Here is a 144,179-nt window from a genome sequence, read left to right as displayed (position 1 = left end):
CCCGCCGGTTCCCCTCTCTCCACTGGGATTCTCTGCCTCTAACCCTATTACAGGGGCTGAGTCACTGGCTTACTGGTGCTCTTCCATGCTGTCCCTAGGAGGGGTGCGTCACTTGAGTGGGTTGAGTCACTGATGTGGTCTTCCTGTCTTCGTTGGCGCCCCCCCTTGGTTTGTGCCGTAGCGGAGATCTTTGTGGGCTATACTCGGCCTTGTCTCAGGATGGTAAGTTGGTGGTTGAAGATATCCCTCTAATGGTGTGGGGGCTGTGCTTTGGCAAAGTGGGTGGGGTTATATCCTTCCTGTTTGGCCCTGTCCGGGGGTATCATCGGATGGGGCCACAGTGTCTCCTAACCACTCCTGTCTCAGCCTCCAGTATTTATGCTGCAGTAGTTTATGTGTCAGGGGGCTAAGGTCAGTCTGTTATATCTGGAGTATTTCTCCTGTCTTATCCGTGTCCTGTGTGAATTTAAGTATGCTCTCTCAAATTCTCTCTTTCTCTCTTTCTTTCTTTCTCTCTCTCAGAGGACCTGAGCCCTAGGACCATGCCTCAGGACTACCTGGCATGAGGACTCCTTGCTGTCCCCAGTCCACCTGGCCGTGCTTCTGCTCCAGTTTCAACTGTTCTGCCTGCGTCTATGGAACCCTGACCTGTTCACCGGACGTGCTACCTGTCCCAGACATGCTGTTTTCAACTCTCTAGAGACAGCAGGAGTGGTAGAGATACCTTCAATGATCGGCTATGAAATTTACTCCTGAGGTGCTGACCTGTTGCACACTCGACAACTACTGTGATTATTATTATTTGACCATGCTGGTCATTTATGAACATTTGAACAGATTGGCCATGTTCAGTTATAATCTTCACAAAGCACAACCAGAAGAGGACTGGCCACCCCTCATAGCCTGATTCCTCTCTAGGTTTCATCCTAGGTTTTGGCCTTTCTAGGGAGTTTTTCCTAGCCACTGTGCTTCTACACCTGCATTGCTTGCAGTTTGGGGTTTTAGGCTGGGTTTCTGTACAGCACTATGTGGCATCATGCGATGTAAGAAGGGCTATATAAATACATTTGATTTGATTTGATTTGACATGTGGAGGACCGGGGCTGACTGATTGATGGTGGACTGACTGATTGACGGAGGGAGTAGGGCTAATAAATGGTTGTCCTGGGGCCAGAGGTGTTGGACTGCAAGCTGGGCACCTTCTCCTCCTTTCCTGTCCTGTTCTCACCTCCTCTCTACCTTACACCCCTCTCGTCCTCCTCTCACCTCTTCCTTGTCTCCGCCAAGTCTTCTCTGCCTTTTCTTCTCTTCTCTCCCTCTCATTCTTTCCTCTCCTCCTCTCTTCTTATCTACCCTCTCTTCTCTCCTGATGGTTCATGGATGATATTGTTTTTGAAACAGCACAGTCATGGTTAGGTGAGAAGAGGTTATGCTCACAGAGTGTCTGGTGTTGGGCGGACGCTGACTGGGGGATGTAACTCTGTAGCAACAAGGGTGTTGAGACAAGGAGTGGGCCTCTCCTGTCCTTATCTGGTCTCGTGGCCTGAGACGGTGAGATAACACTCTGACTCTGGCCCAGTCCGTTTAGCCTACCTGGTGAGTGCTGGGAACGGACTCCATTCTCCTCTCACTACAGCCACTGTCCACTACAGCCACTGGCTGACCTGGTTTAATGTGAAGTATCAACATGACAAGCTGTGTGAAACAAACATCATGGTGATATGTGGACATGATAATGATCCAATAGATGGGGATTATGATGGTGGTTATGATGCATGATGATGATGATTATCTCCAGTCAGTGCATTATAACCAAACTTTTCAAATAAATTGAGCTCATATGCAATTTCACATACTATCGTCAACATCAAAGGGCAACACAGCAGGGACAAACAAATCACTCAGCTTAGTCAGATGTACTATACAGCCCAACTTGTTCCTCTGATGTGCATTAAGAAATACTATTTTTAGGAATTTCTCCCCCCTCTGCTCTTTTTGTTGCAGGCAATTTTATTCTTCCATAATTGTATCATTTCCTGAACCGTTTGCCTGGAACTTTCCTCTCTGAAAATCATAAAATCAGCTTTAATATGAACCTTATTTTAGACGACTTTGCAGAAAGGCCTCCATTGTTAGATAAAGGAGCAGCATAACATATCTGTCACACCCTGACCATAGTTTATTTTGTATGTTTCTATGTTTTGGTTGGTCAGGGTGTGATCTGAGTGGGCATTCTATGTTGGATGTCTTGTTTGTCTATTTCTATGTCTGGCCTGATATGGTTCTCAATCAGTGGCAGGTGTTAGTCATTGTCTCTGATTGGGAACCATATTTAGGTAGCCTGGGTTTCACTGTGTGTTAGTGGGTGATTGTTCCTGTCTCTGTGTTTTGTACTAGATAGGGCTGTTTTCGTACGTTTGGTATTTTGTTAGTTTAATCGTGTATAGTTTCCTTAATAAATCAAATGAATCACAACTACGCTGCATTTTGGTCCGCTCCTCCTTCCCACAACGAAAGCCGTGACAATATCACATTTCTTCACCATACATCTTGTTAAATGATACTTTAAGAAATATATGCCACACTGTACACTTTCAACAGGCTATAAAAAACAATATGGATTTTTATCCGTGTAAAATTGGTAAATTGTTTGCTGAAAAATGAGCAGCATCAATAGACCATTTGAGACATGAGATAACAACTTCTACATGTTTTCAATTATTTGGTAATTGGAGGCATATTTATAGCTTTCTTATCCTGGTGGTCATCCCCACAGTAGATGGCGCCAATAGCTGTTTGCTCAAAAGTCAAAACTTTGATAGAGCCGCAAGTTACTGTCAATATTCATACCAGACTCTTGACTCCTCATGTATCAACTGCTGCTCTTCCATTGCTTGTAGGACGTTTTGGGTTACTAGATAAAAGATGAAAGGTTGAATTTTGACTCATGGTCAAAATTGGTAAATGTGGAAAAGTTCTATTGCACTGACGCTGTATGCTGTTTTAGATCATGTTGAATGTTGTGCTGTGATCCTGTGAATTTGCAAAAGCATAACACGGAAATGGACATTAGTTGGTTGCAGCGCACCCCCCCCCCCCCTCATCCCTGAAATATGATTGGCCACCCTTAGTACCCCCCTGTTCTCATTGGGCCAGAGCGCTATAAATCTGGCTCAGAACGAAGAAAAAAAATGTGTGTTTGTTCAGTATAGCAGTATTAATGTCTGGCTTTAGAACCATGTGGATGGCTCAGAGCCAGTCGGAAGGCTGTTTGATTGGCTGGCTTAAGGACTTTGGAGAGTGCAGCTGCAGTGATCGAACAGTGTGACTTCCGTCTCAGTTGACAAAATCCGTGTGGAAGTGGAAGATGGCTAGGTAACTACTCTTTGACTTGACAGGAAACTAAACTAGTTGGTATCTCGTTGCTGAGATATCTAATTGCTAATTGCTGTAGGCTATGACATATGTTTATTCTAAAAAGTTACATATGGGCTCTACTGTACTGAACTCTAGAGTACAGTACTGTACTCTACTTTTCTTTACTGTACTGTTATTTACGGTGTTCTAGGGTACTGAACTGTATTGGACTGTGATGTCCAAACCTGTGAAACATGAACACCTATGATGGGTTCAGATTTGGTCCGACCAGGGTGAACTGACCAAATGGATGTCCGGTGTCAGTCGCTGCTCAGTGGGTGAGGATACTTGCTACAGCAAATGGAAAGAGGATTGGTGGTAGGTGTTATGGTAGATGTCAGTAAGAGCCAAGAGAGGTGACATTAACTGAAGGGAGGGAGGATGGATGGAGGGAGGGAGAGAGAGAGGGAGAAAGAGAGAGGTTGTTCAGACTGTTTTCACAGTCTTTCTTTGACTACCAAATGTCAGAAAGATTTTAAAAAACTGTTAGAATTTAGACATGACAGTATGCCAGTGGACAGGAGGACAGTAGCAGGTGACCCGACTGTGGTTGGTGACTACTATGATTTCCCATTGTAGTCAATTCAACTGCAGTAATTTATAGATGTGGTATGGGAATTACAAGTTTTAACTACTTAATAATTAATAAATATACTTGATATCAGTATAAACACTTTAACTAGTAACTTTAACTGGTAGGTCAACCTTGTTACTTCTGTGAACTCTCATTATCGTCCCTCCTCATGAGGAAGAGAAATTAGAAAATATCTTAAAGATATGTGGGCTTTTGGTAACAAAATTTAAAGACACAAGGCAATGTTTCTTATCCTTATGGAAGGCAGAAAAATGTCTCCAAATCTAAATACAAGTGTTGATATTCGTTGGCAGGGGTCTTTACTTCCTCATTATTGGGTTTAGATGTATTTCTATTAAATTATCATGCTTTTTCTGGTATAATTACATTGTCTTAGACCCCTGTTTGACCAGAAATCAAAGCCTTTGCTTATTTCTAATTTTAAATTCTTAGCTTTCATTTGACACAGAATTTGAAATGCTCTTATGAACTTCACATGTTGGTGCTCATGGATCCTTTTAGTGCCCATATGTCCCTTATTGACCGTGGTGAATGAAGCTATAGCAGCTATGGTGATAATGGCTGAAGTCATTTTTGCTTGGTTTTGCTGTTCTCAAAATAGCATATTAGAAATGCAGTAAATCGTCTGCAACTTAAATATGGATCACTGTGGGTCACTATAGATCAATATGGATCAATATGGATCACTATGGATCAGTTGTTCAATACAATGAATCGTAGCTAATTTTCAACGCTATTTGTCATACAATTTTATGATTTCACATGGCCACCCATGACTGGTTCTTGATCCCCCATTGGCCACCCCATCAAAGAAATCCTAGAATTGCCCCTGGTTGGTTGGCCAACAGCACATGGATGATTGATGTACTTGGCCCATGCAGCCTTACAGCTCATCACTTTGCATGGATTTAATACTTTATTCCACAGAGAGTGGTCTTTGATGCTCCTCACTGAGTCTGTCAATGTAGCAGAAGATGTGAACTTCTCCACATGCCCTCCAGGTGTGTGTGTGTGTGTGTGTGTGTGTGTGTGTGTGTGTGTGTGTGTGTGTGTGTGTGTGTGTGTGTGTGTGTGTGTGTGTGTGTGTGTGTGTGTGTGTGTGTGCGCATGTGTGCATGTGTGTGTGTGTGTGTGTGTGTGTGCGTGTGTGTGTGTGTGTGTGTGTGAGCGCATGTGTGTGTGTGTGTGCGTGAGTGTGTGTGTGTGTGCGTGTATGTGTGTGCGTGTGTGTGTGTGTGTGTGTGTGTGCGTGAGTGTGCGTGTGTGTGTGTGTGAGAGCGCATGTGTGCGTGAGTGTGCGTGTGTGTGCGTGTATGTGTGCATGTGTGTGTGTGTGTGTGTGTGTGTGTGTGCGTGAGTGTGTGAGCGCATGTGTGCATGTGCGTGTGTGTGTACACGTTTTACTATACTTATGAGTACCAGAAGTCCTCACAAGAATAGTAAACCAACTCAAAGGACATTTTCCAGTCTTCACTTGTAAAAAGGCTATTTTAGGCTTAGAGTTTAGGTTAGTGGTTAGGTTTAGAAGTTAGGGTTAGGGCTTAAGGTTACAGTAAGGGTTAGGGAAAATGTAATTGTGTGTGCCGTGAGAGAGAGAGAGAGAGAGAGAGAGAGAGAGAGAGAGAGAGAGTGTGTGTGTGTTACTGAGTCTGCCCAGTCTGCCTGTGCATATCTCCACCTCCAATGCGTGATTAAACCAGACAAAATTAGTTTCCTACCAGCTGGTATCTCCCCAGGCCGAGGCAATTATGAATTATAAACAAGCAATGCTGAATCTTATCCACACTCTGAGAAGTGAAAACACACGCACACATACACACACACAGAGTTCAGCGCCAAATGATGTTTGTGTTGTTGTATGTAGTGATGGGAAGTTCCAGATGTTAGAAATGAACCACATTGAGTTTAATGATTTCCTTTTCCCTGACTGGGTTCCACATGCTTCACGGTTCTCCACTCTGTCTGATGCCTGAGGACACTGAGGACACTGAAGACACTGACACGGGAACGGTGAGTCACTGACTTTCCATAATGTCTGTGTCCTACTGACTTTAAATGAACTGCAGAAAGTGTAAGGGCAATGTCAAAAGGGCAAGGTTGTTATTTATACTAAGTTATGTCAATGTTATAACTATGTTATGACCCTTTTATAATCAATATGTATGCCATGGTCATCTTGGTCTCTGATGACAAGAAAAGAAGAGTGTGTACACACACACACACACACACACACACACACACACACACACACACACACACACACACACACACACACACACTCCCAGGTATGTTTAGTTTGAATGACAGGTTTGTGCCTCTGGCCTCTCTCTATCTGTCACTCAACATTGCTGCTTTTCACGGTGGTTAAACCCTGGGTCATGAAAGGAAATGTTAAGATCACACAGAACACATTTCTCTCTCATAGTTGTTACTATAGCCAGCCCCCACCCCTCCCCCTCTGTTTCTACACGTGCACATCGCAGGATAGCAGGTCTACTGAGATCTACTGAGGCCAGCATGCCACTAGCCTGCATCCCAAATGGCACCCTACATCCTATTGACCTGGACAAAAGTAGTGCACTCTATAGAGGATTTGGGATGTATCCCTACTTTCCCATGTAGTAGGTGAGTAGCAGGGTGAGTAGCAGGGGTCACATCTGTCAGTAGAACAGTGGAATTCAGTATGTTGTTCTGTGATGTATATCATTTAATGGGGCGACACACAGACAGGATGCTGTTTTAAGAGAGGCTGTGGCGTCCATTACACTGTAGGTAGGGGTAGATGATTTTCTGGGCCAATGAAAACAGCTTGGACCGTGTTCCTGTGCTTCCCTCACTGTGTGTGTGTGTGTGTTACCATAAGGAAAGTTTGTGAGAGGAGGATCGGCTCACACACTCTCTCAGCAACCACCCCTGTCTGCTACTGACACATTCAATAAGACCAGATTTACTAGACAGGTGGTTGTGTGACTGATCGTGATGTATATCACATTGACCTATTTCAAGTACAATAACACCACCTGTATATGTGGACATCTTTACTGCTTCCTGTCAGGTTTACATACTGTAGTATAGGACATTTCACTGTAGGTTACCAGTTTACAGGAGGAAAGTTACCAGCGAGGGAAGAGAGGGGGAGAGGGGAGATGAAGAAAGGGATGAAGTCACAGACAGACAGACAGACAGACAGACAGACAGACAGACAGAGTAACGGTCTTCTTCCTCCTCTGACGAGGAGTAGTAGGAAGGATCGGAGGACCAATGCACAGCGTGGTAAGTGTTCATGATACTTTTAATAGAACACAGAAAAATACAAAATAACAACGTGAAATAACAAAGACCGAAACAGTTCCGTGTGGAACACACAGACACAGAAAATAACTCAACTCAAGGGTGAAAACAATCTACCTAAGTATGGTTCTCAATCAGGGACAACAATTGACAGCTGCCTCTGATTGAGAACCATACCAGGCCATACACAGAAATCCCAAATCATAGAAAAAAGAACATAGACTGCCCACCCCAACTCACGCCCTGACCATACTAAAACAAAGCCAAAACAAAGGAACTAAGGTCAGAACGTGACAGTACCCCCCCTCCACCAAAGGTGCAGACTCCGGCCGCAAAACCTGAACCTATAGGGGAGGGTCTGGGTGGGCGTCTGTCCGCGGTGGCGGCTCTGGAGCGGGACGTGGACCCCACTCCACCATAGTCTTTGTCTGCCTCTTAACCCGCCTCCGTGGCCTCTTTAGAGTGGCGACCCTCGCCGCCGACCTCAGACTGGGGACCCTAGCCAGGGGTCCCTAATGGACGGGAGATTCCGGCAGCACTGGACAGGCGGGAGACTACGGTAGCTCCGGAGTGATGGGCGATTCCGGCAGCTCCGGAGTGAAGGGCGATTCCGGCAGCTCCTGACAGACAGGCGGCTCTGGCAGCTCCTGACTGACCGGCGGCTCTGGCAGCTCAGGACAGACGGGCGACTCTGGCAGCTCAGGACAGACGGGCGACTCTGGCAGCTCAGGACAGACGGGCGACTCTGGCAGCTCAGGACAGACGGGCGACTCTGGCAGCTCAGGACAGACGGGCGACTCTGGCAGGTGTGGTGTGGGGGGCTGCCACCGGAGGCCTAGTGTATGGGGGAGGCACCGGATAGACCGAGCCTGCACAACCCTACCTGGCGAGGTGGAATAGACCGCACTCGGCTGTGCTGGAAAACCGGGGACACCATGCATGAGACTGGTGCCATGTACCCCGGCCCGACGAGACGCACTGGAGACCAGATGCGCTGAGCCGGGTTCATGGCACCTGGCTCGATGCCCACTCTAGCCCGGCCGATACGAGGCGCTGCTATGTAACGCACCGGGCTATTCCTGCGCACCGGGGACACCGTGCGCCTCACGGGGCTGCCTCTCGTCCCAGCCACGCTGCCATGCTGCCTCCTCATAATGACGCCTCTCGGCTTTCACTGCCTCCAGCTCTGCCTTGGGGGTGGTGATATTCTCCCGGCTGTACCCAGGGTCCCTTGCCATCCAAGATCTCCTCCCAAGTCCAGGAGTCTTGAACCCGCTGCTCCTGGGTACCACGCTGCTTGGTCCGGTTTTGGTGGGTGATTCTGTAACGGTCTTCTTCCTCCTCTGACGAGGAGTAGTAGGAAGGATCGGAGGACCAATGTTCATGATACTTTTAATAGAACACAGAAAAATACAAAATAACAACGTGAAATAACAACCATACCAGGCCAAAACAAAGGAACTAAGGTCAGAACGTGACAGACAGAGAGGACGTATATCTTCTAAAGGCTATTCTCTCTCTCGCTCTCTCTCTCTCTCTCTCTCTCTCACAGTGTCCAGTGAATCTCCCATCCCTCCTATATACACTGGCTCCATTCACTCTCCCAAGTGGAGGTGTGATCTTTTTCCACAGACAGAAAATAAACATTAGCCTTGCTAGGCATTGATGGACAGACAGCATGTCTGGCAAATTGAAATGTAATAATAATAAATGGCTTGTTTTTATTACACCTTCTCTTTGCTTGGGGGGTGACAGAGAGAGGAGGGAGAGGAGAGAAAATAGAGGAGAGAGGAGAGAGAGGAGAGAGAGAGGAGAGAGAGGAGAGAGAGGAGAGAGAGGAGAGAGAGGAGGGAGAGGAGGGAGAGGAGGGAGAGGAGATATAATAGAGGAGAGAGGAGAGAGAGGAGAGAGAGAGGAGAGAGAGGAGGGAGAGGAAGAGGAGGGAGAGGAGCGAGAGGAGAGAAAATAGAGGAGAGAGAGGAGAGAGAGGAGAGAAAATAGAGGAGAGAGGAGAGAGAGATGAGAGAGAGGAGAGAGGAGAGAGAGGAGAGAGAGGTGGGAGAGGAGAGGAAATAGAGGAGAGAGGAGAGAGAGGAGAGAGGGGAGAGAGGAGAGAGGGGAGAGAGGGGAGAGAGGGGGGGGAAGAGGGAGAGGAGAGAGGAGAGAGAGAGGGGGGAGAGGAGGGAGAGGAGAGAGGAGAGAGAAGAGAGAGGAGAGAGAGAGAGGAGATAAAATAGAGGAGAGACGAGAGATAGGAGAGAGAGGAGGGAGAGGAGGGAGAGGAGAGAAAATAGAGGAGAGAGGAGAGAGAGAGGAGAGAGATGAGAGAGAGAAGAGAGAGAGATGAGAGAGATGAGAGAGAGGAGATAAAATAGAGGAGAGAGAGGAGAGAAACTAGAGGAGAGAGAGGAGATAAAATAGAGGAGAGACGAGAGATAGGAGAGAGAGGAGGGAGAGGAGGGAGAGGAGAGAAAATAGAGGAGAGAGGAGAGAGAGAGGAGAGAGATGAGAGAGAGAGGAGAGAGAAGAGAGAGAAGAGAGAGAAGAGAGAGAGATGAGAGAGATGAGATAAAATAGAGGAGAGAGAGGAGAGAAACTAGAGGAGAGAGAGGAGAGAAAATAGAGGAGAGAGAGGAGAGAGGAGAGATCACATGTATGAGAGAGGAGGGAGAGGAGAGAAAATAGAGGAGAGAGAGGAGAGAGAAGAGAGGAGAGAGGAGAGAAAATAGAGGAGAGAGAGGAGAGAGAGGAGAGAGGAGAGATCACATGTATGAGAGAGGAGGGAGAGGAGAGAAAATAGAGGAGAGAGAGGAGAGAGAAGAGAGGAGAGAGAGTAGAGAAAAGAGAGAAAAGAGAGAAAAGAGAGGAGAGAGAGGAGAGATACATAGACAGAGAGAGGGGGAATCACATGACAATGTCCCCAACCCAACACTCTTGCACCATGCCAACATGGATGCGGGTAATACGATGGGGTCCTGACCCAACAGCCTGCTCAATAAAGTGTAACGACAACCATAGAGGCTCTCAATTCAGTCTTTGAACATCATGGAGCATGGTGTAGTCTAGCTGGTAAACTGTATCATTAGTAATGAGTTCCAGGGGTTTTCTGTTAATTGCAGATGGAGTTAATGTGATGTTGGTAGTCGTCTCGGAACCCATACTAAGACATGAAACATGCACCCCCATTCACTCCATGTTTGTGCAGCATAGTGGGATGTAAAATGTGCATGTTTGTTGCTCAGGGTTTGTTTGCTTTTCCTCAGTGCCTCCTCCTCACTTCCATCCATCTGCTCTCCCCTAGTTTGTTGATTTTCCCCCTGCACTTCTGGCTACTACTAGCAAGGTGCTTCTAACTGCTGCAAGTGTATTTATGATTATTTATGTTGTTACTGCAGCGATGGTGTTGTGTGTATGTGTGTGTGTGTGGGTGAGCTGTCCATCAACACAGGAGACAGTGAAGAGTAATGGGGAATGAGGTTAACCCCCTAGAGTTGATGTCTGCGCCCCCGTGGAAATCTAATTAGCATGATATAAAAATACCCATCAAAATCCATCGGTTTAATTTTTGCATGGGCTGCGTCTCAATCCACCGCATCTACCAATGTGCTGCGTCTCAATCCACCGCATCTACCAATGGGCTGCGTCTCAATCCACCGCATCTACCAATGGGCTGCGTCTCAATCCACCGCATCTACCAATGGGCTGCGTCTCAATCCACCACATCTACCAATGGGCTGCGTCTCAATCCACCGCATCTACCAATGGGCTGCGTCTCAATCCACCGCATCTACCAATGGCGACCTTCCGCGTCACAGGTTTCATCTGAAGTCGCTACCGCTGATCTGCTAACATTGTCTGTAGCGTCCGAACGGTTTGGCCTACAAAGACACATGTCAGGTGTTTGGCTCTGGAACGCCCACAAGTCTCACAAGACTAGTGTGAAGGTAGTCAGGTACCGGTAAAACAAACTAACGGAAGTATATATGGAAGTAGTTTAGAGCAATAAAACAAACTAACGGAAGTATATATGGAAGTAGTTTAGAGCAATAAAACAAACTAACGGAAGTATATATGGAAGTAGTTTAGAGCAATAAAACAAACTAACGGAAGTATATATGGAAGTAGTTTAGAGCAATAAAACAAACTAACGGAAGTATATATGGAAGTAGTTTAGAGCAATAAAACAAACTAACAGAAGTATATATGGAAGTAGTTTAGAGCAATAAAACAAACTAACAGAAGTATATATGGAAGTAGTTTAGAGCAATAAAACAAACTAACGGAAGTATATATGGAAGTAGTTTAGAGCAATAAAACAAACTAACGGAAGTATATATGGAAGTAGTTTAGAGCAATAAAACAAAGTAACGGAAGTATATATGGAAGTAGTTTAGAGCAATAAAACAAACTAACGGAAGTATATATGGAAGTAGTTTAGAGCAATAAAACAAACTAACGGAAGTATATATGGAAGTAGTTTAGAGCAATAAAACAAACTAACGAAAGTATATATGGAAGTAGTTTAGAGCAATAAAACAAACTAACGGAAGTATATATGGAAGTAGTTTAGAGCAATAAAACAAACTAACGGAAGTATATATGGAAGTAGTTTAGAGCAATAAAACAAAGTAACGGAAGTATATATGGAAGTAGTTTAGAGCAATAAAACAAACTAACGGAAGTATATATGGAAGTAGTTTAGAGCAATAAAACAAACTAACGGAAGTATATATGGAAGTAGTTTAGAGCAATAAAACAAACTAACGAAAGTATATATGGAAGTAGTTTAGAGCAATAAAACAAACTAACGGAAGTATATATGGAAGTAGTTTAGAGCAATAAAACAAACTAACGGAAGTATATATGGAAGTAGTTTAGAGCAATAAAACAAACTAACAGAAGTATATATGGAAGTAGTTTAGAGCAATAAAACAAACTAACAGAAGTATATATGGAAGTAGTTTAGAGCAATAAAACAAACTAACGGAAGTATATATGGAAGTAGTTTAGAGCAATAAAACAAACTAACGGAAGTATATATGGAAGTAGTTTAGAGCAATAAAACAAAGTAACGGAAGTATATATGGAAGTAGTTTAGAGCAATAAAACAAACTAACGGAAGTATATATGGAAGTAGTTTAGAGCAATAAAACAAACTAACGGAAGTATATATGGAAGTAGTTTAGAGCAATAAAACAAACTAACAGAAGTATATATGGAAGTAGTTTAGAGCAATAAAACAAACTAACAGAAGTATATATGGAAGTAGTTTAGAGCAATAAAACAAACTAACGGAAGTATATATGGAAGTAGTTTAGAGCAATAAAACAAACTAACGGAAGTATATATGGAAGTAGTTTAGAGCAATAAAACAAAGTAACGGAAGTATATATGGAAGTAGTTTAGAGCAATAAAACAAACTAACGGAAGTATATATGGAAGTAGTTTAGAGCAATAAAACAAACTAACGGAAGTATATATGGAAGTAGTTTAGAGCAATAAAAAAAGAGGTTAAATATGGGTCGTTTTGTTTTTGTTACAAAAATCCTCATATTTCTTCTGTCTCTCCAATAGAGGACAGACACTTTAAAACAATCTTTCTTTTAAAACATGTTTTGACTATCTGTTTTCCATGTATGAATCTGTTATTCAAGTGTTTATATGGGCTAATAGCAGTAAGGCCAAATTCAGTGTTTCATCGAAAGGGGTCCTAAAATTCAAAATCAAAGAGCTAAATGACCATCTTAAAACAATTCCATATGTTAGTTTAGTAGAACTCCAACGCTGCTGGGTTTTTCACGATCAACAGTTCTCCGTGTGTATCAAGAATGGTCCACCAGCCAAAGGACATCCAGCCAACTTGACACAATTGTGGAAAGCATTGGAGTCAACATGGGCCAGCAGCCCTTTGGAATGCTTTCAACACCTTGTAGAGTGCATGCCCCGACGAATTGAGGCTTTTCTGAAGACAAAAGGGGGTGCAACGCAATTTTAGGAAGGTGTTGCTAATGTTTTGTACACTCAGAGTACAATCTACGCAGGAGCTTCTAATCAGCAGGTTTGCATGGGAAAGAGTTTTGGCTTTCCATAGTGACATCACCATGCTGTAAATTGGTTAATAGACCAATAAGAAAGAGAGTTCCAAACCCCTCTGTCAATAGCAGTTCGTTTTTAGTTTCCCCATCCCCCCTCATAACACTCCCAGACAATCCTAGCAAAATAGTTTTTTTGCTAAAAAGCTTTTTCTGCACATTTGAATGGAAATATGTTACTGGTAAGGCACTTAATAGTACTATTATTGGTATTTACTGAAAAGTTACCCATGAAACTGTGAATAGTATGTGTACATATAGCTAAGGTATGCCAACCATGTTTCACCAAGAAAATAACAGAACAAAAATGAAGGCGCAAAGTGGCTCTGATATCTGGCTTATTTGAAGTGTTGATAGGCGAACAGACACAAAAAGCCAAGTTAATAAGCAATTTAAAGCTTTAAACCCGGGCCATGATGAAAGTTTAATGATATCAGCACACATTTCCGTCACATAATCTCCCCATTTAATAAATCTCCACTGTCAGCAGAACGTTGAGGAAAAACAAGCCTAATCCCTCTGATTGACATCTCCAAACTAAATTGGCTGGGAAAAGACTTCAAAATATTTCAGGCAATTAATAAGTGCATTCTTCTCTTTCTTTTGAAAGCCAGTCTGGAATGTTCTTTGGTGGTGTAGTTATAGAGGTGAGAGATTGACTGACTGAGGCATTGTTAGTGTATTAGTGAGGTCGCAGAATGGTCACCTGTGATCTGTACTCACAGCTTACCTCTGTAGGCTATAGCTTAACTACAGTATACACACTGTACGTATCAGTTCTGGATCATTATGATACTTCTGATACAGTACTGTATATAGAGCACTACAGGGATCACTTTCTGCCTCAGCATGTAGCAGGGAAACATAGGACACTGCACACACACACAGATTCATTATGCTAGCTTGCTCATGAGACAGGACTTGAACCAGGCTCCTGTTGTCAGGGGTCATCAGTGTTTTAATTGAACTTTAGTCCCCTCTTACGTTTCACACACACACACACACGCACACTCACACGTGCGCACACTCACATACACACACACATCCAACCTCACATACCTGAGCAGAGTGTAATGCTGTCAGTCCATCATCACAGCTGGTTCTTTAAATGGGAAAGGGCTTAGTTATCAGCTGACCCCTAAAGACGCATCCATCTACACCCTAATGTAAAGGTCACAGTAACAGGGGCAGGTGTGTGTGGGAAATAGGAGAGGACTCAAATAAAGCACTCCAAACATCGTTTATATGATGATGAGAACAACTTCTGGAGTGTTCAGCTGGCAGCTCAGTAAATAGAACAGTATGTTGTTGGGTTTTGTTTATGAAGTTTTGGATGAGTTGCTGCAGGTGTTTTGGAGCGTTTGGGGCAGACAGCAGACGCAGGTCAGAGACAAACAGAGGGTTGGCATCAGAGCCTGCAGGCTGCAGCACACTAAGAGTGTAGTAGGGCTTCCAGAGTTTGACTGCTCTCTGTTCATCTTCTCTTCTCTTCTCTCCTCCCCTATCTTACTTTTCAGCTCTACCCCACATAGCACACAAACCTCTGCCAAACATAGGCACGATGGATCCCGGGAAGATGCAGTTTAGACATTGTTTTCTAATTGGCTAGAAGTCTTGCAGATGTGTTTAGAACGTCACCAGCGCTACATCATTTATACTGTACGTTGGCTTTTGGCACAGACCAAACTAACCAGAAGCATCGAATGAGAGTATAGAATGGATATGTAGAACCAACAAAGAGAGGATAGACAGAGTGGAGACAATGTAAACAAAGACAGAGATTCTGTGAACACTCGCCTGAATCCAGTGGAGGCTCCTCAGAGGAGGAAGGGGAGGACCATCCTCCTCAGTGAATTTCATAAAAATAAAACTAGTAAAACATTAAAATCATTTTTAGATTAAACTATACTAAATATATTCACGTCACCAAATAATTGATTAAAACACACTGTTTCGCTATGAAGGTCTACAGTAGCCTCAGCAGCACTCTGTAGTGCACCATGTATAGCCGGAGGACAGCTAGCTTCCGTCCTCCTCTGGGTACATTGACTTCAATACAAGCTCTAGGAGGCTCATGGTTTTCACTCCCTTCCATAGACTTAAACAGTAATTGTGACAACTTTTGGAGGACGTCTTCCAACCTATCAGAGCTCTTGTTGCATGTACTGACATGTTGTCCACCCAATCAAAGGATCAGACAATTAATCTAATACTGAAAGCATAGGCTACAGCTGTAACAATACAGAGGCGGATGCAAGATGCAAGCAACGATGGTTTAATGAATGTAGTTCACAGCAGCAACATGACAGACAGACTGTACTCAGACGGAATCCGACCCAGGGACTCGGGCGCATCTTCCGATGATAACGTGCTGAGAAAACCAGGGGAGTGTGTCCGGATGAGTAGGAAGGAGCACAGCAGATAATCCACACAAGAGAAGAGCAAGGACACACGACACAACCTCAGGGAAGAAACAACGATCTGACAACAAGAAACACTGGTAACAGAACATATAAAGGGAAGATAAGTGGTTCCAGCTGGCGCAGACAATCAGGCCGAGATTGGGAACCACGCCCACACAAACACTGGAGAGAGAGAGAGAGAGAGAGAGAAAGAGAGAGGGAGGCAGTGGATTCATGAACCGTGACAACAGCTAGCACTGCAGTGCATACTATTTGGTGAGTAGATAAATAGATAGAAAGATAGATAGAAAGACAATAGTTGAACAGTTATGATCAAATTAATTTCTTCCAAAATTAAGGGGAAGCCAGAGCGAGGGAGAGAGAGAGCCAGCTATATTTCCTAGTTTATGTTTATTTTTTTAAACTTTCACTTTCACTTACTCAGCTAATGAATGAAGCTAGCTAGTTTAGCCAGCTCAAACACCCAGCTCAAGCAATTAGCTGGCTATGGCTATCCCAAAAATGAACTCTTCCAAGTCAAGGGTAAGCTTTTGGTTTTATTAATTTATTGCCATCTGGGCCCACCGGTGAAACTTCTAAACTGCTAGTACAGTGTACAGCATGATTGTAGTGTGTTTACAAACGCGTTAGTTCTAGTAACTATGATGATTATGAGGTTAATGTGGTGAAAACAATGTAGGCTGTGTGTAGTGGTTAGCTGTTATGATATGAAGGTTTGGCTTGGAAAGGTTTATTCACCTGGCCAGAGGCAGCTGTTGTATTGCACTCTGAAGTCCACAAGCGAAGGGAAAAGGTGAGAGGAGCAGAGAGCGAAAATGCAAAAAATAATTACATATCGGAAAAGATGAGAGAAGGAGAGAGCGTAGATGCGGAAAGGAACTAAATATACAACGAGCAAATTGATCATGATATTTATATGTGGCTGCTAGTTCTGTGTTTGCGTGTGATCAGGGGTGTATTCATTCCACCAATTCTGTAGAAAAACGTTTCTTAAACAGAAGCAAATGGTAAGAAACGTGGATAAATATACCTGTCCAATCAAAACTGTCAACTGTCAGGCTAATGATTACAACCTAGATCAACTAGTAGTCAAATAAACGTGCATTTGCCTCCCTGTAGTGGTAGGCTGCATCATTACATCTATTTATATCACTTCACTGCAAAGTTACCTCAAAAGGGCGGTCCTTAGAAAAACATTTCTCCAGCTCAACTGCTTCACGGCACCGACATGACAAAGCAATCGCTAAATTTGGATCTAAATCCTCGCAGGAGGATCTAAATACATAACTTCCATAGATCTACGATAAAGAATGATTTTTTTTACGTCGGAGGCAGACACATTGCATATTCTCAGAATGACAAAATCCATCCCTTTACATCGCCCTTGTCCCCTGTCGATAGGTGGGACGTACGCTGTTTAAATGGCCCACATGTTGATTTAGACGTTCACAAATGTAACAGATGTTGACTGTCACTAATGTCATGATATGTAATAAAGTAATAAAGAAGGTGAAATATTTTGTATTGATGTTCCTAAAACAGATTATAACTACAGTTGAAGTTGGAAGTTTACGTATACCTTAGCCAAATACATTTAAACACAGTTTTTCACAATTCCTGACATCCTAGTAAATCCTAGTAATCCTAGAAAAAATCCCTGTTGTAGGTCAGTTAGGATCACCACTTTTTTTTAGAATGTGAAATGTCAGAATAATAGTAGAGAGAATTTCAGCTTTTATTTATTTCATCACATTCCCAGTGGGTCAGAAGTTTACATACACTCAATTAGTATTTAGTAGCATTGCCTTTAAATTGTTTAACTTGGGTCAATTGTTTCAGGTAGCCTTCCAAAAGCTTCTCACAATAAGTTGGGTGAATTTTGTCCCATTCCTCCTGACAGAGCTGGTGTACCTGAGTCAGGTTTGTAGGCCAGCTTACTCACACATGCTTTTTCAGTTCTGCCCACATATTTACTATAGGATTGAGGTCAGGGCTTTGTGATGGCCACTCCAATACCTTGACTCTGTTGTCCTTAAGCCATTTTGCCACAACTTTGGAAGTATGGTTGCGGTCATTGTCCATTTGGAAGACCCATTTGCTACCAAGCCTTAACTTCCTGAATGATGTCTTGAGATGTTGCTTCAATATATCCACATAATTTTCTATCCTCATGATGCCATCTATTTTGTGAAATTCACCAGTCCCTCCTGCAGCAAAGCACCCCCACAACATGATGCTGCCACCCCGTGCTTCACGGTTGGGATGGTTTTCTTTGGCTTGCAGGCCTCCCCTCCCCCCTCAAACATTATGGCCAAACAGTTATATTTTTGTTTCATCAGACCAGAGTACTTTTGTACCTGTTTCCTCCAGCATCTTCACAAGCTCCTTTGCTGTTGTTCTGGAATTGATTTGGACTTTTCACACCAAGGTACGTTCATCTCGAGGAGACAGAAAGCGTCTCCTTCCTGAGCAGTATGACGGCTCCGTGGTCCCATGGTGTTTATATTTGTGTACTATTGTTTGTACAGATGAACGTGGTACCTGCAGGTGTTTGGAAATTGCTCCCAAGGATGAACCAGACTGGCAGGTGTCTTCCCTGACATTTTCAACATGTCCCTGATTGAGTCTGTAATACCAACATGTTTCAAGCAGACCACCATAGTCCCTGTGCCTAAGAACACAAAGGCAACCTGCCTAAATGACTACAGACCCGTAGCACTCACGTCTGTAGCCATGAAGTGCTTTGAAAGGTTAGTAATGGCTCACATCAACACCATTATCCCAGGAACCCTAGACCCACTCCAATTTGCATACCGCCCAAACAGATCCACAGATCATGCAATCTCTATTGCACTCCACACTGCCCTTTCCTACATGAACAAAAGGAACACTTATGTGTGAATGCTATTCATGGACAACAGCTCAGCGTTCAACACCAAAGGACCCTCAAAGCTCATCACTAAGCTAAGGATCCTGGGACTAAACATCTCCATCTGCAACTGGATCCTGGACTTCCTGACGGGCCGCCCCCCATGTGGTGAGGGTAGGTAGCAACACATCTGCCACGCTGATCCTCAACCCTGGAGCTCCCCAGGGGTGCGTGCTCAGTCCCCTCCTGTACTCCCTGTTCACCCACGACTGAATGGCCAGGCACGACTCCAACACCATCATTGAATTTGCAGACGACACAATAGTGGTAGGCCTGATCATAGACAACGACGAGACAGCCTATAGGGTGGTGCCAGAATAACAACCTATCCCTCAACGTAACCAAGACTAAGGAGATGATTGTGGACTACAGGAAAAGGAGGCCCGATCACGCCCCCATTCTCATCGACGGGGCTGTAGTGGAGCAGGTTGAGAGCTTCAAGTTCCTCGGTGTCCACATCAACAACAAACTAGAATGGTCCAAACACACCAAGACAGTTGTGAAGAGGGCACGACAAAGCGTTTTCCCCCTCAGGAAACTAAAAATATTTAACATAGGCCCTGAGATCCTCAAAAGGTTCTACAGCTGCAACATCGAGAGCATCCTGACCGGTTGCATCACTGCCTGGTACAGCAATTGCTCGGCCTCTGACCGCAAGGCACTACAGAGGGTAGTACGTATGGCCCAGTACATCACTGGGGCTAAGCTGCCTGCCATCCAGGACCTCTACCCAGGCAGTGTCAGAGGAAGGCCCTAACAATGGTCAAAGACCCCAGCCTCCCCAGTCATAGACTGTTCTCTCTACTACCGCATGGCAAGCGGTACCAGAGTGCCAAGTCTAGGACAAAAAGGCTTCTCAACAGTTTTTTCCCCCAAGCCATAAGACTCCTGATCAGGTAATCAAATGCCTACCCGGACTATTTGCATTGTGTCCCTATTTGCATTGTGTTCATGTACTGTACATACAGTACTACCTCAATTGGGCCGACCAACCAGTGCTCCCGCACATTGGCTAACCGGGCTATCTGCATTGTGTCCCGCCACCCACCACCTGCCAACCCCTCTTTTACGCTATTCCTACTCTCTGTTCATCATATATGCATAGTCACTTTAAGCATATCTACATGTACATACTACCTCAATCAGCCTGACTAACCGGTGTCTGTATGTAGCCTCGCTACTTTTATAGCCTCGCTACTTTTATAGCCTCACTACTGTATATAGCCTGTCTTTTTACTGTTGTTTTATTTCTTTACTTACCTATTGTTCACCTAACACCTTTTTTGCACTATTGGTTAGAGCCTGTAAGTAAGTATTTCACTGTAAGGTCTACAGCTGTTGTATTCGGCGCACATGACAAATATACTTTGATTTGACTTGTGGAGGTCCAAAATTTTCTTCTGATTACTTCAGATTTTCCCATGATGTCAAGCAAAGAGGCACTGAGTTTGAAGGTAGGCCTTCAAATACATCCACAGGTACACCTCCAATTGACTCAAATGATGTCAATTAGCCTATCAGAAGCTTCTAAAGCCATGACATCATTTTCTGGAATTTTCCAAGCAGTTTAAAGGCACAGTCAATTTAGTGTATGTAAACTTCTGACCCACTGGAATTGTGATACAGTGAATTATAAGTGAAATAATCTGTCTGTAAACAATTGTTGGAAAAAGTCCTTGAGTCAAGCACAAAGCAGATGTCCTAACCAACATGCCAAAACTATAGTTTGTTAACAAGAATTTTGTGGAGTTCTTGAAAAATGAGTTTTAATGACTCCAACCTAAGTGTATGTAAACTTCCGACTTCAACTGTATATATGTACATATTATAAAGTATGACAAGGCTTATTCAGGCACATTACATTTATCATATCATACTTACATATGTTTTATTATATTGTTATTGTGTACTAGATCAATGGGTTGAAAATAGTTTTTTTCTCAGACATAAATAAACAATTCCAGGTGGAAGCTTGGTTTTTAAACGCCACATACCTCCACTGCCTGAATCACACTACTGTGTACTCATAACCTTCTCTGACAGTCTAATGTTAATCTCATTTGTGGTAATTGCTCCAGTCATATCTCTTTATCTTCCTTCAGCAGTAGATAACAAAACAATGGCTTTAGGCTTAGTATATCATTTAGTGCGGAATATTAAAGACTGGCACCCTATTCTCTATCACCATAGAGCCCACATGGGGCTCTGGCCAAAATTAGTGCACTATAGGGTGCCAGTATATCTTGAACTTACGTGACTAGCGTGTAGAGGAAGTTTTCTCCATCTGTTGCTATGGGTACCCGTGGAGAATGATGATCCACTGTGTTGTATGGATGTGACTGGGTTACTTTCATTTATCCAGCACCGCCATCTAGTGGACTAACTTGAGCATGGCATACAATCGCTTTACCAACCATTGGACACTTTTGAATCCTAACCTCTTTGTGTATGGAAACACAGTAAAGAAATGACCCTAACAGAGGTTGATTTTGGAAAGACCCCTAGGCATGGTATACCAGGGTTGAGATGAATTCCAGTCAATTCACAAAGTGTAACTGACATACCAATTCTAATTCTAATTCTCTTCTATGTTTTTCAATGAGGAACATCTGGAATTAGAATTGGAATTTGGCTTACTTTCTGAATTGACTGGAATGAAAATGGAATTAAACCTAACCCTGCTGTATACTGTATGTCTTAATAGGTCATAGAAACAATGCTCTTTATCTCAGTGAGTCCTGTGTGTAAGCTATACCTGAACCTCATAGGGGCCTTTGTGTGTTATTAATGTGTTATACTCTGCTCCTGGGGGGATTTGTTTATTCATTAACTGCCTTTGCTGGAAGGATGTTTGTCTGATCTGAACACTTCTTGCTTTGTGTCTTTGTAAACCCCTCAGGCACAGGCTGAGTCTAGTAGAATGGGGGAGGGGTAACTGAAGCCCTGAAACAGATCTCCCCGGCCCTCACCCCAATCCTGCTCCTCACTGTATTACAATTCTAGTTGTTTCAGCTAATTATTATTAAGTAACTTGTTCCACAGCCTTTTTTAGTTTACTCAACTTTTTGGTTCAAGTTGGCCCAAACTTCTGTCAACATAAAATGATGTATTTGCTCAACTTGTTTCATATGTTCATTCAACTATTATTTGGGCATCTTAACTAAAAATGGCTGTGCAACTGGTTACATCCACACTGCTTTTAACACACAAAGTTTTCAACCTGGATTTTTTTTACACAGGCTGACATTCATGATTACATTGTGCATGTTCATTTATACAGTAATTGGTATTCAACATGTCCTCACCTGAGAATTGAACTCATAACCTCTTGGTTCATGGCATTGCGATCTTCTTGCTTCACCACCATTACTGTGTCAATTATCAGTTAATCTGACTCTTCTCTCATCATTGGTTTGATGTACTTAGTTGTTTTGTCATTTTAGGGTTTTCTGTGTAGTTGTCTGATGTTGGAGAGGAATATTAATCTGTTTTAATGTAACTCCTTAATCACCATGATAAATATGATATATTTACTTGAGTGTACTTTCAACAGAGCTGGTATTTACTTTGAAGTGCAAAGTGTAGCAATATACTGTAGGTGAAACCAATCATTACATTTTAGTGGGCACTCTTATCTAGAGCGATTGACAGTAGTGAGTACATACCTTTCTGTACTGGTCCCCTGTGGGAATCAAACCCATAACCCTGGCATTGCATGTGTCATGCTCTACCAACCTTACAGGGCTCAGTTGACACAGACATGGGGGCATAGCAGGAAAATCAGTATGCTGTGAACCAAGAGATTGTGAGTTTAAAACCCAGGTGAGGTTAGTTCAAATCTCAGGTGAGGAAATGTTCAATAATAATGACTTTATAAATGAACATACATGTGTAATCAAGTATGTCAAAATGTGTCAAAAATAGTTGTTGAAAACATTGTATGTTAAAAGCAGGTTAACTAGTATGTAACTAGTTCCACAACAGTTTATTTATGTGAAGATGCCCAAATAATAATATTTACTTGAATGAATATGAGACAAGTTGATCAAACATATAATTTAAAGTTGACTGAATTTTTGCCGAAGTTTTCTCAAGTTTGGGCCAACTAAATATGTTAAGTTTAGGTAACACTGATCGAAAATTTCAGTAAACTAAAAAAAAGGCTGTGGAACCACTTACAATTATTAGTTGAAACAACTGAATTTTGTTACAGTGCTTCTGTGTCTCCAGGTAGGATCACCTCAGAGATTCTGGACCTCCAACCTCTACACACTGTTTGATCTGACTGTTAGATACACACACACACACACACACACACACACACACATATGCATCCATGCACACACACTCACACAGACACACACACGCACACACTGATGGTGATCGTGGCTGACAGTTCAGCTGAAAATGTACAATATATTCCTGCTCCCTTTGTAAACATGAAGACTCAATATAAACAAGGTGATGATAAGCTATTTATTACCTGTTTTCATTGTTTTGCACACACATTCAGCTTATGATCTGTTTTACATACATGTTTTGAAGAAGTGAACTTTTTCCTTTCCCTAGATTCATCCCCCATCTCTTCCTACCACCTCCCCAATGTCCCCCTCCTCCCCCACCTCTTCTGCCATATTCTCCTTTTTAAATGTGTACACATTGGCCTCTGGCTGTGCAGGAGGGACAGATTGGGGTGACAACATCAGAAAAACCTTTCCCCACATCCTTAAGAGTACCAGACACTTCTTCCTCAGTACTAAAGGGACAACAATATAATATCCTCTACTTTGACCTCTATCAAATCAATACTGTTTCCTCTGTCTGGTTAGATATGATTTTACTCTGTGTGCTGGGTTGTTGCAGATGCCCCATGCAGTGGCAACCCGTCATTCAGGGCTTTTGGGGGGGGCTTGCCGGTTTTGCATGTTATTTTGGCATTAATACGTGTCACATATCAGTTGGCAAACAATGTAAAAATAATTTATATCATTGAGTTAATAAAGCCACATACAAACATTCTCTTTTTTTGTTTTCTTGAGTAAGGCAGCTCCAAAATGCAGGTGTTTCAGCCTTGTTCAGTGCTTTCTGTGGTGGAGGGGCAAGCCAGCAAAAAATACAGAGCGTTGCGCCGTGATTGGCTCAGTGTTCTGTCACTCATGGGGACACTACGTCACCGCAAAGTCTAAGAGGAGTCCTCGGAAATTCAAGCCTTTTGGGTGCTGCCATAGAGTTACATTAGAAGTGGCCATCCAAGAAGGCTCAAGGTCATTGGTCACAGATAAAATGACGTCAAATAACATTATATGTACAGAAGCTTTGATTGGACTGATCATGTCAATATCATACTTTCAAAATCTTAGTTATTAGTCATCATCACGAATCAAGTCAACAATCTACTGGCAAATCCTTTTTAATCCTTGTCATATGAAGAGAAATGATGAAGAGAAATTACAGATAAAACGTATCGGTGCTCATCTGCCATTGGATATAAACATTACACAAAAAGTTGGAAATCGGTTGGTTTGGAAGGAATCAGTGACCGTGTCTGTGTGGTCTCAAATCTGGGATTAAGGGTCTCTTTTCAAGTTTAAAATTATAAACATTCAACATTGGCCATGCTGTCAATGAAGCCCAATTTTTCAGTTTTTGATTTGTTAAAAAAGTTTGAAATATCCAATAAATGTCGTTCCACTTCATGATTGTGTCCCACTTGTTGTTGATTCTTCACAAAAAAATACAGTTTTACATCTTTATGTTTGAAGCCTGAAATGTGGCAAAAGGTCGCAAAGTTCAAGGGGGCCGAATACTTTCGCAAGGCACTGTATATGGTTCTGATGTGTCTCTGAATAGATCTATATGGTTCTTATGTGTCTCAGAATAGATCTATAGGGTTCTGACGTGTCTCTGAATAGATCTATAGGGTTCTGATGTGTCTCAGAATAGATCTATAGGGTTCTGATGTGTCTCAGAATAGATATATAGGGTTCTGATGTGTCTCAGAATAGATCTATAGGGTTCTGATGTGTCTCAGAATAGATCTATAGGGTTCTGATGTGTCTCAGAATAGATCTATAGGGTTCTGATGTGTCTCAGAATAGATCTATAGGGTTCTGATGTGTCTCAGAATAGATCTATAGGGTTCTGATGTGTCTCAGAATAGATCTATAGGGTTCTGATGTGTCGCTGAATAGATTTTTATGGTTCTGATGTGTCTCAGAATAGATCTATAGGGTTCTGATGTGTCTCTGAATAGATCTATAGGGTTCTGATGTGTCTCAGAATAGATCTATAGGGTTCTGATGTGTCTCAGAATAGATCTATAGGGTTCTGATGTGTCTCAGAATAGATCTATAGGGTTCTGATGTGTCTCAGAATAGATCTATAGGGTTCTGATGTGTCTCAGAATAGATCTATAGGGTTCTGATGTGTCTCAGAATAGATCTATAGGGTTCTGATGTGTCTCAGAATAGATCTATAGGGTTCTGATGTGTCTCAGAATAGATCTATAGGGTTCTGATGTGTCTCAGAATAGATCTATAGGGTTCTGATGTGTCGCTGAATAGATTTTTATGGTTCTGATGTGTCTCAGAATAGATCTATAGGGTTCTGATGTGTCTCAGAATAGATCTATAGGGTTCTGATGTGTCTCTGAATAGATCTATAGGGTTCTGACGTGTCTCAGAATAGATCTATGGGGTTCTGATGTGTCTCAGAATAGATCTATAGGGTTCTGATGTGTCTCTGAATAGATCTATAGGGTTCTGATGTGTCTCAGAATAGATCTATAGGGTTCTGATGTGTCTCAGAATAGATCTATAGGGTTCTGATGTGTCTCTAAACGGATCTATGGTGTAGGCTGTCATTGTAAATAGGAATTTGTTCTTAACTGACTTGCTTATCTAAATAAAGGTTAAATAAAAAATATATAGTTCTGATCAAACTTCTGTATATGGTACTGTATGTCTATTTATTTTCATTTTTATTTCACCTTTATTTAACCAGGTAGGCTAGTTGAGAACAAGTTCTCATTTGCAACTGTGACCTGGCCAAGATAAAGCATAGCAATTCGACACATACAACAACACAGTTACACATGGAATAAACAAAACATAGGCAATAATAAGTAGTTGGTAAACCAGGCTAGGCAATCATTTGAGAAACCAAGGCTGTCGAGTCTGCCAATAAGAATGCGGTGATTGTCAGAGTTGAAAGCCTTTGCCAGGTCGATGAATACGGCTGCGCAGTAATGTCTCTTATCGATGGCGATTATGATGTCGTTTAGGACCTTGAGCGTGGCTGAGGTGCACCCATGACCAGCTCTGAAACCAGATTGCATAGCAGAGAAGGTATGGTGGGATTTGAAATGGTCGGTAATCTGTTTGTTAACTTGGATTTTGAAGACCTTGGAAAGGCAGGGTAGGATAGATATAGGTCTGTAGCAGTTTGGGTCTAGAGTGTCACCCCCTTTGAAGAGTGGGATGACCGCGGCAGCTTTCCAATCTTTGGAAATCTCAGAAGATACGAAAGAGAGGTTGAACAGGCTAGTAATAGGGGTTGCAACAATTTCGGCAGATAATTTGAGAAAGAGAGGGTCCAGATTGTCTAACCCGGCTGATTTGTAGGGGTCCAGATTTTGCAGCTCTTTCAGAACTTCAGCTATCTGGATTTGGGTAAAGGAGAAATGGTGGGGGCTTTGGCGGGTTGCTGTGGAGGGTGCTGGGCAGTTGACCGGGGTAGGGGTAGCCAGGTGGAAAGCATGGCCAGCCGTAGAGAAATGCTTGTTGAAATTCTCAATTATAGTGGATTTATCGGTGGGGACAGTGTTTCCTAGCCACAGAGCATTGGGCAGCTGGGAGGAGGTGCTCTTATTCTCCATGGACTTTACAGTGTTCCATAACTTTTTTAAGTTAGTACTACAGGATGCAAATTTCTGTTTGAAAAAGCTAGCCTTAGCTTTCCTAACTGCCTGTGTATATTTGTTCCTAACTTCCCTGAAAAGTTGCATATCACGGGGCTATTCGATGCTAATGCAGAACGCCACAGGATGTTTTTGTGCTGGACACAGGGCAGACAGGTCTGGAATGAACCAAGGACTATATCTATTCCTAGTACTACATTTCTGGAATGGGGCATGCTTATTTAAGATGGAGAGGAAGGCACTTCTAAAAAATAGCCAGGCATCATCTACTGACGGATGAGGTCAATATGGGTTCTGATGTGTCTCAGAACGGATCTTTAGGGTTCTGATGTGTCTCAGAATGAATCTGTCGGGTTATTTTGTGTCTCAGAATGGATCTGTATGCTCTGATATATGTCTCAGGATGGTTCTATATGGCTCTGATGTATGTCTCAGAATGGATCTATATGGCTCTGATGTATGTCTCAGAATGGACCTATATGGCTCTGATGTATGTCTCAGAATGGACCTATATGGCTCTGATGTATGTCTCAGAATGGATCTATATGGCTCTGATGTATGTTTCAGAATGGATCTGTATGGCTGTGACGTATGTCTCAGAATGGTTCTATATGGCTCTGATGTATGTTTCAGAATGGTTCTATATGGCTCTGATGTATGTCTCAGAATGGATCTATATGGCTCTGATGTATGTCTCAGAATGGACCTATATGGCTCTGATGTATGTCTCAGAATGGACCTATATGGCTCTGATGTATGTCTCAGAATGGATCTATATGGCTCTGATGTATGTTTCAGAATGGATCTATATGGCTCTGATGTATGTCTCAGAATGGATCTATATGGCTCTGATGTATGTCTCAGAATGGATCTATATGGCTCTGATGTATGTTTCAGAATGGATCTGTATGGCTCTGATGTATGTCTCAGAATGGATCTATATGCTCTGATGTATGTCTCAAAATGGTTCTATATGGCTCTGATGTATGTCTCAGAATGGTTCTATATGGCTCCGATGTATGTCTCAGAATGGTTCTATATGGCTCTACATGAGTACACACTATATTTATAAAGTAACAATATTTAAAGTGATTCTGATTTGGATCTCACCATTCAAAACTCAGTAAGAGTTGTTGACTTAGCTACTTTGAGATTCTGAATATCAATGAGCTGATTGTCTGGGTAACTGAGCTCTGAGTGACCTCCCTCCCTCTCTCTCTGATCACGACATCACATTGAACATAATGACAGAGGGTTGCTGTGGAAATCCTGCAGCATGACCATCAATTGATTAGCAGGTAAACAGGGCTATTCTGGGAGGGGAAGAGGAGGGATAAGAATGAGCATTTCCATTAGCTAGCCAACTGCTCATATCTCATATCTGAAACAGCTGCATATAGCGTAGTACAGTAAATTTGCCATTACAAAAATACAGTAGTATACTGTACCTGTTCTCTTCTCTGAATGTCCTTACTGTGGTGGACACATAAAATCAGCTCAAATTGGGTTGCACTCGAAGTCCTGCTTCCCTCATTGTCAGTCCATGGGCAAGAATATGGTCTATAACTGTTGCTCGAATTTCATCAGATATTTCCACTCTTTGTCTTCCTCTTCGTCCTCCTCTTCCTCTTTCTTGCCCTCCTCCTCCTCTTCCTCCTCGTCGCCCACCTCGCATACGCACTCGTCCTCGTCCTCGTCCTCTCACATTGTTTCTTCTATCCATTCTCAGACTTTCTCCTTCCCACCTTCAACAACCTGTTTGCTCTCTGTACTGGCTTATATTGGTTGTGTCGCATCATTTGAAACAGGTTAAATCAATTTTGAGTGGTTGTGTTCAATCAATGACATGTGTTCTCTATTTGTATTTGATTGTTGCCACTTGTGTTTACCAGTATGGATGACGTGCATTAGAGTGCAGAATGTGTTTTGAGAATGTGTTTAGAGTTTTGCTGAAAAGTCTAAGTGAGATCTGCAAATTGTGTTTTACCATGTGAAATGGTTTAAGGTATTGACAACAGACTGCATAATTAGCTAAATGAGTCCAGGCAACTGAGAATGTTGTTCAGCCAATGGTTTTAGTGTTTTAGCAATTGAGAAAAACTGTAACATTGCCAAAGCAAGTGAAGTAGATAATATGCAAAAGTGAAATAAACAATAAAGATGAACAGTAAACATCACACTCACAGAAGCTCCAAAAGAATAAAGACATTACAAATGTCATATTATGTATATATACAGTGTTGTAATGATGTACAAATGGTTAAAGTACATGAGGGAAAATAAATGAGCATAAATATGGGTTGTATTTACAATGCTGTTTGTTCTTCACTGGTCTCTCTCTCTCTCTGTCTCTCTCTCTCTCTCTCTCTATCTCTCTATCTCTCTATCTCTCTGTCTCTCTCTCTCTCTCTCTCTATCTCTCTATCTCTCTGTCTCTCTCTCTCTCTCTCTCTCTCTCTCTGTCTCTCTCTCTCTCTCTCCCTCTCTCTCTCTCTCTCTCTCTCTCTCTCTCTCTGTCTGTCTCTCTGTCTCTCTCTCTAAGGCAGGCAGAATATTCTCCTGTGAAGACGTTTGATTGCTGAATGATGGAATGCAACTGCTGCAATTCAAGGTATTTCCTCCACAACAGCTAAGAGGAATGCGCCTTCAGCTCGGAGAGAGGGAGAAGGGAGACTTTTTCAAATTTATTTTTGCAAATTTATGAAAAAAAAGCTGAAATATTACATTTACAGAAGTATTCAGATCCTTTACTCAGGACTTTGTTGAAGCACCTTTGGCAGCGATTACAGCACCAAATCTTCTTGGGAATGACACTACAAGCTTGGCACACCTGTATTTGGGGAGTTTCTCCCAATCTTCTCCACAGATTCACTCAAGCTCTGTCAGGTTGGATGGAGAGCATCGCTGCACAGCTATTTTCAAGTCTCTCCAGAGATGTTAGATCGGGTTCAAGTCCGTACTCTGGCTGGGCCACTCATGGACATTCAGAGACTTGTCCCGAAGCCACTTGGCTGTGTGCTTAGGCTCATTGTCCCATTGGAAGGTGAACTTTCACCCAGGTCTGAGTTCCTGAGCGCTCTGGAGCAGGTTTTCATCAAGGATCTCTCTGTACTTTGCTTTGTTCATCTGTCCCTCGATCCTGACTAGTCTCCCTGTCCCTGCTGCTGAAAAACATCCCCACAGCATGATGCTGCCAATACCATGCTTCATTGTAGGGATGGTGCCAGGCTTCCTCCAGATGTGACGCTTGGCATTCAGGCCAAAGAGTTCAAACTTGGTTTTATTAGACCAGAGAATCTTGCTTCTCATGTTCTCAGAGTCCTTTAGGTGCCTTTTGACAAACTCCAAGCAGGCTGTCATGTGCCTTTTACTGAGCATTGGCTTCCGTCTGGCCACTCTACCATAAAGGCCCGATTTTTGGAGTGCTGCAGAGATGGTTGTCCTTCTGGAAAGTTCTCCGATCTACACAGAGGAACTCTGGTGCTCAGTCAGAGTGACCATCGGGTACTTGGTCACCTCCCTGACCAAGGCCTTTCTCCCCCGATTGCCCAATTTGGCTGGGCGGCCAGCTCTAGGAAGAGTCTTGATGGTTTCAAACTTCTTCCATTTAAGACTGATGGAGGCCACTGTGTTCTTGGGGACCTTCAATGCTGCAGATAGTTTGTAGTACTTTTCCTCAAATCTGTACCTCGACACAATCCTGTCTCGGAGCTCTATGGACAATTCTCTCGACCTAATGGCTTTGTTTTTCTCTGACATGCACTGTCAACTGTGGGACCTTATATAGACATGTGTGTGCCTTTACAAATCATGTCCAATCAATTGAGTTTACCACAGGTGGACTCCATCAAGTTGTAGAAAAATCTCATGGAAAATCTCAGGATGCACCTGAGCTTAATTTGGAGTCTCATAGCAAAGGGTCTGAATACTTATGTAAATAAAGTATTTGTTTCTTTAATGTATTTACAAAAATGTCTAAAAACCTGTTTTCACTTTGTCATTATGGGGTATTGTGTAGATTAATGAAGAATTTGTATTTATTTCATCAATTTTATAATAAGACTGTAACATAACAAAATGTGTAAAAAGTCAAGGGGTCTGAATACTTTTCAAATGCACTGTATGTGTCTAGCCGTACATGTAGTCAGCCGGCTCAACCAAGGCATACAGCCACTGTAGCCTACATGTACAATACCCTTACTAGCTCCAACTATGCTTATAGCTACTTTGAGGAAAAATGTTCTTGCTATGACTGTAAGTCGCTCTTGATAAGAGTTTCTGCTAAATAACTCAAATGTAAATGTCTTATTACCATCATACATCGGTGTTGTTGGTCGCCATAATGGCATCAGACTGGGGATCAGGGTTAAGCAGGCTTCCAACCCAACCAGGCCCAGAGTCAGAGGCCAGCAAGCCAGCAGGCCAGCGGGTCATACAGCACAGCTGAGTTAAGCAGAGGGAGAAAATGTGGTTGAAGACTAACCACACTGTAATGTACTTCAATGCACAAACTCAAACATGCTTGCACACACAAACAAAAAGGCCCACATGCATGCATTCAAGCACACGCACAAACGAAAGCACACTAACTGTTACGATGATCGAAGGGGGGGACACAAGAGCGGACTCAGAAGAGGAAGCAGGGATAATGCACAAAAAGGTTTATTGATCACAGAGAAATGGGGAGTGCAGAGCCAGGGTAGCTCAGATGAGTTGCAAAAACCAGGAGTGTAGAGTGAGGTTGGAGTTGGCGGAGTAGAACAGGGGAACAGGTCCTGGGGGGAATCCAAGGTAATGGTGGTGAGTGATATCCAGAGCAAGGTGGTTGGTGGTGAGATGTGGAACAGGAGACAGGAGACAGGAGACAGGAGACAGAGGCAGAGCGGTAACTGCAAGGAGAGGACAAAAATGGTGTAAGGCAGGAAAACGAGCGCAGCACAGCAGAGCAACAGGATCTTGAGAATAGACAAAAGGCTAGAATGATAATTGACTGAGCAAAGATTACAATCTGGCAGAGTGGAGGTGGCAGGAATGAGTATATGTAGAGGTCTTGATTTATGGGATGATTTGCAGCTGGTAGGGATCTGCTCTGACTCCAGGACACCTGTCTCCAACCACACAATCACACCAAGAGAGAGCGAGAGAGAGAGAGAGAGAGAGAGAGAGAGAGAGAGAGAGAGAGAGAGAGAGAGAGAGAGACTATACAGGGGGAGAACAGCAGGTTAGGACGACACCGGATGAACACTAGAGGGCGTAGTGGGCGCAGATGTGACACTCACAAACACATACATGCTCCGTCTGTGATGTCTTAATCCCCAGCCATCGATGTCTCAAGATGTCGGAAGATTATGTGGAAACTGGCCACTAGAGGCAACAGTGAGGGATGTTACCTTCAAGTAGATTTGGTTTTGACAGGGGTGGTCAATGGGCGTAAGAAAGCCATAGAAAGTTGTTTTTGAGATTTGTTTTAAGCCTATCCTAAACTTTAACCCTTACCTTAACCCTTCGATGTTAAAAAATGTAAATTAAGATTTCGGAGTAAATGGCTGAACTTAATCTTAAACACTTTGAAATTTTACATTTGCAACAACTTCGAAATTTGACGTTTGAGAAACATGGATGAATGTCTAATTCTGGCTGTGAGAGTTTCAGCATCCATGGCATGTTCCATAAGTATAAGCTCTCCATTCAAATGTGATTGATTGAATGATGAACCCAAGAGTATGTTCAATACTCTGTCTCTAGCATAAGATCATGTAGTCCAATTTCAAACAATTTGAGAAAGAAAGGTAAGGTACATTGTTTCTATGTCGAGAATGTCACAAATAATGTCTCATAATATTTATTTTATCAAGTCAAAAGGTAATTTCATAGTTTTGATGTCTTCACTATTATTTTACAATGTATAAAATAGTCAAAATAAAAGAAAAACCCTTGACTGGTACTGTACATGGGCCAAAACAATTATTTACGTTTTAGTAGACGCTCTTATCCAGCAAATAGGGTTAAGCACATCGACAAATTTTTCACATAGTCGGCTTGGGGATTCGAACCAGCAAAATATATCAGTGCGCTCTCTCTCTCTCTCTCTGTCAGTATACCCTCCATATTACCAGCAATAGCAGCATTCCGATAGCAATACAGTCAGTGATACATTTGAATAAAGCAGAGACAATTAGCATATTGCACCATTCTCTATGCATGTAGACACTGGGATTTTAGTTTTCAAAATATGTGCATGCAATAATGTTGATTATGTGTAATGTTTTGTTTTAAATTTGCTGTGAGTGTACTTCATTGAATAGACCCAAATATGAATCAACAAGAAATATGTGACATCATCTTCGTCATTGTGACATCATCAACAAATTGAAACAATGTATAATGTTTTACATGTTCCAGACAATGATATGCAAAATGTGGTGTAATAGGTTATTTTGATCCTGGATTAACCCTTTGTAGTTTAAATGAGAGTAATGTCTTAACTGGGTTACATCTGACCTACTATTCTAGGTGAGTATGGCTGTAGGCTTATGCAATAAATGTCACCAAAAATTATTTAACGTCCTGCATGTGAATGGATTCTTGAAACTCTATTTTATCATTTTATTCCTAGAGGCTATGGTTTATTATGCTATGTAAGAGGGACATGAACCATAACTGAGTTTGCAGGTTTGCCTCGATGTATTTGTCGCTCGTTTCCAGCAACAAATGCATATCATTTAACAGATACTGAAAGTGGCCTCAGTCCTTTCCCACCGTCCTTGATCCTATTGCCCAGACTTGCCACTACTGAGTGAGGCTTGCTCTTGTTATTGATGTCACTTGGCTTGTGCACTGCTGGTGCTGACGTAACCTGACGCACAAAGACAGAGGATCCGCCTCCAAACTCGACTCACTCAGCAACCAAGTCAGTGCTCAGTGCTGTGCGCACGGAGCCCCGTCCCCGCTATTGTCGTTTCTGCTCTGCTGTTTCTGTCATCCCCTTCCCTCTATCACTTCCTCCTACATTATAATAGTTTCACTGTGACTGCCTGTGGTCGGCTAACAAGGAAGCGTGGGGAGCATGGCTCTTCACTTTCGTAGAGAAGGCGTATGGCGGACAGTCAATATTCAGATATCAACAGCCAAAGCATATTAATCCAAAACAAAAAAAACGGGACGAGGAAAGATTTGAACTGCAAAATGGCAACAACTACTTATTCTGGATTATGGTCGTGACATGTTATGAACTGTTCGCAAAGTTTTAATGTCATGCGTATTTACTTTGTTTTTAGAGCATCATAAGGACAGCTTTCCAAGCCGCTGTTTTGAAACGCTGTCAGTTACTTTTATTTATTGAAATTGTAATCACTGTCCTGGACTGGGTGGTCGTGTACGTGTCGCTTTGCGTCTTAAATGTGGTACACTCACTGACCGCCGCCGTGCTGCACGAGCCCTTTAATAATTCCGGGTAAATCTGTGGACGTGTGTTGGCACTAGCGACCGACATGGGGGCTAAGCAGAGCAGCCCAGCCGCTAACGGACGGACCAGGGCTTACTCGGGCTCGGATCTACCTTCTAGCACCTCTACTACCAGCAATGGGAACGGTAGGACTGCAGCCATGGCAATGAGCTATCACTCGTACGGCCAGTCGGCTCACGGGGCCTCGGGAACCACAGCGACCTCCAGTCAACACATTGGCCCCAGGACGAGGTCCGTGGGAGGCAGTTCTGGAGGGCCAGGGCCAAGACCCCAGTCAGGCATCAACATCCCCAACAGCAGTGGAGCCTACAGCTCACAAGAGTCTGGCAGCAGCACCCCGGAGGAGGCAGAGAGGGACAGGCCCAGCTGGGGGCAAGGGGGTCCCCGGTTGTTGATTGGATCATTACCAGCACACCTTTCGCCTCACCTTTTTGGAGGTAAGATACTGGCTGACAATAAGGTAGCATCATGCAGCTAGCAACTTGTGCAACTTGTTGATTCTCAGTTTTATTCATGGAAATGTCACCTTCTCTGTCAATGTGTTTTACACCTGTTACTCACCAGTGTGGACCAAATGTGCCCTAACCTCAGTTTTACAGCTACTTGCAACTTGACGACATGTTTGTAGTAATAACTGTGTAATAATAGTGTTGTAACATTTTAGATGATCATAGTTTACAGTCATAATGCATAGGCTATGATTCAATAACCCCCGCCTCATCCTCTTCCTCCTCCTTATCTTCCCCATCTTCATCCTCCTCCTCCTCATCACCATCATTTACTTTTACAGTGCACACCATAGTAAGGAGTGTTCATTATCAGCAGTGAATGTGATACCAAACAGCATTTTCTGGAGCGATGGAGAGCATTCATCTGATCTCTGCAACCACAACCCGCATCATGTCTACTTCAGTATGAAACATCCCTGTCAATGATCATCCCACATGACATATAGTTGTCGGGGAGACAGACTAGACTAACTCTCACTAGCAGTTTCAGCAGACCCTGATGTAGCTAACAGAGTGACATTGATATCTGCTTGAAGAAGCAAAGGTATAATAGTTGGTTAAAAGTCGGTTACAGCCGACTACTGTAGTTGTTGAGCAAGCTAGTCAGTGATATGAGAATCCCGCCTCCCAAATGAGGCTACTGTCTGTGTCCAGTCTAAGGTGAGACCGCCTTGTCCAGATCAGACTGTCAACTCAGTTTCCGCAGGGCTTGTTTGCCTTTCTCTTCCCGACATGCTGTTTGAGGATTAGCTCGGTCTAGGAATTTTACAGATTAGTTCCAGAAAACCACACAAAAGATTGTGGTTACTTTGCAGTGAGCTGCTAAATATGCAGACATGCTGGATAGAGAGAGAAAGAGAGATTACTTTAGAGAAAGTCATTTCACTCTGCTTTCTCCATATCTATGAGGGGAATTATCATAAAACAGAGAGAAAGAGAGGGAGAAATTACATGGATTATCTGGGTCTGGGGAATATTTGCTCAGCAATTCTCATGGCTCTGAATGTTCACTTGCCACTGACACTAAATCCATTAGCTGGATTCTCCTTTAACTTTCAGAAAGGGAAGCTTCGACATGCCTCGTCTAACATGCCTCAAGTAATTAATCAAGCTCAACACGGGATGTATCTCGATAGCCACCCTATTCCCTATATAGTGCACTACTTTTGACAATAGGAATCGGTTGCCAGTTGGGACGTACCATGATGTTTGTAAGGTTACATGGCCGTCTTTGGAACGTGTGATTGACCAGTGATGGACCATACAGGTCAAAGAGGCATGTATTCTCCCATTAGAATGTCGACCTAAACAATCGAGCACCAACTGATTGAGCCATTCAATCATCAACTCAACCCATTGAATTTCTCTCCACATTCTGCAGCCCTGCTCATTCAGACGCTGCTTCTCTCTCCCTTGTGCCTTCTTTGATGCACTCATCCTGATCTCAAGCTGCAATTAAATTTAAACTAATTGGATTTGTCTTCCACTCACCTCAGCTGCACTGTTCACTCTCACATAATATACACAGCCTGCAGAATCCCTGCTATCGTTTCATAGGAAACAACCAGGTTCAGACTTCACAGATGTATTCAACTCAGCTGCACTGTTCACTCTCACAATAGAATAGACTCACCAGCCTCCAGAGTCCCTGATGTCACTTAATAGTCTTAATGCACCACAGGCCAGCTATTCACTCTCACACAATATAGGCTACAGACAGTATATACCTTTGGTATTATGGTCTGGTGTAAGTTAATAGCTGGAGCACCTGTGGTGAAAATAGAGCAGCCATGTCGTTGAGTGGTTGAGTCGTTGTTTGCGCAGATGGAATTTCCCCGGCAGCTCTTGGGTTCTGTGTTGAGAGGCCAGCCTGTTCTCTGCTCTCGACCGTCTTCCTGCACCCGGGTCGTGGCGTGTTCTGTCAGGGTGAGACTCAACCACATCAGATCCACTCAGATGTAAACACAGTTAGAATTTAGACTCCTGTGTGTCTGAGAGCAGAGGGGGAATATTGTTTTACACACAGACACATACACACATACACATGCACACACACAAACATACATACACACACACATACACATTATTTTGACTGGCTGGGATCTACTTCTGCTCTTTGAGATACAACAACAGTGCATTGTCTTTGTTCGTGTCAATGTGTATTTCATGTTTTATGAGTTGAAGACACAGTTTTGTAAACCATGTTTATTTCAGGCATCGTTCCATGAATGCTATGAGTGTTTATATCTGGCTCTATTGCCCTTTTGACTGGTGGTAGTGAGTGAGAGAATGTCGTTGTCCTTGGAAGGGATAAATAGGCACAGTGTACCAAGCTTTCTGTCTACTGTGCTGGACTCTTTCTCCATGGCTGTTTGAGCACGTCTCTCTCTCTCACTCACTCGCTCTCGCTCATTCTCTTGCTTTCTCTCTCACCCCCCCCCCCCCTCTCTCTCCCGTCATCTCGCTCTCTCTAATGATTATGAAATAATAGTTTAGTGGCTGAGTCAGGGTCATGTTAATACAGTATTAACATGAAAGAATAACTTGACCCTGTTCATTCCCCGCATCTTGCAGCCAGGTGAGGTGTGTCTTGGGTACAGGTGTTCTGTAACTTCTTTTGTTATTTATACAGTTAGTAGGCGGTTTTCCCACTGAAAGCTGCTTGGCGACTCTTCTGTTTAACCTTACCACACATTTTAACTTACCCAGGGGAGCAGTGCTGCTGGTCGTTTCTTTGAATGGGCTCTTCCACACCACAGATACACCTACTTTACCTATGACATGGCTGCCTAGAGCAATAATAGATGTGTTTATTTGATTTCTGAAAAGAGGTGGAAGCACAACTTACCTTGTGAGACTATGCTTGGGGGCAGTTTTGACTACTGAGTAAGAGGGAAGCTTAAAAAAGGCACATTAGGCGGAAATAAGACCAAGTACACAACTGTCTGTACAACACTCTCCCTTTCAGTCACCTGCTTGTGTCTGAAACTATCACTCAGTTACTGTACATGTGTTTGTCTGAAAGCAGGAGGGTCCTAATTCTGGAACAGAGAAAGAACAGGAAATATACCATTTTGTCTTTTTTGTGAATTAAAAAAAAAATACTAGCTAGTTGTAGTATTGTGTTTATGTTGTCAGGGACAACCTGTAGTACAAAGTGTGTCAGGTGGTGTCATGTATCACATCATTTTATCAGTCACACCTTTCCTGCCCCCACTAAGACGTTGAGGGGCCTGGAGCAGATGAACAGGTCCACACACCTGCTGTAATAAAGGGGTCAACCGTCCGACCTGATCCAACGTCTAGCCCCAGACACCCAGAAAGAAAATGTCTGCTTTGAAATATCTCCTTCCCATTTCATCAGATTGAATTCCCATTGTATATATTTGTTCTCTACCCCTTAAAACACAGTGATGTCTGAGTAAATAACATGAATGGTGGGAGGGAACACAAGCTTCAGAAGACACAGTAGGCTGTAATTTTAGTGTCCTGCCAATGAAACTCGACTCAGGGGAATCCTCATGGCGCTACCTACAGTCTTCCTTTGTGTGGTGAATGACTGACTGCTGGGAGACAGACAGTGGTTATAGACAGCTAATAGTAAATAACTTGAAATAGATGTTTCATGGGGTAGCAGTTTCATGGAGAAGTTTTGTTTGAGAGCTGGAGCCGAGCTGGCTTGATTTACAGGCTGAAACGAAGGAAGAATGTCTCCCTGTGAGTATTCATTAAGATTGCACTACTGAAGGTATAGTGCTATACCACCGTCCTGCAGCGCTATTGGCTGGCTGCTGCCAATGGCCCCCAGCTATAAGCCCAGTCAGATGGAAGGACAGGAGAGCATTAGAGAGAGTTGTCTCCTGGGTGAAATATTCAACTGTAGGTTCCTGTTCCTTCCTCAGTGATGGAAGATCCCCAAGGCAAGACAAAAGTGTCAGGGAATCCATATTTTCTTGGTGATAGAAGTAGAAAGAATTATAAAATATTTTCCATCTACAATAAGATTTATTTGTCTTAGTCCAAAATGGCACACTTTTCGCTATGTAGTGCACTCAAGAGCCTTATGGGGCGGGCAGGGTAGCCGAGTGCTTAGAGTGTTGGACTAGCAACTGAAAGGTTGAGAGTTCAAATCCCCAAGCTGACAAGGTACAAATCTGTCATTCTGCCCCTGAACAGGCAGTTAACCCACTGTTCCTAGGCCATCATTGAAAATAAGAATTTGTTCTTAACTGACTTAACTGACTTGCCTAGTTAAATAAAGGTAAGATATAACAATAAATGGTAACAGGGAGCCATTTGGGATGATGATTTGTCATTTGGTCTCATAACTGCTTTCTGATGCACTGTCTAGGTTGGTTGTGTTATGTAAATCCCTGAACTGCCTTGAACGCTGGGGGCATAATGAACCAGAGGAGGGGTGGTCAGCAAGGGTTTAGGGCTGTCTTGGTCTAAAGTGCTAGTAGCTTTGTGGTCTGTATTGAGCATGTGCTTTTGGGTCTGTGATTTAGACTGTGCTTTGGTCAGTAGTGGTGGTCCAGAAAGCTTGTTTTGACAGCTTCTCATTTTGAAGTTTAGCTCATTTGACGGAGCACACAACTACAACCTGTAGAAGTTAGCCTATATTAGAAGATAGGCTACATATTTGTTGACTCAGTGAGCTGGAGCGTCTCAATCCATGATCCCTCTCCTCTCAGTTTGGAGCTCCTGGTAATGATCTACTAAAGCTCAGCCACATTTTATTATGTTGCAGCCTTGTTCTAAATTTGATTTAAAAAGTAATTCCCTCATCAATCTACACACAATACCCCATAATGACAAAGCATGAACAGGTTTTTAGAAATATGACATTTACATATGTATTATGACATTTACTCAGTGCTTTGTTGAAGCACATTTGGCAGCGAGAACAGCCTCGAGTCTTCTTGGGTATGACACTACAAACTTGGCACACCTGTATTTGGGGAGTTTCTCCCATTCTTCTCTGCAGATCCTCTCAAGCTCTGTCTGGATGGATGTGAAGCGTCGCTGCACAGCTATTTTCAGGTCTCTTTAGAGATGTTCGATCGGTTCAAACCAGGGCTCTGGCTGGGCCACTCAAGGACATTCAGAGACTTGTCCTGAAGCCACTCCAGCATTGTCTTGGCTGTGTGCTTAGTGTCGTTGTCCTGTTGGAAGGTGAACCTTCGCGCTAGTCTGAGGTTCTGAGCGCTTTGGAGCAGGTTTTCATCAAGGATCTCTCTGTACTTTGCTCCGTTCATCTTTCCCTCGATCCTGACTAGTGTCCTAGTCCCTGCCGCTGAAAAACATCCCCACAGCATGATGCTGCCACCACCATGCTTCACCGTAGGGATGGTGCCAGGTTTCCTCAAGATGTGACACTTGGCATTCAGACTAAAGACTTCAATCTTGGTTTTATCAGACCAGAGAATCTTGTTTCTCTTTGTCTGAGAGTCTTTAGGTGCCTTTTGGAAAACTCCAAGCGGGATGTCATGTGCCTTTTACTGAGCAGTGGCTTCCGTCTGGCCACTCTACCATAAAGGCCCGATTCGTGGAGTGTTGCAGAGATGGTTGTCCTTCTGGAAGGTTCTCCGATCTCCACAGAGGAACTCTGGTGCTCAGTCAGCGTGACCATCAGGTTCTTGGTCACCTCCCTGACCAAGGCCCTTCTCCCCCGATTGCTCAGTTTGGCCGGGCGGCCAGCTCTAAGAAGAGTCTTGGTGGTTCTATTTAAGACTGATGGAGGCCACTGTGTTCTTGGGGACCTTCAATGCTGCAGTAATTTGTTGGTACCCTTCCCCAGATCTGTGCCTCGACACAATCATGTGTTGGAGCTTTACAAGCAATTCCTTCGACCTCTTGGCTTGGTGTTTGCTCTGACATGCACAGTCAACTGTGGGACCTTATATAGACGGATGGTTGTCTTTCCAAATCATGTCAAATCAATTGAATTTACCACAGGTGGACTCCAATCAAGTTGTAGAAACATCTCAAGGATGATCAATGGAAACAGGATGCACCTGAGCTCAATTTCTCATATCAAAAGGTCTGAATACATATGTAAAGTATTTCTGTTTATTATTCATTCATTCTGACTGGAAAATTCTAGCAGTGCAATTAATACAGTTCATATATGCTATCGAAAAAATAATAATTTAGTTGTGTTTATGAAGGTCTTGGGTAACTTTAGAATACAATTTTTTATTTGATTTCAAATAACACAATAGCATGTTCATTAGTTTATGTTACTACAGGCTACATAAAAAAAAAAACATTCAATCAATTTTTATAGTGGATTGAGATTGTTACAACTATGAAACAGAATGCATCTTTGTTGGATCACGGCAACAGTTTATTTTCATTACCACAAAATAAATACCAATACCCCAAACACCAAGACGTGCGGTCAAATGATGAAAACATCAGTAGCCTAAATAGTGAAACGCAGCACAGACGCAATAATGCCATTATAATGAATAGTGTCGGTATGACAGCAGTCAAACATAGTCAGCTAGGGCTTATGTGCGTCTTCACGCGATGGCATCAGTTGGATTTCATTTAGCAGTTATCCACTTGTCCTAACATGTGACTCAGTATTCATACCTTTCATTTGCTTGACACACTTTGACATGCTTTGTTTGGTTGTAGTGCGTAATAGTCTCCGGTTTCCTACTGTCAGGAGGCAGTGTGTTATATAGGCCTATTTAGGAAATGTTAAGGACGGAGGGGAGCAGGCCCTACTGTCAGGAGGCAGTGTGTTATATAGGCCTATTTAGGAAATGTTAAGGACGGAGGGGAGCAGGCCCTACTGTCAGGAGGCAGTGTGTTATATAGGCCTATTTAGGAAATGTTAAGGACGGAGGGGGGCAGGCCCTACTGTCAGGAGGCAGTGTGTTATATAGGCCTATTTAGGAAATGTTAAGGACGGAGGGGAGCAGGCCCTACTGTCAGGAGGCAGTGTGTTATATAGGCCTATTTAGGAAATGTTAAGGACGGAGGGGGGCATGACTTAAAAAAACGACAGAGTAAAAAATGAATAAATTCCATGAGCGGTCAAAATGAGAAGAATAAGGGTGATCAAAGGTGAAAGAAAGAAGTGTGTATGTGTGTGAGTGAGAGCGAGCGAGAAAGAGAGAGAGAGGAGGAGAGGAGTACATCTGACGATATGGCATCAGTGCAGAGCTAACGGTAAACAGCTTGAAAAATCAATTGCGGTTGAGCTGCCGATGGGAGTGAACATATTAATTATGGACTGAATATATGAGCATTTGTGTCCTATAACCGGCATGTTTGGATTACAGAGGAAGGCTTGGTCAAGAGAGAGTGTGTGCGCTTATGTTTGTGTGTATGTGTGTGTGTGAAACTACAGTGGTATAATAAGGGCTTTTATGTCAAATCAGCAGTGAAAATACTGCTTCCCAGATTGACTCAAGCAGACCCTGAACAACAAATCTCTTCTTCTAGAATTATTTTTGTCATGTAATCTCTCATGTGACAGGGATCAAAGTACAGCAGCATGGGTAATGCCTTTCTCACCACTCACTTACTGCAGTCATGTGACACGCACACACACACACACACACACACACACACACACACACACACACACACACACACACACACACACACACACACACACACACACACACACACACACACACACACACACACACACACACACTCTCTGACACTCCATTATGCCATATCGCTGGTTAGTGTGTCCCAACAACAGATTGTTAGTGTGCGGATGTGACTATGCACAAGCCTCTGCCTAATTATTAACCTGCCTCTTTAAGTTTCGTCTCTGTGATGAACACAGGCTGTTGTTCTGTTTAGACACTGGTTGTTTGTGTCTGCCTGCATTTGTCTTGTCTGTCTGCCTATCCATCCATCTGTCTGTCTGTCTGTTTGTCTGTTAGCCAACAGCTGGTCTCCCTTCTCCGCTCCAGGCCTGACAGGCATCTGAGCCGTGTCGTCTATTGATAGGGCTGTGTGTTAATGTGGCAACATGTCTCATTTGTCCTGTCATTAACTCACATGGTCCTGGCTGCACCTGTAAAACTGTCATTCCACCTTTAAAGATCTGTCATTCCACCTTTAAAGATCTGTCATTCCACCTTTTAAGATCTGTCATTCCACCTTTTAAGATCTGGCATTCCACCTTTAAAGATCTGGCATTCCACCTTTAAAGATCTGTCATTCCACCTTTTAAGATCTGTCATTCCACCTTTAAAGATGCCGTTTTGTCTTTACAAGTGACACACTTAATGACAGGAGTGTCTGGTGGTCTCTGGGGAACTAGATGTGGAGGCTCATCTTGCTCCGATGGCATGGGACTAGAGGAGGAGGGCTGGATGTAGAGTCAGTCACACATAGAGTCAGTTAACTGTCAACGTCAGCACCTGCTGCTCACTCAACTGTCTGTGAGTCAACACACATGGAAATGCACTCACACACTCACACATGCCCAGACACACACAAACACACACACTTGTGAACAGAGGGAGCAGGACAAGAGTGTCAGGCAGGAGGAAGTGTGTGTGTGTTGTCTCCAGTTTGCTGTCAGCAGGTATTGTGCTGGTGCACCAACCAGAACACTCCCGCCCTCCTCCGGGTGAATGATCGTGTGTACACTCACCACTAGACATACAGTATTAGGGTAGTCCACCAGCTAGTGGGTTTGCTTTGCAGGAGGAGCAGTCTGGAGTGGGAGGGACGGGAGGAGACAAATGGTACTGTGGTGTGTTTGAAGAAAGGAGAGGAGGAAAGGGAGGAGAAAGGGTGGGGAGAGAGAGGTACTGTGGTGTGTTTGAAGAAAGGAAAGGAGGAAAGGGAGGAGAAAGGGTGGGGAGAAGGAGGTACTGTGGTGTGTTTGAAGAAAGGAGAGGAGGAAAGGGAGGAGAAAGGGTGGGGAGAGGGAAGTACTGTGGTGTGTTTGAAGAAAGGAGAGGAGGAAAGGGAGGAGAAAGGGTGGGGAGAGGGAGGTACTGTGGTGTGTGAAGAAAGGAGGGGAGGAAAAAGGGTGGGGAGAGGGAAGTACTGTGGTGTGTTTGAAGAAAGGAGAGGAGGAAAGGGAGGAGAAAGGGTGGGGAGAGGGAGGTACTGTGGTGTGTTTGAAGAAAGGAGAGGAGGAGAAAGGGTGGGGAGAGGGAGGTACTGTGGTGTGTTTGAAGAAAGGAGGAGAGGAGGAAAGGGAGGAGAAAGGGTGGGGAGAGGGAGGTACTGTGGTGTGTGAAGAAAGGAGAGGAGGAAAGGGAGGAGAAAGGGTGGGGAGAGGGAAGTACTGTGGTGTGTTTGAAGAAAGGAGAGGAGGAAAGGGAGGAGAAAGGGTGGGGAGGGGGAGGGACTGTGGTGTGTTTGAAGAAAGGAGAGGAGGAAAGGGAGGAGAAAGGGTGGGGAGAGGGAGGTACTGTGGTGTGTTTGAAGAAAGGAGAGGAGGAAAGGGAGGAGAAAGGGTGGGGAGAGGGAAGTACTGTGGTGTGTTTGAAGAAAGGAGAGGAGGAAAGGGAGGAGAAAGGGTGGGGAGGGGGAGGGACTGTGGTGTGTTTGAAGAAAGGAGAGGAGGAAAGGGAGGAGAAAGGGTGGGGAGAGGGAGGTACTGTGGTGTGTTTGAAGAAAGGAGAGGAGGAAAGGGAGGAGAAAGGGTGGGGAGAGGGAGGTACTGTGGTGTGTTTGAAGAAAGGAGAGGAGGAAAGGGAGGAGAAAGGGTGGGGAGAGGGAGGTACTGTGGTGTGTTTGAAGAAAGGAGAGGAGGAAAGGGAGGAGAAAGGGTGGGGAGAGGGAGGTACTGTGGTGTGTTTGAAGAAAGGAGAGGAGGAAAGGGAGGAGAAAGGGTGGGGAGAGGGAGGTACTGTGGTGTGTTTGAAGAAAGGAGAGGAGGAGAAAGGGTGGGGAGAGGGAGGTACTGTGGTGTGTTTGAAGAAAGGAGAGGAGGAAAGGGAGGAGAAAGGGTGGGGAGAGGGAGGTACTGTGGTGTGTGAAGAAAGGAGAGGAGGAAAGGGAGGAGAAAGGGTGGGGAGAGGGAAGTACTGTGGTGTGTTTGAAGAAAGGAGAGGAGGAAAGGGAGGAGAAAGGGTGGGGAGAGGGAGGTACTGTGGTGTGTTTGAAGAAAGGAAAGGAGGAAAGGGAGGAGAAAGGGTGGGGAGAGGGAGGTACTGTGGTGTGTTTGAAGAAAGGAGAGGAGGAAAGGGAGGAGAAAGGGTGGGGAGAGGGAGGTACTGTGGTGTGTTTGAAGAAAGGAGAGGAGGAAAGGGAGGAGAAAGGGTGGGGAGAGGGAGGTACTGTGGTGTGTTTGAAGAAAGGAGAGGAGGAAAGGGAGGAGAAAGGGTGGGGAGAGGGAGGTACTGTGGTGTGTTTGAAGAAAGGAGAGGAGGAAAGGGAGGAGAAAGGGTGGGGAGAGGGAGGTACTGTGGTGTGTTTGAAGAAAGGAGAGGAGGAAAGGGTGGGGAGAGGGAGGTACTGTGGTGTGTTTGGAGAAAGGAGAGGAGGAAAGGGAGGAGAAAGGGTGGGGAGTGGGAAGTACTGTGGTGTTTGTGGTTTGTATGCTGGTGCTAAATCTGACTTCTGTGAAGCATGGTGTTGGGAGCATCATTATTTGCATATAGGCCTACTGTAGCTCTGATTGGCTATGGTGCATCTTATTAGGTTTTATTTACTCCATGTCTATTAATTGTCCCACTCTATATTGCTATAGAATGTTCACAAATGCCTTACTATACGTAATTCCCAAACATTCTATGAAAGTATGAAAATGTGAAAAGTACTTGCTGGGAGTGTATATGAACAGATTTGAATAAGATTTCATGTTGTAAAACGCTTTCAGTTCCACTTTAAGGGGTTAGGTGGCCAGGGGGCCAGGTGGCCAGGGGGTCAGGTGGCCAGGGGGCCAGGGGGTCAGGTGGCCAGGGGGTTAGGTGGCCAGGGAGCCAGGGGGTCAGGTGGTCAGGGGGCCAGGGGGTCAGAGGGCCAGGGTAGAGGATAGAGGACAGTGAGGCCAGAGCAAGGGATCAGGGAGCAGAGATTAGGGCAGGAGGGATGGAAGGTGCCACTGTCAAGCTCAGGTTATGAGGCAGGCAGGGAACACATGAGAACAGATTAGGATGGGGGCAGGGACGGGTTAGTGGCTTGGATGGATGGCTGTTTGGCAGTCTGGCTGTAAGGCTTATGTCTGAAGCAGTTACACATTCGTAACGTATCATGCAAATTGCAAACAAAAATGTACGTCCCGTTTTGCAGGATGTTACATATCATACAAAATGGATGACGTTATACACAATTGTGCTTAATTTTCAGGGACCCGTTTTGGCTTGTGAGCTCTACTTTCAAAACTAATCACTGAAATTATTTGTAAAAAATGATAACGCATCTTTAATGGACAGAGACTCTCCACTACACTGTTATACAGCATAGTCAGAGCTGACCAGCTTCCATTGCTTCTGCTCCGATACTTTCATGCATGTGTACATAGTCTACATACACACACATAGAATCGCAGACACCAATTGCAAACATGGACAGAATCAAACGACAGTGGATGAGACAAGACGTAAAATGGTCTGATGGTACTCTCTGATAGTGAGGAAATGTTTGTGTGTGTGTTTGTGTGTGTGTGTGTAGACGAGTGAATGTGTGTCACCACGTGTTCACTGCTCTCGCTGCATTTAGTTATCACCTTCTCAACTTCCTGCTCCTTTCCAGTAATCGGCAGCAGTAAAAAAGGATTTGACCTGAAGATGATTAAGACAAACCATGCTGAAATATCTTATACCCATCTTAGCTACATTCCAGCAGAGAAAGCCACACGCTCTCTCGGTTAGATATCTATTGTTGGAGTATTATTCTCATACTAAGCAGTTCCGCTTCTTATATCGACTGCTGAGCAGTTTCCTCCCATTCTTAAGCCGCACAAACTGTTGCTGGCAGTCTTAATTTTGTCAAAAATTAGCATCAAGGATTAAATCTAAGTGCTTTCGACAAGTCACCGTGGCGAAACGCCCACAACTTGCAGCAACGGGAACCATATTCTAATGGTTCCACACATTTGCATTCAAATGGCCTGTCTGTGCTCTACTCGGTTAGTGAATATTTACTGAGTGACTATCTAATAGCTCAAATTCCCTGATATATAAGACCCAGCATTTAGCTGATGATCAGTTTTGGATCTCAATCTGGTTCTCCAGTTCTTGACCTGATTATTACTAGACTGCCCTGCACTCTCCTGAGGGTACTGGTGTTAAAGGCCTACTGCCTACAGTATGCTGTTCAGATCCATCTGTTTCCTGACTTTTGTCTGTCATGGGGTAGACTGGGTTTGTTTGTAACATTTAGGATATGATCTGTCCTCCTGCCCAATAACAGACACAGTTACACTGAAGAGGAAGTGGGACCTTTGACATTTATGTTGGGAAATAGTGGTGGTTGACCAAAAAGCAGAAAACATAGTTCTCGTCTGCTCCGCTGTTACAGGAGAATTACATATGTATTTTCCCTGTTGTTTCTCTTCTATCTTGTACTTCTTCCCCTGTGAGAGTAAGACAGTTCCTCCTCCTCTTCCCCTGTGAGAGTAAGACAGTTCCTCCTCCTCTTCCCCTGTGAGAGTAAGACAGTTCCTCCTCTTCTTCCCCCGTGAGAGTAAGACAGTTCCTCCTCTTCTTCCCCTGTGAGAGTAAGACAGTTCCTCCTCCTCTTCCCCTGTGAGAGTAAGACAGTTCCTCCTCTTCTTCCCCCGTGAGAGTAAGACAGTTCCTCCTCTTCTTCCCCTGTGAGAGTAAGACAGTTCCTCCTCCTCTTCCCCTGTGAGAGTAAGACAGTTCCTCCTCTTCTTCCCCTGTGAGAGTAAGACAGTTCCTCCTCCTCTTCCCCTGTGAGAGTAAGACAGTTCCTCCTTCTCTTCCCCTGTGGGAGTAAGACAGTTCCTCCTCCTCTTCCCCTGTGGGAGTAAGACAGTTCCTCTTCCCCTGTGGGAGTAAGACAGTTCCTCCTTCTCTTCCCCTGTGAGAGTAAGACAGTTCCTCCTCTTCTTCCCCTCTGGGAGTAAGACAGTTCCTCCTCCTCTTCCCCCGTGAGAGTAAGACAGTTCCTCCTCCTCTTCCCCTGTGAGAGTAAGACAGTTCCTCCTTCTCTTCCCCTGTGAGAGTAAGACAGTTCCTCCTCTTCTTCCCCCGTGAGAGTAAGACAGTTCCCCCTCTTCTTCCCCCGTGAGAGTAAGACAGTTCCTCCTCCTCTTCCCCTGTGGGAGTAAGACAGTTCCTCCTCCTCTTCCCACGTGAGAGTAAGACAGTTCCTCCTCTTCTTCCCCCGTGAGAGTAAGACAGTTCCTCCTCCTCTTCCCCTGTGAGAGTAAGACAGTTCCTCCTCCTCTTCCCCTGTGGGAGTAAGACAGTTCCTCCTCCTCTTCCCCCGTGAGAGTAAGACAGTTCCTCCTCCCCTTCCCCTGTGGGAGTAAGACAGTTCCTCCTCCTCTTCCCCTGTGAGAGTAAGACAGTTCCTCCTCCTCTTCCCCTGTGAGAGTAAGACAGTTCCTCCTCCTCTTCCCCTGTGAGAGTAAGACAGTTCCTCCTTCTCTTCCCCTGTGAGAGTAAGACAGTTCCTCCTCCTCTTCCCCTGTGAGAGTAAGACAGTTCCTCCTCCTCTTCCCCTGTGGGAGTAAGACAGTTCCTCCTCTTCTTCCCCTGTTGGAGTAAGACAGTTCCTCCTCTTCTTCCCCTGTGGGAGTAAGACAGTTCCTCCTCCTCTTCCCCTGTGAGAGTAAGACAGTTCCTCCTCCTCTTCCCCTGTGAGAGTAAGACAGTTCCACCTCTTCTTCCCCTGTGGGAGTAAGACAGTTCCTCCTCCTCTTCCCCTGTGAGAGTAAGACAGTTCCTCCTCCTCTTCCCCTGTGAGAGTAAGACAGTTCCTCCTCCTCTTCCCCTGTGAGAGTAAGACAGTTCCTCCTCCTCTTCCCCTGTGGGAGTAAGACAGTTCCTCCTCTTCTTCCCCTGTGGGAGTAAGACAGTTCCTCCTCCTCTTCCCCAGTGAGAGTAAGACAGTTCCTCCTTCTCTTCCCCTGTGAGAGTAAGACAGTTCCTCCTCCTCTTCCCCTGTGGGAGTAAGACAGTTCCTCCTCTTCTTCCCCTGTGGGAGTAAGACAGTTCCTCCTCCTCTTCCCCTGTGAGAGTAAGACAGTTCCTCTTCCCCTGTGGGAGTAAGACAGTTCCTCTTCCCCTGTGGGAGTAAGACAGTTCCTCCTTCTCTTCCCCTGTGAGAGTAAGACAGTTCCTCCTCCTCTTCCCCTGTGAGAGTAAGACAATTCATCTCATCAAAGTCTTTTGTCATGTGCGCTGAATACAACAGGTAAAAATGACAGTGAAATGCTTACTTACAGGCCCTAACCAACAGTGCACTTTTTAAGTAAACATTTGTTATTAGGTGAACAATAGATAAGTAAAGAAATAAAACAACAGTAAAAAGACAGTGAAAAGCACCCAGGCTGTGTCGCAACCGGCCGCGACCGGGAGGTCCGTGGGGCGACACACAATTGGCCGAGCGTCGTCCTGGTTAGGGAGGGTTTGGCCAGTAGGGATATCCTTGTCTCATCGCGCACCAGCGACTCCTGTGGCGGGCCGGGCGCAGTACACCCCAACCAAGGTTGCCAGGTGCACGGTGTTTCCTCCGACACATTGGTGCGTCTGGCTTCCGGGTTGGATGCGCGCTGTGTTAAGAAGCAGTGCGGCTTGGTTGGATTGTGTACCGGAGGACGCATGACTTTCAACCTTCGTCTCTCCCGAGCCCGTACGGGAGTTGTAGCGTTGAGACAAGATAGTAGCTACTAAACAATTGGATACCACGAAATTGGGGAGAAAAAGGGGTAAAAATTCAAAAATAAATAAAGACAGTGAAAAATAACAGCTGCGAGGCTATATATAGTAGCAAGTAGAGGTCGACCGATTATGATTTTTCAATGCCGATACCGATTATTGGAGAACAAAAAAAAAAAACAGATACAGATTAATCTGCCAATTTTTATGTATATATTTGTAATCATGACAATTACAACAATACTGAATGAACAATGAACACTTATATGTACATATAGGTATGGTTAAAGTGACTATGCATATATGATAAACAGAGAGTAGCAGTAGCGTGAAAGAGGGGTTGGCGGGTGGTGGGTGGCGGAACACAATGCAGATAGTTTGGGTAGACAATGTGTGGGGGCACCGGTTAGTCGGGCTAATTGAGGTAGTATGTGCATGGATGTATAGTTAAAGTGACTATGCATATATGATAAACAGAGAGTAGTCGCAGCATAAAATAGTGTTTGGGGGGCGCAAGACAATGCAAATAGTCCAGGTAGCCATTTGATTATATGTTCAGGAGTCTTATGGCTTGGGGGCAAAAGCTGTTGAGGAGCCTTTTGGTCCTAGACTTGGCGCTCCGGTATCGCTTGCCATGCGGTAGTAGAGGGAACAGTCTATGACTGGGGTGACTGGGGTCTAGGACAATTTTTAGGGCCTTCGTCTGACACCGCCTGGTGTAGAGGTCCTGGATGGCAGGCAGCTTTGCCCCAGTGATGTATTGGGCCGTACGCACTACCCTCTGTAGTGCGTTGCGGTCGGAGGCCGAGCAGTTTCCGTACCAGGCAGTGATGCAACCAGTCAGGATGCTCTCTGTTGCAGCTGTAGAACCTTTTGAAGATCTGAGGACCCATGCCAAATATTTTTGGAGAATAGGCTTTGCCGTGCCCTCTTCACGACTGTCTTGGTGTGTTTGGACCATTCTAGTTTGTTGGTGATGTGGACACCAAGGAACTTGAAGCTCTCAACCTGCTCCAATACAGCCCCGTCAATGACAATGGGGGCGGGTTGGGTCCTCCTTTTCCTGTAGTCCACAATCATCTCCTTTGTCTTTATTATGTTGAGGGATAGGTTGTTATTCTGGCACCACCCGGCCAGGTCTCCGACCTCCCTATAGGCTGTCTCATCGTTGTCAGTGATCAGACCACTGTTGTGTCGTCTGCAAACTTAATTATGGTGTTGGAGTTGTGCCTGGCCATGCAGTCGTGGGTGAACAGGGAGTACAGGAGGGGACTGAGCACGCACCCCTGAGGGGCTCCAGTGTTTAGGATCAGCGTGGTGAATGTGTTGCTACCTACCCTTACCACCTGGGGGAGGCCCGTCAGGAAGTCCAGGATCCAGTTGCAGAGGGAGGTGTTTAGTCCCAGGATCCTTAGCTTAGTGATGAGGTTTGAGGGTACTATGGTGTTGAACGCTGAGCTGTAGTCAATGAATAGCATTCTCACGTAGGTGTTCCTTTTGTCCAGGTGGGAAAGGGCAGTGTGTTCTGGTGTTTGTGTGTAGTGTGTTCTGGTGTTTGTGTGTAGTGTGCTATATTCAGGGCTGGATACTTGTCTTGTGTAATGATGATGTGTCTCTGTTTGTTGGGGTCTGTGTTGTTCCACTCTGGAAAAGTACAGGGACTAGGGCTGTTTAGATGGCTGCTGTGTTGTTGATAAATCTGGCCATTTATCACCATGTTGTAACACTGAGCCATTGGAGCGACCATTTCAACTTGCCCAGATGAAGGCCTATAATATGTCCATGCAGTCGTTTAGTATGTCCCTCTCACGTTCTGGCACTGTCTGTGTGCCTGCTGCTGTATGAAGTCCACGTAGACACACCAGACCATCCATCCAGGAATCAATAGTCAATCTTTCTCCTCATCGTGTGATGAACTACACCACCACCTCGTCGGCTTGACGCACACACACAAACACACACACACACATAGACAGGCATGTCTGGACATGCAGGCAGGTAAGGTAGGCTGTGATACTGATCCCAGTCAGAGCACGACAGAGTGTAAGGTATTTATGATTCCACAACAAATGGAGTTAGTTATTAAGCTGAAGTCACATGATAGGGAAGATCCTCCAGTCTAGCACCATAGGATGGCTGATGTCATTCACGTCTCTGAGACACTGCATAGCATGTTTATGCATGTTGCCTTCACAAACGCCAACTCGAAGTAGTCTAGTAGTAGTAGACTGGCGGGAATACAGCCAACTCCGGACGACATATTCCCCATGAGAGAGACTGGGGTCTACTCAATGTACACTCAAAACTCATATTAGAGAAAGGCACAATGTGTGTTTGTATGCTTCTGAGGAAGTCACTTATGTGGCTCTATGTAGTAATAACATTCTGCAGCATGTTGAAAGTAACTTTACTGTCTTGCTGGGCCTAAAGCCCAGACACTGTTCCCACACCAGCGAGCGCAGACGAAGCCCAGTGAGGGAAATGGGATTTGCAGTCGTGACAGAGCAGAGCTTTGTCCATCCTGCTGCCGTAAATAGGCTAAGTGGCAGGAAGTGTCATTTTGTGTAATCCTCTCTCTCTCTCTCCTACAGGGGACAACTGTAGAGATATACTGCTGCTGACTGTCTGCTGAAACTATACCAGTTCTCTTCCTGTTTATGGTTAGAGACCGTACTCAATCTGGGCTCGTACAAGTCCCCAAACACCAGATACTGTCAAATGCAGTCACTATAAGGTGGTCCTTAATAAGCCACATTTTCATACATACAGTTAGTATGAGAAGTGAGAGGGAGAGAGAGAGAGAGAGAGAGAGAGAGAGAGAGAGAGAATTACACAAAATAACACTTCTTGCCTCTTGGCCTAATTACGGCAGCAGGATGGACACAGCTCTGCTCTGCCACGACTGTAAATCCCATTTCCCTCACTGGTCTTCGTCAGCGCTCGCTGGTGTTAATTGGTCTTTACTTTTGTTAAAAGTAGTGAACTACAGTATATAGGGAACAGAGTGCCATTTGGGGTGAAGAGTTAGGGAAGAAATGGTGATCATGAGCAAACCACCCTGACATAGCACCACAACATCCCACTTCCAGTGCATCAACATGCTCCGCTCCACTAACTCTGCTTCTCTAACCGTACGGCCAACATGCTGCACGGGTATTGAAACAATATCAAAATATTGTGTGTGGCAGGGGAAATCATTTACCCAGACAGAAGTGCTAGACCTTGGCCCTTGTCTCTCATTCTCTCTCTCTCTGTCCCTCCCTGTTTCTCTTTCATTCTCTTTCTGTCCCTCCGTTTCTCTGTCTCCCTATCATTCTCTCTCTGTCCCTCCCTGTTTCTCTTTCATTCTCTTTCTGTCCCTCCGTTTCTCTGTCTCCCTATCATTCTCTCTCTGTCCCTCCCTGTTTCTGTCTCTCTCTCTCTGCCCCCCTACTATATTGGCATGACGTAACAATGTACACATTGCCATAGCATACTTTCTCTCTCCTTCTTATTCTCCCTCTCCCCTTACCCCCTCTTTCTCACTCACCCCAATCTTTTTTTTTGAGTGTATGATTATTTATTTTGTGTTGAGGTAGATTAATCAAAGAATTTCCACTCAATCAGTCAGCTATGTAGTGTGCTGCCTCTTTACCTCGCTCCTCCCTCCTTCTTCCCTCCATCCCTCCTGGAAAAAGTATTCCCCCCGGGGTCAGGGGTTTGAGAAGCCCATCTCCAGCACAAGACGCAGGGCTGGAAATCTCTACATTTCTCCACGACATGTACAGTTTTGCTGTTTTTGTCATTCACAACATGTGTTGCTTGTACAATACTAACACCGTAGCTGTTCTCAGTTCAGTTGTTTTGCCTCTTGTGACTGTTCTGTTTTCATATCTCCTGTAGGGCTGCATGTTAACCAAGGACACTGAATTTGACTAGAAATGACTGTTCTGCCATATTACCATTGTGTAATGCTGTACTGCTGCCTAACACCTAAGCTACTCTAGGCCTTAACAGAAAATACTACAAGTGTGCTGGGTTTTCTTTTGTTCCTTACTCATGCACTGCACTGTTTGAGTTGACTGGATCTGAGTTAGATGATACATCCAGTAAGTTTTCCCATCTGGGTCAAAGAAACAGTTGCTGACTGACACACATGATGCTACAATATGGTTTGGTTTACATGTATTCCAGCTGTTCCCTTTGTCCTGGTAATGCTAAGATGCCTTGGCCTGGTTTAGGCTACATGTGTTCCTTACTGTATGCTGAGTACGTTATGTCCTAGTAGTTAAAACACACCTGCTTTACATGTGCTACTCTACACTGGGGACGCTGTCATATATCACCTTATGATCATGATCCTGGAGCGTTTAGTAGCCTGATCCAAGCAAACCTCGGCTGAAATGAATCCTGGACCTGTGTGAATATCGGTACCAGGTATTGTGACACGGCAACAGGAGTTGCATGGAACTTTTTGGCCCATTGTAAGCTCACTAACGGCATGTAAAATGTGTCTGCTAATCCTACCATGAAACGGTTATTTTCAGGTCTTGTGAAATTCTCACAAACGCTCCAGGAAACCGAACTTCATGTAAAAACATGCTTTGCCCTTGTACTGAAGGTGACTGGCGGTCTGCAGTATAGTACCACTGGAATGCCTGGGAAAACTGTGGTAATTTTTTACAAGCCATTGTAGCAGAACATGTCCTTAACTGCTGCCTGGGCTGGCAATTTATGATCCTATTAAAAAGTTACAAAGACATGATTATCTGTTATGTTAGGAATGAGGCTCTTATTACACTGGGTTATTACACTAGGTGTGGTTCAACAGTTTTCTCCTTTTGTTTATAAGCCTGAGTCTAGATTCCCTGTTTGAAGCTATCGATCCATATATTGTCTCACTCCCAGGGTAATCAGGTCTTGTGTTTTCAGGGATTCTCTCTCTTTTGCTCTTGCTCGCTCTCTCTATATACTGAATTAAGTATACAAAATCATTGGCTGCCAATTAGTCTATATCTCTTTTAATCAGACACGATTCATTCTCTGTGTCATTATGTTTAACAGAATTTCGACGTAAATCTTTTATGAATCTGTCAAGAGGTACGTGGTGTAGACCAAGAGTTTTCAAACCTTTCCTCAGGGACTCCCAGCCGTTCCATGTATTTGAACTATTCCTGAGCTAGGGAATATTTTACAATATACTGGAGTTGATGCATGGACCGGTTTTGGTTTTTACTTGACGTTCTATAACGGTATTTGAATGTTTGGTTTGAAAATGTGATACGCTGTGTGTAACGTCCATTTTTTATAGTTTACTCCGCTACTTGAGTCATCTGTCTCTCTCCATGCCGTTTACCACACAGACCCATCCGCGCCCCCTGTCACCCAAGGAGCGCATTTGTTCTTCCTCGACTACGAGACACTAGCGTTCAGTCTGCATGGTCAATGCAGCATAAGCAACAATGCTGATGACATTGACAACGATGCTGTTTTCACTTTGCTTCTTAATTTAAATCCACCAGCGTTCTATAATTTCACAATTTGTTTGTGTTTCTTACATCTGCAAACAGCTAGTTTGTATTTTCTTAGCAAATTGTGCCTAAATCGTATTAGCCGGAAATGCTAATCACTAGTTAGCTGGCTAGCTAGCTAATACATGTACTGAGTCAGAGCAAACATAATTAGTTATACAGCCTGATAATACCAGTGATGGTGTAGACCTACATCAGCATGTTGTTTGTGCAACAGTATCTTATAAATCAAAGAGGAATACTAGAACCATGAATATGTTGAACCTTCAATTTAGCCAAAGTTTATAGAGTCCCCTAGGAAACACTTAGCAACACTCTGGTTCCTACCCTGTCACAATTACTCCTCCCTGGCATTTTCATTCATTGTCATGTCAGACACTGCATTCAAAGTGCCCCCTATTATATTCAAACTATATAATTAGAATAATCAATATATTTCCATGACTCCAACAGCTCTAAATCGCAATTGCAACATTTGGTTAAAAATAAGGCCTGGCTTGTATGCCCATATCTTGCGGCCCCACATAGCAGTGTAAAAATGATCTCAAATGAGTGCAGGAAATGTAGAAATTGATGAAAATGCTGAATTTGTTGGGGGATTGAAGATGAATTGAACAGTATTAAACAATCCGAATGGAGAAAGACCCATTGAAATCACTTAGAATGTACTGTACGTGTTGCCACTCGAGGGTCACACACTACTCATAAAGCAAATGTAGAACTATTATTATAAAAAAAAACATTAAATACAGCCAAATACTGTCAAATTCTTTTTTTAATACTGTGATGGGATTGGTCAGCCCTATCCTAAACTAGCGAGCGGCACGCCTGATTCAGTTTGTCAACTAATCATCAAGCCCTTGATTTGTGAATCGGGTTAGCTAGTTCAGGTGTGTAGGCTATAGCCCTGAACTGTGTCTAGCAATTTGACCAAGGCCATAGACCAGCATCAACCTAACGTAATAGGTTTGGATCTGTCGAACCAGCCTGTTTAAAATACTCTCAGATGCTTTGAGTAATAATATCATAATAATAAGTAATCTGAAATAATGTCTACATACTTGTTCCTATAGTTACTTAGGAACTACTTATAAAACAGTAATTTGATCGCTTAAATGAGTTGTCTTTGACTTCCTGTGTGTGATGGCAGTGAAAGATAGTTGAGGCAGAGACAGGCCAGACAGACTTTATGTCCAGCCCTGCATGATGCTGATGACTGTTTGTCTCTACGTTTACAGAAGACATGTCAGGGCACACACAGATCACACTGTTTCAGCTCCCTTCATTTGCTTTCTTGCATGCTGGAACGCACAAAACACACACACACACACTCCCTCTTTCTCTCTCTCTCACACACACCGCCACGTCTCACACTTTATTAAATGTGCTGGATACTTTTAATTACTTCACTGATCAGAATCGATCACATGCTAATGATAGTACAGAGGAGATAAAATATTTAAAAAGCAGACTGAACATTATTAAGAGCATTGGGCCAGTAACCGAAAGGTTGCCTGTTCGAATCCCCGAGCCGGCAAGGTGGCAAAATCTGCCGTTCTTCCCTTGAGCAAGGTAGTTAACCCCCAAACAACAACTGCTCCCCAGGCACTGATGACATGGATTAGGACAGCCCTCCGCACCTCTCTGATTCAGAGGGGTTGGGTTAAATGCGGAAGACACATTTCAGTTGAAGGCATTCAGTTGTGCAGCTGACTAGGTATCCCCCTTTCCCCTTAAGAAGATTCCTTATCAGTGAAGACTTAAGCCAAAGCTTCTCTTTAGGTACTGTAGTCAGGTCGTACCAATGTCATTATTACCATTCCATGTCACAGATGGCCATTTGAATCTCTTCCCTCATGGCTCTAGGGGTCAATTGATACTGATTCATGAACTCCAGTTGTACCATGAGCTCTTTAGTCTTTGTCTGCGTCCAAATGCCACCCTTTATAGTGCACTCCTTTTGACCAGGGTACATATGGCTCTGGTCAGAAGTGGAGCCGTGTAGGCTTACACTGGAATCTCACACTCTCATATGCAGATTTATTCTGTCCATTACTGTAATGATATTGCTGTGTCACTCCCATACAATGAGCTCAGTCCTCGCTCTCATGTAGGATATCCTCACATGTGATAGTGTCTGAAATCCCAACTTTCAGAGTTAACACTCCATTGAGTTTCACACAATGGCTTTCTTGTCTCGTTCTGACCTTTATTTCCTTTGTTTTGTCTTTATTTAGTATGGTCAGGGCGTGAGTTGGGGTGGGCAGTCTATGTGTGTTTTTCTATGTTGGGGTTTTGAGTTCAGCCTAGTATGGTTCTCAATCAGAGGCAGGTGTCGTTAGTTGTCTCTGATTAAGAATCATACTTAGGTAGCCTGGGTTTCACTTTTGAGTTGTGGGTGTTTTGTTTCCATGTGAGTGTTTGTTGCCACACGGTACTGGTTCGGTTTTGTTCGTTTCACGTTTACTGTTTTGTAGTGTTCAGTTTGTCTTAAAATAAACGTTATGGACACTTACCACGCTGTGCATTTGTCCTCCGATCCTTCTCGATACTCCTACTCAGAAGAGGAGGAAGAATGTCGTTACATTTCTGGGTAATTAAATTGGACTTTGACGAGACTGTGCTGCAGAAAAATCTAGGTTTTTAATCAGCCTCACTGTTCACAGAACAGGTCTGATGGTATCAACTCAAACTCAAACCAAGCTGCAGCTTTAAATGGTGTGAAATGGCTGTTCAACATCACTTTTAGCTGGAAGATTAAAATGTCTGTGCATGCTCTCCTGTGTTACATTCCTTACTGCTGCTTTGTACATGGTTGTTAGTTACCACTAACCCTTTGTGCTGGTGGAGGGCCCTGTAGGGTGACCATGGTAATATGCAAGTGATTATGTGTGTGTTCCCAGTTACCATCACACAGCATTCAACAGACGTCATACACACACCGTGCATAGCACACTCACACAATACACGGAGAGGGCAGTATGACTTAAACATCCTGTCCTGTGATAAGGAGATGTGAATGAGACAGATATTTTACCAGGGAAGTCAGTGAAGAACAGAACCTTATTTACAATGACGGCCTACCAGGGAACAGTGGGTTAACTGCCTTGTTCAGGGGCAGAACGACAGATTTTTACCTTGTCAGCTCAGGGATTTCGATCCAGTAACCCTTCGGTTACTGGCCCAGCGCCCTAACCACTAGGCTACTTGCCGCCCCTGATAAACTAGCATTCAACGGACACACGTCATGCACACACTGATTGCATAACGTTGCTATGACGTTGAGAGAGATGGAGGTAAAGACAGACCTTGCATTGTATTACAGGATCCTAGCAGCATTTAACTGTTTAAGTAGTAGCAGTGACACTGTGAGTCATTGTACTAAAAAAATCAGAAACATAGACTGTTTGCGGTGGTTGTGGATTACAGTACCGGGTCAAATACAAGTCATAAATTCTTTCAATTATTTACCTCAGATTTTGCAAAAGTGTTTGAGGTGTTTGACCCAAGTCTGTTTGGACTTCATCCCGGTTAACCTAGAACCAAAATCTTGCGTAGAGAGATTAGTTTGGCCAATAGAATAAAAACGTGAGTTGACTCCGGCCAGGTTGGTAAAAATGTTGTGTAGTTTTACTGCTGCTGCTGTGTCCTCTGTATTAAGGCTTGGTGGGATTCCAAATACCCTATTCTCTTCATAGTGCACTACTTTTGATTAGAGCCCTATGGGCCCTGGTCAATAGTATGCACTATAAAGAGAAAAGTTTGCCATATGAGACGGAGCCTTGGTGTTGTCGTAGAGGGGGGTTGCTGTGGGTTTGTCTAACTGGGCTGTGGCTGTAGATATGGGGAGCTAGTCTAACTGGGCTGTGGCTGTAGATATGGGGAGCTAGGCTAACTGGGCTGTGGCTATAGATATGGGGAGCTAGTCTAACTGGGCTGTGGCTGTAGATATGGGGAGCTAGGCTAACTGGGCTGTGGCTATAGATATGGGGAGCTAGTCTAACTGGGCTGTGGCTGTAGATATGGGGAGCTAGGCTAACTGGGCTGTGGCTGTAGATATGGGGAGCTAGGCTAACTGGGCTGTGGCTGTAAATATGGGGATCTAGGCTAACTGGGCTGTGGCTGTAGATATGGGGAGCTAGTCTAACTGGGCTGTGGCTGTAGATATGGGGAGCTAGGCTAACTGGGCTGTGGCTGTAGATATGGGGAGCTAGTCTAACTGGGCTGTGGCTGTAGATATGGGGAGCTAGGCTAACTGGGCTGTGGCTGTAGATATGGGGAGCTAGTCTAACTGGGCTGTGGCTGTAGATATGGGGAGCTAGGCTAACTGGGCTGTGGCTGTAGATATGGGGAGCTAGGCTAACTGGGCTGTGGCTGTAGATATGGGGAGCTAGTCTAACTGGGCTGTGGCTGTAGATATGGGGAGCTAGGCTAACTGGGCTGTGGCTGTAGATATGGGGAGCTAGGCTAACTGGGCTGTGGCTGTAGATATGGGGAGCTAGGCTAACTGGGCTGTGGCTGTAGATATGGGGAGCTAGGCTAACTGGGCTGTGGCTGTAGATATGGGGAGCTAGGCTAACTGGGCTGTGGCTGTAGATATGGGGAACTAGGCTAACTGGGCTGTGGCTGTAGATATGGGGAGCTAGGCTAACTGGGCTGTGGCTGTAGATATGGGGAGCTAGGCTAACTGGGCTGTGGCTGTAGAACTGTGGCTGTTGCTATGTCTCAGTCCCTTCCCTCCAGTTTAGTAGAAAGCCACGTTGACAAATTAATCCTGTGTGGAGGGATCCTGTGTGGATGGAGGGATGGGTTAGGGAGGGAGTGAGGGATGGATGGATAGATACGTGCGTCTTGGTTCTCCTGTGTGCTCCTGCCGGCTGACCTGCTTTCCTGCCTGCCTAATCTCTCTCTCTCTGCTCCCTGCTCAGTGCTCCCATCTGGATGGAGCAGGTGTGGTGTGTGTTTGTGTGGCACAAGTGTCTCTCCTCTCTCTCTACTCTTCTCTCTCTGTATCTCTCTCCACTGACCCCTCCAAACAGAGCAAGGGTCATAGAGGCCAGAGGCTTTATTGGTTCAGTGACACACAAATCCTCAGCATATCTTCAAGTTTTTTGGCTTGAGATGGAGAGGGAGCGCGAGAGGGGGAGAGAAAGGGGGGGAGAGACAGACTGAGGGAGAGAGAGGATGTGTGTCGTCTGTTTCACTAAACAGTTCATATTAATAGTTGTAAAGTTGTCAACTTGGCCTCATGCAGACCCCTGAATCTAATGTAATGAAATCCAGAGATTCAGAGAAATCCACTGTCACCTTGCCTTTTTGAGTTAACAGGGTGTGTATACTACTAGCAGTGTCTCTGTGAGCCCAGTGCAGTACAGTGCAGTATAGCCTAGCAGTGTCTCTGTGTAGTACAGTGCAGTATAACCTAGCAGTGTCTCTGTGAGCCCTGTGCAGTACAGTGCAGTATAGCCTAGCAGTGTCTCTGTGAGCCCTGTGTAGTACAGTGCAGTATAACATAGCAGTGTCTCTGTGAGCCCTGTGCAGTACAGTGCAGTATAGCCTAGCAGTGTCTCTGATCCCTGTGCAGTACAGTGCAGTATAGCCTAGCAGTGTCTCTGTGAGCCCTGTACAGTACAGTGCAGTATAGCCTAGCAGTGTCTCTGTGAGCCCTGTACAGTACAGTGCAGTATAGCCTAGCAGTGTCTCTGTGAGCCCTGTGCAGTACAGTGCAGTATAGCCTAGCAGTGTCTCTGTGAGCCCTGTACAGTACAGTGCAGTATAGCCTAGCAGTGTCTCTGTGAGCCCTGTGCAGTACAGTGCAGTATAGCCTAGCAGTGTCTCTGTGAGCCCTGTACAGTACAGTGCAGTATAGCCTAGCAGTGTCTCTGTGAGCCCTGTGCAGTACAGTGCAGTATAGCCTAGCAGTGTCTCTGTGAGCGCTGTGTTACTTAGTGTTACTGATAAGCTCAGGCTTGCAGGACTAATGAGCAGCGGTATGGATACGGTTGCCGTGCAAGGTGGAACTCACCGGGGCGGTTTATTGTGAATGTGGGTCATTAGCAGCCGGGAGCAGAGCGCTAAAAACACACTTCGTATTGTGACAACACACAGAGACAGCACAGTTTGCCCACGTGCCACTCACCACGCAGCCCTCTGCTTGTCGGAGTGGGCACTCCAAACACAGTTTTTTAGTTGCAGTGCCGGCCTGTCAGGGTCTGTGGCTTTGTTTTCTGCCTTCGCTTTTTTTCGTTGCTTCGACTATTTTTCCATCTCCTTTGTTTTTTTCTGTGTGTTGAGGTGGGATGGCAGACAGACAGATGATGGTTAACAGAGAGAAGAAAGCCTGCTGATGATAGATAGGCTAGCTGCCTATACAAACACTCCAGGGCCTAGGGCTGAGCCTGCCTGTCCTGAACACAACATTCCTCTTCATAGCGCTCTGCTATCTGCTCCGTGGGGCTTGTCTGTCTGTCTGTCTGTCTGTGAGGTATTGAGATGTGAGCAGACAGAGAAGGACTCCCCATCTCCTCAACCTTCCAGTATCATCATCACCTTCACGTGTCAACTCGTCAGGAAGTAGCCTACTTCTACTTCCCTCCAGTGACTGAAAGCCGGTTTATTTATACTCAACTCTTCCCCACTCTCCCCTCCCTTTCCCTTCTTCTTTCTCCTTCTCTTTTTTGACCCTCAAGTTCGCCTTGTGTGATGGTGCCAGGACCCCTCTTTCTCCCTCTACCTCTCTATCTGTCTCTCTTTCTCTCTGGCTCAGGGTTTCACTCAATAGGATGACCCCTAATCGTCCCATTGATCTAGGTCTCCCTCTCCGTCTCCCCCTCCTCTCCCTGCGTGGGTCTGTGTGTGGCAGCCACAGTGGAGACCCAGACATAAGCTTAGGCCGATCCAACCAGGTCAGGTCATAGAAACTTTATCCTAAGTGCTGTACAAATTGAGAATGTTTGAGGCTGTGTTTTCAGGCCCTTAACCCCACCCCCCATGTATTAATATGCGTAATAGGGATAATATGGTCATGTTAGTATCCTCCCAGTCCCTCACTCCCACATGCAGGCCCTCTGTGGCCTACACTGCTCTACTGTCAATGAAAGTCAACAGGGCATGTGAGCTGATGAGAGTGAACAGGCCATGGTTCAGTGGCTGCAGTGGGCAGTTTAGCTTCTTTCATCTCTCTTTCTATTTTCTCTTCTTGTCATGATACTCTGTCTGTTCAGTCTGTCTGCTCCCTAGAGCTGATTGTTTCTGTCTTTCCAGATCCAAACCCAGCCAGGCCCGCCGACACAATCAATTTCCTCTCTCCTTTTAGCAAAAACAGAGGAAATTACAGGCTTTCTTTTTCTCCTCCCTCCCTCCCTCCCATACTATATTTCTGTAAATAGAGCCTGTCTGATGTGCCGTCAGTGTTGTCCTGGTTCTCTGATTTTAATTATAGTCCCTGACACGTCAGACTGTGACACATGGGGAGAGTGAGGCTGTCTGGCAGGTGGGTGGCTGGTGATAGTGTCTCTCTAATATTACCCTCCCCTCTTTCCTCATCTCTCTGCTCTCCCCTCCTCTCTCCTCGTCTCCTCACCCCTCCTCTCAGAGAGTTCGCCCAAAGAGTCTCATCACTTCACCTCTCTAATAAAAATGCCCTTAAATAGGGTTGTGCCACTTTCACGGTCGTTGTAGTGAGGCGACCAAATGTGAATACATCTTTTTAATGAAAGACGAAAAAACACGAAGTACACTAAACAAACAAACAAAATATCAAAACGAACGTGACCGCTATAAATACTGAGTGAAAACATGCAACATCACATAGACAATAACCCACAAAATACCCAAAGAAGATGGCTGCCTAAATATGGTTCCCAAACAACAATAAACAGCTGCCTCTAATTGAGAACCAATCTAGGCAACCATAAACATACATAAACACCTAGATGGTAACAAACCCCATAAAACCCCTAGACAGTACAAAAACACATACATCACCCATGTCACACCCTGACCTAACCAAAATATATAAAGAAAACAAAGAATACACAGGTCAGGGCGTGACAGCTACAAACAGATTATAGATTATAAACTGGGTGGTTCGAGCCCTGAATGCTGATTGGCTGACAGCCGTGGTATATCAGACCGTATACCATAGGTATGACAAAACATTTCTTTTTACTGCTCTAATTACGTTGGTAACCAGTTTATAACAGCAGTAAGGCACCTCTGGGGTTTGTGGCATATGGCCAATATACCCCGGCTAAGGGCTGTATCCAGGCACTCTGCATTGTGTAGTGCATAAGAACAGCCCTTAGCTGTGGTATATTGGCCATATACCACACCCCCTCGGGCCTTATTGCTTAATTAGACAATGGTTCACTGGACTCTTTATGGATATCACGTCTTTCTCGGTAACTAGAGTAGCTAAAACTTTGTGTGTGGTGACAGCCCAGTGCCTTACTTCCTGACTGTGATGTAGCAGTCAGGCCTGCTGGCAGGGTTAACCTGGCCCCTAAATTTACACTCTACACTGACTATACAAAACATTAACAACACCTGCTCTTTCCGTGTCATAGACTGACCAGGTGAATCCAGGTGAAAGCTATGATCCCTTATTGATGTCACTTATATCCACTTTAATCAGTGTAGATGAAGGGGAGGAGACAGGCTAAGAAGGATTTTAAATGAGACAATTGTGACATGGATTATGTATGTGTGCCATTCAGAGGGTGAAAGGGGAGGACAAAAGATTGAAGTGCCTTTGAAAGGGATATGATAGTAGGTGCCAGATGCACCGGTTTGTGTCAAGAACTGCAACGCTGCTGGGTTTTTCACACTCAACAGTTTCCCGTGTGTATCGAGATTGATCCACCATGCAAAGGACATCCAACCAACTTGAAACAACTGTGGGAAGCAATGGAGTCAACAAACGCTGGACGATATGGCCAAAATATCAAATCACAGTATGAAAAAAAGGACGATATTTGATGGTATTGGATGTTTTTGAATAATAAAATCTCTAAACTTGCTGTATGAGTAGTGTGACGCTAGAGTAGCAACATATACATTCTACGTGATTTTAATGAGTCCTTTTCCATACTGATTGTTTAACACTGTTCAATTTAACTTCAACTGATAATCATTTCAGCATTTTCATCAGCTCAACATTAGAAAGGTGTTCTTAATGTTTAGTATACTCAGTGTATAATCTCTTTCTATCTATTTCTCTCTCTACTCATTCTATTTCTCTCTATTTTGCTTTCTGTTTCACTCTCTCTATCTCAGTCTATACTCATACCTTTAGCAGTAATCATACAACATTCATGTCTGTCTGTGTAATAATGTCCCAAACAGTCAGCCGGTCTACCCACCCACAGGAACTTTATGTACCACAGAGCTTATCATGCTTATCATGCTAAAGCTACAGTGACATTATCATCACCAGCAGCACCATGGAGGTCCCAGGGACCAGGGACGCTAGCTCTGCTCAGCCCAGACCCCCTAATAGCCAGGCAGAGATGCTTTGGCCCTCTGCTCTCTCCTGGGGCTCCAGCCCTCAGAATCAATCATTGATGTGGCAGAGAGAGTGCAGGACAGGGGACTGGGGAGTGTAGAACAGCTCCTTGAAGGAAGACTCCAGGCTGCATGGCAGCACTGGCTTTTAGAAGGCTTTTTAGGCTGCTGATGATAAATATGGAAAAGTCCACGTTTTAGGCTGCTGTCACTATGTATTTGCTGAGGTTTGAAAATAATCCACAGCGTATTGTACGATTAGGACGACATTGTCACTGTTCAGTATCATCATTAAATCCTGTCCTTTGAAGGTTTTGTTGAAAAAAAATAACATAACCCAGTCTCATCATGCAATAAACCAATAAACTGATGGTTAAATGGCTGACTGTGTGTTGTGTCAACTTTGTTGTCATAGTCAGGTTGGTTGTCTCTGCTTGGCTGTCCTGTCCAGCGTGTTAGTCTGGTGAGTGATTATGGGTACTACCTACATCACAAGGATGGAGTCATTTTGACAGGATTGTTTTGGTGCTCATGACGAGCTGTTGTTTACCATAGACAATTCTATTTCTGCATTTTATTTTAAGACTGTAACAGCCCATGAGAAAGGGGGTTCTCCTTTGCCTGAGATGTGTGTTACAACAAATGTCATACCATTTAGGAGCTAGATGTAGTGATTGTCCCTTCACACCATAATCAACAGACAAGGATGGAAAAGCCGGACTGGGGCCCTGGAGGACTGGAGCTCTTCTCCACTCCTGTGTGTGTGTGTGTGTGTGTGTGTGTGTGTGTGTGTGTGTGTGTGTGTGTGTGTGTGTGTGTGTGTGTGTGTGTGTGTGTGTGTGTGTGTGTGTGTGTGTGTGTGTGTGTGTGTGTGTGTGTGTGTGTGTGTGTGTGTGTGTGTGTGTGTGTGTGTGTGGCCCTGCTGACATACATGTCAAATCGAATCAAATGTTATTTGTCACACTTCGTAAACAACAGGTGTAGACTAACAATAAAATGCTTACTTATGGTTCCTTTTCCAACAATGCAGAGTTAAAGAGAAAAAAATATCAAATAAATAAGTAATTGAAATAGTGACAATAGCGCTGTACGGCTGTGAGAGAGGAAGGAAGTTCTCAGGCAAGGCCCCACGCACCATCCCATTTAGAGCTAGCCTGCCGATCCATAAAATGATAATGTAATACATACATGGGATTTAATAAGATCGAGGCTGGGGGCTAGATGGGATAGATGCTGACACAGGCCTTTGGTTTGGCTTATAGGAGATCCTGAGTTAAGGAAGGTGTTCCTAATTTGAACAGAACATGATGTACCTAATGCTATTAGTTGCTGCAGTACCAAATATTAGAATATCTGAATGGACATTAGTATTTGTTTACTTGGGAAAGTATTCATTTAAAAATTAAATACAATGATCTATGTGACGTTGCTACATAGCCTACAAGCATAGATCTCCTCTACTCCTCTCATCTCCTCCTCTACTCCCCATCTCCCCATCTCCTCCTATACTCCCCATCTCCTCCTCTCATCTTCTCCTCTCATCTCCTCCTCTACTTCCCATCTCCTCCTCTACTCTCCATCTCCTCTACTCCTCTCCTCCTCTCATCTCCTACTATACTCCTCTCCTCCTCTACTCCCCATCTCCTCCTCTACTCCCCATCTTCTCCTCTCCTCCTCTCCTCCCCATCTCCTCTACTCTCCTCCTCTACTCTCCATCTTCTCTCATCTCCTCCTCTATCCCCCATCTCCTCCTCTCCTCACCAACTCCTTCTCTCCTTATCTGATTGTTGCTAATGGTGCTGGCCTCTCTCCTCTTCCCGTGGGACTGACTGACTGGGAGAACATTGGCTTGAGGATATTTTTTACTTTCCACTCTTTGTTTTCTGTTCTGTTCCTTTACTTGTATTTTCCCAAATATGATATTGAGATCAATGTTTTAGTAACCTCGACTAAGCATGTGTGTAAAAGAGGGGACAGGGGGGGTCTTCCTCATTACCGTTCTGTATGGGCTCTATCAGACTGACATGTGAATGTCATCACCGTTAAGGCCATGCATACCAACTCTGTCTGTTATAGCCTGCCATGATTTCATTACTTTATTATCATGTTGATTATCTTGACTATGTAACGTGACTTTGGGTGTCTTGAAAACCCACCGACTGTCAAACTGTCACCTCATGTTATTGCTCTGATGATGTCACTAACTCTAGTCTGTTTATCAAGATGAAGGTTCCACTTCAGCTCTCCTCCATGCCTCCATAGTCATTCCTTCAATTAAATGTCCCTCTCTCTCAACATTCACGTATAATTCAATTTAATTCCAGACAATTAAACAACACCGTGATCAGACAATGTATGTTTTCTATATGCAGCATGATGCAAGATCAGAGCCCTGAAATGGAATAACCCAGAGAAGAGATGTAGACTAGCTGCCAAGGCTATGTTATGTTGTGCAACCTTTCTCTGCAGGAGAGGAGAGAATTCTACCAACAGTCTGCTCTCTCACTCACTCACTCACTCACTCACTCACTCACTCACTCACTCACTCACTCTCTCACTCTCACACACACACATAGAAACAGATGTTGAAACAAGATGAACATGATTACCAGTACAATTGAGCGCATTATTCCCTTCCCAGACAGCAGGCTTTCTGACAGTTACTGTCTACTGAGTGGTAGCTGGCTTGTAGGCCTATACAGTTCATGCCAGTGGATTATCTTCAGATCTGTACATTTAGCTGTACCCCCTGCAGAGTTGAGTTAGGCTTGATGTAGGTTGTTGCCTGTAGGAGTACTGGGCTCTGTGTGTGTTGGTGTAAGATGTTTGAGTTGCTGTTCTCTGGCAGTTGGTCCTGGATCTAGCCCTGGCCTGCTCTGTGTTGATGTGGTCATTGGTTAATATGCAGCTGCTCCCCTCCTGTGGCCATGGTTTACAGTAAATAACCCAGAGACACAGAGAGGACACATACACACACACACTTACACAGTGACACACGCGCACACACACACACACACACACACACACACACACACACACACACACACACACACACTTACACAAAGGACAGTCATTAGATAGGAGTGTTACCTGTAACACCAAGCAAGCAGCCGTGTTGGGTTTGTATTACACTGCATGTGGTCAGACAGATAGATAGCTTCTCTTGTGAAGGCTGGAGATGTCAGGTGAACAGTCATACAGACAAACTAAACACGTAGTATGTGACGTTCTGCATCACCTTTAGATGATCTGTATTGACTCAGTACATCCAGAGTCCAGACTGGCTGGACCTACAGCTGGCCAGACAGGCCATACTGTGCCACTGTGCTCCATTCTGTCCTATAGGCCTAGTTGGCAAATCAAATCAAATCAAATGTTATTTGTCACATACACATGGTTAGCAGATGTTAATGCGAGTGTAGCGAAATGCTTGTGCTTCCAGTTCCGACAATGCAGTAATAACCAACAAGTAATCTAACTAACAATTCCAAAACTAATATCTTATACACAGTGTAAAGGGATAAAGAATATGTACATAAAGATATGAATGAGTGATGGTACAGAGCAGCATAGGCAAGATACAGTAGATGGCATCGAGTACAGTATATACATATGAGATGAGTATGTAAACAAAGTGGCATAGTTAAAGTGGCTAGTGATACATGTATTGCATAAGGATGCAGTAGATGATAGAGTACAGTATATACGTATACATATGAGATGAATAATGTAGGGTATGTAAACATTATATTAGGTAGCATTGTTTAAAGTGGCTAGTGATATATTTAACATCCTTTCCTATCAATTCCCATTATTGAAGTGGCTGGAGTTGAGTCAGTGTGTTGGCAGCAGCCACTCAATGTTAGTGGTTGCTGTTTAACAGTCTGATGGCCTTGAGATAGAAGCTGTTTTTCAGTCTCTCGGTCCCAGCTTTGATGTACCTGTACTGACCTCGCCTTCTGGATGATAGCGGGGTGAACAGGCAGTGGCTCGGGTGGGTGTTGTCCTTAATGATCTTTATGGCCTTCCTGTAACATCGGGTGGTGTAGGTGTCCTGGAGGGCAGGTAGTTTGCCCCCGGTGATACGTTGTGCAGACCTCACTACCCTCTGGAGAGCCTTACGGTTGTGGGCGGAGCAGTTGCCGTACCAGGCGGCGATACAGCCCGCCAGGATGCTCTCGATTGTGCATCTGTAGAAGTTTGTGAGTGTTTTTGGTGACAAGCCGAATTTCTTCAGCCTCCTGAGGTTGAAGAGGCGCTGCTGCGCCTTCTTCACGATGCTGTCTGTGTGAGTGGACCAATTTAGTTTGTCTGTGATGTGTATGCCGAGGAACTTAAAACTTACTACCCTCTCCACTACTGTTCCATCGATGTGGATAGGGGGGTGTTCCCTCTGCTGTTTCCTGTAGTCCACAATCATCTCCTTAGTTTTGTTGACGTTGAGTGTGAGGTTATTGTCCTGACACCACACTCCGAGGGCCCTCACCTCCTCCCTGTAGGCCGTCTCGTCGTTGTTGGTAATCAAGCCTACCACTGTTGTGTCGTCCGCAAACTTGATGATTGAGTTGGAGGCGTGCGTTGCGTGGCAGACATACCATGCTAGTACACCTCCGTACTCTGCGTGCCCTATAGTGAGCACTGGGCAGACAGAGACGGTCACAGCTGCCCTTCTCCCCATCATAGTCTGCCCCGTCTGCTAGTCTGCTGTGCCAGAGCCAGAGCAGAGGGTGTCAGCTGGGTGTCTAAATGGAGGGAGGGAAGAGGAGGTGAGTGAAGGAGAGATGGTTAACCCCCTCAGTTTGTCAGCTTATGCTGAGGGAGTTGTGTAGTAGTTCAGCTTTGAATTTCCCACCTTATCTCCTCTTATCTCTTCTAGTCCCTGCTGGAAGTGGGACACTCCTCTCCTCCTCTCCAATATCCTCCCCACAGAAAGGGATTAGAACTTAGTACAGCCAATATCTACACACACACACACACACACACGTGTCTGTTTGTATGCACGCACACCAGGATGAGGCATATATTCTGTGGAGGCATTTTCCAGGAAATGATTCTGAAAATATCCGGACGCACACACAAACACACATTGGTGTCTGAAGTGGGATGGCGCCCGTGAAGCCATTGAAGAGGAGTGTGGAGACACGCTCTCCCGAAGGAAAGGGGGTAATGGAGCAAGCTCAACCCAACACCTAGCAACCTTGTCAAGAGGTTCGGACCAAGTCCCAGATGGGGCTACCCCCTGAATGTTCTACAGTATTGTCTTCAGATCTGTAGACGTAACTGTACCCCCTGCAGAGTTGAGTTGGGCTCGAGATTGATTGTTGCCTGTAGGAGTGCAGGACCTACAGGGGGGTGTGTTGTGACTGAATATTTCCAGATTCACTTCCTGGAAAGTGCATCCTGATAATACATCAGTCATCCTGGTGTGTGTCCATAGCTGGGGTTCCATCCAATTGGAGACAGGTTTTCATGTGAATATTCTAAAATCTGCATTAAAAACAATATGTGCATGTTCCCACCACTTTTTGTGGACAAAAGGCTGCGTGATGACGAAGTTCCCATGTACCAATTAAAAGACATACGTTACGTGGGTTTCAATCACAATTTCAACTACAGATGGTTTTGTCACACAAACATGCACAATCTAGTTTTTTCTAGTTTTTTTCTAGGCTCTCTGTCTAGACAAGACTTGGCTGATAAAGTGGACGGGGGGGTTATATGATTAGATATGGATAAGAGCGAGATCATTTTATGAAATAATTGGCAGCCAAGCACTGATCATTATGTCAACAGCATTCAAATAATAGCCTACTCTCCATATTTAGCCTATTGGAAATGTGTATGATCACCATGCACTTAACCACCATGTGAAGTTCATCATAACTTATTTCATCTGTTTATGAACTTGAAATGCTTTTTCACGTTGTGATGGGGGGGGGGTGGATATCAGGCCACGATTCCGAGTTTATTTCTATGTGATGATTAATATATCAATGTTTGCACATAAAGGCCTCTCCAATGCCGTTTCTCGCATAATTCATTTTACCTACACAAGATCCCACCTTGTGGAACAAACAAATGGTCTGTCCGACTGTATCAAATTGTACCGGCATGACTGTCGTTTTTATGTGTCAGGTAATTCTTCTGCATGCGATGGTAAGATGGAACCCTGGTTAATGTGCCTGTGGGTCTGTTTGCATGCACACATCAGGATGACTCATATTATATGGATGTACTTTACAGGAAATAATCTGTAAATACACATACATACACACATACACACATACACACACACACACACACACACACACACACACACACACACTGTGTACACTATAGTGAGCTGCAGGACATAATGGGTGTGATAAGCAGAGGGGAACGGGCCTTGAGGTGAGAACCTGTTGGCCACTGGCTGAATTATCTCTTAATTCCAGGAGCCTTGTAGACCAGGGTGACAGACTCGATCAGTCCGGACACACACACACACACACACACACACACACACACATACTGTACTAGAGGTTGACCGATTATGATTTTTGAACGCCAATACTGATTATGATTATTGGAGGACCAAAAAAAGCCGATACCGATTTAATCGGCCGATTTTAAAAATTCTTTATTTGTAATAATGACAATTACAACAATACTGAATGAACACTTATTTAACTTAATATAATACATCAATAAAATCAATTTAGCCTCAAATAAATAATGAAACATGTTCAATTTGGTTTAAATAATGCAAAAACAAAGTGTTGGAGAAGAAAGTAAAAGTGCAATATGTGCCAGGTAAAAAAAGCTAACATTTAAGTTCCTTGCTCAGACATGAGAACATATGAAAGCTGGTGGTTCCTTTTATCATGAGACTTCAATATTCCAAGGTAAGAGGTTTTAGGTTGTATAGTAGTATTTATATAGTATAGTATTTATAAGACTATTTCTCTCTATACCATTTGTATTTCATATACCTTTGACTATTGGATGTTCTTATAGGCACTTTCGTATTGCCCCTACCAGGGCTTGAACCAGGAACACATCGACAACAGCCACTCTCGAAGCATCGTTAACCATCGCTCCACAACAGCCGTGGCCCTTTCAGAGCAAGGGGAACAACTACTCCAAGTCTCAGAGCGAGTGGCGTTTGAAACGCTATTAGCACGCACCCCGCTAACTAGCTAGCCATTTCACACCAGTTATACCAGCCTAATCTCGGGAGTTGATAGGCTTGAAGTCATAAACTGCGCAAGAGCTGCTGGCAAAACGCACAAAGTGCTGTTTGAATGAATGCTTACGAGCCTGCTTCTGCCTACCATCGCTCAGTCAGACTGCTCAATCAAATATCAAATCATAGACTTAATTATAAATATAAATATTGCTGTTACATTGTACAACCTTCAATGTTATGTCATAATTAAATAAAATTCTGGCAAATTAGTTCGCAACGAGCCAGGCGGCCCAAACTGTTGCATATACCCTGACTCTGCGTACAATGAACGCAAGAGAAGTGACACAATTTCACCTGGTTAATATTGCCTGCTAACCTGGATTTCTTTTAGGTAAACATGCAGGTTTAAAAATATATACTTCTGTGTATTGATTTTAAGAAAGGCATTGATGTTTATGGTTAGGTACAGTCGTGCAACGATTTCGCAAATGCGCTTTTGTTAAATCATCCCCCGTTTGGCGAAGTTGGCTGTCTTTGTTAGGAAGAAATAGTCTTCACACAGTTTACAACGAGCCAGGCGGCCCAAACTGCTGCATATACCCTGACTCTGTTGCAAGAGAAGTGACACAATTTACCTAGTTAAAAGAAATGTATGCTAGCAAGCAATATTAACTAAATATGCAGGTTTAAAAACATATACTTGTGTATTGATTTTATGAAAGGCATTGATGTTTATGGTTAGGTACACGTTGGAGCAATGGCAGTCCTTTTTCGCGAATGCGCACCGCGTCGATTATATGCACGCACTAAATATGCAGGTTTAAAAATATATACTTGTGTATTGATTTTAAGAAAGGCATTGATGTTTATGGTTAGGTACACATTGGAGCAACGACAGTCCTTTTTCGTGAATGCGCACCGCATCGATTATATGCACGCAGGACACGCTAGATAAACTAGTAATATCATCAACCATGTGTAGTTAACTAGTGATTATGATTGATTGTTTTTTATAAGATACCTTTAATGCTAGCTAGCAACTTACCTTGGCTTCTTACTGCATTCGCGTAACAGGCAGTCTCCTCGTGGAGTGCAATGAGAGGCAGGTGGTTAGAGCGTTGGACTACCCCTGAACGGGGCAGTTAACCCACTGTTCCTAGGCCGTCATTGAAAATAAGAATGTGTACTTAACTGACTTGCCCAGTTAAATAAAGATTAAAGAAAGGTGTAAAAAACAAAAACAAACAAAAAACGGCCAAATCGGTGTCCAAAAATACAGATTTCCGATTGTTATGAAAATTTAAATCGGCCCTAATTAATCGGCCATTCCGATTAATCGGTCGACCTCTAGTACACACACACACACACACACACACACACACACACACACACACACACACATTACACACACAAAGACACACACACGTACACTACACACACAAACACACACATGTACACTACACACACAAACACAGACACACATACACACATACTACACACACACAAACACACACACAAACACACACACATACTACAAACACACACACACATACTACACACACACATACTACAAACACACAAACACACACATACAGTACAAACACACAAAGTTGCATGAGCCTTTTACTTCAGTGTGCTAAATCAGGGTCACACAGAGTGTTTATTGGTAGTCTTAAACAATTCCACTTTGGAACAAAAGTATACACCTCACACACATGGTTATGGTAAAAAATAAGACAGCTGTACCATGTCAGATATAGAGTTGAAGTGTATTAACTTGTGAATTTGCATCCCAATATTACACTTTATATACTGTACATCACAGAAGACTGAAATAGAACATATTTGACATAGAAACACCGATTTCCGTCTGGTTTTTAGAAATGATCTTCATTAATGATGAAATGATAACTATTAATAACTATAACTATTAATAACATTCCACCCATGAGGCCAAAGAGCTTTTGGTCATTGGCAGCAGGAAAGGGCTGTTATCAGTTAGGACTAGCTGGACTCGAGGGATGGATGGTGAGCAGGTGTTAATATTGATGCAATAATGTCACACACTCACATACATACATACATACATACATACATACATACATACATACATACATACATACATACATACATACAGTGAGAGAAAAAAGTATTTGATCCCCTGCTGATTTTGTACGTTTGCCCACTGACAAAGAAATGATCAGTCTATAATTTTAAGGTAGGTTTATTTGAATAGTGAGAGACAGAATAACAACAACAAAAATCCAGAAAAACGCATGTCAAAAATGTTATAAATTGATTTGCATTTTAATTTTAAGTATTTGACCCCTCTGCAAAGCATGACTTAGTACTTGGTGGCAAAACCTTCGTTGGCAATCACAGAGGTCAGACTAATCTTGTAGTTGGCCACCAGGTTTCCACACATCTCAGGAGGGATTTTGTCCCGCTCCTCTTTGCAGATATTCTCCAAGTCATTAAGGTTTCGAGGCTGATGTTTGGCAACTCGTACCTTCAGCTCCTCCACAGATTTTCTATGGGATTAAGGACTGGAGACTGACTAGGCCACTTCAGGACCTAATGTGCTTCTTCTTGAGCCACTCCTTTGTTGCCTTGGCTGTGTGTTTTGGGTCATTGTCATGCTGGAATACCCATCCACGACCCATTTTCAATGCCCTGGCTGAGGGAAGGAGGTTCTCACCCAAGATTTGACAGTATATGGCCCCGTCCATCGTCCCTTTGATGCAGTGAAGTTGTCCTGTCCCCTTTGCAGAAAAACACCCCCAAAGCATAATGTTTCCACCTCCATGTTTGACGGTGGGGATGGTGTTCTTGGGGTCATAGGCAGCATTCCTCCTCCTTCAAACACAGCGAGTTGAGTTGAAGCCAAAGAGCTCCATTTTGGTCTCATTTGTCCTCAGTTGTCCTCTGAATCATTCAGATGTTCATTGGCAAACTTCAGACAGGCATGTATATGTGCTATCTTGAGCAGGGGGACCTTGCGGGCGCTGCAGGATTTCAGTCCTTCACGGCGTAGTGTGTTACCAATTGTTTTCTTGGTGACTATGGTCCCAGCTGCCTTGAGATCATTGACAATATCCTCTCGTGTAGTTCTAGGCTGATTCCTCACCGTTCTCATGATCATTGCAACTCCACGAGGTGAGATCTTGCATGGAGCTCCAGGCCAAGGGAGATTGACAGTTTTTTTGTGTTTCTTCCATTTGCTAATAATCGCACCAACTGTTGTCACCTTCTCACCAAGCTGCTTGGCAATGGTCTTGTAGCCCATTCCAGCCTTGTGTAGGTCTACAATCTTGTCCCTGACATCCTTGGAGAGCTTTTTGGTCTTGGCCATGGTGGAGAGTTTGGAATCTGATTGATTGATTGCTTCTGTGGACAGGTGTCTTTTATACAGGTAACAAACTGAGATTAGGAGCACTCCCTTTAAGTGTGTGCTCCTAATCTCAGCTCGTTACCTGTATAAAATACACCTGGGAGCCAGAAATCTTTCTGATTGAGAGGGGGTCAAATACCTATTTTTAAAATGCAAATCAATTTATAACATTTTTGACATTCGTTTTTATGGATTTTTTGTTGTTATTCTGTCTCTCACTGTTCAAATAAATCTACCATTAAAATTATAGACTGATAATTTCTTTGTCAGTGGGCAAACGTACAAAATCAGCAGGGGATCAAATACTTTTTTCCCTCAATGTACATACATACACACACTCACTCATATACATACACACACACACACACACACACATACACTCCCTCCCTCTGTGCCCACCCGAGGTGGTTGCCATAAACCCAGCTGCTAGTCCAGTCAATTGATAGATACCTCCGATACTACCCCTATCAGTCCTACACTAACCAGATGTTATCATACCACATCATCGATAACAACATTAAACCCTGTCTGTCAGTCTGTTTGGCTGTCTAGTTATGTTAACTGTTTAGTGCAGAGTTACCAAACACGATCATTAATAATCTCAGTTTAAAGAGCATCTCTGCCATCTGCTGCATCATAGTGATAATGTCAAGACAAGCTTTGCAATCAGTGTTAAATATCACCTCATTTTATCATCTTTGCTGTTAATATCACAGGGAGATTATTGAGTGTGACTCATAGAGTGTAATTACAGGAGAATGTAATAGGGAGAACTCAGTTTGTAATGTCAGCGAGAATGTTGTGGTGGCTGGGCGGAGGGGTTCGGGTGTGTGATGCTGTGTTATGGTAACAATATACGTAGGTACTTAATGATTTCCCTTTACAGAATTAGATTTCTGATATTTACCACTTGGTCTTCCTTTCCTCCTCCCTTCTCCCTCCATGCAGGCTTCATGTGCCCTGTCTGCTCCAAGTTTGTCTCCACGGATGAGATGGATCTACACATCGTCATGTGCTTGACCAAACCCAGAGTGACTTATAACGGTAAGACTGCTCACTTTACTCCCCTATCCCTCGACTGTTCTCCTTTGCTGAACGGCTGCTTATGTAGGGGAAGGACTTAGTGTGTGTGGCCAGACAAGACGTTGCCTTGGCTGTCTGTGAGTTAATTGACAAGCTAATTTATTGCAACATGGTTGCTGTCAGACAGTGTCTGAATGAGCTGCCTGATGTTTGGCAGTTACAATACCACTCCTCCTCCCCTTCAGTGACTAATGTGACCAGTGTCACGGCAGGTGTTAGCTCTGTGAAATCATAATGGCAAGACAAAGTGTTTTATGGCAGATCTGTTACAGAGGGGACTGTCACTGTCACATGACTCCCTGGTCTGTCCAATACTGTATACCTATATTTATCAAAATAACTCTCTCCTCTCTCTGCAGTTCAATTCAAACACAAACTCTCTCTCTATATCTTTCATTTGTCTCAGCCTTTGCACGTTTTCAGTCATTGTCAGTCTATATAAACACCCAGTGGAATTACTATGGTGCCAACACACAGCCAAGTACATCATAACAGGCTGGGTAGGGGCTCAGTGGAAGAACAAGTCATATTACTATGGTTATGAGTGATCTAGTCCATAAATAATTGTAATCTAAGGTTCCTAATCAATTGCATATCCCCCTGATTTCTTAATCTCTTTCTGATGACTGGTCCAATTGATTTATGGGCCATCTCTTCATAAACCAACTGAACAGGTCGCAAGCCTTAAGTGGACAGTGTTTATGTGAATGACAGTGAAAACATGTAATGTATTTGATACTGTAATCTCTGCAGGGGAGATGTAAACTAGGATACAGCAGTGAGAGGGGAAAGTTGGAGCCCCCTAGCTTACTTTTAGCCCTGTTTACATTCCTGGTTGAGAAGAAGCAGAGTTCAACACACACACACACTCAGAGCTCAGCCCTCCATCTTATATTAAGAAAGGTCCAGTGGTGTTTGTTTTATTAAGAACTATCGCATCAGTCTTAAAGGGATGGCTAATATCCTCTTGCTTCCTCAAGGGGATATGACCTCATGCTCACTGTGTGTTTCTGGAGCACAGAGTAGCACAGACCACACACACACACCCACACACACACACACATTTCTGCCTCCCACACTTGTATCTCCCTGCCTCTCTTTTCCATTCCAACTCTAGGTTTAAATACTTCCTACCATGGTCCCAGGCTCTGGAAGTCATTGCCTAATAGCTCTAATAAGAAGTTTGTAGTGGCCCCTTCTAAGCACTAAGTCAGCATGTAGGACTCAGTTAGTCAGAAAACAAATGACTGCATGTTGTCTGCATCCCAAATGGCACCTCATTCACCATACAGTGCACTAATTTTGACTAAAGCCCTATGTGACCTGGGCAAAAGTTATGCACTATGTAGGGAATAGAGGGCCATTTGGGTGAGGTTTTACTGATAAGATTAATAATAATCACACAAATGTATTGTTAGCTCTTGTATACTCCATGACTTCCTCAACATACACAACATAGCCCAGTGTGCATTCAACACTGAGACATAGCGACTTCTGATGCAATAACATGTGTCTGTTTCTCTTCTCTGAGCAGTCCTCTCACATGTCTGGCAGCTCATGTAGCCAATATTATTTTTTTCAGCAGAGGTCAAATTCTGGACACTTCTATGACTGTTATATTATTGGATCATGGAGGAGCTTCTGTCCACAGTGACTTGCTGTAAAAGCCTAGTCAAACAGGCATTCATCTTGGCTCAGGAGTGGGTAAGAGTGGCAGCAGCGGTTTCTCTGTGTCTGCTTGTTTTTAGTGTGACCGTGATGGAACTGCAGCGGGCTGATGATGGCTAAAGGACCTGGTTTCTCATATACCAACAAGACTGAGGGAAAGGCATCCATCATCAAACACAGTGGAGGGATGAATTAAGGGGTGGTAGCCCGTTTTGTGTGTGTGTGTGTGTGTGTGTGTGTGTGTGTGTGTGTGTGTGTGTGTGTGTGTGTGTGTGTGTGTGTGTGTGTGTGTGTGTGTGTGTGTGTGTGTGTGTGTGTGCTTCACTCCTGATATTGTGGTTGTCTGTGTTTATGTGCTATATGTGACACAATCTCTCCCTTGCCTGCCTGCATCAGAGGAGACCAAGTATATGGTCAAGCGCCAGATGGATGTATCAGTCATGTGGGCTTTAAACCTCTTGTTTCGTCTCCCTCAGCCTGAAGAAGGGCTTTTTAAACACACCCAGTTGACAGAGAGGACAAGTGCTGCTGTTTAAAGATAATCCCCAGGTTTTAAACAGCCCAACAGTGTTTAAACAAAACCTGCTGGTCATCAGAGATGTGTCACATTCTCCAGTAATGGAGGCCATTTTACTGGGTTAATAGACCTTAGAGAAGACTGGCTGGGGTATGAGTGGTGAGTCATGACTCACTCTCTTTACTCCCCCCTCCCATCCTTCTCTGAATAGGTTTCTCCCCCTGTCCTGGCCTGCCCTGGTATGCCTGTAGACAGACTCTTTTCAGCCAGTCATTCTCTTCATGAGCACTGTGTCCTATGCTGTCCTCCAGGCTTTCTGCACTCTCCACTCCTCTCTAGCTAATCTCTGTGTCCGGAGAGAGAGGGAGAGTATGAGAGAGACAGGGATAGAGGGGGGTGGAGGGGGGAGAGAAAAGGAAAATAGAGAGGGAGAGACAGAAGGAGGGTGAGAGAGAGCGATACACTTTACAGTTTCAGTAAAGAGTGTGTATGTTTATGTGTCTGAATATGGAGAGAGAGATGATTGTTAGTGTTCCCTTGTGCAGGTCTGGTCTGGCTCATCAGTCATGTGAGGAGGAGTGTAATGGAGGTGGATAGGAGAGATTATCACTGATCCCTCTCCTCCCTCTTCTCCTCTCCTCTCCTCTCTCAGCACCACTCTGACAGCCTGCTCTGTGTTTCTACCTCTCCTCCTCTCTTCTCTCCTCCTCTCCTCTCTCAGCACCACACTGACAGCCTGCTCTGTGTTTCTACCTCTCCTCTCTCCTCTCCTTCTCTCCTCTCTCAGCACCACACTGACAGCCTGCTCTGTGTTTCTACCTGTCCTCTCCTCCCTCTTCTCCTCTCCTTTCCTCCTCTCCCCTCTCCTCCTCTCCTATCTCAGCACCACTCTGACAGCCTGCTCTATGTTTCTACCTCTCCTCTCCTCCTCTCTCCTGTCCTTCTCTCCTCTCTCAGCACCACTGACAGCCAGTTCTGTGTTTCTACCTCTCCTCCTCTCTTCTCTCCTCCTCTCCTCTCTCAGCACCACTTTGACAACCAGCTCTGTGTTTCTACCTCTCTTCTCTCCTCTCCTCCTCTCCTCTCTCAGTACCACTCTGACAGCCTGCTCTATGTTTCTACCTCTCCTCTCCTCCTCTCTCCTCTCCTTCTCTCCTCTCTCAGCACCACTCTGACAGCCAGTTATGTGTTTCTACCTCTCCTCCTCTCTTCTCTCCTCCTCTCCTCTCTCAGCACCACTCTGACAACCAGCTCTGTGTTTCTACCTCTCCTCCTCTCTTCTCTCCTTCTCTCCTCTCCTCTCTCAGCACCACTCTGACAGCCTGCTCTGTGTTTCTACCTCTCCCCCTCTCCTCCTCTCTCCTCTCCTCTCCTCTCATCTCTCAGCACCACTCTGACAGCCTGCTCTGTGTTTCTACCTCTCCTCTCCTCTCTCAGCACCACTCTGACAGCCTGCTCTGTCTTTCTACCTCTCCTCTCCTCTCTCAGCACCACTCTGACAGCCTGCTCTGTGTTTCTACATCTCTCCTCTCCTCTCCTCTCCTCTCTCAGCACCACTCTGACAACCAGCTCTGTGTTTCTACCTCTCCTCCTCTCCTCCTCTCTCCCCTCCTCTCTCAGCACCACTCCGACAGCCAGCTCTGTGTTTCTACTTCTCCTCCTCTCTTCTCTCCTCTCTCAGCACCACTCTGACAGCCTGCTCTGTGTTTCTACCTCTCCTCTCCTCCTCTCCTCTCTCAGCACCACTCTAACAGCCTGCTCTGTGTTTCTATCTCTCCTCTCCTCTCTCAGCACCACTCTGACAGCCTGCTCTGTGTTTCTACCTCTCCTCTCTCCTCTCCTCTCCTCTCCTGTCCTCTCCTCTCTCAGCACCACTCTGACAACCAGCTCTGTGTTTCTACCTCTCCCCCTCTCCTCCTCTCTCCTCTCCTCTCCTCTCATCTCTCAGCACCACTCTGACAGCCTGCTCTGTGTTTCTACCTCTCCTCTCCTCTCTCAGCACCACTCTGACAGCCTGCTCTGTGTTTCTACCTCTCCTCCCTCTTCTCCTCTCCTCTCATCTCTCAGCACCACTCTGACAGCCTGCTCTGTGTTTCTACCTCTCCTCTCCTCTCTCAGCACCACTCTGACAGCCTGCTCTGTGTTTCTACCTCTCCTCCTCTCTTCTCTCCTCCTCTCCTCTCTCAGCACCACTCTAACAGCCTGCTCTGTGTTTCTACCTCTCCTCTCTCCTCTCCTCTCCTCTCCTGTCCTCTCCTCTCTCAGCACCACTCTGACAACCAGCTCTGTGTTTCTATCTCTCCTCCTCTCCTCCTCTCCTCTCTCAGCACCACTCTGACAGCCTGCTCTGTGTTTCTACCTCTCCTCTCTCCTCTCCTCTCCTGTCCTCTCCTCTCTCAGCACCACTCTGACAACCAGCTCTGTGTTTCTACCTCTCCTCCTCTCCTCCTCTCTCCCCTCCTCTCTCAGCACCACTCCGACAGCCAGCTCTGTGTTTCTACTTCTCCTCCTCTCCTCCTCTCCTCTCTCAGCACCACTCTGACAGCCTGCTCTGTGTTTCTACCTCTCCTCCTCTCCTCTCTCAGCACCACTCTGACAGCCTGCTCTGTGTTTCTATCTCTCCTCCTCTCCTCCTCTCCTCTCTCAGCACCACTCTGACAGCCTGCTCTGTGTTTCTGTCTCTCCTCCTCTCCTCTCTCAGCACCACTCTGACAGCCTGCTCTGTGTTTCTATCTCTGCTCCTCTCCTCTCTCAGCACCACTCTGACAGCCTGCTCTGTGTTTCTACCTCTCCTCTCCTCCTCTTCTGTCCTCCTCTCCTCCTCTCCTCTCCCTCTCCTCTCTCAGCACCACTCTGACAGCCTGCTCTGTGTTTCTGTCTCTGCTCCTCTCCTCTCTCAGCACCACTCTGACAGCCTGCTCTGTGTTTCTACCTCTCCTGTCCTCCTCTCCTCTCCTCCTCTCCCCTCTCCTCTCTCAGCACCACTCTGACAGCCTGCTCTGTGTTTCTACCTCTCCTCTCTCCTCTCCTCCTTCTCTCCTCTCTCAGCACCACTCTGATAGCCTGCTCTGTGTTTCTACCTCTCCTCTCTCCTCTCCTCTCTCAGCACCACTCTGACAGCCTGATCTGTGTTTCTACCTCTCCTCTCTCCTCTCCTCCTCTCCTCTCTCAGCACCACTCTGACAGCCAGCTCTGTGTTTCTACCTGTTCTTTTGCTCTGCAGTATGGGACACGAGAGAGAAAGAGAGGATGAGAATGGAAGCTTCTTTTTCACACAACTGGCCCTACTCCCCAAGCGAATCCCATTACCTCTCTCACTTACCCTCTCTCTCGCTGTCTCCCTCTCTCTCCCTCTCTCTTTTTCTCTCTCTCTCTCTCTGTACTCTCTCTCTCTTGCCCTCACGTCCATACATACACAATGTGATGCTGTATGTCCCCCACTGTACTGCAGACAGAGGAGGACCTAGTTGCATTCTGTTTGCACACACACACACACACACACACACACACACACACACACACACACACACACACACACACACACACACACACACACACACACACACACACTTAGTAGGGGAGACATGCTAGGGGAAGGGTATGCTCAGAGCTGCCGGACATCCTATGGACCACTCTACAGCCCTGTCACATGACGTGACACCACGTCCTAGGAAATATCTACCTACTGTCGTGTCTTTGGCATCATTAACCTGTTGAGTGTAGGGGGCAGTATTTTGATGGTTGTATGAAAAACGTACCCAAATGAAACTACCTATTTCTCAGACCCAGAATCTAGAATATGCATATAATTGTCAGATTAGGATAGAAAACACTCTAAAGTTTCCAAAACTGTCAAAATATTGTCTGTGAGTATAACAGAACTGATATTGCAGGTGAAAACCTGAGGAAAATCCAACCCGGAAGTGCTGCTTTTCCCGAAAGCTCTCTGTTCCATTGCCTGCCTTCGCTCCATTTAAAGGGATATCAACCAGATTCCTTTTCCTGTGGCTTCCCCATGGTGTGAACAGTCTTTAGACATAATTTCAGGCTCTTATTTTGAAAAATGAGCGAGAAAGATCACATTGCATCATTGTATGGCTGGGTGCCAGCAGTGTTTTGCATGCGCAACAGCTTGGAGCAGACATTTTCTCACATAGAGACACACAGTACAGTAGCCTGTCAGATATACTACTACAGAGGGGTGTTGGTGTTGAACTCTGAGAACACTGCAGTACTGCTGTTAGTGCTGGAGACTAGTGTTGTGACTGTCTGTCTTTCTGTCTGTCTGTCTGTCTGTCTGTCTGTCTGTCGAGAATGTCTGGGCTTGAGGCGGCAGGGGGACATGTCGTGTGTGTGTCTACCTAAGAGGGAAAGGCAGGGGTAGCCTAGCTAGTATAATACATTCCTTGCATCCTTTCTCTGTCCAGCTCATACACAGAGAGCACTAAACCATGGCTAAAGATGAATTTAGACAATACCACAGGATCAATGTTGAGCCTCTTCTCATTCAAAACAGTGAACACAACACACCACTGAGCCCTGAGTCTGATCCAACAGCACAGATCCTGGGTAACTCTAAAGCCACAAGGACTCCTTTTAGACCTGGAGGGCCACGCATACACCCACACACACACACACACACCGAAGTCCTCTCTGTGTGGCACGGGCTGGGCAGGAAGCCCCTATAGGCTAATTACAGTAAGGACAGGGAGATAAGGCCATGATGATGAGTCAGTGTGGACAGGTATCAATTAGTCCCTGCTTTTCAGGCTCTTCTTTTTTTTTTGCTGAAAAGGAAGTTGGCAGTAAGTTGGAATGTGGAGAGTCCCAGCAGAGAACCCTGCTCTGACACTGAGCCAAGAGGAGCAGCTTTAACATGCAGGGCAGCAGGCAGGCAGGCATACCCAGAGAGGGAAAAGAGAGGAGAGAGAAAGAGACGGGGAGTGGAGAGAGAGAGAGAGCCAGAATGCCCATTTAAACAACCAGGCCAAAGCCAGCTGCACTTTCCCCCTCCACAGCCCTGTCAATGCCTGCAAAGAACCACAGGGCTGGAGTGTGGAGGCTGGAGTGTGGAGGCTGGAGTGTGGAGGCTGGAGTGTGGAGGCTGGAGTGTGGAGGCTGGAGTGTGGAGTCTGGAGTGTGGAGGCTGGAGTGTGGAGGCTGGAGTGTGGAGTGTGGAGGCTGGAGTGTGGAGGTTGGAGTGTGGAGGCTGGAGTGTGGAGGCTGGAGACAGCCCTCTCTTGGCGGTGATCAGAGAGTCTATTGGTCTGACAGATAGAGATAGATAGGCCACATTTTCTATGGTTTGTTCCATGTTAGAATAGGGTTTCACCGTTTGATTTATGGTAATATTGTACCATGATTGACACCTCCCACCACTCCTGTTTCTCTCTGTTATTCTTGGCTGGGATATGGTGGAAAAACAAAGTTACAAAAGGGCTAGAGAACCTGTGTTTTGATTTTCTTTGCTGATGGAAAACACACCTTTACTCTGTGTGTGTGCATTTCCATGACGATAGAAATCCCCTGCTGAGAAGCCGTCTAGCAGTTCTGTGCTCACTAGTTTCCCTGTCCTAGCACTGTCTCCCTTCACAGTACTACAGTACACTTACACTCTATTCCCTAAAATACTAATACTAAATAGGATTCGTTATCTATCCTAATACAGTCACATTGGTGTAAATAATGTGTTTTTGAGAGAAGTAGAATACGTTCTGGACACTATTGATGTTGATTTTTATCTTGGTGGTGTTCATCTGTCGGCTACATTAGAGTGCATTCAGGTTAATAATACACTGTATTAATATGCCATTCCTTCTCTTGGTCAGCGCTCATAGTTTAAATTAGGAATAGGCTGCCATTTGGGGGCGGACACTTAGTGTCACGTTTCCTTCCTCACGTTTCTAGCGAGAGAGCCAGTTTTTCCAGAGATTGTTTTGCTAATCATCCGTTCTGTGTCTGTCTGGTATATAGACGACCCATGACACACGCTAACATCACCGAACCCATTACCACAGTAACATGGTCCTCCATCACGACACAGGCCTCTGACCTGTCGTTAGACTCAAAGATGGTGAATCAGCTGCGCATGTTAACGAGGGTTAGTGTGTGTGTGTGAGTGTGTGAGAGTGTGAATGTGTGAGTGTGTGAGAGTGTGTGGGTGTGTGAATGTGTGAGTGTGAGTGTGTGCAACTGCTTGCATGTGTCATGAAGTGATTGAAATGAATGGCCAGTGGTCTGTGTAGAGGGAGATGCTAACAATGTCTTTATGAGGCCTGTGTAGTCTGTTGATCGAGACTTTTCCCTAGGTCCCTAACTGTCCCTGCCTGTGTGCCCTGAGACTATGACTAGCTGAGCTCAGTCCAGACAACACACACTAACAGAGTTTAGAAGCTGTAATCTTTGACTTTTAGCACACACTCACACATGCAAACACAGACGTGTGTACACACACTTTCTATCTAACTCTCTCTCTCTCTCTCTCACACACACACCTTACACCAAACACACACCTTACACCAAACACACTCACTCACAAATACACACACACGCCATACATCCTGAAGGTGTTTAATCAGCATGTTCATGTGCTTCTGAGCTGTTTGCTTTGTGCACCTCAAGGACATCCCCCCCATCATCCTCCTCCCCCCTATCATCCTCCTCTTCCTTCCCACCTTCTCCTTCCCCCATCATCCTTCTCCTCCCTCCCCCAACCTCTACCTCGTCCCTCCTCCTCCCCATCCTCTCATACCATCCCCATAGCCATCAGTACTATTGGAATTGAAACACATGACATTGCCACAATGTCTCCTCTTTGTTTAAGCAAACAAGTATAGACTGCCTGCATGTCTTGTCTTGTCTTGTCCAGGTATCCTACTGCCATCAACAGGCACAATAAAACAAGCATGACCCACACACAGGCTTTTCTAGGGCACACACAGCCATCTGATACAGATAGATCATCCTGTGAAGAAACCCTGGTGTGTCATTTAAAGGGAATATGAGAGGAGTTTCTCAATGTGTTTCAATGATTAGCTCTACATGAAAAGCTTTCACCCTCCCCATACAGATCCCACCCTCCCCATACAGACCCCACCCTCACCATACAGACCCCTCCCTTCCCATACAGACTCCTTCCTCCCCATACAGACCCCACCCTCCCCATACAGACCCCTCCCTCCCCATACAGACCCCTCCCTCCCCATACAGACCCCTCCCTCCCCATACAGACCCCTCCCTCCTCATACAGACTCCACCCTCCCCATACAGACCTCACCCTCCCCATACAGACCCCTCCCTCCCCATACAGAACCCACCCTCCCCATACAGACCCCACCCTCACCATACAGACCCCTCCCTTCCCATACAGACTCCTTCCTCCCCATACAGACCCCACCCTCCCCATACAGACCCCACCCTCCCCATACAGACCCCTTCCTCCCCATACAGACCCCTCCCTCCCCATACAGACCCCTCCCTCCCCATACAGACTCCACCCTCCCCATACAGACCTCACCCTCCCCATACAGACCTCACCCTCCCCATACAGACCCCTCCCTCCCCATACAGAACCCTCCCTCCCCATACAGACCCCTCCCTCCCCATACAGGCCCCTTCCTCCCCATACAGACCACTCCCTCCCATACAGACTCCTTCCTCCCCATACAGACCCCACCCTCCCCATACAGACCCCACCCTCCCCATACAGACCCCTCCCTCCCCATACAGACTCCACCCTCCCCATACAGACCTCACCCTCCCCATACAGACCTCACCCTCCCCATACAGACCCCTCCCTCCCCATACAGAACCCTCCCTCCCCATACAGACCCCTCCCTCCCCATACAGGCCCCTTCCTCCCCATACAGACCCCTCCCTTCCCATACAGACTCCTTCCTCCCCATACAGACCCCACCCTCCCCATACAGACCCCACCCTCCCCATACAGACCCCTCCCTCCCCTTACAGACCCACCCTTCCCATACAGACCCCTCCCTCCCCATACAGACCCCTCCCTCCCCATACAGACCCTCCCAACTTCAGAACCAGGGATAGAAGTTGTTAGTAATATATTTATGGTTTATGTTATTGGCACCTAAAATCAATCTCCATTCATTTGCATGATGTGTCATTTGTATACTGAACAAACATATAAATGTAACATGTAAAGTGTTGGTTTCATGAGCTAAAAAAAAGTATCACAGAAATGTTCCATACGCACAAAAGGCTTATTTCTCTAAAAATGTTGGTGCACAAATTTGTTTACATCCCTGTTAGTGAGCATTTCTCATTTGCCAAGATAATCCACCCTCCTGACAGTTGTGGCATAACAAGAAGCTGATTAAACAGCATGATCATTACACAGGCGCACCTTGTGCTGGGGATAATAAAAGGCCACTCTAAAATGTGCAGTTTTGTCACACAACACAATGCCACAGATGTATCAAGTTTTGACGGAATGTGCAATTGACATGCTGACTGCAGGAATGTCCACCAGAGCTGTTGCCAGAAAATTGAATGTGAGAGAATTTAGCAGTACGTCCAACGACCTCACAACCACAGACCACGTATAACCACGCCAGCCCAGGACCTTCACATCTGGCTTCTTCACCTGTGGGATCGTCTGAGACCAGCCACCCGGACAGCTGATGACACTGAGGAGTATTTCTGTCTGTAATAAAGCCCTTTTGTGGGGAAAAACTCATTCTGATTGGCTGGGGCTGGCTCCCCCATGGCTGCGGCCCTGCCCAGTGTGAAATCTTTATATTAGGGCATAATGAATTGATTTAAATTGACTGATTTCCTCATATGAACTCTAACTCAGTAAAATCATTGAAATTGTTGCATGTTGCGTTTATATTTTTGTTCAGTATAAATGGGGGGCTGGGCTGTGGGCTGTGGTCTGGACAGAGGAGAGGGAGAGAAAAGCATTCTATGTTATCATAAAAGGGAGGAGGACAGATGGAGGAGGAAACAGGTGGAGGAAAGAAGGCTTACCCTGCACACTCCCCCCTCCCACCCTGCTGCTGAGGTCCCCTACTGAGGGAACCAGAGCAGGAAGGGAGCAGAGGAAGTATTGACCTGGGTTGGGTCGGAAAGTGTCAGAGGTCATGTTGAGATATTGTCTGATACCCTGCTTGTGCTTTGGTCACTCCAAGGTCCTGCATTGGCTAGTCCGTTTCAAATCAAATGTTATTTGTCACATGCTTTGTAAACAACAGGTGGAGACTAACAGTGAAATGCTTAGTTACGGGCCCTTCCCTTCAAAGCAGAGAGAAAAAGAAATGATAGAAAAATAATAACACAAGGAATAAATACACAGTGAGTAACGATAACTTGGCTGTATACACGGGGTACCAGTACTGAGTAACGATAACTTGGCTGTATACACGGGGTACCAGTACTGAGTAACGATAACTTGGCTGTATACACGGGGTACCAGTACTGAGTCATGGTAACTTGGCTGTATACACGGGGTACCAGTACTGAGTCACGGTAACTTGGCTGTATACACGGGGTACCAGTACTGAGTAACGATAACTTGGCTGTATACACGGGGTACCAGTACTGAGTCATGGTAACTTGGCTGTATACACGGGGTACCAGTACTGAGTCACGGTAACTTGGCTGTATACACGGGGTACCAGTACTGAGTCACGGTAACTTGGCTGTATACACGGGGTGCCAGTACTGAGTCATGGTAACTTGGCTGTATACACGGGGTACCAGTACCAACAAGCTCTCAGTCTCACGTCAGAGTTAGACATTCATCCATGTTTCTCAGATGTCAACTTTCAAAGTCGTTCCAAATGTCAAATTTGTAAGTGTTTTGGTTACTTCTCTGTATCGTTCCAAGGTTAAGTTTAGGCATTAACTCTGAATGGTTAAGGTTAACTTTTGGAACCATAAGCAGATGTTTACACCTATCCGACAAACCCGTCCACAACGCCCTAGTAAAACTGAAACCTACTTGAAGGTAACAGCGATCATTGTTGCCCCTAGTAGCCGGTTGCCATGTCATCTCTCAACGTCCTCAGACATGGATGTACGTCGAATACTGACTTGAATCACGGGTGACCTGCCTGACCAGTACATAGTGGATGTGCAGGGGTAAAAGGTAAATGAGGTAGATGTGTACATATAGGTAGGGATAAAGTGACTAGGCAACAGGATAGACAATACACAGTAGCCGCACCGCGTATGTGATGAGTCAAAATAGTTATTTCAAAAAGGGTCAATCAGATAGTCCGGGTTGCTATTGGTTAACTATTTAGCAGTCTTATGGCTTGGGGATATAAGCTGTTCAGGGTCCTGCTGGTTCCAGACTTGGTGCATCGGTACTGCTTGCCGTGCGGTAGCAGAGAGAACAGTCTATGACTTGGGTGGCTGGATTCTTTGACAGTTTTTAGGGCCTTTCTCTTACACCGCCTGGTATAGTGGTCCTGGAAGGCAGGGAGCTAGAACACACTCTGCCTTGCGGTCAGATGCCAAGCAGTTACCATACCAAGTGGTGATGCAGCCAGTCAAGATGCTCTCAATGGTAGAGCTGTAGAACTTTTTGAGGATCTCATAGGGCTTTGTACTGACTGTTCACGCTACTACAGTGGATACAATATAAAAAACGTTGTGCGTTATCACGTGATGCTGCCTTCGAATCCCCTCTCAAATAAGATTCCTTTTCAGTTACCTTCTGCCGACTTTGGCCGCAAAACCTGAACCTATATGGGAGGGTCTGGGTGGGCGTCTGTCCGCGGTGGCGGCTCTTGCGCGGGATGTGGACCCCACTTCACCACAGTTTTTCTCCGCCTCATTGTCTGCCTCCGTGGCCTCTTGAACACGGCGACCCTCACCGCCAACCTCGGACTGGGGACCCTAGAAATGGGTCCCGAATGGACGGGAGACTCCGGCAGCTCCGGAGTGAAGGGCGATTCTGGCAGCTCCTGGCTGACTGACGGCTCTGGCAGCTCCTGGCTGGCTGACGGCTCTGGCGGCTCCTGGCTGGCTGGTGGCTCTGGCAGCTCCTGACTGGCGGCTCTGGCGGCTCCTGGCTGGCTGACGGCTCTGGCGGCTCCTGGCTGGCTGATGGCTCTGGAGGCTCCTGGCTGACGACTTCTGGCTGGCTGGCGGTTCTGGCGGCTCCTGGCTGGCTGACGGCTCTGGCAGCTCCTGGCTGGCTGACGGCTCCTGGCTGGCTGACGGCTCTGGAGGCTCCTGGCTGGCTGGCGGCTCCTGGCTGGCGGCTCTGGCAGCTCCTGGCTGGCAGCTTCTGGCTGGCTGGCGGCTCCTGGCTGGCGGCTCCTGGCTGACTGGCGGCTCAGGACAGACTGGTGGCTCAGGACAGACTGACGGGAGACTCTGGCGGCTCAGGACAGACGGGAGACTCTGGCGGCTCAGGACAGACGGGAGACTCTGGCGGCTCAGGAGAGGAGGGAGGCTCTGGCGGCTCAGGAGAGGAGGAAGGCTCTGACAGCACTGGACAGGCGGGAGCACCTGTATGGAGAAGACGGAGAGACAGCCTGGTGCAGGGGGCTGCCACCGGAGGGCTGGTGCGTGGAGGTGACACCGGATAGACCGGACCGTGCAGGCGCACTGGAGCTCTTGAGCACCGAGCCTGCCAAACCTTACCTGGTTGAATGCTCCCCGTAGCCAGGCCAGTGCGGCGAGGTGGAATAGCCCGCACTGGGCTGTGCTGGCGAACCGGGGACACCATGCGTAAGGCTGGTGCCATGTACGCCAGCCCAAGGAGACGCACTGGAGACCAGATGCGTGGTGCCGGCTTCATGGCACCTGGCTCGATGCCCACTCTAGCCCGGCTGATACTAGGAGCTGGAATGTACCGCACCGGGGACACCGTGCGCTCCACCGCATAACACGGTGCCTGCCCGGTCCCCCTCGCTCTCCGGTAAGCATGGGGAGTTGGCTCAGGTCTCCTACCTGACTTAGCCACATTCCCCGTGTGCCACCCCAATACATTTTTGGGGCTGCCTCTCGGGCTTCCTTGCCAGCCGTGTTCCCTCGTATCGCTGGCTCCTCTCTCCGGCTGCCTCTCCTAGCTGCCTCCACCTGTTCCCATGGGAGGCGATCCCTTCCAGCCAGGATCTCCTCCCATGTGTAGCAACCCTTGCCGTCCAAAACGTCCTCCCATGTTCAGGAGTCCTGACATTGCTGCTGCTGATGCCCGTTACCACGCTGCTTGGTCCTTTTGTGGTGGGTGTTTCAGTAACGGCATTCAGAGGTGGAAGAAGGATCGGACCAAAGCGCAGCATGGTAAGTGTTCATGATGATTGATTCAAAATGAACTGAACACTGAAATACAAAACAATAAACAATGTGAACAAAACGAAAACCGAAACAGTACCGTGTGGACCAAACACTCACACGGAAAACAAACACCCACCACTCAAAAGTGAAACCCAGGCTACCTAAGTATGATTCTCAATCAGGGACAACAATTGACAGCTGCCTCTGATTGAGAACCATACTAGGCCGAACTCAAAACCCCAACATATAAAAACACACATAGACTGCCCACCCCAAATCACGCCCTGACCATACAAAATAAAGACAAAACAAAGGAAATAAAGGTCAGAACGTGACAAATGCTGTATGCTGTTGCTGCATATATGATATACAAGTAACTGCCAAAATAATGACCTGCCCAGCATTTCATACATGACCCTAAGCATGATGGGATGTTAATTAAATCAGGAACCACACCTGTGTGGAAGAACCTGCTTTCAATATACTTTGTATCCCTCATTTACTCACGTGTTTCCATTATTTTGGCAGTTAACTGTACACACAATGTGTATGTGCGGTTATGTGTGTGTGGTGCTGTGCATAGTGTGTGTTTGCCCTCCCTCTATCTGTCAAGGTCAGATAGAAGGTCTGAGAGGATGTCATAAATCCAGTCTAAAGCACTGACCATCCCAGTCTCAGCTCTGAGCAGCCTGCTGCCTGCAGCCCAACACATACCCACCGCTCCAATGTCATATACACCAGAAACACTGCTGATTAGCTCTGTTTACCATGCACGTACACATACACACACACACACGCACACATATAAACACACAGTGCCAAATCTTTCTCTCTCACACACACACACACACACGCCTCTCTCTCACACACACACACGCCTCTCTCACATGCACACACAATCAATACACCCAACATCATAAACTATGTTATTCCGAAATGTTCAACGCAAGGTAGAGACACACACACAGCTGGTCTCCGGAGCTATGCAGCCCAGGTCTATTCCTGTAGTAGTGGAAACAGAGTCCAGGCTAAGCTGAACACATACACACCACAGCAGCTGCCCTGTCACTGGTCTCCAATTGGATGGAGTCTAGAACCCAACTGTTAGCAGCTCCAGCAGGCTTAAAGGTTACATCACACTCAGCTCTTGTCATGCCTGATGGCACCGATAAAGCACACACACACTGACAGTCAATAACGGTCAGCTATGGATTTAGGTTCAACTCCATTTAAGAACCAATGCCACCTCACATGCTCTCATATCAATGTCCCTGTAACTCTAACTAAAGTGAAATGAAAACAATTTGATCAGAGAGAACATCGTATTGTAAAATACTTTTACTTTTATTGGTCACGTACATGTGTTTACCAGATGTTATTGCAGGTGTAGTGAAATGCCTGTGCTTCTAGCTCCGACAGTGCAGTAAGATCTAACATGTACTATCTAACAGTTTCACAACAAATACCCAATACATACAAATTTAAGTAAAGGCATGAAATTAAGAACCTGTAAATAGATGGACGGACAATGTCAGAGCGGCATAGACTACGATAATGAAGAACTATAGCTTCTGGTTACATCACACCCTATTCAGATCATGAAGTACTGTAGCTTCTGGTTACATCACACCCTATTCAGATCATGAAGTACTGTAGCTTCTGGTTACATCACACCCTATTCAGATCATGAAGTACTGTAGCTTCTGGTTACATCACACCCTATTCAGATCATGAAGTACTGTAGCTTCTGGTTACATCACACCCTATTCAGATCATGAAGAACTGTAGCTTCTGGTTACATCACACCCTATTCAGATCATGAAGTCCTGTAGCTTCTGGTTACATCACACCCTATTCAGATCATGAAGTACTGTAGCTTCTGGTTACATCACACCCTATTCAGATCATGAAGTACTGTAGCTTCTGGTTACGTCACACCCTATTCAGATCATGAAGTACTGTAGCTTCTGGTTACATCACACCCTATTCCCTCTATAGTGCACTACTTTTGACGAGAGCCCATATACAGTAGAGCGAGCACTATATAGGGAATATACTGTACATACTGCACTGCACATACTCTTGCTTGCACATATACTCTCTTTCACTCACTTACTCTCTCTTTGGCTCTCTTTCTTTTTCTTTCTCGCTCTCTCTTTCTCTCTTTTTTTCTCTCTCTTTCTCTCTCCTTGTATCTCTCTGTGTGTCTCTCTCATATATACACACACAACCACACACTGTCTATCAGGTTCCTGCCGTTCCCCTGGTACTGCTTATACATTCATTGTCTCTAGGAGATAATAAATATAAAGTGCTGATGTCATCATGCCTCGTTCTATCACTCTCTCTTGCTCCCTCGCTCTGCCATGCTGTTTATCATCATAATTTTTCTACCCTCCTAATATGTGATGTTTGTCGTGTCTCCTATGTCCTGTACTCTCTGTCTTTACAAATATCCTGCTCTTCTCCCACTCACTCCCCTTCTCCCTCCCTCTCTCTCTCGCTCTCTTTCACTTCCCTTCTCCCTCTCCCCCCTCTCGCTCTCTCCTTCTCCCTCTCCCTTTCTCTTTCTCATATTATCTCAGTTTTGATGGTACTCCACTCAAATCAAATCAAATTGTATTTGTCACATGCACAGGATACAACAGGTGTAGACCTTATAGTGAAATGCTTACTTATAAGCCCTTAACCAACAATGGAGTTTTAAGAAAAATACCCCCCAAAATAAATAAATAATTCAAGAGCAGCAGGAAAATAGCAATAGTGAGGCTACAGTATATACAAGGGGTACTGGTACAGAGTCAATGTGTTAGTCAAGGAAGTTGAGGTAGTTGAGGTAAAATGTACATGTTGGTAGAGGTCATATGTACACCGGTTAGTCAAGGTAATTGAGGTAATATGTACATGTACGTAGAATTATTAAAGTGACTATGCATGGATAATAACAGAGAGTAGCAGCAGCAGGAGGGGGCAATGCAAATAGACTGGGAAGCCATTTGATTAGATGTTCAGGAGTCTTATGGCCTGGGGGTAGAAGCTGTTTAGAAGCTTCTTGGACCTAGACTTGGCGCTCCGGTACCGCTTGCTGTTCGGTGGCAGAGAGAACAGTCTATGACAGTTTTTAGGGCCTGGTATAGAGGTCCTGGATGGCAGGAAGCTTGGCCCGGTGATGTACTGTACCCTCTGTAGTGCCTTGCGGTCTGAGGCCGAGCAGTTTCCATACCAGGTAGTGATGCAACCAGTCAGGATGCTCTCGATAGTGCAGCTGTACAACCTTTTTAAGATCTGAGGACCCATTCCAAATATTTTCAGTCTCCTGGGAGGGAATAGGTTTTGTCGTGCCCTCTTCACGACTGCCTTGGTGTGCTTGGACCATGTTAGTTTGTTGGTGATGTGGACACCAAGGTACTTGAATTTCTCAACCTGCTCCAATACAGCCCCCTCGATGAGAATGGGGACGTGCTTAGTCCTCCTTTTCCTATAGTCCACAATCATCTCCTTTTTCTTGATCACATTGAGGGAGAAGTTGTTGTCCTTGCACCACACGGTCAGGTCTGTGACCTCCTCCCTATAGGCTGTCTCATCATTGTCGATGATCAGGCCTACCACTGTTGTGTCATCGACAAACTTAATGATGGTGTTGGAGTTGTGCCTGGCCGTGCAGTCATTAGTGAACAGGGAGTACAGGAGGGCACTGATCACGCACCCCTGAGGGGCCCCCGTTTTAAGGATAAGCATGGCGGATGTGTTGTTACCTACCCTTACCACCTGGGAGCAGCACGTCAGAAAGTCAAGGATCCACTTGTCACGGTTTTCTGTAGGTGAAAGAGAGTCAGACCAAAATGCGGCGTCTATTGCGATCCATGTTTAATAAAACTGAAGAAACACGAATCAATACAATAAACATAACGAAAACCGAAACAGCCTAATACTGGTGCAAACTAACAGACCTAAGGACAAAAGGACAATCACCCACAAAACCCAACACCAAACAGGCTACCTAAATATGGTTCCCAATCAGAGACAATGACTAACACCTGCCTCTGATTGAGAACCATATCAGGCCAAACACAGAAACAGACAAACTAGACACACAACATAGAATGCCCACTCAGATCACACCCTGACCATAGAAAACATATAAACATACAAAGCAAACTATGGTGAGGGTGTGACACCACTTGCAGAGGGAGGTGTTTAGTCCCTGGGTCCTTAGCTTTGAGATGAGTGTTGAGGGCACTATGGTTTTGAACGCGGAGCTGTAGTAAATGAATAGCATTCTCACATTGGTGTTCCTTTTGTCCAGGGCAAAAAGAACACCAATGTGAGATTGCATCATCTGTGGATCTGTTGGGGCGGTATTGCACATTGAAGTGGGTCTAGGGTTTCTGGGATAATGGTGTTGTGAGCCATGACCAGCCTTTCAAAGCACTTCATGGCTACAGACAGCTATGGTGGTCTGCTTGAAACATGTTGGTATTACAGACTCAACCAGGGACACATTGAAAATGTCAGTGAAGACACTTGCCAGTTGGTCAGCGCATGCTTGGAGTACATGTCCTGGTAATCCGTCTGGCCCTGCGGCCTTGTGAATGTTGACCTGTTTAAAGGTCTTACTCAAGCCCTGCCACATCCGACGAACGTTGAAGCCGGTGTAGTACGATTCGAACTTAGTCCTGTATTGATGTTTTGCCTGTTTGATGGTTCATCAGAGGGCATATCGGGATTTTTTACAAACTTCCAGGTTAGTCCTGCTTTTTGAAAGCGGCAGCTCTACCCTTTAGCTCAGTACGGATGTTGCCTGTGATCCATGGCTTCTGGTTGGGGTATGTACATACCGTCACTGTGGGGACGACGTCATCGATGCACATATGATGAAGCCAGTGACTGATGTCGTGTACTCCTCAATACCATCGGAAGAGTCCCAGGAACATATTCCAGTCTGTGCTAGCAAAACATCTGCTTCATTTGACCACTTTTTTATATCCCGAGACACTGGTGCTTCCTGCTTTAATTTTTGCTTGTAAACAGGAATCAGGAGGATAGAATTATGGTCAGATTTGGCAAATGGAGGGCGAGGGAGAGCTTTATACGCGTCTCTGTGTGTGAAGACTCTCTTGTTCTTCTCTAATCGTCTGGAGTTAAGGAAGAATTGACTATTTAAATAGGAAACTAACACTGTGGGATAGAAGGGGTCAGATATCTCCAATACATAATTCTTAAAGATTTTGGATAATTAATAAATACTAAAATAACAATTTTCTCGAAATTGCATTATATTCCAGCCCAAGACACCTCCTGCAGTGTGTGGGTTTCGGTGTGGGTGTGTGTACGTGTGTATTTGTGTACGTGTGTGTACTTGTGTATGTGCAAGGTCACCAACATCAAAACCCATGTGGTAGTAGATTATTTATAGAGGAATGCTCTCTCTCTTACTCTCTCTCTCCCGCTCTCTCTCCCTCCCTCTCTCTCTCCCTCCCTCTCTCTCTCCCTCATTTCAATTCAAAGGGCTTTATTGGCATAGGAAACATATGTTTACATTGCCAAACAAGTTAAATAGTTAATAAACAAAGGTAACATGAACAATCATAATGTACAGTAAACATTATACTCACAAAACAGGAATAGAGACATTTCAAATGTCATATTATGGCTATGTACAGTGTTACAACAATATACATAGCTACCCCTCTCTCTCTCTCTCTCTGCCTGCTGTCCTGCTCTCTGTTTAACACACACTGAGTGTGTTGGTCGGTTTTAACAGGAACAGTAGCCTGGTGTTTTAATGAGGCCATAACCCTCCGGTGTGTGTGTGCATTTACATGTGTGCGTGTCCTTTTTCTGAGTCCCTTGCCGAGCCAGTAACATGTGTTTCTATAACACATCAGATAAAAATAACCAACAATTGAGAGAGAGAGAGAGAGAGAGAGAGAGAGAGAGAGAGAGAGAGAGAGAGAGAGAGAGAGAGAGAGAGAGAGAGAGAGAGAGAGAGAGAGAGAGAGAGAGAGAGAGAGAGAGAGAGAGAGAGAGAGAGAGAGAGAGAGAGAGAGAGAGAGAGAGAGAGAGAGAGAGAGAGAGAGAGAGAGAGAGAGAGAGAGAGAGATCTCCTTTGCCTGGACCTACACATACCCCTGTCCGAGAGAGAGAGATCTCCTTTGCCTGGACCTACACATACCCCTGTCCTGCCCAGTCCTGGGTTAACCTTCACAGTGGAAGAAAGTTTGTGCATGTTGTTGTGTTTGTGTGTATTTAAGTAGGTGTGTGCATGTACACACACTGCACACAATGAACTCTGCATGAGAGCAGTTTTCATTCTCACTTGCTTCCAGTATGAGTAAACAATCAATTATTGAAGCAGGATTTGGTCTGAGGGCTGCAGATAACATGACATACACAACCACAGAACCAACTGTTGAAATAAAGATAGTGCCTCTGTTTATGGGGAGATTGTTTGAGTTATGCAAATGATTAACCCAGGCAGACACAATGGTACAAGTATGCAAGCACTTGTGTGAGTCTGACATGGCACCCTATTCCCTATACAGTACACTACTTTTGACCAGGTCTCCTTTCTAATAGGGAATATGGTGGCATTTTGGACTCACCCTTGTGTTGTGTGAAGGCAGAAGTAAATGAATTATTTTAGGCGACAGTTATTGGGAGTTATTGGGAATATCCCCTTTGCTCATTCTGAAACAGTCATCAACCACTAAACATTTAACCTTGACTGACAATCCATTGATTTGGTTGTGCTAGACAGTGTAGTCTGACTGGGTGAATTATTCCCTGAGTAGTCAATAGATGAATATAGAGAATAGATGGTTGTAATGCCGTTCTGTGACCTCAGAAGGGATCCTATGACAGGGAAGTGCTGTGTTGTCAGTCTGGAGTCATAATAGACACTGTAGTAGTGGGATTCCTACTTTCAATTCCACATTATGTAGAGCTTGATGCAGAACAGCACTTGCTTTAAACTATGTGTGTTGTTGTTTGTAAGGAAGGAAGCATCACATCCTCTCAGCATCACATCACATGTCCCACTGCATTAGAGCCTGCTCCCAATGCCAATTTGGTCCATATAGACTACTCGGGTTTAACCATGGATATAGAGCTCCCCCTTCAGGAAATGCAGTGTAAATGCAATCATTCTTAGCCAATCATGGCGGTATCATGTTGATGTGTGATTTGATCCTCATAGGTGATCTCTCTATCTTTCTCTCTCTCCAGCCTCCACGCAGAATCCCTGTGGTTCTTTGCAGGCTGTGACTAGGGCTGTTTGCAGGCTTTGACAAGGCTGTGGTGGTGGAGAGTGCAGCTGGCTTTGGCCTGGTTGATTTAAATGGGCAGTCTTGCTCTATTTTCTGTCACTCACTCACTCACTCACTCACTCACTCTTGCTCTCTCTCTCTCCCTCCAGAGGACGTCCTGAGTAAGGATGCAGGGGAATGTGCAATCTGCCTTGAGGAGCTGGTACAGGGAGACACCATTGCTCGCCTGCCCTGTCTCTGCATATACCACAAAGGGTAAGTCCCCCTCTCTCTCCCCCTTCTTTCTATATACCTCTCTCATTCTCTCCACCTCTCTCTATCACAAAATGTTTCTGTACAACCTAAGACAAGAGGGATCTCTCCTGTTTTCCTCAACCGGTACGTGTATGCATCATCTTTCCTGCTCTCTCTCTCTGTCTCCCTCCCCTTCCCTTCTTTTGTTCTGTATACAGTGCATTTACAAAGTATTCAGATCCCTTGACTTTTCCACATTTTGTTACGTTACAGCCTTATTCTAAAATGGATTCAATTGTCTTTTTCACCCTCATCAATCTACAAACAATACTCGTTAATGACAAAGCATAAACAGGTTTTAGTTCATTGTTGCTTAAATACAGTGCCTTGCGAAAGTATTCGGCCCCCTTGAACTTTGCGACCTTTTGCCACATTTCAGGCTTCAAACATAAAGATATAAAACTGTATTTTTTTGTGAAGAATCAACAACAAGTGGGACACAATCATGAAGTGGAACGACATTTATTGGATATTTCAAACTTTTTTTAAAAATCAAAAACTGAAAAATTTTGCACGCCCAATTTTTCCGTTTTTGATTTGTTAAAAAAGTTTGAAATATCCAATAAATGTCGTTCCACTTCATGATTGTGTCCCACTTCGCAAGGCACTGTACATACATACATGGTTACTAGAGGTCGGACGATTATGATTTTTCAACGCCGATACCGATTATTGGAGGACCAAAAAAGCCGATACCGATTAATCTGTCTATTTTTTTTAATTTAATTTATTTGTAATAATGACAGTTACAACAATACTGAGTTAACACTTATTTTAACTTAATATAATACATCAATAAAATCAATTTAGCCTCAAATAAATAATGAAACATGTTCAATTTGGTTTAAATAATGCAAAAACAAAGTATTAGAGAAAAAAATAATATGTGCCAATATGCAATATGAGCCATGTAAAAATGTGTGCCATGTAAAAAAGCTAACGTTTAAGTTCCTTGTTCAGAACATGAGAACATATGAAAGTTGGTGGTTCCTTTTAACATGAGACTTCAAAATTCCAAGGTAAGAGGTTTTAGGTTGTAGTTAATATAGTGTTTATAAGACTATTTCTCTCTATACCATTTATATTTCATATACCTTTGACTATTGGATGTTCTTATAGGCACTATAGTATTGCCAGTGTAACAGTATAGCTTCCGTCCCCCTCCTCGCCCCTACCTGGGCTCGAACCAGGAACTCATCGACAACAGCCACACTCGAAGCATCGTTACCCATCGCTCCACAAAAGCCGCGGCCCTTGCAGTGCAAGGGGAATAACTACTCCAAATCTAAAAGCGAGTGACGTTTGAAACGATATTAGCGCACACCCAGCTAACTAGCTAGCCATTTCACATTGGTCATAAACAGCGCTGTGCTTGCGAAGAGCTGCTGGCAAAACACACAAAAGTGCTGTTTGAATGAATGATTACAGGCCTGCTGCTGCTCAGTCAGACTGCTCTATCAAATCAGACTTAATTATAACATAATAACACGCAGAAATACGAGCCTTTGGTCATTAATATGGTCGAATCCAGAAACTATCATTTCGAAAACAAAACGTTTATTATTTCAGTGAAGTACGGAACCGTTCGGTATTTTATCTAACGGGTGGCATCCCTAAGTCTAAATATTCTTGTTACATTGCACAACATTCAATGTTATGTCATAATTACATAACATTCTGGCAAATTAGTTCGCAATGAGCCAGGCAGCCCAAACTGTTGCATATACCCTGACTCTGCGTGCAATGAACGCAAGAGAAATTACACAATTTCACCTGGTTAATATTGCCTGGTAAACTGGATTAGTAGTTATAAAAAGTGATTAGGATTGATTGTTTTTTATAAGATAAGTTTAATGCTAGCTAGCAATTTACCTTGGCTTTTACTGCATTCGCGTAACAGGCAGGCTACTCGTGGAGTGCAATGGTTAGAGCGTTGGACTAGTTAACTGTACGGTTGCCAGATTGGATCCCCTGAGCTGACAAGGTGAAAATCTGTCATTCTGCCCCTGAACAAGGCAGTTAACCCACCGGTCCTAGGCCGTCATTGAAAATAAGAATGTGTTCTTTAACTGACTTGCCTAGTTAAATCACTTGAGTGGGTTGAGTCACTGATGTGATCTTCCTGTCTGGGTTGGTGCCCCCCCTTGGGTTGTGCCGTGGCGGAGATCTTTGTGGGCTATACTCGGCCTTGTCTCAGGATGGTAAGTTGGTGGTTGAAGATATCCCTCTAGTGGTGTGGGGGCTGTGTTTTGGCAAAGTGGGTGGGGTTATATCCTTCCTTTTTGGCCCTGTCCGGGGGTGTCCTCGGATGGGGCCACAGTGTCTCCTGACCCCTCCTGTCTCAGCCTCCAGTATTTATGCTGCAGTAGTTTATGTGTCGGGGGGGCTAGGGTCAGTTTGTTATATCTGGAGTACTTCTCCTGTCCTATTCGGTGTCCTGTGTGAATTTAAGTGTGCTCTCTCTAATTCTCTCTTTCTTTCTCTCTCTCGGAGGACCTGAGCCCTAGGAACATGCCTCAGGACTTCCTGACATGATGACTCCTTGCTGTCCACAGTCCACCTGGCCGTGCTGCTGCTCCAGTTTCAACTGTTCTGCCTTATTATTATTTGACCATGCTGGTCATTTATGAACATTTGAACATCTTGGCCATGTTTTGTTATAATCTCCACCCGGCAAAGCCAGAAGAGGACTGGCCACCCCACATAGCCTGGTTCCTCTCTAGGTTTCTTCCTAGGTTTTGGCCTTTCTAGGGAGTTTTTCCTAGCCACCGCTCTTCTACACCTGCATTGCTTGCTGTTTGGGGTTTTAGGCTGGGTTTCTGCACAGCACTTTGAGATATCAGCTGATGTACGAAGGGCTATATAAATACATTTTATTTAATTTTATTTGAAATAAAGGTCTAAATTTTTTTTTTTTTAAATGGAAATCGGCGCCCAAAAATACCTATTTCCGATTGTCATGAAAACTTGTAATCGGCCCTAATTAATCGGCCGTTCCGATTAATCGGTCGACTTCTAATACATACACACACATACATACACACCCATACATACGTACACCATTTTCCTCTTCCCGCTCGGCGCTTCTCTGACCCCATCCCCATCACTGCGTCTCTCAATACATACATTTTAAACAAACTTACAAACAGAAATGATACAAAAAAAGCTCAGTTTAAACCAAGAAGTTAGGTTCCACACATGGAATGTACAGTGTAATTCTGAAATACATAGATCACCACCATTCTAACAGAATCCTTGCAGCATAATAGCTGATACCTCAGGTTCTAGGTAATTTAGATAAGGTTCCCATACTTTGTAGAACTGGTCTGTTTTAGAATGCAATGCACATGTCAGATATTCCCGAGGCACCCATTCAAATAGTATCTTATGCCAATCTTTAATAGATGGAGCCTTATCACTAATCCACTGTAAAAGGATGGTTTTCCTCGCTGCAAAGGTAAGGATGTTGTAAAGCCTCCTCTTACCCACAGAAGTAACATGCCTACTAGGGAGACCCAACAGTGAAGAAACTGGGTCCAATTCTAGATCAACCCCTAGGATCTTTTCAATTTCTTGCAGAACACCAGAACCAGTATCTTTGTATTTTGGTACATGACCATAAACAATGTGTTAGGGTGCCTGTATCAGTTTTGCATTTAAGACACAGAGGAGAAGAGGAAGAGGGGCTAAAAGCATGTCTGCGATTTGGGGATATATGCAATCTGTGTATTGTTCTTAATTGGATTGCTCTAGTACGATTACATATAGATATTGTTTTTGCATATCTCCAAATGTCCTCCCACATCTCTTCATCAATAGTAACAGACAATTCTTTCTCCCACACTTGTTTCACCCTCTGTGTGTTGACAGCAGAAAAGGTCCTTAAAGCATCATAAAACAGACTTACAGACATTTTCCTTTGTGGGAAAAAAAGCATTCTTTCAATGGCAGACATATCAGGGTTAGCAATTAAGGTGGTGCTCTTCAGAATATAATGTCTTACTTGTAGGAAGCGGGAAAAGTCCTGCTTTGGGAGTCGATATTTCTCGACCATCTGCTCAAATGACAATAAAATCTTATCGGCAAATAAATAATTTAGTCTGTGTATGCCCTTATTAAGCCAAAAGTTAAAGCCAGCATCCAGCAATCCTGGACTAAAATCTGGGTTGTTAAGAATTGGGGTAAGAGCAGAGGTTATTTTGGACCTTCCCAGGAAGAGTTGAACTGACCTCCATACTTTGAGTGTGTTAAGTGTAATGGGATTATTGCAGTGATCTTCTACAGACTTGAAACTTCTGAAAAATAAAAGATCCTGTAAGGGGTATTTTGAAAGAGAAGTCTCAATAGAGGAGTCATCGTTTGTGATCCAGTCAGAAATATAACATAGGTGGGCACACCACTGATAGAACCTGATATTGGGAAGATCTAAGCCGCCCATAGAACTTGGCAGTGTTTACTCCATATAAAGGTACTTAGCCATCCATTTACATCCTTTATTACCTTATTGGAGAGTAATACTGGGATCATTTGGATTAGTTTCCGGTTCCGGGTTGGAGCGAGCGGTCGCATCTACACTTCGGTCCGCAGGTAGTATAACTTTTCATTACATTTCATTATAGTACAACGGTTTGATTTGTCTAATCTTAGCAACTTCTTCTTAGCTAGCTACATAGCCGTCTTTGTATCAAAGATAATTGCGTAATTATCGTATTTCGTCGTCCTAACGTATCTGCCCAGCAGCTAGCTAACGTCCACTAGCACTGTAGAAACTATTACACTCAACGACTCGATTAGTGTAGTGTTAGCTAGCTACATAGTTGTCTTTGCTGTCTTCGTATCCAAGGTAATTGTGTAGTTTAGAGTGTGTAGACTTAGAGTGATTATCTTAATTTACCGAGGTTAGCTAGCCAGCTACTTGTCGTCCTTAACGTAGGAGTTACTGCTAGCTAGCTAGCCAACAGCTAGCCAACGTCTTCCGATTTGAACTTCAACAACCCGGTCAACATTCCGCCTCGCTCCACAGGTAGTATCACATTTTCATTTCACTTCATTACAGTACAACGGTTTGATTTGTTTGATCGTAGCTAGCTAGCTACATAGCCGTCTTTGTATCTAAGACAATTGTGTAGTCTGGAGCGATTTTCTAGGTTAGCTAGCCAGCTATTGTCGTTCTTTTAACGTAACGTTACGTAATCAACACTGCTAGCTAGCCAGCTAGCCCCCGAATAGCAGCACTGTAGAAACTATTACACTCGACGGAACGACTTGATTAGTGTAGTGTCAACAACGTAGCCACTGCCAGCTAGCCTACTCCAGCAGTACTGTATCATTTCAATCATTTTAGTCAATAAGATTCTTGCTACGTAAGCTTAACGTTCTGAACATTCGATAAGTGTAGTCCACTTGTCATTCCAATCTCCTTTGCATTAGCGTAGCCTCTTCTGTAGCCTGTCAACTATGTGTCTATCTATCCCTGTTCTCTCCTCTCTGCACAGACCATACAAACGCTCCACACCGCGTGGCCGCGGCCACCCTAATCTGGTGGTCCCAGCGCGCACGACCCACGTGGAGTTCCAGGTCTCCGGTAGCCTCTGGAACTGCCGATCTGCGGCCAACAAGGCAGAGTTCATCTCAGCCTATGCCTCCCTCCAGTCCCTCGACTTCTTGGCACTGACGGAAACATGGATCACCACAGACAACACTGCTACTCCTACTGCTCTCTCTTCGTCCGCCCACGTGTTCTCGCACACCCCGAGAGCTTCTGGTCAGCGGGGTGGTGGCACCGGGATCCTCATCTCTCCCAAGTGGTCATTCTCTCTTTCTCCCCTTACCCATCTGTCTATCGCCTCCTTTGAATTCCATGCTGTCACAGTTACCAGCCCTTTCAAGCTTAACATCCTTATCATTTATCGCCCTCCAGGTTCCCTCGGAGAGTTCATCAATGAGCTTGATGCCTTGATAAGCTCCTTTCCTGAGGACGGCTCAACTCTCACAGTCCTGGGCAACTTTAACCTCCCCACGTCTACCTTTGACTCATTCCTCTCTGCCTCCTTCTTTCCACTCCTCTCCTCTTTTGACCTCACCCTCTCACCTTCCCCCCCTACTCACAAGGCAGGCAATACGCTCGACCTCATCTTTACTAGATGCTGTTCTTCCACTAACCTCATTGCAACTCCCCTCCAAGTCTCCGACCACTACCTTGTATCCTTTTCCCTCTCGCTCTCATCCAACACTTCCCACACTGCCCCTACTCGGATGGTATCGCGCCGTCCCAACCTTCGCTCTCTCTCCCCCGCTACTCTCTCCTCTTCCATCCTATCATCTCTTCCCTCTGCTCATACCTTCTCCAACCTATCTCCTGATTCTGCCTCCTCAACCCTCCTCTCTTCCCTTTCTGCATCCTTTGACTCTCTATGTCCCCTATCCTCCAGGCCGGCTCGGTCCTCCCCTCCCGCTCCGTGGCTCGACGACTCATTGCGAGCTCACAGAACAGTGCTCCGGGCAGCCGAGCGGAAATGGAGGAAAACTCGCCTCCTGCGGACCTGGCATCCTTTCACTCCCTCCTCTCTACATTTTCCTCCTCTGTCTCTGCCGCTAAAGCCACTTTCTTCCACTCTAAATTCCAAGCATCTGCCTCTAACCCTAGGAAGCTCTTTGCCACCTTCTCCTCCCTCCTGAATCCTCCTCCCCCTCCCCCCTCCTCCCTCTCTGCAGATGACTTCGTCAACCATTTTGAAAAGAAGGTCGACAACATCCGATCCTCGTTTGCTAAGTCAAACGACACCGCTGGTTCTGATCACACTGCCCTACCCTGTGCTCTGACCTCTTTCTCCCCTCTCTCTCCAGATGAAATCTCGCTTCTTGTGACGGCCGGCCGCCCAACAACCTGCCCGCTTGACCCTATCCCCTCCTCTCTTCTCCAGACCATTTCCGGAGACCTTCTCCCTTACCTCACCTCGCTCATCAACTCATCCCTGACCGCTGGCTACGTCCCTTCCGTCTTCAAGAGAGCGAGAGTTGCACCCCTTCTGAAAAAACCTACACTCGATCCCTCCGATGTCAACAACTACAGACCAGTATCCCTTCTTTCTTTTCTCTCCAAAACTCTTGAACGTGCCGTCCTTGGCCAGCTCTCCCGCTATCTCTCTCAGAATGACCTTCTTGATCCAAATCAGTCAGGTTTCAAGACTAGTCATTCAACTGAGACTGCTCTTCTCTGTATCACGGAGGCGCTCCGCACTGCTAAAGCTAACTCTCTCTCCTCTGCTCTCATCCTTCTAGACCTATCGGCTGCCTTCGACACTGTGAACCATCAGATCCTCCTCTCCACCCTCTCCGAGTTGGGCATCTCCGGTGCGGCCCACGCTTGGATTGCATCCTACCTGACAGGTCGCTCCTACCAGGTGGCGTGGCGAGAATCTGTCTCCTCGCCACGCGCTCTCACCACTGGTGTCCCCCAGGGCTCTGTTCTAGGCCCTCTCCTATTCTCGCTATACACCAAGTCACTTGGCTCTGTCATAACCTCACATGGTCTCTCCTATCATTGCTATGCAGACGACACACAATTAATCTTCTCCTTTCCCCCTGCTGATGACCAGGTGGCGAATCGCATCTCTGCATGTCTGGCAGACATATCAGTGTGGATGACGGATCACCACCTCAAGCTGAACCTCGGCAAGACGGAGCTGCTCTTCCTCCCGGGGAAGGACTGCCCGTTCCATGATCTCGCCATCACGGTTGACAACTCCATTGTGTCCTCCTCCCAGAGCGCTAAGAACCTTGGCGTGATCCTGGACAACACCCTGTCGTTCTCAACTAACATCAAGGCGGTGGCCCGTTCCTGTAGGTTCATGCTCTACAACATCCGCAGAGTACGACCCTGCCTCACACAGGAAGCGGCGCAGGTCCTAATCCAGGCACTTATCATCTCCCGTCTGGATTACTGCAACTCGCTGTTGGCTGGGCTCCCTGCCTGTGCCATTAAACCCCTACAACTCATCCAGAACGCCGAAGCCCGTCTGGTGTTCAACCTTCCCAAGTTCTCTCACGTCACCCCGCTCCTCCGCTCTCTCCACTGGCTTCCAGTTGAAGCTCGCATCCGCTACAAGACCATGGTGCTTGCCTACGGAGCTGTGAGGGGAACGGCACCGCAGTACCTCCAGGCTCTGATCAGGCCCTACACCCAAACAAGGGCACTGCGTTCATCCACCTCTGGCCTGCTCGCCTCCCTACCACTGAGGAAGTACAGTTCCCGCTCAGCCCAGTCAAAACTGTTCGCTGCTCTGGCCCCCCAATGGTGGAACAAACTCCCTCACGACGCCAGGACAGCGGAGTCAATCACCACCTTCCGGAGACACCTGAAACCCCACCTCTTCAAGGAATACCTAGGATAGGATAAAGCAATCCTTCTCACCCCCCTTAAATGATTTAGATGCACTATTGTAAAGTGGCTGTTCCACTGATGTCAGAAGGTGAATTCACCAATTTGTAAGTCGCTCTGGATAAGAGCGTCTGCTAAATGACTTAAATGTAAATGTAAATGTAAAGTAGTCTAGGTAAAATGTTCATTTCAAGAGGGATATTCTACCTAACCAAGATATTGGGAGAGAGTTCCAGCGCTCCAGATCCTGTCTTATTGTAGCAAACAAGGGAACAAAATTAGCTTTGTACATTTGCTGGAATTTAGGAGTTACAAATATACCCAGATACAGAAATCCTGAGGGAGACAATTTAAAAGGGAAGGGGGGAGAAGTATTAGGTACAGAGTGAAGGTTACCAAGTGGCATAGCCTCTGATTTAGTTAAGTTAATCTTGTAGCCTGAGAATTCGCTGAATAATTCAATAATATTAATAAAAGATGTAATTGAAGTCTCGGGACTAGAGATGAATATCAGGACATCATCAGCATACAGGCTTATTTTATGGTGAACATCACCAATGAGCAGCCCCGGTATAGCAGGCGTTACCCTGGTGGCCTCGGCCAGTGGTTCCATAACGAGTGCAAATAGGAGAGGGGACAAAGGACAGCCCTGTCTGGTACCTCTGTGTATAGAGAAGCTATTTGACCTTAGCCCATTAGTAAGGACAGCAGCCTGAGGATCATCATATAAAACTTTCACCCATTTTATAAAGTTGTCCCCTAGACCAAATTTATTTAGAGCAAAGAATGGGTAAGACCACTCCACACGATCAAATGCTTTCTCAGCATCTAGGGAGAGCACAAGACCATCCATAGCACTTTGTTGGTAGGCTTGAATTACATTAAGAAGCCGCCTGACATTACATTTACATTTAAGTCATTTAGCAGACGCTCTTATCCAGAGCGACTTACACATTGTTGCATGATTTACGGCCCTTAATGAAGCCAGTTTGGTCTCCTTTCACAATTAGTGGCAGTGAGTCCTCTAGTCTTGTGGCTAGAATTTTAGAAAGCAATTTTCTATTCTAGAAGGGAAATTGGTCTGTACGAGGAACAAGACATTTTCCCTTTTTGAGAGTAAGTGATATGTTGGCTTCTCTCAGCATTTGAGGGAGCTGGTCATTTGAAAATGAGTGGTTAAACATATCACGCAATGGCTCAAGGAACAGGCCATGGAACTCTTTATAGAACTCACTACAAAACGCGTCTGGTCCTGGGGCCTTACCATTTTGCAGATTCTTAATTGCGAACATTATCTCTTCCTCGGTAATAGGGACATTAAGGAGAGACCTCTGTTCTTCGGAGATAGTAGGGAGCTCAATCTTAGAAAATAAGTTCTCCATTAATTTGGGTGCATCCTTTGGCAGTTCTGAGACATAAAGGTTTGCATAAAATTTCTTAAATTAGTCATTTATCAATTTATTTTCATATAAATGATTGCCATCAGAATCAGTAATAGTAACAATTGACTGAGAGTCAGCTCTCTTTCTATTCACCCTCTAATGTGTTTTGCTTTTCACGCTCTTTCTGTCTCTTAGTGGCTGTGTATGACATAATCAGACCCCTGGCGTACGCTTTACAGGTTTCCCAAAGGAGCGAGGGGTTATCTGTTGATTGAGAGTTAATAGAGAAAACGCTTTAAACTCTGTAATAAAATATGATGTGAATGTATGGTCTTTAAGAATGGTTGTATTCAACCTCCAATGTCTTGACAGATTGGATGCCCCGCTGAGTTTTATGTCCAGGATCACCTCAGCATGATCAGATATGACTATGCTTCCTATCCTAGCGGATAAAACAGACTGCAAAGATGTCCTGGGCATAAAGAAGTAATCTATTCTAATCTGACATTCTTGAGGTCCAGAGATTAAAGTGAACTCTCTGTTGGAGGGATGAAAAGTTCTCCAAACATCAGCATACCCCAGATCATCACAAATAGCTTTAAGTGACTTAGCTTGAGGAGAGAGTGAAGCATTACCACATTCCTCAAAAAAATTTACTGAACGTGTCCCTTCAGAATTTTCCGGGAGTCCCACAACACGAATATTGCATCTGCGTCCTCGATTATCCAAGTCATCAATGTGCTCCGCCATTTCGCACACCTGTTTCTCAAGTGCTTTTATTTTAGTGTCCATAGATGTAGTTGAAGTTTCCACTCTAGCAATTCTTCCTTCCTCCTCATCAACACGTTTGACAACCCTCTGTAGTTCAGCTTAATGGTCTGCTATTGCTTCCAAGACCGTTCTTATCTTAACATCGATCACTTTAGTAATGTTATCAGTCATCTTTTGAATCACCAGGTCCATTGTGCCTGGATCCGCAATGGTGCTAGCTTCGCTAACATTAGCTAGCTCCTCCTGCACATCTACTGGGATGGTGGTTTTGGTCGAGTTCTTAGTAGTTCTGTTGGGCATGTTGTCGGAGATTTTTGATAAATAGCCGTCAAGACTCATTGTAGGATAACTTATTTAGTCAATTCTACCACTTTTTCAAGATAGGAGATTAAAGTAAAAATATACATTAACGAATGCCACGGGAGCTCGCTGAAACACAGTGTTTTCTCTACGGCACCATTTTGTCCCCCTAAACAGACTTTTTGGGATATAAACAAGGATTTTATCTAACACAATGACCATTCATGTTGTAGCTGGGACCCTTTGGATTGCAAACAGAGGAAGATCTTCAAAAGAAAGTGATTTATTTAATCGCTATTTGTGATTTTAAGAAGCCTGTGCTGTTTGGAAAATATGTTGATGTGGGGCGCCGTCCTCAGACAATTGCATGGTATGCTTTCGCTGTAAAACCTATTGTAAGTCGGACAACGCAGTTAGATTAACAAGAATTTAAGCTTTTAAATTATATAAGATACTTGTATGTTCATGAATGTTTAATATTAGGATTATTTATTTGAATTGTGCGCCCTCCAATTTCACCAGATGTTGTCGACTGGTGTCCCGCTAGCTGGATGCCTATCCCTAAAAACCTGTTTCCACTTTGTCATTATGGGTTATTGTGTGTAGATTGATGAAGAAAAAAATGATTTCATCCATTTTAGAATAAGGCTGTAACGTGGAATCGTTTTGGGGGGAAAAAGGGGTCTGAATACTTTCCCGAATGCACTGTATGTAGTATGTGCTATGTTCTCCCTGACTGTGTCTCCTGTTTTCTCTCTGTCAGCTGTATTGATGAGTGGTTTGAGGTGAACAGATCGTGTCCAGAACATCCCTCAGACTAAAGGGCCTCGCTACTTTACTCCACAGGTAAATTATATATTAATATGTATTTTCTTCACAGGTAAATTCCACATTTCCTGAGTGTTGTTTATGTTGATGCATTATTGTGATAAGTCACTTTAATATTCTGTGGGAAACTTAAAAGTTTCCGCTGTAGAATTCCCCAAACGGAAATGCAGTACTGTATTGACACAAAACAGGAAGAATATGATACAGTATTATACCCTTTAGTTCAGTCGAGTTCTTTCTTTCTATTGTTCTGTTTCAGCATCACATTGTAGCCCTCAGTATATTCAGATTTCTGTTGTTTTTCCTCGCTGCAGGTTTCTTACTTCCTCGATAAGAAGAGTGATCTGTTCCAATAACAACAGTCCTCAATGTGAATCCCATCCCCTTCCCTGTGACTCTGTGGCCAGTACAGAACTGACCCCTGACCCTACCCCTCTACCCCCACCACCTCCAGTATGTCTCAACAGCCCTCAACACCTCCACTCAAACCAGTCAAGTACCGCAGTGTGCCAAATCTCATTAAAAGAAATTTTCAGGGAAACTACATTTAATGCTGATCTATCTCTTTATCTTCACACACACACACAATCTGCTCCAAGACAAGACCAGACAGACACAAACTCACAAATACAACCAACCTCTGCTTTGTCCTCAAAGACAGACAGACAGACAGACAGACAGACAGACAGACAGACAGACAGACTTATCCGACAGCCTGATGTTGAGGGAAGACACAACACCTCTTTTGCACAACTATCCAATCAGGAAAATCTGTTGCTCTCAACACGCCCTCTCACTCTGCTGCATCAATGGAACGGCTGTATATGCCACCCACAGACATTTTGCATTCCATCCCATTGGCCGTGCCTCAGTGATTGAGCTGCTGTGATTGGCTGAGCTCCAGGGCTACTGTGACTTGGAATTCCCTCCTCCTGTGTTATTGGACAGCAAACCATCTGTTTGGTCTGAGTGATTGTACACCTGGACATTTCGGGGAGCAAGCTGAGGGGAGAGGGGGAAGTCAGTCCTCATCCCCCTCTCCCACTCTTTCCCCATCCTCACCAACTCTGTCTACCAGTGCCTTCACCTTCGGATCCTGGCCTACCAAGGCAGAGTCAGGACAACAGAACAGTGTGAATGGTGGGTGGGGGACAGAGGGCGGGAGGTCAGGTATCAGTCTATACTAAATCCTCCCTCCCTAGCCCTTCCCCCTGTGTGTTGTTGACTGGATGACGACAGATGGAGAGAGACCCAGCAGAGAGCCAGACTCAGCTGAATGTGAAACTCTGCTTAACTCTAACCTTTACTCCACTGGGACATGCTGCTAGCTGCTAGCCACACTGAAATTAGAAGTGCCCTGCTATATGCTGTCCCGCTCTCTGTTTCTCATGCTCTCCTTTCCTCTGACGAGCTATCTAACTCATAACCCTTCAATGCCTCTGTGGTAGCAACAAGATGTGAACTGGACTGTGCTACCAGAAGCGTGTGGCTCGGCTAGTGGCAACTACAACTCCCAGCAGGCACTTCTCTGGAGTGAGAACGTTAATCTTAGTTTTTGTAGCATTAATAGCTGTCTGACTGGGACATGAGGCCCTCTGTGCTTAGCCTGAATCCCAACTGAATTACTGTGTTTCACTGTGTTTGACTGTACATCTTCAGTTTGGCAATTGTAAAGAGGAGCATTTCAGTTGGGATCCAGGCTACAATGTGCTGACCCCAGATCAGATATCCCCCTCCCCCAAGGGCCCGTTGATATTATGTGGTGTATATACTCTAGCCTTCTACAGGGTTCACGCACCCATCCTCTTCTCTCACTCACTCACTTTGACTTGTAATCTTTATTTATCATCATGAGACTTAGCAGTTATAATTATGCAAATTGTTTTATTTTAAGTGTGCAGGTTTTGACATAATGGTGTAATTGCATATCTGTGTATGTATGTGTGAGTTGTAGTGAAACTAAGTTGGGCCTTAATGCAAAGAGAATGACATGAATAACTATGTCTTCTATTCATGTTTGTCCATTTCAGTGCTGTTTCAAATAGCTGCCTGAGCTAGCACACCTTTTACCCAATCATAATCATCTACCAATCAATCTATCAGCCTATCACAGTAGAGGTGAGAGGGCGGGGCAGGAAGTAGACGATTGGTGGAGCTCCATGCCAAAGCCAATCAGAATAAGGGGATTACTGACGTCTTCAAAAAAGTTATCATTAGAATGTTGGATCCCCTGAAACTTTGTCAACGTGTTTGAAGGTTTTACACATTTCCTATCTAATACATTTCAGCTTCCAGCAACCCTGTGTTGTAATATTTAAACAAGGCCTTGCTGTTGTTCTCTTTAATGTTTTGAGAGCTTTCCCAGGATGTGCTGCTAACGAGTACACAAGTATACTAGACCTCCATCTTCACCATTGGGTTGCGAATAAGGGCAGAGTAAGAAACTGATAGACAAATTCAATGAATAAGACAAAAGGCTTTTAAATGGCTATGCTTTTCACAATCATTGTGGAGGTTTTTCATCTCCACAGTTTAGGGATTTTAGATTATAGTATATTATTATGACATATCAAGGAATAAGATCAATAGTATTTATATTGTTTTCCCAATTCAAACTTATAACGACCAGTCAGACAAATTAACAAAGAGCATTAATAGGGGATCTGGGTATTATGGTATGGATATACTAAAGATAGTGTTACCGTGGCTACTGGGTCAGTTACACTATATTAACTGTGGTTTCTCCAAAAGTGCCATCATCATGTCTCTAAAAGATGCTGCTAACAATTTATTTTTCAAGAAGTACAGCGAGGCATAAAGCACTTTGGAATTGGGACAATAAAAATCCCCCACCCAAATGGACTGTTTCCCCATTTGTCATCATGTACTATAGCTAATAAAGTTTAATCTAAATCCAGATCGGAGTTTCTCCTCATTGCACATCAATGAGGGAGAAACTAGAATGTCTGGTCCGAAACTAGAATATCTGGTCTAACCGCATGGTTTGTACCATGGCTACTGTACTGTAAGTGTAATGAAATGTTGTCGAATGGCTCACGATTGTGAAGCATACTACTGTATGTGTACAATATGCCCTTATTGTCATGGGTATGTGTGTAGCACGAGGATCCTCCCTAGCTAGCCTACCAGAACAGCCTTATATGATCTACTGTAGCTATAATCAGTTTTAAATCACATTTGACCCCCATTTCAGTTTTGTTAGTCTTTTATTTGGGATGTTTGAGTTTCTTTGGGGGGCAAGTGGGGAGGCAGCCTAGCACCTAATGTGTTTACTGTAGAGAATTCAGTTTGGATGTCAGGCCAGTGGTAAAGGAGGGGGTTATATGGTCATTTTGTGTAAATATTTTGGTTTTGCTGCTTATGCTACAGTTGCCAATTTGAGCCCATATCAATCCAATCGGATCGATGTCTATCCAAATCTACCGTGTTGAAAAGCTCCGTATGGATGGACTTGTGAAGAAGCAGTGTTTAAAACAGTCAACATATATGAATGTGTGATGTGTTAGAGAACACACATATGTCATCAGGTAGCTATACTTGATGTTCTGTTCATGATACTATAATATACCATGACAGCAAACATACTGTAGATGATTACTAGTTGGGGATGAGCTTGCTTGAATGAAGGTAGAGGTGTAGTAGGGCATTCATGTAATAGTTGAGAGGTGAAGGAAACTATTTTTATTTGGGTTATACCTCCCAAGGTACTTCAGAGACAGGCCGACAGTACATACCTAGAAATGTTATTTTAGAAACTATTTAGACATACAGTATGTTATAACATTCCATTTATGTAAAAAAATATGTACAGAATTTGAAATTAAAAGAGCAACATTTTTGGAGCACATTCTTTTAATTGTACTAGTGTGACTTACAGTGTGTATTGGTGGATGAGTGTTTCACTTTCAATGCATTATGGCAGAAGCTTTCTCAACAGTCATTGAAAAGTTACATTACCGGTCCAAAATTTTAGAACACCTACTCATTCAAGGTTTTTTCTTTATTTGTACTATTTTCTACATTGTAGAATAATAGTGAAGACATCAAAAATATGAAATAACACATATCATGTAGTAACCAAAAAAGTGTTAAACAAATCAAACTACATTTTATATTTGTGATTCTTCAAATAGCCACCTTTTGCCTTGATGACAGCTTTGCACACTCTTGGCATTCTCTCAACCAGCTTCACCTGGAATGCTTTTCCAACAGTCTTGAAGGAGACCCCACATAAGATGAGCACTTGTTGGCTGCTTTTCCTTCCCTCTGCGGTCCGACTCATCCCAAACCATCTCAATTTGGGTTGAGGTAGGGGGATTGTGGAAGCCAGGTCATCTGATGCAGCACCCCATCACTCTCCTTCTTGGTAAAATAGCCCTTACACTGCCTGTTGGGTCATTGTCCTGTTGAAAGGACAATTCCTGTGGCAGTCCTCATGAGAGCCAGTTTCATCATAGCGCTTGATGGTTTTTGCGACTGCACTTGATGAAACTTTAAAAGTTCTTTACATTTTACGTATTGACTGACCTTCATGTCTTAAAGTAATGATGGACTGTCGTTTCTCTTTGCTTATTTGAGCTGTTCTTGCCATAATATAGACTTGGTCTTTTACCAAATAAGGCTCTCTTCTGTATACCCTCCCTACCTTGTCACAACACAACTGATTGGCTCAAATGAATTAAGAAGGATAGAAATTCCACAAATTTACTTTTAAGAAGGCACACCTTTTAATTGAAATGTATTCTAGGTGACTACCTCATGAAGCTGGTTGAGAGAATGTCAAGCGTGTGCAAAGCTGTCATCAAAGGAAAAGGGTGGCTACTTTGAAGAATCTCAAATAAAAAATATATTTTTATTTGTTTAACACTTTTTTTGTTACTACATGATTCTATAGTTTTGATGTCTTCACTATTATACAATGTGGAAAATAATTTTTAAAAATAAAGAAAAACCCTTGAATGAGTAGGTGTCCAAACTTTTGACTGGTACTGTGTGTATAAATATATATATATATCTTTGGGGTGGGGGGTTGCAGTAAAATCTCATACACCCAGTTACTTCTCTGCAGCTGCTACCACAACATCTATCCTCTGTGATTTAGGTTCCATTTCTGCGGTACAATTGACAAAACCCTTGAATGAGTAGGTGTTCTAAAACGTTTGACCGGTAGTGTATATGGAAGTTGTGTGATGTCCTGTCTTCCTCTATTTGTTTGTTCCTTGTCATCGCCTGCTAACCTATATTCATTAGTCACCATGACCACAAACTGACCATAACATGACTGTCTGTATGTGTCATACAGATACAGTGCTGGCCAATATACAAGAATAAGGGAATGAGGCAGAGAAATCAGAGGGGTGAGGGTTGATGATAAGGGAGGTTTGAGAGCAGTGGCCTAATCTCCAGTTAATTGCAGGCACCGCATAAAATTCTGTTTATTTACACTGGGCTCTGTTGTGGTGCAGGATAATTTCAATACTGCAATTCAGCACCAGTAAAGTATTTCCTTTCGTCGACAAAAGCAGTTTCAAATCAAATCAAACTGTATTTGTCACATGACCCGAATACAACAAGTGTAGACCTTACCGTGAAATGCTTACTTACAAGCCCTTAACCAACAGTGCAGTTCAAGAAGAGTTAAGAAGGTATTTGCCAAATAAACTAAAGTAAAAAAAAAAAAATTCAAGTAACACAATAACGAGGCTTTATACAAGGGGTACCGGTACCAAGTCAGTGTGCGGGGGTACAGGTTAGAGGTCATTTGTACATGTAGGTAGGGGTGAAGTAGCTATGCATAGATCAGGGATGCAAACTGGTGAGGGCCGAAAAAGATGACTATTTTTTTGCACTGAAACATGCAAAAAATCCCTGCTAGGGGGAAATGCAGGTTTTAACTAATTAAACAACAAAGAATATGATTTACGTTATCAGTCTGTGTGTAAAATATAAAGTGGTTAATGTGAACCTAACTCACGGCTAAAAAATGTAAAGAAAGCAATTCAATGTTATTTATTGCCTAGACTTTACTGCAAACAACAAGTCTTGGGAAAAAACAATACAATATTGCAGTTAGCCATGACAGCCTTTATAATAGAACACTTGTGACCTCACACACACACACACACACACACAGCGACATATTACACTTAAAAAAAAAAAATCTTCACGTAGAAATAGAATGAAACAAACAGTCATTCTATTTTCACTCTATTATAGTGGCCACTATAGTAGACATTGATCAAGTGCACAAGGTTACACACTTGCAAAAATAATGTTCACTGAGTAAAAATGTTAATAATCCCCCCTCACTCACACACAAGTGTTACTGTCAAATTCAACACAGCATAAGCTAAATCTTTGGGCTACACTGCACATTATTACAATTGTACACTTTAAGCCTGTGGACATCTGTTCTACAATGTTCCAGCAGAGCATGATACCCTTTGTTGGCATAATTGATCTCTTTCAGGCAGACAGTACACCTGGCATACCCCTTGTTATCCACTGTATTGACAAAGTGAGAAATAGGGTCAAGTGTGTGGTGTTCCTTTCGCCTCTAAAGTGTACAATTGTAATCCTCTACATCCGCTACAAGACCATGGTGCTTGCCTACGGAGCTGTGAGGGGAACGGCACCGCAGTACCTCCAGGCTCTGATCAGGCCCTACACCCAAACAAGGGCACTGCGTTCATCCACCTCTGGCCTGCTCGCCTCCCTACCACTGAGGAAGTACAGTTCCCGCTCAGCCCAGTCAAAACTGTTCGCTGCTCTGGCCCCCCAATGGTGGAACAAACTCCCTCACGACGCCAGGACAGCGGAGTCAATCACCACCTTCCGGAGACACCTGAAACCCCACCTCTTCAAGGAATACCTAGGATAGGATAAGTAATCCTTCTCACCCCCCTTAATGATTTAGATGCACTATTGTAAAGTGGCTGTTCCACTGGATGTCAGAAGGTGAATTCACCAATTTGTAAGTCGCTCTGGATAAGAGCGTCTGCTAAATGACTTAAATGTAAATGTAATGTAAATGCATCCAGCTTAAGCCAGGCCCAGCTACACTTGATCGCTGCATGCACTTTTTAAACAAGCAACACCTCATTTTCACCTCATTCTCTCATTCTGAAAATGAACCACATGCTGTAGTTTGAAAACCTTAGTAGTTCGTTCGTTAGCTAGTCAACATTTCACACAGATTGCCAGGGTTCAGTAAGCAACAAACGCGTTATAACTTGAACGGCAAGGAGTCGTATACGAGTTAGTAGTATAGCGAATTGGTTAGGTTAACGTTACTAACGTTAGCTCATCTGATGTTGTCTGACTTTAGTAGCCAGCTAATTCTCACACCATAAACAACACAATTATTTGATCAGTTAAGTTGGCAAATGTTGCTCAACATTTCTCTGGCTAGCTAACGGGAGAATTAGATCCAGATAGTAATATACTAAAAAATGCTAATACCTGTTCCATCACACTTTCTCACTCACCTCAAACTTCCCAAATAACAGCTGTTTTTCTGTTACAGCTCATGAAGTACGCTTCATCACCTTATCACCCACATCACCGTGGTCAGGTTTCTCACCTCTTCTTTATCGTCCAGGGGATGCGCTGCTGTAACTGACAAACTGCCTTTCTACTCTCCGCGGTCTTTCCGGGGCGTGCGTGCTGATGCTGTCACTAGCAGGTTGGTTGTCTCTTCTCTCTTCAGTCGCGTGCTGCATTCTGTTGTTATGTGAACGATTGGCTGACCCTTGTATACAGCCAGTATTGTTCCAAACTCGCGTCACTCATTCGCTTACAGCCAGTAGTCAAGGCTTTTACCCATATGCCAGAAACACCTAGCTAATACAGTATGTTCAAATATTTACAAAATGCAGTATGCAAGAAAACACAAATAACTTGTAAGTTTCGGTAACAAACGTGACCAATCTACACACTCTCCAGCTCAGTTCTGTCTCCTCAGTGGAAGCGGAGCCTTCCCTCAGCCTCAAACAGCTTCTCTTCCTCTTCAGAAAGACAGTTTCCTTTCAAACTGTGGGTGAGTGATGACAGAGCACATCATAATCAGCAATACAATAAAAGACCCACAACCATTACAAAGTGGAAATGGTGAAAGATGTTTTGAAATACAAATGGGTCAAAGGAATATATCAAATACTATTATTAACCTGACACAAAAAAATGAGTAATGTGCCTTTAAATGAGCGACATTGCGTCACATTGCGTACACTCACCAGATCTCTTTGAGTGATGTGTTGTGGGAGAGAGCCTCTGACAGCTGTCTGATTCCATCCACTGTCAGCTGATTATTGATTAACCTGCGCAGAATGGACCAGAGGGATCACTAGGTTAACCAGCTAACTTTTATTCACATTCAGAAATAAATTTTGTTCACTTTCTGGTTAATTCTGAGGCTAAACTTCGTTATTGGTTGTTGGGAGTGTGTTGAGACTGGGGCCTGCCTTACCAGAGGTGAGATAGACCCGTGTTGGATCTGATCAGCTCTGCCATGTCTGGTGCTACATCATCTGACAACTCGTTTTGCACCAACCTAGAACACCACAACACACATTTAAACTGTTAACTCCAAAGCACAAATACACATTAAATATCAGAGACAAATTCTGTCACAGGAATTTGATGTATAAATAAGATTGTCCTACCAGAAGATTCTGAGCATAGTGTTGCATTTTAGTGCTTCGGCCAAGTGCCTCCCACCTTCTGAAGTGATGCCATTGGCTGAGAGGCTAAGGGAGAGAAGAGAATAGAAATATAATTACTTTTAGTAGTACATAAGTATACTGTATTACTTTAGGTAATGATATTACTATGAGGCAGAGTGATAGTGTAAAATAGATACTGTAGTTTCAGTGTTTGTGAGTTAGGGAGTTCAGTAACTGAATGTGCGTTAGGAAAATGATAGACCAATAGGTTATACTTCCTTATTTCTGACCTCAACCGCAGTTGTGGGAGAACTGAAATACATGGCACAATCAGTGCCACATACTTATAAAGAGAAGTGATAACGATGACATATCTTGCCATCCATCTCACCTGAGGTTGGTAAGACTTGGGTGATTCCTCAGGGCCTCTGCGAATGCTCTTGCTCCTTCGTCACCAATACGGTTCCCCCACATTCTGAAAAACAGGAACAATCCATCCCATGCACTCTGTTAAATAAATAAAAAAAATATTGTAATAGTACACTTACCCCACGTCAAAGATAGATGTGCTCTTCTGAATGGCACTGGCCAGATACTTGCCACCCACACTGGTGAACTTGTTGCTGCCAACCCTTTGAACAAATCAAAGTGACAAAAATAAACATTTTAATTCATACACAAGTAATTATATAATTGATTGGACATACTAATTTACATACTTGACGACTCTTAACTTAGGACATTCCTCAATGATATGAGCGATTAGCTTGGCTCCGATGTCCGTAATGAGATTATTGTAAAGTCTGCAAAATCAAGACAACAGAAATACAGTCACGTTATATGAATTTGTTATACAGCATAATACAGTACTAAAGTTCGACAGGCAAGTTGACCCTGATAGACACTGACTCACCCCAAAACCTCCACCACTCTGTATTTGATAAGCTCCTCAGCCAATACTTCAACGCTGCTGTCTGAGATCTGATTGACACACAACCTGAAATGGAAAAACTCATTTAGATGAAAAGTTAGAGTTTTACTAGTATTTTTTTATAGCAGTAAGAAATTATTTGTTATTTGTAAACAAGTGCACCTTTCATGTAAACAGTGGCATAAAGTACATAGTGTTTCCATCTGCATATATTCCTAATTCCTCACCTCACCACAGTCATTTTACTGAATGAAGGTCTGAGCTGCTTGACCCCATAGTCACTGATGTTGTTGTTGTCCATGTCCACCCCTAGCCTCTTCCGCCGGTGCTGCAGCACAAAGTTGAGGGCACTGCAGTCGCCAGAGAACACATTACAGTAGCCCAGCTTGATGTAGTCAGCTGTGATGCCCTTCGCAGTCAGCTGGGCCACCTCTTTACTTCCTGTCTCGAAGATGCAGCGCAGCATCCACAGGAAGTTGGGCAGGACATGCATCTTGCTGCCCTCCTGCTCTGTGCTGTGGAGTGGCAGACCGCGGAGGTGGGACCTCACGCTGGTGGACAGGTAGGACTTGAGGACCGCTCGCTTCCTCTTCAGTAGCGCTGGAGGAACCATGTGCTCCAGCAGGCCGGCATTGGCCTTAGACAGCAGTCCACACAGGAAGAGGTTGGCATACTGGAGATGCTCGTTGGTCTTGAACGGGTCCTTTCCCCTGGGTTTGGAGAAGCCACCGATGCAGGGGAAGACACATGATAAACAAGATGTGTTGTCCCTCCTGCTGCACTCGGTGAAGAACTTGAGGATGTTCCCTTCGCTGGCGTGTTCGTCCAGAACCAGGGAGAATGCAGCCAAGAAGGACTGTAGGGTGAGATGAAAGAACTCAAAGGTAGAAGGGTTTCCACAGGCATCGTAGCGGCTGACCGGTCGGAGGAAACCCACCTGAAGGTCGTCCTCAGTCAGGCCACAGGAGGTCACCACCTCCTGGTCGAACACAAATCCTCCTCTCTCCATGCCCAGCAGAGCCAGCTTGGAGAAGGCTGTCAGTGGCCTCAACCCTGCCCTGAAGGTATCAGCGGGGCACCTGGTGTTTCTCGTCAGGAGGCCCGGTGGGGGAGCGGCCCCCCGGCTGAAGAAGACTTCAGAAAGCAGAAGGAATATGTTAGTGAGGGTCACGCAAGCCTCTGGCAACTCAAAGTCGTCGTAGACTGAGTGCAGGTGTTTAAAGCTCTTGAAGACGATCCAGCAGAAGAGGGGGATGGAGCAGAGGCCACAGAGGTCGGGGCTGGCATCCAGCTGGACTGAGACCAGGTCCCTGTGCTCCTGCTCTTTGAAGTGTAGGTTGGTGTAGGTTTGAAGGTGGGCCGGAGAGAACCCACGCAGTGCCACCCTCTTCCGGATCACCCTGCTCTGGACCTCGGTGCCTGTCCGAGCAGTAAGGACTTTCCGGGAACCATTGAGCAGCTTCCCACAGAGCAGGTTAATGAGCACCAGAAGTGGGTGAGTCCTCTCCTCTGGAGAAACCACCTCAGGCATGTTCTCCAGGTCCAGATCAGCATGGATCTCATCATAGCCGTCAAACGTAAAGAGAACCTTTTCGGGGAAGCGGAGGATGTAGCTGAACACCTCATTGTCTGCATCTTGGTCGGGGTAGCAGTTGTATTTGAAAAGCAGGTCTCTGAGTGAGATCTCGTCTGTCTCCTTGAATGTGCTGAACATCCTACAGCGGAACTTGAAGAAGAACATGGCGTCTGTCTGTTCCAGCTCCCTATTGGACCACAGCCTCTGGAGCTTCTGGAGGAGGATGGACTTGCCCACCCCAGCGTCCCCTGTGATGAGCACCGTCTCTGCCTGTGGGTTAAAGACACCCTGCTCTCCCAGGAGCTGCTCCAGACCCTCCAGGTGGCCAAGGCTCTCATTGCGGTCATTCAGGAGCTCCATCAGGGTGTCTGTATAGAGCTCCTCCAGCAGGGTTTCCTCTTGCTTGGTGTAGGATGCAATGAAGCGTGTGTCTCGGCCCAGCTCTTGCCTCAGCTTGTCACAGTACCTACTAACTGAGAGGAGGGGGGTAGGGAGAATAAACTGGAGTCTCATTCTCAACCACGGATATTCAGCCAAAATATACAGTAGTTTCCTCCGTGATTCTCTAATAGCTTACATTGTCAATGCACTGTATTTTTTTTATTGTTAAGTAAAATTCCAATAACACATATGAAGTGCAGCACCATACAGTTTACTGACATACTTACTAGGGTCCGTGTTCTTCACTGGTATGTCCTGTATGAAGTCTGGTGGCTGGTAGTTGATCTCTTTAAGCCATGGTTGGAGGTCTATGTATGCATCATAAACTTTGTAGAGAATATATAGGAAGTATTCACATGCCTGCTCCCCTTTGCTTTGGACCAATTCCAGGATTTTACGCACCTGCGCCATGTCAATCATAAGTAAATAATATTTACTTTACAGTGATTCAATAATAATTTGACAGCTAACAGTTTCCCCTTTCACACACCTGCACAATGGCAATCATATTTACTTACCAGTGATTCATATTTAATTAATATTACTTTCCACATTTTGATTAATGTGGCCAAACAGGATTTTTCACAGATAAGATACTGGCAACATACCAAATGCCATTGTATTGCAAAATCAAGTCTTGTCTTTATACTTTCTCATCTTATAATCAATTAGTCAATTTTATTTTGGGCCTAGTAAGCTATTTGTTAATGCAAGAGCATGTCTTTGTGATGGGTACTTTGTCATTTAATGTGTGTTGTCCAAATGGACATGTATCCTCTCTGAAACCCTCCTATGGTAAATTACCTGGTCTGTCTTGGTGGCTGAGCGCTGGATGATTTCTGTATCCTCAATACACAGAAAGCCACTTTGTAGGAGGTTATCCAGAATGCACTGCGTGCTCTTCACTTGGGAAACTAGTAGCTCACGGTGCAACGTGAGCAGTTGGACAGTGGACACATGGCCCGTTAGTCCAGCACGGGCTTCTTCGGCACTGGAGCCCATAATATGCATGGCTTCAGCTGCCTGTATTTACTGGAAAATGTAAGTAATTCTAGTCAGGTAATCAGTTAGGAGAAAATGATCCAACAGTACGGATAAAATACATTATAGTAGTCTATGGCTATCGCGTACGGTATACGTATATGGGCTGCCTATACATACCGTCAGAACCTTTGATAGCATTGTTCTTATCCGCGCTGTCCTAGTCCGCGGCGGAAAAACTCGGTAACTACGTCTCTCTTCAAAAACAAACTCCAGTCATGGTTATTAAACCATTAAATAGCGTGCGACGGGATAATAACAAAACGTTTCTCTATGACCGTTAGAATAGGAATCTAGTCGTGTCTCAATGTCAGGAGGGGAAAAAAACACTGAACACAGTACTGGTTCTTTGAGGAAGTGAAACCAAAAACAGCCTCGGATGCGCGTAATTTCGCCTCGAATTGCGTCCGCGCTTTTGGCATGCTGATGTCTGCTTCTTTTTATACAGGGTTTTCGCCACTTGTAATTGCTCCACGGTAAATCAGGATTTCCCAAACATGTCCTAATAATTCGAAATATTGCTTAGAAAAACAGGTGTTTTAATCAGCATATGCTTACTTCGATGTCACCTTTCGCGGATTAAAATAAGCAGAGTAAGGTGTTTACATGACCGTTGCATAATATTGTCACAATCAGTTTCATATCAAGTTATTACTGTGCATGTAAACTTACTCACTCGTAACCAATGAAAAAATACGATTTAGCTACCAGTATGATGTGACACAAACCCATCGTAGCAAATGTATTTCAACTTTCTACTGAGACTAAATGTGTTTTATTTATAATCCGTTTTTTTCCTCAAGCATCCGATTCTATCGTGTTGCATTACTGTTGCCAATTTAACATGAATAGCCCATAGCCTACAGATGATTGTCTTGTCCACTGATTTAATGAAATAGAACCAATACAAATGTTTGTCAGTGTTGGTGTATTCATTTTATAGTTCAATGCACTTGGTAGAAATAAGTACAGCTTCAGAAATTCCCAGTTTAAACTTTACTCTCATTTAGATACGTCATTGTAAAATAAGAATTTGTTCCTAACTGACTTGCCTAGTTAAATCAAATAAAGGTTAAATAAAATAGAAGATCAGCCTGGGGTCCCTCTTCATGGGCCCCTGAAAGACAGAATCTTCTGATCTGAGGGGTGGAGCCTTTGCTTACTTCACCACAGGTTGTGCAATTATACCTTGTTTATTTGCTGAGAATCATTTTAGAATACAGAGAGAAAATCAGGTCAATGACATGGAGGAGGACTGCAGAGATTGTTAGTGTTGATGGTGGGTGAAGAGAGACTTGCACCAAAATGTTTGCAAGTCAAAGATACAATTTCCTTCACCCAAAGTACCCATTCATGTGCATTTTACATGTCGGCCTATATATTTTATAGGAAGTCAACTATAGTCATCACTGTCATGACACAGGTATAATGGAAGACCCATTAACTATAATATATAAGAATCATAATGTTAAAACACCATAATCCAATTGATAGCATATTGCATGTTACAATTACATTACTGATCACATTACTTGACTTTGGCGATGTCATTTACAAAATAGCCTCCAACACTCTACTCAGCAAATTGGATGCAGTCTATCACAGTGCCATCCGTTTCGTCACCAAAGCCCAATATACTACCCATCACTGCGACCTGTATGCTCTCGTTGGCTGGCCCGCTTCATATTCGTCACCAAACCCACTGGCTCCAGGTCATCTACACGTTTCTGCTAGGTAAAGCCCTGCCTTATCTCAGCTCACAGGTCACCATAGCAGCACCCACTCGTAGCACACGCTCCAGCAGGTATATTTCACTGGTCACCTCCAAAGCCAATTCGTACTTTGGCCACCTTTCCTTCCAGTTCTCTGCTGCCAATGACTGGAACGAACTGCAAAATCACTGAATCTGGAGACTCATATCTCCCTCACTAACTTTAAGCACCAGCTGTCAGAGCAGCTCACAGATCACTGCACCTGTACATAGCCCATCTGTAAATAGCCTATCCAACTACCTCATCCCCATACTGTTTATTTGATTTATTTTGCTCCTTTGCACCCCAGTATCTATACTTGCACACTCATCTTCTGCACATCTTTCACTCCAGTGTTTAATTGCTATGTTGTAATTATTTCGGCACTATGGCCTATGTATTGCCTTTCCTCCCTTATCCTACCTCATTTGCACACACTGTATATATATTTTTTATATTGTATTATTGACTGTATGTTTTGTTTATTCCATGGATAACTCTGTGTTGTTGTATGTGTTGAACTGCTATGCTTTATCTTGGCCAGGTCGCAGTTGCAAATGAGAACTTGTTCTCAACTAGCTTACCTGGTTAAATAAAGGTAAAATGTTAAAAATTATCACACGGGACAAGACCCGTAATCATCTGCGCAATCCACAATGGCACGAAAGCCAAAACACACAGCACAGGTACTCACACGCACCAACGGATATTGTAACAATAAACGACAGCTCAATGGAAACCTAAGGGCGCACTTATTCAAACACTAATCAGTGGGAATAGGGGACAGGTGTGCGTAATGAAAGTTCTGGAGGGATCCATGACAGTGGTTCTGCTCCATAAGTTACAGGTTTGAGTCATTATGCCTCATTGGCCAGTTTTAGTGTGTAAACAACTGGGAAAAACTGTAATGTTATGAAGCTAATAGGATAGTGTTTCTCTCCATTGAATACCGGCAGTTAACATCAACAACCCTCATCAAATATTCAATAGAGGATTGCAATAATGAGATGTCTCCACCAATCCAAAGAAAGGATAGGTGGGAGTGAGATAGCCCTCCGTGCCGTTTTTTTTGGATGTCTCCCATTGTTAGGGTGGAGAAACGTGTATATTGTCAGTATATCCATCATCTTTGGCAGAACTGAACTTTTTCCTACGCTCTGCTAGTAGGGTTCTCGCAGCACCTTTCCACAATCCCCTGCGCCTTTCCCCGCATGCCTCCTCTGAAAATGAATGGAGGCAGAACTTCGTCTGACTAATTCAGAAGTGTTGAAAACCCTTTGCTACCGCAGCTTGAAGAATACACACTAGAACACATTATCAACCGAATCAAGTGCATGTGTGTCAGGCTTCCCAAGCAAAATGGAGAAACTTTGGTGAAAAAAAATGCTATGGTATCGCATCTAAAATAAATGGCTCACATTTATTACTAATACACTGAACACATGGGAGTGTTTACCAGTGTGCAGATTGTTTTAAACTCTAGTGCATTTTTACTCCAGCTGATTATGTTGCAAAAGGGTACAACAGGATAATTTCATGCGTCTTGGCATACCCTCCACCAGTCCTTCACAAAGACAAATCTTCCCGATTCCAGCCTTGATGAAGCAACCTCAGATCATCACTGATCCCTCACCAAATTTCACAGTGGGTGCGAGACACTGTGGCTTGTCGGCCTCTCCAGGTCTCTCACCCAATGTGAAATTTGATGGAGAATCGTTGATGATCTGGGGGTGCTTCAGCAAGGATGGAATCGGGCAGATTTGACTTTGTGAAGGACGCATGAATCAAGCCATGTACAAGGTTGTCATGGAAGAATACTTGCTTCCTTCTGCTCTGACAATGTTCCCCAACTCGGAGGATTGTTTTTTCCAGCAGGACAATGCTCCACGCCACACAGCCAGGTCAATCAAGTTGTGGATGGAGGACCACCAGATCAAGACTCTGGCATGGCCAGCCCAATCTCCAGACCTGAACCCCATTGAAAACCTATGGAATGTGATCAAGAGAAAGATGGATGGTCACAAGCCATCAAACAAAGCCGAGCTGCTTGAATTTTTGTGCCAGGAGTGGCATAAAGTCACCCAACATCAATGTGAAAGACTGGTGGAGAGCATTTCAAGACAAATGAAAGCTGTGAATGAAAATCAGGGTTTTTTCCACCAAATATTGATTTCTGAACTCTTCCTAAGTTAAAACATTAGTATTGTGTTGTTTAAAAATGAATATGAACTTATTATTTGAGGTCTGACAACACTGCATATTTTTTGTTATTTTGACCGGTTGTCATTTGGAATTTGGGAGAAATGTTGTCAGTAGTCAGAGAAACAGATAATTTTGCAGTGGTCTCTGAATTGTTTCCAGAGCTGTATACATTCATTATACATGTAAAGTAATCAATCATTTCTAAAATGGTAACATGAATAAATATATTTCAAGCTAGAATTCAACACCAGTGATTCCATGTCTCTGTACATGGGGCAGCAGCCTCTAATTGGCACGGTTGAGCAACCGGGTGGTAGCCGGCCAGTGATGCCTATTTACCAGTCTGATGGCCTTAAGATTGAAGCTGTTTTTCAGTCTCTTGGTCCCAGCTTTGATGCACCTGTACTGACCTCACCTTCTGGATGATAGTGGGGTGAACAGGCCATGGCTCGGGTGGTTGATGTCCTTGATGATCTTTTTGGCCATCCTGTGACATCAGGTGCTGTAGGTGTTCTGGAGGGCAGGCAGTGTGCCCCCGGTGATGTGTCAGACAGACTGCACCACCCTCTAGAGAGCCCTGCAGTGCAGTGCAGTTGCCGTACCAGGTGGTGATACAGCCCGAATGGATTCTCTCAGTTGTGCATCTGTAAAAGATTCTGAGGGCCTTAGGGGCCAAGCCAAATTTCTTCAGCCTTCTAAGGTTGAAGAGGCGCTGTTGCACCATCTTCACCACACTGTCTGTGGGTGAACCATTTCAGATTGTCAATGATGTGTAAGCCGAGGAACTTGAAGCTTTTCACCTTCTCCCTGCGGTACAGTCGATGTGGATGCGGGCGTGCTCCCTCTGCTGTCTCCTGAAATACACATTCAGCTCCTTCATTTTGTTGACGTTGAGGGAGAGTTTATTTTCCTAGCTCCACTCCGCCAGGGCCCTCACCTCCTCCCTGTAGGCTGTCTCATCGCTGTTGGTAATCAGGCCTACTACTGTTGAGTCGTCTGCAAACTTGATGATAGAGTTGGAGGCGTCCGTTGCCATGCAGTTATGGGTGAACAGGGAATACAGGAGGGGCTGAGCACTCACTCTTGTGAGGCCCCTGTGTTGAGGATCAGCGTAGTGGAGGTTTTGTTTCCTACCTTCACCACCTTGCGCGGCCCGTCAGGCAGTCCAGGACCCAGTTGAAAAGGGTGTGGTTCTGACCCAGGGCCCCTAGCTTAATGATGTGTTGTTGTGTTGTTTATGTTGTTGAAGGCTGAGCTATAGGCATAAAAAACATTCTTAAATCAAATCAAATGTATTTATATAGCCCTTCGTACATCAGCTGATATATCAAAGTGCTGTACAGAAACCCAGCCTAAAACCCCAAACAGCAAGCAATGCAAGTGTAGCAGCACGGTGACTAGGAAAAACTCCCAAGAAAATTCACACTGTTATTTTACTAGGCAAGTCAGTTCAGAACAAATTCTTATTTTCATTGACGGCTTAGTAACAGTGGGTTAACTGCCTGTTCAGGGGCAGAACGACAGATTTGTACCTTGTCAGCTCGGGGATTCGAACTTGCAACCTTTCGGTGACTTGTCCAACGCTCTAACCACTGGGCTACCCCACTACTTTACATTGTAGCAAAGTGTCATTTCTTCAGTGTTGTCACATGAAAAGATATACTCAAATATTTACAAAAATGTGAGGGGTGTACTCACTTTTGTGATATACTGTATATATCTGTAAACATTCCAGCCAGCTGGTCTGCACATGCTCTGAGGACGTGGCTAGGGATGCTGTCTGGGCCCGGCAGCCTTGCAAGGGTTAACACACTTAAACGTCTTACTCACTCAATTAAAATCTAATCAAACTTTTTTTTGTCACATGCGCCGAATACAACAAGTGTAGACCTTACCGTGAAATGCTTACTTACAAGCCCTTAACCAACAGTGCAGTTCAAGAAGAGTTATTTACCAAGTAAACTAAAGTAAGGCAGTACTTAGTCAGTGTGTGGGGTAGAGGATAGTTGAGGTAATTTGTACATGTAGGTAGGGGTGGCGTGACTATGCATAGATAATAAACAGCGAGTAGCAGCAGTGTACAAAACAAATGGAGGGGAGGGGTCAATGTAATAGTCCGGGGGCCATTTGATTAATTGTTCAGCAGTCTTATGGCTTGGGGGTAGAAGCTGTTTGGTCCTAGACTTAGCGCTCCCGTACAAGCAAAGGTAGTCAGCTAACGTTTGCTAGCTACAGTGCTTAATTTAAGCTTTATCCTGCAACCCGTTTCGTTCCAGTACCCATTTGCCAGGATCCAATACCCTTCGTGACATTAACAATTATTTCACTGTTTGCAATGTAAAAATTATAATAAAAGCAATCAGAGTTAATTCAAGTTGCCTCTGTAGTTCTCCAGCCCCCTAAAAAACGTAATGTGAAAATGTGCCTGATATTCTAAGAATTGATTAGAGTTGGGCCGGCCCGGGTTTACGGTTTGCGCAACGTAAAGAGATCTCCGGTGGATCTCTTTATGGCAGTCATTCATACGTCATCTGAGTGTGTAGCTGAATATTGTATGCTGGAAAACAATTGGTTTGCTATTTTTGATTAAAACAAAACCGTTATTCAAATACAAATACCAAACTTGTTTTTGCATGAATTCCATGATGCGGTTAGCTTTTAACAGCTAGGACTGCTATTTCTTGTCTCGGAATCCCGCTTAGCAGACAGATTGAAGCCTGCTTGACAGAGACGCTGTGCTGCTAGCCATCGAGCTAACGAAGTTGGTACCAGATGAGTTTTGCAATGGAGCCCTCTTTGTCTGGAGAAATAAATGAAAGGTTCCAACACTGTAGGAGCTGTATATACTGCGCCTTGTTTCGGGACAAACCGGATCACTCGGAGTTCCAATGCAGCAATTTCTATAGGCTTGTGGTGGCTTTCTTGATCATGAAGGTCGCCAGCCTGCGTAAGAAACTGGGAAAAACGCAGAGTAGAATGTTTACATTGTCATGACTGTCCTGATCAGGTCAGGTTACAGGAGACCACAACCCTACAGATAATCTCTCAACCCCAACAGAGGAGGAGAGATCTAGGGGCCTGAAGATGTGGGGGGTTTTATGACCCCTCACGCCCCTGGTAAATCTCAGGCCTCAAACAAATTCCTTTTGTCCTGTTACTATGGAGAACCAGCCTCAGAACATTAAACATGAAATAAAGGGACTTTGGAACAATGGTTTGCATCAGCCACAATGGTGGTCATGACGATAGATGGAATATGAAAATATATGTCATTTTTGTTTTGTTATTAAAGGTTAATAGATGACGTTATTACGAAAACATTGAAGAGTTTTCCTAGTAGATGTTTGATGTTTATACATTGTACGTTGTATGGAAAATATCCAAATCAATGAGAATGTTTTGGGGGAAATGAAATGTTAAGTTAGTGGTCTAAAATTGGATTTGAATATTATCTAGACCTTGCCTCATTAACTTGGTACGCCCAGAGAATTGCCCTAAAGGCGGTTACGCCCACTTCTGACCCAAGGGTATAAAACCTGTGAGTATAGAATTTACAGGAGGACTACGTGACCCCAGCTGCAGCGAGGTCTAAAAAGTCAATGAACCCAGAACGCAATGCATGTTTAAGGACAAAGAAATCCTTTTCTACCCAAGCTACGGATGAGTAGCTGTGTCTAAGCGGGTGAATTCAAGTCGAACCACATAGCCTCCATCTCCCCATCGAATCGTGGTATCTAAAGGGTTTCATTCCTATGCTGTGAGCTCTGAGCTACAGAGCTGTATGTCCTCAGAAGACCCCTTCCAGGGCAAAAGGTGAGGGAACAGACTCCTAAGCCAAAAAGGACACTGACATCGGGAGGACGAGCAGGGAGGTACGCAGGAGAAGTGCGTCATCGAACAGCTGAACAATCCACGTAGAGAATCCTCGGAGATCATCCCCACGTAATTACATCATTATATTCTGACCCATAAGAGCAGCAGTTTGGGGCAGGGCTAGGGTTAGAATAGCATAGCTGACAAATTCACCCAAATGTATATGTCTCTTGTGTACTTTCTTTTTATTCTCTCTTTTGAAATCCCCATTGTGGGTAACACGCGCCATAGTGTGTTGGCCCGTTATACTATATTCTAATCAATAGCCTATAATTTGTTTTGTCTATGTGTATCTTTTATCATCATTTTAGCTTTTTAGAAAAATAAATATTCAACTAAGATTGGTGTGGTACGAATTCATTGGTGAGACCCGGGTCCGTGCAGATTCACGGGCTATACGACGTCCAGAAAGAGATTGGTAGAGGCAACTGGTTAATTAGCGGCTGTTGAAAAATCGATATTCTGATATTCTTTGAGTTAATTTGGGAAATAGAAACTCAATAAAAACTAGTTTTCCCAACGGGCTCAAGTTATCCTGCCGCTCACCTGTTCATAAAGAGTTCTCCGAATCCTGTGAAGAGTGGGAGTGAGCGGATTTCCAGGTCATTCTCGCCAGCCGTGATTTTGGGCAGCTTTTACAGCATTATAAGGCTGCGTTGAGACAATGATTTATCAATGACCCAAGCCTAGCTCAGTTAATCCCTACCATTGTGACGCAGAGTTGTCACAATGCTTCAACAAATGTACATTACACCAGGGGCGTTGGTAGATACAATGTAAATAACCTAATGTATGTTCTTCTAACTGTCCTGAATGCCTCTGCTGATCCTACAGCTATTGTATGCAGTAATCATGTGCCTATGAACCAGATTTATGATCTTAGCACTGAGCCAGTGTGCCCTAGGAGGAAGTTCACTGTGTGCAGCTTACCCTGCACTAACATAAATAACATGAGCATATCTACTTCTACTGAGCTTCCCAGTAAAGCAATAAAGATAAGTAAGCATCCCAGAAGACAATTGCTCAAAATATCCCACGTTAATAGCTTAAGAAACAAGGTTCATGAAATCAATAATTTGCTAGTAACAGATGGCATTCACACTCTGACTATCTCTGAAACTCACTTCGATAATACCTTTGATAATACAGTGGAAGCAATACAAGGTTATAACCTTTACAGAAAATATATAAATGCCAATGGTGGAGGTGTTGCTGTTTATATTTAGAACTACATTCCTGTAAAGATTAGAGAGGTTCTCATGTTAAATACTGTTGAAGTTATATGGCTACAGGTTCATCTGCCTCGCCTAAAGCCCATTCTGGTGGGAAGCTGCTAACAGTCAGTATCTGGATAACATTTGTGAAATGCTTGAAAATGTATGTGATATCAACAGAGGTATATTTTCTGGGTGATTTAAATATTGACTGGCTTTCATCAAGTTGCCCACTCAAGAAAAAGCTTCAAACTGTAACCAGTGCCTGTAACCTGGTTCAGGTTATCAGTCAACCTACCAGGGTAATTACAAATAGCACAGGAATCAAATCATCAACATGTTTTGATTACATCTTTACTAATGCTGCAGAAATATGCTTGAAAGCAGTATCCAGATCCATGTTGTGATCACAATATAGTAGCCATATCTAGGAACACCAAAGTTCCAAAGGCTGGGCCTAATATAGTGTATAAGAGGTCATACAATAAGTTTTGTAGTGATTCCTATGTTGTTGACGTAAAGAATATTTGTTGATCCGTGGTGTGTAATGAGAAGCAATCAGACACTGCACTTGACACATTTATGAAATTGCTAATAAGCATACACCTATTAAGAAAATTACTGTAAAAACTATTAAATCCCTGTGGATTGATGAGGAATTGAAAAATGGTATGGTTGAGAGGGATGAGGCAAAAGGAATGGCAAATAAGTCTGGCTGCACAACCGATTGGCAAACATATTGCAAATTGAGAAATCATGTAACTAAACTGAATAAAAAGAAGAAGAACTACACTGTGAAACAAATATACATGACATAAAGAATGGCAGTAAAAAGCTTTGGAGCACCTTAAATGAAAGCTCCATCATTCATTGAATCAGATGGCTCATTCATCACAAAGCCAACTACTTTTGCCAACTACTTTAATGATTTTTTCAATGGCAAGATTGGCATTACATGCCAGCAACAAACACTGACACTACACCTCCAAGTATATCTGACCATATAATGAAGGACAAGCATGGTAATTTTTAATTCTGTAAAGTGTGTGGAAGAGGTGAAAACATTATTGTTGTCTATCAACAATGACAAGCCACCGGGGTCTGACAACCTGGATGGAAAATTACTGAGGATAATAGCGGACGATATTGCCACTCCTATTTGCCATATTTTCAATTTAAGCCTACTAGAAAGTGTGTGCCCCCAGGCTTGAAGGGAAGCAAAAGTCATTCAAAAGTCATTGCGAGGGCTGTTTTGTTAGACTTCAGTGTGACTTTTGACATTATCGCTGCAGGAAAAACATATGTGTTATGGCTTTACACCCCCTGCTATATTGTGGATAAAGAGTTACCAGTCTAACAGAACACAGAAGGTGTTCTTTAATGGAAGCCTCCCCAACATAATCCAGGTGGAATCAGGAATTCACCAGGGCAGCTGTCTAGGCCCATTACTTTTTTCAATCTTTACTAATGACATGCCACTGGCTTTGAGTGTCTATGTATCCAGATGACTCAACACTATACATGTCAGCTACTATAGCGACTGAAATGACTGCAACACTTAACAAAGAGTTGCAGTTAGTTTCAGAGTGGGTGTCAAGGAATAAGTTAGTCCTGCCTATTTCTAAAACTAAACTGTATTTGGGACAAATCATTCACTAAACCCTAAACCTCAACTAAATCTTGTAATAAATAATGTGGAAATTGAGCAAGTTGAGGTGACTAAACTGCTTGGAGTAACCCTAGATTGTAAAGTGCCATGGTCAAAACATATTGATACAACAGTAGCTAAGATGGGGAGTAGTATGTCCATAATAAAGCTCTGCTCTACCTTCTTAACAAGGCAGGTCCTACAGGCCCTAGTTTTGTCATACCTGGACTAATGTTCAGTCGTGTGGTCATCCAACGGCTGACCCTTGGGTGTACACAGAGAGCTAATATTAATAATATGCATGTCAATCTCTCCTGGCTCAAAGTAGAGATATTGAATTCATCACTACGTGTATTTATGAGAGGTATTGACTTGTTGAATGCACCAAACTGTCTGTTTGAACTACTGGCACACAGCTCAGACACCCATGCATACCCCACAAGACAAGCCACAAGAGGTCTCCACAGTCCCCAAGTCCAGAACAGACTATGGGAGGCGCACAGTACTACATATTCCACATCAGGTAACTGATGCAAGCAGTAAAATTAGATTTAAAAAACAGATAAAAATACACCTTATGGAACTGTGCGGACTGTGAAGCAACACAAACATAGGTACAGACACATGCATACATACACACACAATAACATATGCACTATACACACACGTACAATCTGTGAATGTATTGTAATGTTTTTAAAATTGTATAAACTGCCTATTTTAGCTTGACCTCGGGAAAAGGAGCTGCTGCCTTGGCCATTGCTGTGGTGAGAGAGAGAAGCGTGCCTGTATCTCTCACATAACTAGAATGACATTCACTTTCTCTTGCTCTCTCTGCTCTGATAGACATGAGCTTGCAACTCTTATCTCTCCAGCGTTGCATGTCATTCATTTCCTTACAGAATCATAGCCACGGGAAGGGTGCTGGAGGTACCACAGCACCCCTGATGAATTTAAATACATTTGCCCCTATTACATATTCCTGCACTTGTTTCCTATCATTACACAGCATGACACCTTTCGCAATATTTCAACAGCATTGTTTTACATAAGGGCATCAGCAATCACGGGTGAGTGGGCATCAGCAATCACGGGTGAGTGAGCTGTGCATCATTGGGTGACTCAGTGAAAGTGGAAAGCTTTTTTACGACTATAATTTCCTCCTCATATTGTATAATATGGGTGTGTCTCCACACACCTAGGCCTAGGTTAATGATGGATTCAAGACAGGGTTGTTTTTATTGAGCTCAGATTCTCAGTTTGTCAGGGTCAAAGTAGACTGTCATTTCAATCATTTGTGAGTGTCACGCCCTGGTCGTAATATATTGTGTTTGTCTTTATTTATTTGGTCAGGCCAGGGTGTGACATGGGTTTATTGTGGTGTGTTTTGTCTTGGGGTTTTGTTAGGTATTGGGTGTGTGGTTTAGTGGGGGTATCTAGCATAGTCTATGGCTGTCTGGAGTGGTTCTCAATCAGACGCAGGTGTTTATCGTTGTCTCTGATTGGGAACCATATTTAGGCAGCCATATTCTTTGAGTATTTCGTGGGTGAATGTTCCTGTCTCTGTGTTTGTGTTCACCAGATAGGCTGTATAGGTTTTCACGTTCGTTCTTTGTTTTGTTCATTATTTCATGTCTAGTTCATTTATTAAAGAACATGAATAACTACCACGCTGCATTTTGGTCCGCTTCTCCTTCTACAGACGAGAACCGTTAAAGTGAGGTATAAAAAAAATCTGCTAAATTCTTCAGTCATCTAAAATGATGTAGAATTGCATGAAATGCCATTATAAAAGGTCAACATTTTCCCAGAGCATAGGCTATAAACTTTTCCCTCCATGTTTGCAACTTTTGCAAGCGCCTCTACTCTACTGCTCTATGCCAGTAGCAAAAGCTATGATAATGCATGCAATGCTTTTTTATGTAATTGAGTAGGCCTATATATTTGATTAATCAAATTATTTATCTAACAATAAAAATCCATATTTTGTAAGAAATGTAATGTCATTTTACAAAACAGCTCACTAAAGTAGCTGCTCATCTTTACTTTGTAGGCATTTTCACTTGGTAATGAGTACTAAGTCATTTTATAGAAATTGCTCAAAGGTAACTATAAAGTTACACGTCACGTTAAATAGCTAAATCCTGTGTAAGAACTAGCGGCAACCTTGTACTTACCCAGATATTACAGATATGTACTCTGTGGTGTAATAATGTGTTTATTTTCTCACTTGGATGGTGCTTTCAGAAGCTGACGATTTAGATTGTCAGAATGGGTAACATACTTTGTAGGTACACAATAATTCAAAGTAAGTACACCTCACGATACACTTCATAACTAAATCCTGTGTAACAACTAGTAATTACATTGTACATATGTAGATATTACATGTACTCTGTGGTGTGCAAGTGTTCTTTTTTTCTCACTTGGATGGTGCTTTCAGAAGCCTTAAAATGAGGGCCCGGTTGTCAGGATGGATAATGTACTATATAGGTACACATTAATTACAAGTAAGTACCTCTCATGACACACTTAATTTTAAGTAGCTAGATATTGTGTAACCCCTAGTAGTTACATTTTACTTATGCAGATATTAAATGTACTCTGAGGTGTACTTGTGGGTTTAACCTCTCACTTGGCTGGCAAGGAGGTTCACGTTGTCTTAATGGGTAACGTACACATTAAGTATTTAATTTGTATTTAACCCTTATTTTTACCAGGCAAATTGACTGAGAACACATTCTCATTTCCAGCAACAATCTGGGGAATAGTTACAGGGGAGAGGAGGGGGATGAATGAGCCAATCGTAAACTGGGGATGATTAGGTGGCCATAATAGTGATAATAGTGAGGGCCAGATTGGGAATTTAGCCAGGACACCGGGGTTAACACCCTTACTCCTACGATAAGTGCCATGGGATCTTTAGGCACCATAGAGAGTCAGGACACTTGTTTAACGTCCCATCTGAAAGTCGACGCCCAAAACTTACAACAACAACAAAAATATTAGAATCTGGGATGGCACCCATATGGCAGACCTTAGTCAGTGAAGTTGACATATGTCCAAGCTGTTATTGTAAACTCAACCAAGTTAACCCAGATGGTACACTTTTGGGGGGCAAGTGCAAGCAACAACATTGAGTGTAGATTTTGAAAAGTGCATATTCACAATAAGGTCATTTGAGTTTATTGAGCCTCCAATCTTTGTAATCTCGGACGCCCAGTGTCCTAAATCTTTCCACATGATATTACAACCTTGTGACAGTTATTACTGAATCAGATGCAGCTAAGAATTTAGTGGAAACTTGCACCTATCAAGTGCACATGCACTTAGCCTACAGTGCATTCGGAAAGTATTCAGACCCCTTCCTTTTTTCCACATTTGTTACGTTACAAACTTATTCTAAAACATTTAAATATGTTTTACACCTCGTCAAGCCAATGACAAAGTGATTTGCATATGTATTCAGGCAATTTGCTATGAGACTCTAAATTGAGCTCAAGTGCATCCTGTTTCCATTGATAATCCTTGAGATGTTTCTATAACTTGATTGGAGTCCACCTGGGGTAAATTCAATTGAATGGACATTATTTGTAAAGGCACACACCTGTCCATATAAGGTCCCACAGTTGACAGTGCATATCAGAGCAAAAACCAAGCCATGATGTTGAAGGAATTGTCCATAGAGCTCCGAGACAGGATTGTGTCGAGGCAAAGATCTGGGGAAGGGTACCAAAAAACATCTGCAGCATTGAAGGTTCCCAAGAACACAGTGGCCTCCATCATTCTTAAATGGAAGAAGTTTGAAACCACCAACACTCTTCTTAGAGCTGGCTGCCTGGGCAAACTGAGCAATCGGGGGAGAAGGGCCTTGGTCAGGGAGGTGACCAAGAACCTGATTGTCCCTCTGACATCAGCTCCAGAGTTCCTCTGTGGATATGGGAGAACCTTACAGAAGGACAACCATCTCTGCAGCACTCCACCAATCAGGCCTTTATGTTAGAGTCGCCAGACAGAAGCCACTCCCCAGAAAAAAAGGCACATGACAACCCGCTTGGAGTTTGCCAAAAGGCACCTTAAGGACTCAACAAGATTCTCTGGTCTGATGAAAGCAAAATTGAACTCTTTGGCCTGAATGTCAAGCTTCATGTCTGGAGGAAACCTGGCACCATCCCTACGGTGAAGCATGGTGGTGGCAGTATCATAATGTGGGGATGCAGCAGGGACTCTGAGACTATTCAGGATCGAGGGAAAGACAAATGGAGCAAAGTACAGAGAGATCCTTGATGAAAACCTGCTCCAGAGCGCTCAGGACCTCAGACTGGGGCAAATGTTCACCTTTCAACAGGACAACGACCCTAAGCAAACAGCCAAGACAACACGGGAGGGGCTTCGGGGCAAGTCTCTGACTGTTCCTGGGTGGCTGAGCCTGAGCCTGAACTTGAAACCGATTGAACATCTCTGGAGAGACCTGAAAATAGCTGTGCAGCGACGCTCCCCATCCTACCAGACAGAGCTTGAAAGAATCTGCAGAGAAGAATGGGAGAATCTCTCCAAATACAGGTGTGCCAATCTTGTAACATTCTACCCAAGAACACTTGAGGCTGTAATCGCTGCCAAAGGTGCTTCAACAAAGTACTGAGTACATTTTGTAAAAACCTGTTTTTGCTTTATCGTTATAGGGTATTGTTTGTAGATTGAGGGGCGGGGGGGACTATTTAATCAGTTTTAGAATAAGGCTGTAAAGTAACAAAATGTGGAAAAAGTCAAGGGGTCTGAATACTTTCCGAATGCACTGTACATATACAGTATGTAAAAATATTTCCAATGTAGTATGTGCAAAACAAACAAAGACCCTCTAAGACCAATGTACATGCGCGCACACACACACACACGCTCCAGCTCAGTTCTGTCTCCTCAGTGGAAGCGTAGCCTTCCCTCAGCCTCAAACAGCTTCTCTTCCTCTTCAGAAAGACAGTTTCCTTTCAAACTGTGGGTGAGTGATGACAGAGCACATGATAATCAGGAACCAGCAATGCATTCAAAGACTCACAGCCAAAGTAGAAATGGTAAAAGATGTTTTGGAATAACAATTTAATATATAAAATACTATATTAATATATAAAATACTATTATTAACCTGGTTTAAAATAGAGGAATGTGCCTTTAAGCAAGCATGAGTGTGACATTGCGTACACTCACCAGATCTCTTTGAGTGATGTGTTGTGGGAGAGAGCCTCTGACAGCTGTCTGATTCCATCCACTGTCAGCTGATTATTGATTAACCTGCGCAGAATGGACCAGAGGGATCACTAGGTTAACCGGCTAACTTTTATTCACATTCAGAAATACATTTTGTTAACTTTCTGGTTAATTCTGAGGCTAAACTTCGTTATTGGTTGTTGGGAGTGTGTTGAGACTGGGGCCTGCCTTACCAGAGGTGAGAGAGACCCGTGTTGGATCTGATCAGCTCTGCCATGTCTGGTGCTACATCATCTGACAACTCGTTTTGCACCAACCTAGAACACCACAACACACATTTAAACTGTACTGTACTCCAAGACACAGATACACATTTTCAAGTCTTGTGAACATGAGACAGGCATACATGAAGGTTAATTCAAGTCCTACCAGAAAATTCGGAGCCCTCTATTGTCTTTCAGTGCTTTGGCCAAGCTCCGCCCACCTTCTGAAGTGATGCCATTGGCTGAGAGACTGAGGGAGAGAAGAGCAGAGTGACATAGTGTAAAACAGATACTGTAGTTTCTCTGTGTATCTAAAAGTAAGAGTTCAATTACCCATACTGTATAGCTGATTATACAACAGGTGAGTCTAATCCTGAATGCTGATTGGTTAAAACCCGCATTCCAGCCGGTGTCTATTCCACAAGTTACCACCGGCTAAATCTATCACGTTAAAATGCCTAATTACTCTGTTCCACTGACTGCGCAATCCTCTGTCTCATCAGCCCAGCCAGACAATATATTAACTTGATCTCCACCATAAAAAGCATCTAGACATTATCTCAAATTTCGGTTAACTAAATATTAGTCTTTCATGTCCCATAGTAATGAATGTGTTGGGAGTCGAAATCTTGAAATCATGGATCAGCATAATTGTTATGGATATATACAAAGAACTATCCCTAGAAAACAGGGAAAAACTAAACAAAGTGCAGCTAGTTTGCAGTCTTTCCAGCTTCAGTTTGATGTGATTGTGTTAGCTGTGTTGTTGGCTAGCTCCTCTAAACCACAGTGTCCTGAGTAGTGAGCACATTTTCTATGCCAGATGAAATCGTGCCTCATTAGCTCATGTGGAAGGACCACCAGAGGGCAGGCTGGGCTCACGGATAGTTGCCCAACCAGGCATGTGAGTCAATCTGACCAGAGGCAATTAAGCACAGCTGGCTGACGGTACTAATGACATATTATCTTTTCCCTACAAGAGGGAAGAGGGAACCAGCGAGGAGGGAAGATAAACTATCTCTGGAGGATGGCCACCAAGAGAGGGGAGCTATCCAAGAATAACCATTAAGACGGTGAAAAACCTGTGGTTTTTGTTATAGTTTAAAGATAATCTTCTTATGTTCCTGTTTCATCTAAAGGAGATGTTTCTCCTTGGGAGATTCTCATTGATTGTGTTGGAGTGTGTGTACTGACAGAAATCCCTCAATAGAGAACTGTGTTCAATCAAGAAAACCTTCTCCTGACTCATTTATTCCACCTTTCCGCTTTAGAGTGAAACCAAATTACTTGGTCCGCTCAAGCCTATTATTATGGATGTATCCAAATAAATGTCACTAGAAAACAGCTTAAGCAAATGCTGCTACTTTGTTGTTCTGGCTACACTGTTTGACTTGACTGTAAGTTAGCCATAGTTGGCTAGCTAGCAAGCAAGGGATAAGAACGGAACATTGGAACATAAATGGAACATTTAGGACGAACGACTAGGTCGCGTCCATAGATACGAACGACTGGGTCGTGTGTCTGGCACCTAAACCGATAGAACAAATGTCCAGCCGGCTTGGGTAGCAACCCCAGATTTGTGTCGGGACTATATCTTGTGGAAGGATGAAATAGTATGAATAAACATGAATAAATTCATCAAAATAACATGTTTAATGAAAATGTCAACCATTATTTGAATATGTTGGTAACCAGTTGTATAAAAGTGATAATGCCCTTGAAGACGATGTTTGGAGGATATATTCTCCAAACATCTCCTGTCTCCTGTTCCTCCTGTCTCAGCCTCCAGTATTTATGCTGCAGTAGTTTGTGTCGGGGGGGGGCTAGGGTCAGTTTGTTATATCTGGAGTACTTCTCCTGTCCTATCCGGTGTCCTGTGTGAATTTAAGTATGCTCTCTCTAATTCTCTCTTTCTTTCTCTCTCTCAGAGGACCTGAGCCCTAGGACCATGCCTCAGGACTACCGGGCATGATGACTCCTTTCTGTCCCCAGTCCACCTGGCCATGCTGCTGCTCCAGTTTCAACTGTTCTGCCTGTGATTATTATTATTTGACCATGCTGGTCATTTATGAACATTTGAACATCTTGGCCATGATCTCCACCCTGCACAGCCAGAAGAGGACTGGCCACCCCACATAGCCTGGTTCCTCTCTAGGTTTCTTCCTAGGTTTTGGCCTTTCTAGGGAGTTTTTCCTTGCCACCGTGCTTCTACACCTGCATTGCTTGCTGTTTGAGGTTTTAGGCTGGGTTTTTGTACAGCACTTTGAGATATCAGCTGATGTACGAAGGGCTATATAAATACATTTGATTTGATATTCGCACGGTTTGCCGGCCCTCGAATTCGTCTCCCGCCTAACACCTGTGCCAATATATCCTCAACACCGGCTTCTCACGCATCATCACTTAAGTGTTTGTTAGTAAAATGATGCACCAATGGGTTATACAACCTCATTACTGACATCAACTGTCATGAACCACAGCTGTGGGATAACTGAGAATGGCATGGCACAATTAGTGCCACTAGCTAGGTTTCCATTCAATTGGCACAAAATGTGCATGTGAATATCCTAAAAAGAAAATATTTTCCCAAAAGTGGTAGGTTTCCACCAAATGGACTTGTTGTGGATAAAATTCAATGCAAGTTGACATAACATAAAAAATAAAATTTTGTGTGCGCTAAGTTTTCATGTACCAAATAAAATTCTAATATACCGATCACAAAAGCTGTTGCGTTAAATAGCAAATTTGCCCACTCTAGTCTTGGCAAGTGCACTCTAGCATCAGTTCTCAGATACAGTAAAGATAGACTAGTCTACATGATGAGATTATTAGGGATATTTCTATTTGTCAAACGGCAGTCAAGCATCGATCATCATGTTACCAGAATAAGACATTCAATATTTATTGGAAAGGAGCATCTAGCTCATCACTGTTCACTTTCAGCACCCTGTGAAGTTCATGATACTTACAGTATTTCATCTGTAGCCTAGTACACTGCATGGTCTCCCAAGTTGTAGTGGGAGGACCACATACCATATCAAAACACCACTCCTAGTTACTTCGATATGATGATTATATCAATATTTGTGGCGTTTAAACAGCTATTTCTTGCATTATTAATTTTAACGACACTGAAAGATCCCACAATGTCCAACAAACCAATGATGTCTCTGCATTTATAAAGTTGTACCAAAACGTCCTGTTTCCATCACAGCTGTCATGATTGTTTTTATACGGTATGACTTTACCCGCATAAAAACTGTGGATGGGAATGTGGTTACTGTGCCAAATACTTACTCAGTTAAATAAAAACAATAATGAGATAAAAAAGTTCCGGTTCCGGTTGGAGCGAGCGGTCGCATCTACACTTCGGTCCGCAGGTAGTATAACTTTTCATTACATTTCGTTATAGTACAACGGTTTGATTTGTCTAATCTTAGCAATTTCTTCTTAGCTAGCTACATAGCCGTCTTTGTATCAACGACAATTGCATAATTATCGTATTTCGTCGTCCTAACGTATCTGCCCAGCAGCTAGCTAAGCAGCTAGCTAACATCCACTGTCCACTAGCACTGTAGAAACTATTACACTCAACTGAACGACTCGATTAGCGTAGTGTCAGCTAGCTACATAGTTGTCTTCGCTGTCTTCGTATCCAAGATAATTGTGCAGTTTAGAGTGTGTAGACTTAGAGTGATTATCTTAATTTACCGAGGTTAGCTAGCCAGCTATTTGTCGTCCTTAACGTAGGAAATGCTGCTAGCTAGCTAGCCAACAGCTAGCCAACCTCTACCGAATTGAACTCCAACTACCCGGTCAACATTCCGCGTCGCTCCACAGGTAGTATCACATTTTCATTTCACTTCATTACAGTACAACGGTTTGATTTGTTTGATCGTAGCTAGCCAGCTACATAGCCGTCTTTGTATCTAAGACAATTGTGTAGTCTAGAGCGATTTTCTAGGTTAGCTGGCCAGCTATTGTCGTTCTTTTAACGTAGCTAGCCAGCTAGCCCCGAATAGCAGCACTGTAGTAACTATTACAGTACAACGGTTTGTTTTGTTTGATCGTAGCTAGCTAGCTACATAGCCGTCTTTGTATCTAAGACAATTGTGTAGCCTAGAGCGATTTTCTAGGTTAGCTGGCCAGCTATTGTCGTTCTTTTAACGTAGCTAGCCAGCTAGCCCCCGAATAGCAGCACTGTAGTAACTATTACAGTACAACGGTTTGTTTTGTTTGATCGTAGCTAGCTAGCTACATAGCCGTCTTTGTATCTAAGACAATTGTGTAGCCTAGAGCGATTTTCTAGGTTAGCTAGCCAGCTATTGTCGTTCTCTTAAGGTAACGTAACGCAATCAACCTGCTAGCTAGCCAGCTAGCCCCGAATAGCAGCACTGTAGAAACTATTACACTCGACGGAACGACTTGATTAGTGTAGTGTCAACATCGCAGCCACTACCAGCTAGCCTACTCCAGCAGTACTGTATCATTTCAATCATTTTAGTCAATAAGATTCTTGCTACGTAAGCTTAACTTTCTGAACATTCGAGACGTGTAGTCCACTTGTCATTCCAATCTCCTTTGCATTAGCGTAGCCTCTTCTGTACCCTGTCAACTATGTGTCTATCTATCCCTGTTCTCTCCTCTCTGCACAGACCATACAAACGCTCCACACCGCGTGGCCGCGGCCACCCTAATCTGGTGGTCCCAGCGCGCACGACCCACGTGGAGTTCCTGGTCTCCGGTAGCCTCTGGAACTGCCGATCTGCGGCCAACAAGGCAGAGTTCATCTCAGCCTATGCCTCCCTCCAGTCCCTCGACTTCCTGGCACTGACGGAAACATGGATCACCACAGATAACACTGCTACTCCTACTGCTCTCTCTTCGTCCGCCCACGTGTTCTCGCACACCCCGAGAGCTTCTGGTCAGCGGGGTGGTGGCACCGGGATCCTCATCTCTCCCAAGTGGTCATTCTCTCTCTCTCCCCTCACCCATCTATCTATCGCCTCCTTTGAATTCCATGCTGTCACAGTTACCAGCCCTTTCAAGCTTAACATCCTTATCATTTATCGCCCTCCAGGTTCCCTCGGAGAGTTCATCAATGAGCTTGATGCCTTGATAAGCTCCTTTCCTGAGGACGGCTCACCTCTCACAGTCCTGGGCGACTTTAACCTCCCCACGTCTACCTTTGACTCATTCCTCTCTGCCTCCTTCTTTCCACTCCTCTCCTCTTTTGACCTCACCCTCTCACCTTCCCCCTACTCACAAGGCAGGCAATACGCTCGACCTCATCTTTACTAGATGCTGTTCTTCCACTAACCTCATTGCAACTCCCCTCCAAGTCTCCGACCACTATCTTGTATCCTTTTCCCTCTCGCTCTCATCCAACACTTCCCACACTGCCCCTACTCGGATGGTATCGCGCCGTCCCAACCTTCGCTCTCTCTCCCCCGCTACTCTCTCCTCTTCCATCCTATCATCTCTTCCCTCTGCTCATACCTTCTCCAACCTTTCTCCTGATTCTGCCTCCTCAACCCTCCTCTCTTCCCTTTCTGCATCCTTTGACTCTCTATGTCCCCTATCTTCCAGGCCGGCTC

General features: G+C 44.3%; 3 protein-coding genes and 1 long non-coding RNA gene across 5 annotated transcripts in view; 2 read left to right on the top strand and 2 right to left on the bottom strand.

Annotated features, from left to right (window-relative positions):
* Positions 1-16,065: 16,065 nt before the first annotated feature.
* On the top strand, positions 16,066-18,935 carry LOC135521293 (uncharacterized). The gene is made up of 3 exons (XR_010452521.1): positions 16,066-16,340; positions 18,158-18,246; positions 18,347-18,935. It is a non-coding gene; the product is annotated as an uncharacterized LOC135521293 (long non-coding RNA).
* Positions 18,936-33,568: 14,633 nt separating this feature from the next.
* Positions 33,569-113,624, top strand: LOC135520421 (E3 ubiquitin-protein ligase znrf2-like). The gene is made up of 5 exons (XM_064945977.1): positions 33,569-34,567; positions 75,953-76,048; positions 97,951-98,056; positions 109,692-109,774; positions 110,071-113,624. The coding sequence occupies exons 1-4, from the start codon at positions 34,156-34,158 to the stop codon at positions 109,747-109,749; spliced, it is 672 nt and encodes a 223-aa protein (XP_064802049.1). The 5' UTR covers positions 33,569-34,155; the 3' UTR covers positions 109,750-109,774; positions 110,071-113,624.
* A 3,057-nt stretch (positions 113,625-116,681) lies between these two features.
* On the bottom strand, positions 116,682-122,826 carry LOC135520420 (nucleotide-binding oligomerization domain-containing protein 1-like). Of its 2 annotated transcripts, XM_064945975.1 has the most exons (12): positions 122,550-122,821; positions 122,193-122,420; positions 121,616-121,790; positions 119,599-121,420; positions 119,354-119,437; positions 119,160-119,243; positions 118,989-119,072; positions 118,832-118,915; positions 118,441-118,524; positions 118,245-118,328; positions 118,012-118,095; positions 116,682-117,809 (listed from the first exon to the last, which is right to left on the bottom strand). In XM_064945975.1, exons 2-12 carry the CDS (start codon positions 122,397-122,399, stop codon positions 117,737-117,739), a joined length of 2,865 nt encoding a protein of 954 aa, XP_064802047.1. In that variant the 5' UTR covers positions 122,400-122,420; positions 122,550-122,821; the 3' UTR covers positions 116,682-117,736. The 2 variants fall into 2 exon arrangements, with proteins under 2 accessions (XP_064802047.1, XP_064802048.1); XM_064945976.1 differs by lacking the exons at positions 116,682-117,809; positions 118,012-118,095; positions 118,245-118,328; positions 118,441-118,524 and adding an exon at positions 118,531-118,752 and having other exon boundaries at positions 122,550-122,826.
* A 12,491-nt stretch (positions 122,827-135,317) lies between these two features.
* Positions 135,318-144,179, bottom strand: part of LOC135520419 (nucleotide-binding oligomerization domain-containing protein 1-like) — a 14,984-nt gene continuing 6,122 nt past the window's right edge. The window contains exons 9-12 of the mRNA XM_064945973.1: positions 138,749-138,832; positions 138,553-138,636; positions 138,320-138,403; positions 135,318-138,107 (exon numbers count right to left, since the gene is read on the bottom strand). Of these exons, the coding sequence (XP_064802045.1) occupies positions 138,035-138,107; positions 138,320-138,403; positions 138,553-138,636; positions 138,749-138,832 (325 nt within the window). The 3' untranslated portion in view covers positions 135,318-138,034. The remainder of the gene's footprint in view (positions 138,108-138,319; positions 138,404-138,552; positions 138,637-138,748; positions 138,833-144,179) is intronic.

The sequence above is a fragment of the Oncorhynchus masou genome, chromosome 29 (genome assembly GCF_036934945.1).
Source record: "Oncorhynchus masou masou isolate Uvic2021 chromosome 29, UVic_Omas_1.1, whole genome shotgun sequence".
Classification (NCBI taxonomy): domain Eukaryota; kingdom Metazoa; phylum Chordata; class Actinopteri; order Salmoniformes; family Salmonidae; genus Oncorhynchus; species Oncorhynchus masou.
The sequence above is the reverse complement of the archived record's forward strand: the minus strand, read 5'-3'. Positions and strand labels throughout refer to the sequence as shown.

Coding starts and splice junctions, on each gene's coding strand:
- LOC135520421 (XM_064945977.1), top strand. CDS start 34,156: ATGGGGGCTAAGCAGAGCAGCCCAGCCGCTAACGGACGGACCAGGGCT. Junction 34,568..75,952: donor TTCGCCTCACCTTTTTGGAG/GTAAGATACTGG, acceptor CCCTCCATGCAG/GCTTCATGTGCCCTGTCTGC. Junction 98,057..109,691: donor CTCTGCATATACCACAAAGG/GTAAGTCCCCCT, acceptor TCTCTCTGTCAG/CTGTATTGATGAGTGGTTTG.
- LOC135520420 (XM_064945975.1), bottom strand. CDS start 122,399: ATGCATATTATGGGCTCCAGTGCCGAAGAAGCCCGTGCTGGACTAACG. Junction 119,244..119,353: donor AGAGTGGTGGAGGTTTTGGG/GTGAGTCAGTGT, acceptor TTGATTTTGCAG/ACTTTACAATAATCTCATTA. Junction 118,329..118,440: donor ACTATGCTCAGAATCTTCTG/GTAGGACAATCT, acceptor GTGGTGTTCTAG/GTTGGTGCAAAACGAGTTGT.